Below are 129,859 nucleotides of genomic sequence, written 5' to 3' on the forward strand. Positions count from 1 at the left end.
GGGCTCTGACCATAACCAGACGGAGGCCTGCTAGTGTGAGGGGCTCGGTGGGCTTCCCACAGCCAGAGGGCCACTAGAGCTGCGAGGGCAGGGAAAGAGCAACCTCTTAAAGAAGATTTTGACTTTTTGTCCCTAAGGAGTGTGTCCCTTTTATGTTAAGAATGAAAATATTAAGAACTTTAACTAGGACTTTGGAAATTTTATCCCTATGCATTGACAAGGGTGTTTCTTGCCAAGAAGAGTGGAACACAGCTGCCCCAAAAGCGTGAGAAGATGTGCTGGTAGCCCAAGAAGAAACAACAGCACCTGCCATCTAGAACCCGAGTGAGAATGAACACACATGCAATCCTTTGTCTGTCCTGGGCTCTAAACTTCCGATTTCTTTTCTTGAAGAGCGAGATACCAAGAGACAAAGATAAATTCAGAGTTTAAGCAAAACAGCTTTCCACCAAACCACAGCGCTTAAATTCTAGCCAAGCAGCCAAAGGAGAAATGGATCTGTTCGCTTGGAAAATGGATGAGTAGATCCTGTCCGGATTCTCCATCTGGGGGATATAACTGTTTACATTTTTTAAATTTTCAGGCAAGAAGTCACAGGTCAATTAGACTGTAATTAAGTCAGTTGCTGCTGTAGAGATAAGAGATACCACTTGTAACACAACTGGACTGGACTGAGAGAAGAAAGATCCAGGGCATATTAAGCTGGCAGGAGAGATACAGCTGTAACTCTGAGATCCCGTGGTAGCTGCCTGGAATAAACAAGCTTCTTCGGGATGGCAGCCCCCTCACTCCTGTGCTGCTTTGTAATTTTAATGACACACTTGAGCAGCTTAGTTTGCCAAGCTGCCTAGTAAATTCAATTTTCAAATATCGAGACTGTATGGCACAGCGATTTCACCATTGCTCTAGGCTGGGAGGTCACTTTATGTGCAGATTACCAAACTGGAATAAAGCCTAGCTGGGAGTCCTGTCTTCATAAAGTTGTTCACTTCTCATCTTGTCAAGCTTCTCTCCACTGGTAGCATCAGCAGCGTCTGGGTAGGGTGCTTTCGCAGCATAGAAATGTGTCGTGGAGATCCCAACCGAGCAACTGATCCCAACTGATCCCAAAACATCACATAAAAGAGTAAAATGTGACATGAATTGTTATTCGCAGGCCTCTCCTCCTTGCCATCTGCTCCAACTCAGCCCTGACCGCTTATCAGGCGGAGCATGTGCAATAACCGCCGCATCTTTAACACCTTCGTCTTAATTCCAAGCACTCCTTATTCCAAAGCCTTCCTTCTGCCAAAAAAAGAAAAGAGAGAAAAGAATAAAAGGCTGCTCACAATTTCTCTCAGCAGAGATCACATGCTGCTGTACTGAGCTTTCGGGGTCTGCATCCCATCTGCTACCTGGCAAGAAAAAAACCTCCAAAATGTGTAAAATCATCTGGGGTGGCAGCCCCACTATTATTCTGGACAAATTTAATGCAATTGTAGATATATGTTTAACTTCCAATCTTCCCAATTCTGTTAACATTCAGGTCCATCCACCTTCATCTGCACTTTTATTTCTGCCATACACACTTATCTTATATGTTATAATTAGCCACATCTTAGCCTTAGAACTCCCTGTTCTCTCATATGCTTGCTTTAGACCACACTGAACTCTTCAGCTCCTTGAACCTTCATTTCCTTTCAGTCTACCTTTCTCTTCCAGCCTTTGTTTCCTTTGATATTTAACTTTGTTGACCCTTGTCTTTTGGCCACACTACCAATAAAACTTCAGCCATGAATCACTCCAAACATCTCCTTTCTCCTTTCTAAACTCTGGGTTTGATGAGTAAAAATCGCACACACATGTGCACACACAAATATAGTATGGTTTCATTATAAATTCATAATTTAACTTCTTAGCAAGCACTTTAGCAATATTAAGTAGTGTTGAAGATACACATACCATAAACCCCGAAAAGTCTACCAGTCCCCTTGAAGAACTCTTGAACATGTGGACAAGGAGGCATGTATAAGAGAATTCAGTAGAGCGCTGTTTGTAATGGCAGAGAAGCAGAAAAAGCGAGTTGTCATTCAGGATCAGTACTCTCTGGTATGTACAAACAATGTAATACTATACAGCAGCTAAAATGAATAATCTAGATGCATCAACAGGATATGATAGATCTAAAAAATTAAAAGAATGTGTTTAAAAGTTGTAAAATGATACATGGATTGTAACACTTAAGAGAAATTCAAACACAATAACAACAGCATATAGGGTGCAAAAATTTTAAATCTGTATGGCAATGACATACATCTTTAGGAAAATGGAGAGGGAAGGAGAGGAGAAGAATTGTGGTACCAAAGACGGTTATCATGTCAGTAAAAGTTTATTGCTTAGAAAGAGACATTAGATAAACATGGGAAATATTAACAACTCATACCTAGATGGTGCGTATTTGGGCTTCTACAGCTGTGTGTTATATTTATATAGTTTCTATATATTTGTATATACTATGATTAAAAATTAAGTTCAGTGAATTTGTGGTTTCAACCCTAAATATCCCTTAAGCTGTCAGGCAGTCTTAAGGGCCCTGGTCAGCCCCCTCTGATTCCAACATCCTCCATCATTCTTACTTCCCACTTTTAAGGGAAAATAAAATAAGAACTCCCTCAACTTCCTGCCCCTATTCACACACCTACAAACTATGTGCACCTTCACCCCACATCATTTATATTTTTCCTGCTTCAGTAGAAGGGTCTCCTGCTTCAGTTCTCTACATTTTTTCCCTCTTGAACTCCAGGCTTAAAGGCATGACAGAGATTGGTGACCTCTTATGGTATTAGAAAGACAAAAATTGGAGTTCAGGACTCACCAAAGAAGAGGGGATTTGGTCTTTTTTGAGATCTCTGAAAGGACTACACCATAGAAGTACTGGCAAACTGGACCTAGTTCAGCCTCAACTAGATTAAAATGGTCTTCTCTCACTGTATCATCCTGCCAGAAGAATTCTCAATCTTCCATGAAGGAAGATAACATCATCCAAAACCTCTACAGCTTGTCATTCACCATGCACATTACTCAATACAACCTTCCAAGTATGAAGTAAAACAGAACACAATGACTGAAAACCAAGAAAAACAGCAAGCAATAAAAATACATTGAGAGGCACCGCAAATATTGGAGTTATATAAAACAGACATTAAAATTATGATTAGCATTTTATTTAAAAATATCAGGAGGTGGACTGTTTCATCAGAGTAATGAAATCTATAGGAAAAGAATTAACTGGAACTTGTAGAACCGAAAAATACCATTTAAAATATAAGAATTGAGTAGATGGTTTCTATAAACAAATAGGTACAGCAAAAGAGAAAAGTAGGACAAGATCAAGATTGATACTCAGAAAGGAAAAAAGAAAAAAAATAGAGAAAAAAGAAACATATATGACATTAATAATATATATGTAATTGTAGTCCCAAAAGGAAAAGAGATATAGTAGGGTGAAAAAGTACTATTAGTAGAAATAATTTAATAAGAATTTTCCCAGAGATTCAAGAAATTTCATGAACCCATGCAGGATAAATGCAAACAGAACCACATTTAGGCAACCAGAGACAAAGAGAAAAGTGGCCAAAGAAAAAAAGACACATTTTCAGAGAAGCCACCAATGAGACACAAAGCTGGGTTTTTAACAGAATCAGTGAAAGCCAATGCTGAAAGGGAAATGACTGTTGAACTAGAAATCTATGACCAGGGAAAATAATCTTCTAAAAGAAAAGCAAAATAAAGTTTTTTTTCAGACAAACAAAACCCAAGATAATTCACAGTCAGCAATTCTGAACTAAAAGGAATATCAAAGTAAGTTCTTCAAGAAGAATAAAACTGATGTCAGATGGAAGTATGGTAATACAAGAAGGGATGAGAAGCGCTGGAGAGGGGTATACATGTGGCTCCTTCTAAATGGATGTTGATTGTTTCAAGCAGTAATACTAATATACTGTGTGGTTTATAACATATGTAGAGGTAAAATATATGACAACAATATCACAATTGACAGGAATATGGTAAATAAAATGAAAGTATTTAAGAGCCTCTCTTTGCATGGAAAATTAGAGCTTAATTAGAACTTAATTTAAGGTAGGCTCTAAGAAGATAGGAATGCATGTTATGGGATAGAGTAAGCAATGTATTTCTAACAGACATAAACAGAGAGAAAATAAAGTGATAATATTAACTAATAATCTAAATAAATGCAAAACAAAAAAGGCACAGGCGAGACAAATAGAAAATATATATAAAATGGAAGATTTAAACCAAAATATGCTACTAATTACATTAAATGTAAATCAAATAAATAACCTAATTAAAAGAGGGTCAAATATATGGAGACAGATTATTTGACTTTGTGTGGTGGGCAAACAATGCAATATATAGATTATATATCATAGAAATGTTCACTTGAAACCTATATGATCTTATTAACCAATACCATCTCAATAAATTTAATTTTAAAAGTCTACCAATAAAAATTACTGACTCTTTAAAATGGTCAATGATTGTATGTATATAAAATTTATATACAAATATATATGATATATAAATACTATACTTACAAAAATTGTACTTTAATACAATAACACAAAAAAGTTCAAAATTTATGGATTTAAAAAGATACAACTTGCAGTATCAATCAAAATAAGCTTCTGTAGCTATAATAATATCAGACAAAGTAAGCTTTAGGGCAAGCATTATTAGCAATAGAGAAGAATCTTTCATAATGACAAAGGATCAATTTAACAAAAATAGCATTCAAATTTATATGTGCCCAGCAACAAAGCATCAAATCATATAAAGCAAAAACTAGCATTAAAAGAAAAAGTAAGTAAATCCATGTCATTATAAGATAGTTTATATGTTTCTCAGTGATTTGTAGAAAAAAAACCAGAAAATCACTAAAGCTGTAGAAGATTTGAACATGATTAGCCAAATAGACCTCATTGACTCTTACAGTGCACAAGAAATATTTACCAGAATAGGCCATATACCAGACTATAAAGCAAGTCCAATGAATTTTAAAGTATTGAAATACACAGAGTATGCCATAGGGCTAAATTATAATTAAACAAGAAATCAATTATACATATTCCAAATTTAAACAATATTATTCTAAATAGCAATAGTCAAAGGAAAAAAATCACAGTGAAATTTAAAAATACTTTAACTTGAATATATGAAAATGCAGCATATTAAAAAACTTGAAGGAAGCAGTTAAAGCTGTGCTTATATCAGGGATTCTTAATTGGAGTCTAGAATTCAGGAGATCTATGAAACTGGAAGGGGAAATGCACAACTTTATTTCTATTAATCCCAAACTGGAAAAAAGCAGCTATTTCCATTATGAATATGCAATAGGCTAAATTAGTAATAGTAGGTTTGGGAAAACTTATAAGATGATTACAAAATTTATATGGAAATGCAAATCCAGAGATAATAATTAAGAGGAAGAAAATTTGGAGGACATGCACAAGTAGACATCATAAATCTACAATAATAAAACTGATATTGAAACAAAGATACACAAATAGACTAGTGGAACAAAATGGTCAATCTATACATATATGGTTATCTGATTATAATAAGGATGCTGCAGTGTGATGAGGAAAGGATAGTATTTTTTATAAATCCTGTTGAGTCTACTGGATATACATATGTAAGGAAAAAAATGAAACTTCACCACTACCTTACAATATAGAGAAAAAATTCCCAGATTATTATAGATGAAATTTATATAAGAAAGGACAGAAAAATGTCTTCTTACTTGTGATAAGCAAATATTTTTTAAACAGACTCAAGCATTAACCACAAAGGAAAAGATTAATAATTGGTAGAACTTCTATTATTCAGAAGACATTAAGAGAATTAAAGGCAAGCCGCATATCCAGAGAAGATATTCCCAACATAGTTCCAATAAAGTATTTTCTAACAAAAGACTTGTATCTAGAATATAAAATCAATTTTAGACTCAATAAGCAAAAGATAGACAACCATCTTCTAACTCCAGTCTTGCCTTACTGCATTTAAATTTTCATTATGTGACTAAAGCAATCCTTCAAAAACACAATAATTTTTTTTAATGGGCGAGATTGAACAGGTACTTTACAAAAGAGGATATCCAAATGGCCACAAGCATGTGAAAAAATGGTCAGCACCATTGGTCATCAGTAAAATGCAAAATAAAACTACTAGATGCCACAACACAACCATCAGATAGGCTAAAATTAAAGAATCTGAAAGTTCCAGCTATTGTTGAGAGTTGGATCTATTGATCAGTGTTGATAGGACTGTAAACTGATAGAACCACTTTGGAAAACTATTTGATATACTTATTAATGCTGAACACACTTATAAACCATGGGCCAGCATTTCTAATAGAAATGTATATATACACATTTATGCACCAAAAATATGTACACAAATATTTATGCACCTTTAAGTAAATTAACACAAAAATAAAGACAACCTAAAGGTCAATCAATAATAGATTAAATAGTGAAATATCCACACAAGGGAGTGCAATTATTGCAATGAATAAAGAACTTACCGCCACATGCAATTATATAAATATTGAGTAAAAGAAGCCAGACTGAAAAAATAGTTCTATGATTTTATATAAAAATCAAAACTAACCTATAGTAGCAGAAATCAGAATAGTCGTTACTTTGGGAGATACCTAACTGATCATGTAGTTATCTCCTAAGTTGCTTTTAAACCTATCCTCTCTTCTCCATTTCCATTTCCATTGCTGTAATTCGAGTTGCTATTATATCTCACCAGGATTATTACAATCACGTACAACCATTTTCTAACTCCAGCCTTGCCTTACTGCATTCAAACTTTCATTATGTGACTGAAACAATCTTTCTAAAACACAAAACTAATTATGTTTTCTCCCCTACTTAAAATCTTTAAATTATTCTCCATGATCTTCAAGATAAAATCTCAGGTCCTTAGAATCGTATGTATACGATGTTTTATTTCACTGGCTCTGACTATTTCTCCACCTTCACATCCTATGCTTTTTATCCTATGTTCTAGCCATGAAGTTTCCAAATCACAGCCTGCTGTACGTCTCTGCATCTTTGAATGTGGCTGTTCCTCTGCCCACAGGCCCTCTACTCCACCCCCTCTCCTCCTGGAAAACCTTTACACATCCTTCAAAGTGCATGCAGCTCAAGGTTCACCTCCTCCAGGAAGCCTTCCCACTCTCCCTCAAACTAAGGAAGGTAGATGATCCTTTTCCGTGAACTTAGATTTGCCTCTGATCTAGTCCCGCTCGTATTGCATCTAATTATCTATCTATTCAAAAGTTCTCTAACCAAAGTGTAAAGTACCGAGAGCAGAAAGCGTGCCCCTTACTTCTGAGTATCAATAGATCACACAAAGCCAGCAATAAATAAACAAAAAGATAACTCACCTCCACTTGTTCAGTCCTGCCCCACTTAGTCACCTGCAGCTTCTTTCTTGAGTATAAAGTACCCACACAATTTATTTTTTCTGTAAATTTAAAGCCTACTTATAGGTAGAAAAATGTTAAACTAAAATAAGTTTTTAGAATATATATTATTTGACTCATAAAACTGTGTTACTATATAAACCACACATAAAATGGGAAGTCGGACTCTCAAGCAGATTTGAATCCTGTGTCTACGGGAGTTAAGGCATGGGCCCGGTGCACGCAGCCTGGCTTCCACATTGCTGCACCGTCCTCAGCTAGTCGTGAAACAGTGGCCAACTTACTTCACTTCTCTGGACCCGCAATTCCGTCATCTGTAAAATAAGTGTCTCTGGCTCTCACAGTTGTTGTAAGGATTAAATGGGATAATGCAGGTAATGCATTAAGCACAGTGCCTGGAAAAATTTAAGTGTTTGCTATTACCTACTGGTAGTAATAATAGTGACGGGAGTACTAGTGATTTAGACAAATGTCTGTTTTACAAAATGGAAATATTCTTAAAAACTTTATGACAAATTTGTGGCTATAAGGCAAGAAAAAAACCATTCTGTTAATGCATTACTGCCTGAAAATCTCCCACCAGTCAACAATTTCTTTTAAAGTATAACTTAGAAAATGTTTGTGTAAAAAGTGTTGAGTCACTGTCATAGTAATTATGCAAAGCAAGCTACTGATGTCTCAGAAATACTAACTTATGTTGAAAAAATATGAAGGTAAATTGACCCCATGATTTTTTGATGATCATGTTTTCAAACATTTAAGTCAGTAAGTTGCTTTCTCAATGGTATAATATCAAAGTCTTGAAAAATATAAAACCCATTATTGATTTAAAATTGAGGCAACACTTGAAAACACTACTTCAAGATTTTGACTCTCTTTTTAGGAATAAAAGCCATTATTATACTTTGAAAATTAATTCGCATGGTGCTTGATTAAAATGATCTGCAAATAAAATAACTTTCTAAACCCTGAATTATAAATACCTTATCACCCTGCTCTTAATACTAACCTTGGTGTCTCTGTGTCAAATAAAATTTTTCTAAGACTAATAATCTTATATTTCCAGCAATTGAAGAACTAGACTTCAATTTAGGATTATGAATGCCTAACAGTAAAAGAAACACACACAACAAAACCTTGGTGATATAGTGCCATTTTAATGGTAAGTGACCATGTTTCACTTTTGGGGATAAGATTTTTTAATCTCCGTCATAATATTATCTGTTCGATGTATAAACAACACAGTGACATGTGGTTCTGACAGAAGCAGAAAAACTTTATATAATTTTCAACAAAAACGCATAGCCAAATGAACCTGAACTTAAATTTGATCTTTTATTGTTTCCTACATGGTTTTTATGACAATACAAAAAGTTGACTGTAAGATATATATTTAATATTGGAAGTCTTCATGATATCTATAAATTTAGAAAAAAAAACTTCTGCCTTAAAATCCAAGTAACAATTTTATCACACCCTCATGATCTATAGTGTGTGAAATTCTTCCACCAAATGCTTTTTGCATTTTAATTGAAACAGAAATAAACTTAATAATAATTTTTATTTTATTTTATTTATTTATTACATTTAATATAGAAACCTGCCTTGTTATTTGTTTTATGATTGCTTCAACGTGATACTAGAAAAACTCCTTAAAAATTGAAATATTCAACTAGCCAATATTTTGACTAAAAATTTCCTGATAGTTGTTTTAAATGATTTTGTTAATAAACTTATTGCTTTGGCACCTTTCGACACAAGCTAGAGCTACATAATTCTTCCCTCTTTTATCAGAAGCAGAATATATCTTGGAAGTAACTGAATTATTACCTCACATGTATATAGTCTGGTTATAAGATTTGATGACTATTATCTTTGTAAGTTGGCATTGCTTTCAAGTTTTAAAAAATCCTATTTCAATGTTTGGCAAAATTAAACAATATTTTTCTTCCAGATACTAAAAGTGAAACTGTGAAATGGAGAAGGCAAAAAAATCATAGTAGACATTATTTAATTACACCCAAATGGATGTTTAGAACCAAAAGACAATTGACTGCCCACTGCAGACCTATCATATTTCATGCAAAATCAGTCCAGGATGATATTCCAACCAAATATAAAATTCCAAATGAAACAAGTTTGATAGAGAAAATCCAATCTTTTTAAAGAACACCGAATACAGGCAATTCCTATAGACCCACACATGACATTCCCCTTTCTCCTGGCAGTGAGCTCCTAACCCTTGAGTGGCAACTAAGCAATGTCACAGAAAGATCTCAGTATAATTTTTTTCTATAGAAAGTCAACTGAACAGCAATTAACTCTAAGTCAAGCAAAGCTCTGCTCATCAAACTATCCAGGTAGGAAACTTTATAACAAGAAGTAGCACAAAAGCAAGAGATAAAATTAATTTAAATGACATTTTTGACAGTGTGTAACTGCTCTTCAGCCTGTTCCTAGAAGCCAAGGAACAAGGCTGCTTACTTTCAAGCTTTTAAAAATGATTTAAATCTTTTATTTTAAAAAGATTACCCTCAAAAATTTTTAATACAGAATGTAAAGAAAAAAAGAAATAGCACATAATTTCATGTAACACATTTATTTTAATAATTACATTTAAAAAATAGGAGCAGAACACACTTAGAAAATTCCAACTGTTCAGAGGACATAAAATGATAAGTAAAAATCTTCCTCTTCCCCATACCACCACCTACCCCAGTATCTATCTAAAATTGTGTAAAACTTTTAAATACACCCATCCACAAATGCATGGTTATAGTTATACCCATATTTACATATACTGACCTACCATTGTATGAACATTTTTACAGTGTTCTTCCATTTCCAAACACAAAGGCTAAAACTATTCTACTCCAACCATTAGAATACTAATAATTAGTATTAGAATGCTTTGTGATTACTCGACTACATTTTGTAAGAAACACAATTTTGAAAAAAAGTTCAGTTCTACGTGGTTTGTTTCATGTTGTCTCAAGTCTCTGTAACTAACTAAATTCTAATGAGTCATGATATGCAACACACCCAAATCTCCACTAAAAGTGATAGGAAGAATTAGTCACACAATTCTACATAGGCCCAAAGGAAAATGGAACAACACAAACTTCAAACACTCATACTTTTTAAAATGCATTATTATTTTTTATTGTTGACAGTATTACAAATGTCCCCCATTCCCCCCCTTTACCCCCCTCATCCAGCACCACCCCGCCCAGGCTTTCACCACACTGTTGCCTGTATCCATCGGCTATGCATATATGCATCTGTGTTTTTTGGCATATATGCATCTGTTTTTTGGCTAATCTCTTCCCATTCCCCCCATCCCCTGCCCTTAAAAGAGAAACAAGTCAAAAAGAAAAACTAAGCTGATTGTAGGATTTAACATTTCTTTTATAATCTACTATGTAAAGCAATTCTAAAAAACCTAACTTCATCTACCACTGTTTAGACTGAACATAGAAAGATAATGCATAAATTAGATGAGAGATGTAAATATTTAAGAATTTACACCTAACATTTGCATCTATATTATATCATAAGTATGTAAAAAGAAAAAAGTAACTCTCCAAAAAGCTTCATTTAGATTTTCAAAAAGCAAATGCAATTGGAAAAATGTCTCAATATTATAACTTGTTTTGTGTTTTAAAATTTCATCAAACTGAAATGTTAACATCTGCCTACTATTTCTGAACATATTTTGAATATTTTACTTAAAATAATTCAATGTTTCTTATTTTTAAGTCCTTAAAAATTCCAATTCTGTTCATTTGTTAATAAGAAACTATTCCTTTATTTCCATATATTCTGACCTTAAATAGCATTTTTATCTATCAAATATTTCTATTTTAATTAGAGATATAAATCATAAGATAACCCCCTTTTTAAAAAATTCTTCTTTGGCACACTTTATCTCATATGAGAAAAAATGCTCTCCAAGTAAATCTGTAATTTTTTAAAATTCAGAATTATTGATCAAGGTATCTCATAAGCCTGTCACAAATCTTGTCAATATCAGTAACATAACTCACCATGGGGAGAAAATCAAACCTCTGGATTGGCACTCAAGTTAAGAAACTCTTGGGGAGGAAGTTATAATTCAAATTGATCAGCGAATGGATGACGCAACTTCTGCCAGAGGAGGCCCCAACTCTTCAGTTGGAAGAGATCCTCTGAAATTATAATAAACAATTAAAAATAAAACACTGCATGGCAGGGTATTTTTAGGGAGCGGATAATGTGCATTTGGTTTGCATAGTTCAGAAAGAGATTTTGAAATCTTTCATGGTTAGCATCGGCTTGCCTCCTGCCAAAATGCCCTTGCTGTTTGAACACAGTGCGTCTGAAAGTAGAACACTTGCCTTTAAAAGTGCTAACATTTTCTCTGCCCTGCTCTGTCTCTGGCAGCCAGACCTGCGGCTCCCTGCTCTCCTCCAACTGCTGCTTGGAGGGCCACGGGGCGAAGGGGCCCACAATAGGCAAATTATTCCACCAGCTCCGCTCCCCCAGACACATTCACCCTTCCGAGTCCTGACAACCTCTTGTGATTAATATTGTCATTTGTAGTCAATGAAATCGATTCTTTCACCACCTTCAAAGCTCCACAGAAAAGACCAAGGGATGGAGGGGCAGCAGGAGGTGATTTGTCTTTTATGATTTACAGAAATGATAAAAAAAAAAAATTAGCAGAAGAAAGGAAATATTTAACAGTACTTTAGGGTGCTTCTGTCCTAGGACAAATTGAATTGCCGGGTTTACAAGTCCACACTGATTCTGCCTAATTACATGACAAAAACGTTTCCCATTTTGACCCAATCTAATACAGATTCCCTGCTGCACCTTAGCTGGTTACATTCCTGAGCAACTTAGAGACTCTTTGCTCAGTATTTGCCATGAACCATATGTTGCCGGTGATTTGTCATCATAGTTTAAAACATCAATGTCCTTGGCGTCTCTCCAGGAGAATTGTGAGTTGAGAGAAAGCCTCTACCACCGTAACCCAACACTGTTTACCGATGATCTGAACGTCTTTGTTAATTAAAATAATAATAATAAAGCACAGTGACAAGACAAGAGCAGCTTTTCCCGCTTCCACATTTACTTCCCCTCTCACCTCTGTTTCTTCTTTGGGGCATAAAAATCTTCTCTCAGGTTTAGAGTTGTTCTAAAAAATCAGCCCTTAGCTTCCTTCACTCCTTTGCCTTTGATCCTTTCTTTATCCTGAGTGAAAAATCTCCCTGCAAAATGACATTTTCTGTCTGAATTGATAGCCCAACCTTTTAATTCTAACATTTCAATACGTAGACTAAGGGAGATTATATATGTGTCTTGTGTTTCATGGACTTAGGGTTGTGATAATTTAGGTCTAGCTTGCTGATAATATTGGGGCATTGTACAAAATATAGTCTGACAGCGGCCATAAAATGGACATTTGTTACTGCACTATGCTTCATGTTGCTTAACGGTGTCCACAAATATTTGCAAAACATAAAAAATACTGATATTTTAATGATGCCGTAGGATTACATTAAATAAAAAGCACTTTAGCCATGGCTGTGTGACAATAAATTTACTGCACAAAAATGGCAACAGAATTTAAATGAAAAGTTCTATGGAAAAAAAAATCGCCTGCTTTTTTAAGGTTTATACGTGTGTGTGTGTGTTTTTATTGGTGTGCTAAATTGATTCTATACAGTAAATGGCATCATTGCCTGTACATAGCATTTTGATAATTTCCAGATGGTCTGTGTTTTCATTTTACATTGGAAATTATGAACATAGAATCGTTTTCCAAAGTTTTCAAATGTGATATGGTTGCAAATCTCAAGCCTCGGTAAATGTCCTGACGATGTGAAAACCCTCTTCCCATATAAATGTAACATTAATAGACATATTCTATATTCTATATTGATTGTACAAAATCACTTTGTGCCCCAAAACTAATATTACTGTTGGTGATGACCATATTGAAGACAGTCATTGGAAGGCAGACTGCTTTATACCCCATCCATTGACTAATCTTCCTTTAGCCAAAGCTAAAACTTCAAAAAAAAAATTTTCTTTCATTTATTATTCTGTTCCCCTGCCCCGCAGGGGGACCCTTGGCCTGCAAGGAATTTTGCATCTCATCTGACTTCCCAGAAGTCCACCTCCACAGCCATCATCTGATATTAAGTGGCAGCGTTTCTCCTGCCCACCCTGCCCACAGCGATCCCGTTTCAGCTTGGGGCACAGCCCGCAAGGCCATCGGTTCTCCACACACGTCCCCACAGCCCTGGCCCCGCAGACAGCTTTGTCACGCACGGGGGATCCCGCCTGGCGGTTCAGGTTAAGGACGGCTGGATGCTGCTGAAGGGCGGGCTCAAGAAGCCATATGTGGCATCGAGGGGAGGGTGGACACTGCGAGCATGCCAGAGAATTTCCATTTGGCACGGGGCTGGGTGCCACGTAGGTTTCTCTCAGGCCTCTGTTTCACAGAGCACTTGCGGCTAGTGCTCTTGATGGGATCGTCTTTGCCGAGGAAACTGAATTAATCCAGGTAGTAAAATTCATACTGTCTCTAATATCCTAAGTAATATCATTTGTTCCATTTTAACTCACAAAAAGCATAAGCTTCCAACAAACCGAAAACATCTATTCAACTAATATTTATGGGAATCCTGCTTTATGTGGGGACCTGTGCTAGGCATGGGAAATGCACTAGAGAGTAAGACGGCCTACAGAGCTTTCCACTTATCGCTGGATTGTGTCTATTTATTTCCTTCTTCAATGAGTTATTTTGGCATTATAGAGCTGATTCCAAACAGTGGAAATGTTACATACTTGGGTACATACCAGTATCATATTATAACTTTGAGTTGGCTGAAGATACATCTAATTAAATTTTTTTTCTTGTTTGGGGGTAGTTTTCATATACCTAAATATAATCTTGTAAAATATTTAAACAAAAAGGATCATACAGGACAAAGTATGTTAATTTCTGGTTCACTGCCTCTCATGCCACCTGCAAAACACACATACACATTCATACACACATGCACATGTCTACACATACTCACCTCTTTCCCTCCCAGAAGTAACCTCTGTCCATAGTTCGGTATGCACGTGATGCATATACATACATATATGTTCATATCACAATTATACCTTATCTTTTTTTGTATAAATGGGATTATACAATGTTATTTCGTGCATTTTTCACTTAAAAATACATCCTAGAGATCTTGTCAAGTCAATATGTGTAAGTCTACCTTGTTCTTTTCAATAGCTAAATAGTATCCTTTACTAAGATGGACCATATTGGATTTCACCCAGGTCCCTGTTGGTGCACCATGGTGCCATTTCTCAGCTTGAAGGAATAGCACTTTAGTGCCAAATTTTTTTCTGAAGGAAAGCTACACCATACATATGATCTCCATTTTCAATATGCTATTCCTTTTCATATGTAGTGTTTGAAATGTATCAAAGCTCCATAAGAGAATTCTGGGTCTAATTCTCTCTGGAGTCTTCTCTGAAGTACTCATTGCTTGGAGGCATAAGTTTCAAGTTATGTATTTGGTGGAAAAAGCAATTTCACAATTACTTCACACTTTGGGTATTTTTAAAGAATATTAATTAGTTAATAGTATCACCAGCCCGGCATGGAAATTTAAAAACAAAACTTTGGGTAAAAAAGATAAAGTTAACTTGTAAGTCTTTATTTAGATGGCTTGAAAAAGAACATATCTCAAAAAACTGAGAAAAATAGTACAATACGTTATTCATTTGATTGAATTTTGAAAATGTGGTCTCAATAGGAGCAAAGGATAAATCAGAATTAAACCTATGTGCTTTGATTGTAACCACCACATAGACCAAGACACAAAATTTGATCCCTCAAATTTTCTTTTAGTAAAAATATAAACAAATGTCAATGAAAAAATATATTAGTGTGTACTGATAATGATGTGGTTCCAAATAATTATGAGCAGCAATTTCATCCACACTGGGTGCTACTGGGTGATCTACGTCCTTCATCATAGGTGGTAAGTTGCTCAGATAAGTATTCTTCGAGAATCTCTTTCAGGTTGTGAGCTTTCTGATGTCTCATTAAGACAAAAATATCAATACACACACCAGCATCGGTGAGGTTTCAGAGAATGGGAGTATTGCTGGTTTTGTGAGAACTTCTAAACTGAATGTTGTCATTTTTATCCCCTTTTGTTTCTCTTTAAAAGATCACCTGGCCTGGCCGGCATGTCTCAGTAGTTGAGCATCGACCTAGGATCCAAGAGAGTGCAGTTGGATTCCTATCAGGGCACATGCCTGGGTTGCGGGCTCAATCCCCAGTAGGGGGAGTGCAGGAGGCAGCCGATCAATGACTCTCTCATCATTGATGCTTCTATCTCTCTCTCCCTCTCCCTTCTTCTCTCTGAAATCAATAAAGACATATTTAAAAAAACAAACAAACAAAAAGATCGCCTGATCCCCAGGTCCATCCATGCTATCACAAAGGTAAGATTTCCTTCTTTTTTACATCTGCATAGTACTCCATGGTGTGAATGTCCCACAGCTTTTTTATCCACTCATCTGCTGATGGGCACTTGGGCTGTTTCCAGATCTTGGCTATTGTAAATAACTCTGCAATGAACACAGGGAGGGATGTATACTTTTATATTAGTGTTTGAGGTTTTTTCAGAAAAATTCCCAGAAGTGGAATCGCTAGGTCAAAAGGCTCAGTGAAATCAGTCAGTCAGAGACAGACAAATACCATATGATCTCACTTACATGTGGAATCTAAGGAACAAAAGGAACTGGCGAACAAAATGGGAACAGAAGCATGAATACGTAGAACAGACTGACAGCTGTCAGAGGGGAGGGGTATTGGGGGGCTGGATGAAAGAAGGTGAAGGGATTAAGCGAAAGAAAACATATGTATAACCCATAGACACAGACAACAGTGTGGCGAGAGCCAGAGGGAAAGGGGCGGGGTAGTTGGAGGTGGGCAAAGAGGGGAATGGGGAAGGAAAGAGGCTTTGCTTTGGGCTATGGGTGCATGATGCAGTGTGCGGGTGATGTTTTGCTGACTTGTACACTTGAAACTTGTATGACTTTGGGAACATGTATCGCCCAAAAGATTCAATAAAAAGAATCAATTGATTAAAATTATGTCCATCATATGTCGCTACCCATTTTATCAATTTTTGCATAAAGCAATAAATTTAACTTCCATGGGGGATAAGCCCCTGATCATCTATGAAGCATATTGGAGACTGAGACCTTTGGGCATGATTATTGCTGACTCAGGATTGTCATCTTCCCCCCCCCCCCCCCTTAACTCTAGCTCAAGTTAGCCAACACACTGGAGTTGTCCTTTCTACTTCCACAGACCTAATCCAAATGTTATCCTAGTACACCAAAGCCTGAGTAGAAATTGAAAGGGAGATCATTGTCTGACAATGGTAAATATTCAATTCCATCCCCTTTGTTCCTGAGTTTAGGAGGTGAAAGAATGAATCAACCTGAGACGCCACATTTTATATTTATTAACGCAACCTCTATCAGCACAATGAGAAAAGCAATCATTCAGCCTCAGAGCGCTTTCTCAGCGAGGTCTGCCTGCTTCTACAGGCTAACTGCAGGCACTCTGACTGTCTCAAGCCCCCAAGCAGCTCACAATGCTGATGCTGCCTCCCTGCCCCCTCTGGTGATGTCTGGAGGAGAGGGGTATGTTTATTTCAATCAAATCAAAATATCCATACGTTATGTGATATCATCTTATGTGATAAAGTCTATTTAATGTCTTTTCATTTCCTCTGCAAAATGTGGTTTCTTTTCAGCTTCTTTAATTTCCCCTTGCTTTCATTACAATGATAGAAATTAAAGTTTTACTATTCATTTATTCCATTTATCCTTATTTTTGATATTATAATAGAAATTACACTTTATGACCTGGTTTTTACCCCAAAACTCTATGTAATGACCCTATTGAAATTAAATGATCAACTACAATGAGATACCAATTCACATTCACTAAAATCATTAAAATTAAAAAGACTGACCATACCAAGTGTTGGCAAAGATATGGAACAATTGGAACTCCCATCCATGGCTAGTGAGAATGTAATTTGGTAAAATCACTTTGGAAAATAATTTGGCAGTTTTCTACAAAGTTAAATATGTGCTTTTCACTTGACTCAACAATCCTACTTCTAGATATTTACTCAAGAGAAGTGAAAACATATGCTGTATGCAAATGTTTAGATCAGTTTTATCATAACACCGCAAAACAACAGCCCACATGTTCAAAAGGACTCAAGTCAATTAATAAACAAATTGTGGTATATCTATGCAATGGAATCTCATTCAGTAATAAAAGAACTAAACTACTGATACATACAAACCACAAGAATAAATCTCAAAAATGTTATGCTGAACAAAAAAGTACGACTGTATGATTCCATTTATTTGAAATTCTAGTAAAACTAGAAAAACGAATTTGCTGAAAGCAGATCAGTGGTTGCAGGGAGGCAGGATGGGGGGCTTAGGTAGACTGCTAAGGGGTACAAGAAAAATTTGAGGAGCAGTGGAAATGTTTTATAGCTCGATTGTGGTGGTGGTTACATGGATGTATACAATTGCCAAGATCTGTTGAATTGTACATGGGTGCACTTTATTAGACATAACTATACCTCAATAAAGCTGATCCTTAAAAAATTAAATGGCTAACATTTAAAAAAAAGACTTTATAAAACTGGCAAGAGGCTCCTGAAAGGAAGAAATGAACAGCAACTCCCAAGGCTGGAGAGCATGTATACTGGCAAAGCTGGGGGAAACAATTAGGTCCAAAGAAATGTTTATACCTTCGAGCCAATAATTCTATTTCTAGAAACACATACTAAGAACGTTGTATGATCATTGGAAAAATCCATGCATAGGGAAATGTTAACTTTGCTAGCATAAATAAATGTTATTTACAGTAACAGAAGTAAAAATATTTTTTAATCACCTAAATGCCCAATAGAAAAATGATGATAGAAATTTTAACACAACTCATAAGGTATTATTCAATAATTAAAAATAGCTATGCAGACCATGTAGCAACATGAAAAACATGCTTACTATGTAATATAAAAGAATGAAAACTGTGTCTATGCAATACATATCTAAAATATTTTGTTCTTCTGTGGGCAAGAATGGAAGGGAAACATGGGGAAATAAACACATCCGTCCTTCGGTGTCCTTGGGGGATTGGTTCCAGGACTCCCCTCAGGTCCCAAAATCCACAGGTGCTGAGGTCAAGCTCTTCAATCCTGAGGCAGCCTCCCTGCCTCCCTACTTTCTCGTGGACCCTTAGGACAAACCCCACCACCTGAGGTCCCAGAACATGTCATTGTCCCTTGCAAATTTAAAATCAACACATTGATTTTATGAAGTGAAATGGTATTAAACTTTCTCTGGATTAATCAGAAAAATCCAATCTTTTCTAGCTGAGAGAGAGATAGTAAAAGTAATAAATATCAAATGTTTCAGTACTGGGAGAAAATTGTTTTATTTCCCTAAACGGAATTCCATTTTCAACTACTGAAGGAGAGGGAAAGCCTTCAAACTAGGAAAAGAAAGTGCTTTCAATTCTCCCTCTCCTCCCTCCATAATTCCGTCAAATATGTGCAACAAAGAGGAGGGGCCACACAGTGCTCTCCATAAATAAAGCAAGCACGCAAAATCTGTGCATTTTAACAGGTTCTTCAGGCCCATTGACGTCACTTCAGATTTTTACTTAAAACATACTACATTTTATTTATTATTATTTATTATTTCTAATTATACTAAATGCTGCTAAATGTACTGAGTCCACAGGGTGTTTGCAGCAGGCAAGGATCTGGGCTAGACCCTTGGTTCTAGCAGACCCAGTGGCTTCCAGGATGTTTCTTTTCCAACAAGACCCACTCTCTGAAATTGTGTTAGAAAGACAGTGTCAGCTCTTATTTTGTGAATCCAAGTTTCATGGGAAATATATATATTTAAATAAATAAGGAACAGACTCGTTCTTAGAGCTAAAAAGTGTGCCACACAAGTGCACGGTTCCCTTCTGTTCCTGCTGGTTGCCTGTGTATCTGGGGTGTGTGAATAATGAATCAGGAAGCAAGGGTTCTTCCCTTGAAGGAAGAAAAACATCACTCCTTGTTGGTGCCATGTTCTAAAAGGTTATTAATACATAAATGATGTTGCCACTTAGTATTGTCTGCCCCCTGACAGGCGCAGAGCCCCGCTCCCTCTCCCCCTCCCACACTCACACCTGCTGGCAGTAAGATGCTAAATGCCACTGGCAGCAAACACGGTCTCTGTTTAAAAGACGATAACTCAGTTAATCCAAGATAGGAAGCTCTCCCTCACCATCGCCACCTGCAGAAAAGCGCCAGGGGTATTTAAAACAAGGGGTCTGGAATTTATTTCCCAATACCAACAGTATGACTGCTGTGGCTAGATAAATATCACGTGACTCGAGGGACAACAAACATTCTGCCGTGGCCTGTGACAGATCTGAGTTTGCAGAGATTACGGCAGACAACACTGAACACCTCGGGCAAGCAAAGACCCTAAAGATGAGACCTCCTCTCAACAGTGGGAAAAGCAGTGGAACATTTTTTAAAACTGCAAATGTCAAAACCTTTGTCAAGACCTTTGTAAAAATAACTTGTAGAAAATACTAGTATGGCTATCAGTGTTTAAATTAAGCATCTCCGGAAGTGGATTTTGAAACTGGACCATTGAGACCAGTCTTTAAAAGGATATGAAACTGGTGGTAACAGGTATGGGGCTGGTAAGGTTTCAGGGACATTGCTGACTGAAAGGACCTCCCTTATTTGCTGGTCCTTTTGGTAGAATCCTCCATCACAGCTTTATTTCTGTGGCTTATGGTTCATCTCTTATCAAAAGGCCTATATACCTGAGGAAAGTATTATTTACACTTTGGTAAAAATTATATTGTTATTTCTTCAAGATAACTTTCAATTGGATATGGAGATAAAACAACAGAAGACCTTGAGAGCTATTGTTTAAGCAAAAAGTATGTTGATTTTTATGTTGGAATCCCCAGAATAACCATCAAAGTATAACTATGGAAATGTATTGTCACCAAAGTTGCCATTCTTACTGGATGTACATTGACAATTTCTGTTGCCATTCAGAATGTATTCTATTTAATGGAGTGTAAATACATAATGAAATGGAAAAAAGGGAAGAATACATTTGCTAGAGCTGTAAGATTTTCAGAGTATGGCACCAGAAAAACCCAAAGTTGGGAGTCAAGGTCCCTAGGCTCCAGTTCCAGCTTTGCCTCAAAGTGACTGTGAGACCACAGGCAAGTTTTTTGACATCTCTGAGTCAGAGCCCTCTCCTCTGTTTAAGAGACAGAGACAGAGACAGATAGAGACAGAGAGAAAGAGAGAATCATGTCATATGTGCTCTACCTCCTTCACGGTGTTACTGTGAGAATACAAATTAATAAAGGGTCTCCAACTTTAAAAAGTTAAAAAAACTATCCACATACAAAATAATTTTATTTATTTATTTATTTAAATATATCTTTATTGATTTCAGAGAGAGGAGAGGAGAGAGAGAGAGAGAGAAACATCAGTGATGAGAGTCATTGATCGGCTGCTCCTGCAGGCCCCCAACCGGGGATCGAGCCGCAACCCGGGCATGTGCCCTGACCGGGAATCGAACCCCAATCGCCTGGATCCTAGGTCAACACTCAACTGCTGAGCCACGACCGGCCAGGCGCAAAATAATTTTTTTTAAAGTCCAAAAGCATGACTCACGGTTCCCCCCCCCCATACACTATTGCAGAGATTGCTTCCACTTTCGCTTTCCGTTGCCCAAACACAAAGATGAGGTAGTTGTATGTCTATGACTTTTCATCTCACATTAAAAAAACTGAGACAGAGCAACATTTTCAGAACATTTAGAAATGATTCTGTTTTGAATCTGTATGACCAAGAACTTCAAAAAATTAATTTGACTCAAAATCTTGAAATGTTTGAATTTGCATGTAAAATCTACAAAAATCATGGCTTTCATTCGTCAACACGTGTTTTCTGCATGCCTGCCATGTGCCAGGCTCGATGCCGGGCACCGGAAACTAGAAGATGCTAGAGGAGGCATTCATTAAGTGTTTGTAACCAATTATTGGAACCAAGATGGGATGAAATGGGGGTAAGAGATGTTGTGAGTTAATAAAAGTCTTCACTGCAAACTTCTTAGGAAAAAAGTTTTATTATTTATTATTTTCAAATATGATAGTAACTCAGACTGAGCTAAGAAAAAAACTTTCAGCAAAACTAAATAGATAGTGCACATAATTAGGGACTCTACTTTTACATATATGTAAATACTTCTAAAATATTAAAAAAACATTTTTTTCTCAACCACTCTACCATTTTGTTCACACCCCTATTAACTTTTACAGTCTTATAATTGAGTAAAGAACATTTTCAACTGTTTCTATCTAAATAATCAAAATTTCTAGCCCTGGCCAGTGTGGCTCAGTTGGTTGGAGCTTCATCCGTGCACAAAGAGGTTGCAGGTTTAATTCCTGGTCAGGGCACATTCCTAAATTGGGTTCTGTTCCAGGCTGGGGTGCAAATAGGAGGCAAAGGATCGATGTATCTCTCTTTCTCACTCTCTCTCTTCCTCCCTCTCTAAAATTAAAAAAAAAAAAAAAATCAAATCTATATAAGTGGAGACCAATTCCATGCATTTTGTTGGGCTCCTGTGCCTCTTCTACATCTGCTTTTCAGTTACGCTCATATCATGTATAGAACTTTCTTTTTAGGCGCACCTTCATGATTAATTCTGAAGCTCAGTGGACATGAGATCTCATGGTACAGAGATTCAGTGCCCCCATTGGAAGATTTCTTCACTGTCAAAATATGAACAGCAACGTTCCCACTTTGAAATACAGAAGAGGATAAGTGAGGAATGCAACTGAAAATAGAGCCTCCAGGGTTTTTTAATGGTTAGCACTTTCCATTATTATACTAACAGAGGTCTGTGAATTATATTTATTTAACACCAAAGAAATAACATCATTGTCTTATTATTAATAAACTTTTGATTATTGGAACTGTGTTGTGTAAAAGTAATTGAGACACAGCAGGCCATTGGCGATTTTAACAGAAATCATTTTGCTGGTAGAAGCTTCTGTTATAGGATGTTACCCACACAGAAACCACAAATGCATTTTTTGTTACTAGAGGACATTTACAGTGTTAGAATTTTACCTTCTTGTAGAGCCCAAAGAAAGAGAAGAGAGTCCTATTGCCTTAGCAGCTTGAAAGCAAGTGAAACAAGCTTCTCGCTTCCCTAGCCTTCTTCTTGTTTGGAACACTATGCAATTCAAATGCATGTCCCAGAATATAAAATCAGATCATTTAAGAGGATAGGGGAAACAAGGCAAGGAAAAAATCCGAAGGAAGCCATGTGTCGTTAATTCAGTTATAAATTATTAGCCGAAAGCAGCCTCTCAGCAGTTGTATTTGATGAACAAAAATTGATTGCTTCAAGGGCATTTCAGTCCTTTTGATGTTCCCATCTTTTAGCCTACCACAAATCTGAATCCTTAACAGAATGATTATAACATTATAGTAATCCTGAGAGCCAATACTAAAGGATTTGCAAGAGAAACGGAGATCAATAGTTTGAAAAAAGAATGTCTTTTTGAATTGACAGCGCTGTCTCGCCTGATCGTGAACCTGAGCAAAATAAGTGGAGCTTAAGTACACAAGCAATCGGGCAGGCCGAGCGGAGGGGCTGTGAGGAGCCGAGGCTCGGGCGCTTGAATAGGCCTGAGCGCTGAATATTTCTAAAGGATTAAACCCCAACTAATGGCAACCCAAAGATATTTTGCAAACAATCAGCCTCTCCCCCAAATAGATAAGATAATACATTAAGGGTCCCTTTTGGTATTCAAAAGACTGAGTTCAGCTACAGGTTCAACATTTGCTATTGCATAGAGTTTGAGATTCTGGGAAATTGGATTAGAGGTAACGTTGCTTTAATGGCTGTCTCCTTTGGACCACTTTGAAATGGAGAATCCCCCGCAGTATTTCAGGATGTACTGGAGAGAACCATGTCCTTAACACATAACACAGTAGAAAGCCAAATGGGCCAGAATTGTTTAAAGACACAATTGCCCACATCTATGGGATTTCCAAGTTGTAACATCATTTGATACCTCAAAAGACAGCGAAAGGCAGCTGACTGTTAAAGGCTCTTGGAACAATTCAAGGATTAGCATAAAATTAGACCTAAAGAAGGGTAAGTACAGCCATGGCACTTGCTCACCACAGTAGGGGCATTGTTAGGAAACGCAAATGAACTCAGTGAAAGTGTGAAGGCATCTTAACATTGTCTGAGGACCTGCATGTTTTAACATTGATGTATATATTTTCTAGTTCTTTGTTTCCTCAACAAGAGGCCAGCTTAGTCCACTGGAGAGCGGTGTCAGGAGACTTCAGATGGCACACATCTGGAGAACATCCCATGGAAATTGTGAATGGCTAAGTAATCTCTTTCAGTACCAAGACAAGGAGTGGTAATTTATGGTTTAACAGACTACAAAACCTGCCATTAATTCTAACATCGCCAACATTAAACCAAATGACTTGGAAGAGTAAAATACACAACAGCAATTAACAGAGGGAAAGCAACTGCCCGAAAGACACGAGTTTCACACTGTCTTTCAAAGATGGAAAAAACTCTCTGACAGAGCTTGTGTTTTCGGCCACTGCATCCAATAGCCTTGCTGGCGTTACCCAGCTTCGATGCCGTCGATCCTCACATTTCTGGCATGTTAAAGAGTGGCTCGAATTAAAAGCATGTTAAAGTCACAGTCCCTGAGAGTTGTGCTGGGGCAGATTAAACATTTTATTTGGAGGCTATGCATGATAGCATGTGATCCTTAAAGTTAACCTTTTTCTCGAGCTGTTTAAAATGTTTTGTAGCTGTTCTTGTCTAAACGAATCAAAAGAAGGTTAAGCAGGAACTGGCATAAATAATAGCTGCCTTAAAAGGAGGCAGCAAAATTGATAGCTCTACAAATGGCAGCCACCTGCACCAGGAAAACTCAAAGAAAGAGAATAAGTATTTGAAGAGAAAGAATAATTGGAGATGTGACAGCAAAGAATAGAAATCACTCCCCAGAAGGTGTTTAAAAAGCTCTTCTATCTCCTACTTAATCACTGTTCCTTTAAGCCCATAAATTAAAATGAAATGCGTATGTTATATGCATTATAAGTATGAATACTCATGTAATCTAAAGCATCTTAACTGTGCCCAGCTTGTTTTCATACTGCCAGAGTCAGTTCTATTACTGATATAAGAACAACAAAATCTTACAGTGAACTGTTCTTTGTCACATTCTCTTACAATTTTATTAAATTATCATATTAATGGTCTGTTACTTAAAGTCCTCTTTTAGTGCCCAAACAAAACCTTGATTTCTTTAACTGATAAAGATTTATTGTTCTTTCCTTTAGTAAATGTATAACAGATATTTCATTAAATTAGAAGGAACCTTGTAAAAGAGTAAGGCACTTGCTGACAATTTACTCCCAAGAATTAAAATGCTAGTTCAGTTATAGCTTTGTGACATAAAAAGCAAAGTTTCAAAGGAATCTATTGTTGGGGAGGAAAATGAACAGTTTCCTAATTATTTAAAGAATAAAAATATTTAATTCCAACTTTTCAGAAAATTAATAATTCAGCTAATATGATTGGTATCCGTGGGCCCTGTCATACAAAGCTGAAGATGAATGAGAAACTTCAAGAATTCTGTGGTCTGGTTGATGTAATCTATGTGCCCCTCAATGTGTCATTGTAAATACAAATGTTGTATTGTTTTATTATTGCTAATGTCACTTAAAAACTTGTACTGATAAAAAAAACACACACACATACACACCTAGAATTCCAAAGAGATGCTGGCATCATTCATAAATGGAAGCCATAGGTGAGCAATAAGAGAGCCGGGGAAACCAGCCAGTACTAGGCAACACCCACCTTCCCCAAGTACTTCCCTTAGGACAGTGCACTATGTTCCATGGAGCACTTGTCTCTAATGATCTTCTCTACAGAAAAAGGATTTCATGGTCAATTAGTTTAGGAATTACTATAGCTACACACCATTTGGAGAATCACAATTTGTTATCATTGTATAAAGTCCTTAAAAAAAACAAGGAACACACTTTGGGAAATTCTGTTTTGGGCCACCCTCAGGGACTGGGTCCTGGGCTGAACCAAAGTGAGGTTCCCTCTGCTCTGAGATTTGACTTCCACTGATACCTAAAACAATAGTGTTTCTTTTTTATACATGTCAACACTATTACAAATATTTTTTACAGAATTTGAGACATCTTTCAAAAACTGGGTTAGAAGTAAATGAATTTAATTAATCATCATTTCTTAAACTTACAGCACAATGATAAAATTAGACTATTCTAAATTTACTTTAACTAAACCAAGTGTTCTGTGTCTTGAGAGTTGAAAAAACCAACTGTTTGAAAAATACATACTTATCAAATCCCACTGCACAAAAAACAACTAGCAACAGAGTGGCAGAGTTCATAGGTAAATGGTGTGGACCTGTGGGTGGATGGAAATGAACTTGTAAATTTAATTCGAAATCATCACTAATCAGAACCAAGAATCTTTAAGGTATTTGATTGCTACTCAACAACCTTAAGTAAAAACAGAATTAAGTATATAGACAGAGAAAGATTCATGAAACTGAAGGGCAAAAATGCAGCTGGAACTGCTGAGCCACCAGGAATTCTATAGGTCAATTTTCTTCAAATCTTTCTGATCTGCATCTTGGCTTCTCTCGTGCCTCCAATTCTTTTCTTTGTCTGCAGACAAGCTTTCTCTACTTCTCTGTACCGATGGCCCAAAAGGCAGGCCCACGGCTCCCAGGTTTACATGTTACAGTGCCAGCCACATGCAATAACTAGAAGTCCCAGTTCCAAAGCCAAATGATTAGGAGAAAGACTGTGATTAGCCCATTTTAAGTCAGGGGTCCTGACAGTCTTGGCTAAAGAGATGGGTAACAGCATACAAATATGACTGCCGAGGGCCCACCTGTAGAGTTGAGAGGTGTTCCCTAAAGCCACAGATAGCGCAGGGGTTAAGGCGACTCTTAAAGTGTCCACTGCTGGCAATTTTTGTCTAGAGAAAGCTTCACCAACAGGCTTTACCAATCCACAACTGAAGGAACACTAGTAAATGGCATTACTAACACTAACAATGGAAAGGCCTGAGGAGCAAATGAACAGTCAGAGCAGAATTGCAGTGGTTTATAGAATATTATAATCTCACTTCAGAAGAGATTCAATGAGGTCTATCCCTTCTCATCTGACCACATGCACTATTTTTTAAAATAAGGAAAGTGCTTTTAAGAATATCATTTAGATATGGTCTAAATCATTATGCTAACATTTTCTGAGACACTGTTCTAGATTTTTTTTTTTAGGTGCATCAACTCAATTAGTAATCTTGACAACCTTTCAATTAGGCACTAGTTTCATCCCCACTGTATAAACTGTGAAACTGAGGCTTAGAAAAGTTAAGTAAATGTTCAAAGATCACACAGAGAGAAAACAGCAGAGCCAGGTTTTCAACCAAAGGAGTCACAGTGGAACCCTCAGAGTGATCAGTCTGTCCAGAAGGTAACTGACCCAGAGAGAGGTCACTGTCCAGGAGAGAGGTCACTGTCCAGGAGAGAGGTAACTGAACAAGAGAGAGGGAACTGATGCTGCACAAAGCTATAGTCACATGTGACTGAGGGACTTCTCAACATAGTCTACATATCACCCACCTTCCTCACAATATAAAATAAATGTATTCAAACTTAAAAATACAGTCTAGATCAGGCCACTAACAAAGGCCAGGAAACATAAAATTCACTAGCAACACAAGACAAAAATTATTGCCTCCAAAGTCAGGCAGACACACATCCTGTACACCATATGTAGAGACACAGTCCACAGATCCTGGGAATTAAATGTTTTTTATCGGTTCATAAGAATTGAGGGAGAATTAAAAGACTTTGTGTTGGGGTAAAAAGCTTTCTAACCAGGTTTGTTGACTGAAGTTAAAGGACAGTTAATTTTAAAATATGTGCACTTAAGAAACAGCGTTTGATCTGCCAACAAGTAAACCAAAATTTTTCAATAAAATGGAAAAAAAAGTTTTAAAGTCTGGAAGTGATATAAAATTGTCATGAAAAATAAAATGTTTCAGTTGTGTGATAGCAGCTTGGTGCCAGGTCTGATAGACACTGCAGCATCCAGAGATTTCCCAAACCAGGGGCATATGGTGGAGAATCATTACATATACCAGTCAGGGCCGGTACTGTACCAGACTTGCAGTGTTCTGCAGCTAGTAGGTACTTGAGTATCCGTTTTCATCTACCTTTAGTTGGAAGAGAGGGAAGTTCAAGCAGTCCCAGAGCGGTCCCAGTCATTGCTGCAACCTCTGCGTGCGAAGCCACGTGACGCCAGATGTGCTCTCCCGTGGATGGCCTCACATTGTTCTCAAACAGCACATCACTATCAGTTCATACGATTTCCAAAGAAGTGAGTCTGCTCTTAACTATTCCATTCTGTTTATGAAACTGCAAAGGCAACAAAAGTTTCAACAGCTGGGCTGCGAAAACAAAAGTTGACACATTGGGAGAAGCTAGAACTGGAAGTTCTGTGGGACTGGACAGAAGCAGTGGGGGAGAGTGGAAGCCTGAGCTTGATTATGGCAGACCCTCGGGGGAGACCCGACCGGGCTGGGAGGGAGAGGAAGCCCAGTGCTCAGCCCTCAAAGGTCCTTGTCCTCCCTGGTCCTCAGCAAATGAGCTTCATCATCAACCCAGAGAGCGCAGTGAAGGATCCTGAAAAGCTCCACTTCAGGACAGGAGGGAATAGGAGTTAGAGAAACTCAGAGTTCATTGAGTGTAAACTAGTCACAGCTTTCCTAGAAATGAAATGTCCTGGTAAAGGCTATGCGACGGTTATCATACATGCTACATGTGGGTTATCAGTTTTCGAAGGTTTGAACCCAAGACCTTGCATTCCCTGCATTCAATGGGATAAACTTCTTTTTCCCTTAGTGGTGTGGGAGGCCCCTGAGGTTCTCATTCTGCTTCAGGCACCACATCATTTAACACCATTTATCATCCAGCCGAAGATGTGTGAAGTTGCTAGTTAACACAATTCCCTTTGACGGTCTGTCAGATTAAAAACCAGATTTCACTGTTTGCAATATGTGTTCCATATATAAATTAATATATTAAAACCACAGCTAATCTCGACACTGCCTATTCTTCGGTGAAGGTCCATTACGTGTCAGGAACTCCGTTTCAGCCTCCCCCAGATAACACTCACCTTAACTGGCTCCACATCCCCCGCGCCCCCGCCCCCCCCCCCCCCCCCCCCCCGCTCCTCTCTCCCTTCCTCTTCTCCAGGAACCCTTCCAGCACTTTCCCAGTTACCCGTTTTTAACTAGGCCTGCTTTCCTTATTCCATCTTTCTTATGTCCCTGTGGACTGTGACATACACTCTCCAAATTTGAATGTAAAATACAGTCCAGAAAGAGTCGTCTGATAGAATTTGATAGAACTACTACTGGAAAGACCTGGGGGGTGGGGACGGGAGTGATTTAATGCTTTGCAGAACAACCATCCTTCTCGACAAGCAGAAAGCATAACCCATTAGCATTCCAAACAGGCTGTTCAAAGCTTTCAAACGGTGAGGCTGAGCTGGTCTTGCCCTCTCCCCGTGCACACACATCCCAGGGGTGCCTCCGACTTGGGGCCTCCACACACGCGGCTGACACAGCATCTGGGATTTTATCACCACTGCGGAGAGCGGGTCTGGACGGACCCACTGCTGGTTACTCCAAATTTTTTTCGTGACTGAATGGCTTGATATGCATTAGCTCGCATGGTATTCTTTATAGTTGATTTTTGCAGATATTTGCTCTTTCGACACATTTGTATTACAAAGAGGAACATATGGCCCCCAAAAAACTATTTCTGTATGTATAGGTTCCAGGGTTTTCCGATCTTTTTGTTTCTAATTTAGCTTTTTAAAAAAAAATTCTTTTTGTTTTTACACTTTAAAGGTGGTTTTTCTACAAGGACCACATACAGTCATACTTAAAATTCCTTAAATTTAGTGGAGTTTGAGTGTGTACATTTTACTTAGGAGATAAATAATGATCTGTAGGAGGCTTAACTAACAAGAAATATGAAGAATGGATTCCCACAGAACAAAAATGTAGAGGGCTACAGAGACCCATCCTGCCCCTCAATAGGCATCTCTCCTAGGTCTCATCCACTCAGACTCACACAGAACCTTCACCATCACAACAAGGATTTAAAGGCCATACTCCCTTGACAGCTGGAGTACAGAGAATAATGTGGAAGATGCAGGGCTAATAGGAATCAAAAGTAATCCTGCCAAATCAAAAACAGAAGAGTGGGTGGATTTGTGTCATGCCTCAGTTGAGGTATCCTGACCCAGCTGGAAAAGAAAACTATAAAGATGATGCATATCTATTTACATTGTTATCAGTGCTGAAATAAGTACCCAGTAACCTAAGAACTGAGATTTTTTCAGCTATGAAAATTATAGCTACTTGTAGCTACTATCACAAGATTTTTTTTATGAGGATTAGGGCAAAAACTTAGTTGAAGCTCACTTTATCCCATTATTTCTTCTATAATGCAAAAATAATTATAATAAATGCTATAGTTTATAGACAAATGTGTGCATGAGCTTCAAGGTCATTCTGCCCAGCTTTCAATTCCGGTTCCATCACTCATTAACTTGTAACTTGGTCTTATCTAAGCTTCAATCCTTGAATTTAATTAACATTCAATAGTGTTAGCTACTCTTATTATTTTGAGTGGAAGCATTAATACTAACTGATTTAGTCAGGGTAAGCATTGCTAGCTGGTCTAACAAACCATTCCAAAATTTTAGAGAGCTTAACACAGTAGTCATGTTTTTCATTCATGTCACAGGACAAGGTTTAGAGGTAGTTGTGCTCACCAGTGTGGAACCCAGGCTCCCCCTATCTAGTAGCTTCTCCATATTCTATGGCCTTGGAGTCCATCACTGGATCCTCTCCATTCAGCCTGCAGAAAGAGAACCCAGAAGACTGCAGAAGACTTAAGGTCCAAGCCTAGAAGGAGCCTGCATCACTTCCACCACTTTTTATTGACCAGCATTTTGATCAAATGGCTAGAAGATGTAGTCTAGCAACATGCTTGGAGGAGAGGGGAACATGGTTTTGTAGCAACGAAACATCCTCATTCTTACTAGTCATCCTTGACACGGAGGGCATTTGTAGGAGTGTTAATTGAGATGTGAAGATGAAAAGAAAAAGTAATGTCTTTACAGCCTACCCAAGCAATGGTGTATATATATGATGTAACATTCTGTGAGCCCTAAATAAAACAGTATATATAAATGGCTTGGCCCATAGTAGGTGCTCGCGAATTCTTAGCTATTTCATTAATTATTGTATACACATTTACAGACTAAGCACATTATACACTAAATACCCCTTGTGAGACTGTAAAATATGCTTTCCACAGATCTCTCAAAACCTGTGTATATATTTCACACTCTTCCTTTACTTGACTGAGAGAAAAACAGAATATCCTTTGCAGTAAGAAGATAAAACCAAAGTCCCAAAGCAAAATTAAGTTCTATATTTTCTAATAATCCTGCTACTTATTTCTCTTAGACCTCATCTCAACTTTTCTTAGTTATTATTCTGAGAGTCCTGATAATGGAAAAGAATAATAGTGTGAGGGTATTTTATATAACCTGATAATACTATTGTTTATCAATCAAGAACACAATCATCCTCACAGTTTTTCTATCGACCTCATAGCTCTTTATCTAAAAATGATCTAGAATTCCACCTATTTTACAAAAGCTCCTGAGAACCAATTAAATTTTAAAGAATAATAAGCTTTATACCAACTAACCTTCATAAAACATAGATTTGTTAAATAAGAAGAAAATATTGTGTGATTTAAATCTACAGGTAACTTGTTTCTGTTAAGCCATTGAAATACACTAGCAAATTATTTCTTCCATGGTGATACCCTGTAAGACTTAACTCAGAAATGTGTCAGGAATTATGTTCATTTTATAGAAGCTATAGTTATCAATGGAGACAAAATTCTTTCCAATACAGAGCACAGATTGGGCTTTGTAGAAAACTTTAATTTTTGAGTCTAGGAGAATTTGTTTCAATCACTTTCCAACAAGAAGAATAAGCTCCCCATGTAAAGTTGACAAAATGGAATCACGAAACAATATTGAATTATGCTTCCTAATACCTATGATTAAAAAATACCAACTCAAACATTTTAAGTAATTTACTACATACCAGTTGGTGTTCTAGATTCTCTGAGGTTGACTCTATTATTATTCCCATTTTACAGATGGGAAAATGGAGACCCAGAGAAGTTAAGTAACTTGACTAAGATCATGTTGCTAGTTTGGGACAAAGCTGGAATTTGAATAGGAAATCTTGCCCAGGGTCCAAGTTCCTAACCACTACCAGTCCCTAACAACTAGGGAGTGACAAACTCTCTGAAACTGATACCCAATGTGGTGTGTTAAATATTTCTCATGCTATTTCTATGTAGAAAAATAGCTACTTGGTATTCCAACCAAAGAGTTGGTCCCTGGTCCTGAAAACAGGAAAATGGGTGATGAAACTAAGGAAACTGTTTACTACTTACCTCCTGCCTCCTCTGTCCATCAGACTCTGAATGGCATGGAAAGTTGATGAGAGCAAAGAGAAATCAAGAACCTAATGGTGTAATCTCCCAAATGGGAATTGGGCAGGAGAGGATGACAGTGCTGTAGGCTCTTTAGAAGTTCATGTTTGCATGCATCTTTTTTGTTGTTGTTGTTAATCCTTGCCGGAGGGTATTTTTTCCATTGATTTTTAGAGAGAGTGGAAGGGAGGGAGGAGGAGAGAGAGAGAAAGAGAAACCTCAAAGTGAGAGAGACACATTGATTGGTTGCCTCCCGCATGCACCCTGACTGCCTGGCCAGTGGTCAAACCTGCAACCCTTTAACCCTTCGGGGCACTGGCTGACACTCTAACCACTGTGCCACAGCAGCCAAAGTCTTATTTTTAAGACTTTGTTTTTTTGCTTTTTGTAATATATCTTTATTGATTTCAAAGAGAGGAAGGGAGACAGAGAGAGACAGATAGAAACATCAATGATGAGAGAGTCATTGATCGGCTGCCTCCTGCACGCCCCTCATTGGGGATCAAGCCCCCAACCCAAGCATGTGCCCTGACCGGAATCGAACCATGATCTCCTGGATCATAGGTCGATGCTCAACCGCTGAGCCACACCGGGCCGGGCCCAAGTGTGTCTTGAAAACAGCATCTCCTCCCCCAGGTCCCTGGTCTGAATTCCAGTGGGGGGAGCTGGCTTGGATGTGAAGTTGCAGAGCAAACACCCAGGAGCAGGAGCCCCCCACTGCCAGCCTCCCAGGGAGGGCTGGGGTGCTGCTCCGTGGAGAATTCTGTCCCTTCCTCCCCAGTCCCAAGTATAAGCAAAGCTCAAAAACTTACAGGCAAGCTTGTAAGTACACAGAAATGATGTGCATGCTCCCTCCAATTCTTGCAGTATGGAATAAATGGACAGTAAGTGGATTGCAAAAGAGAACATTCAAATGTTCGTGGTCCTTTTTGCTTTCCAGTTTGCCATGCAAAGGGTGAAAGCTTGTTCTTTTTTTTGTACATTGAAGGGTATTAATGTTTTATGGAGAGGAGATGGATTGGTCTTTTTGAAGTGCTTGCTTTGCTATTATTGCTCAAAGAAAGAAATCAGTTCCACATTAAGCCGAGACTCTCACACTAGCCCCAGAGGCCAGAGGGACATCATGTTTCCCTTTCTGAAATCACGACACACAGCTAGGAGAAAGTCATAGGATATCTCAGGTCTGCTTAGTGCCGCTTGCAAATTAGTAGCTATAATTGGATCAAAACTACCCAGCTGTTGTTTGTCACTAAATGGGTGCAGCCTGGAGAAGCCCCTTTTGCCCCCAGTGGGAAAAATGCCTCCGTCAGATGCAGATTAGACAAGAGTGAGGCCATCTCTCAGGCCTTAGAGAGGGTGCAGCTTTTGCTCAAACTTTCCAAATTGTTGTGTAATGAGAAAACTTGGAAAACCACTTCAAAAATGCACCCAGCCACTCAGAGTGAATGAGGCAAGTGCCGCCTGCCATTGGCCTTCTCCCCACCACGCCTGAAAGCCTAGCACTTTCCCCGCTTCAGCTGCGCAGATTAAGTTCGGCGGGGAGACGCAGCCCTCCTGGTCTCTCCCGCCGTCTCTCCCTCCCGGCCGCCCCGCACCGCCCGCGTTGATCTTCTCATCGTGGCAGTTTCACAGCTAACATTTGCTCCTGGGCTCACAGCTGCTTGCGGTCTAGGTTTTCCCAGTGCATTCAAGGGGCAGAGGCCCACCACCCTGCTCTGTGTTCACAGCTTCACCCTTAACCAAATTATAGTATATCATCTTTACTACAAAATTAAGTCTGACTCGTGACCCAGGTGACCTAAGGTAAGTCATTTAAAACTCTTCGAGCCTCAGGTTCCCCATCTGTCAAATGAGGATGGGGGAAGAGCAGACATGAAGATCTCTGATAAGGTTCCAGGCCGGTTCCAGGCCCTCTTCCCTTTGTCCATCACCCCGGGGGTTAACTTCACACTCTGAGCACAGTGCTGTTCTTTGAATATGCTGAGGAATTTATCCACTCAGAAGTGTTTAGAGTCACCCCACCAAACCACACATACTTATGTGAACTGCTTTTACACTTATTAAAGCTTGTATCAAAAATAGAAGTACAAAAAACCCCACGAAGATGGAAAATGAAGACATCATTACCCCCAAACTTTACCCGTTCAAAGGGTTTTAGTCATTGATGACATCTTGACCAAAGAACAATACTTTCTTTAGACCACTAAAGAGAGAAGAGTAGGAAACTGATAAGCAATCTCTACTTTTTTTTCATTTCCCCCCTTTTCCTTCAGCATGGCTCCCTGCCTATCGCTGGTAGGAGGCTATCTCTGCGACCCCAAGCCAAATCGTATCATGAAAGTTAGAAAACAGTAAATTTCTGTTTCTACTGTAGGCATCAGAATAGCATATTTTATAGTGGCCTACAGATGCTAAATTATTTGAATCTTCATTCAGATGTTCCTAATTTACATTGTCTGTGGCAAATAAAAAGATAAGTACAATCCATATTGCAAATGCATCTTATTGTAATAAATCTGTAGCCTTCTTTCCCTGGGTCTTCTCCACCTCGTGGAATTTATATTGCAGTCATAATAATGTCAGATCCACACTATGAATATCTTCCTGCTAATTATGCCTACTTTTTAAAACAGTGTCCATTTATGAAGACAGTATTATGGTATTCTTGATTATACCCTAAATAATTCTGTAAGCATAAAACATGCTGAATAATATTGGAATTCCACTAAAGAACTGCAATAAAAATAAAACTATCACATACATTCCAACATTTTTTTCTTTTCACAAAGAATACCTTTGAGATACAATGTCCTTTAAAACCCCCTAAACTAAAAAAATCCATAAATATTAATTCTGACTTCAGTTTAATCCTAGAAACAGAAATAACAAAATTTAGCTCAAAGAACAATACCAAAATAATAATGAGAATAATGACTATAATAGTCATAGTACCGATCATAACAATATTTATTGAGTACTGATTATTGAGTATTAATTATGTCCTAAGCACTATGCTTCCATGCTTCGAAGACATTACTTTTTTAATACTTATGTCAATTCTTTCAAGTAGGAATCCTTCTTTCCTCCTATTTTATGGTTGAGGACACTGAGACTTGGACTGATCAAGTACTTTGTTCAAGGTCACATTGCTGATGTGATAGAGTGGATTAGCCCAAGACTTTGGCTTTGAGGTTGCAGTTAAACTGCTTGGTTTTATGCATTCTCAAATTTAAAAAAACAAACAAAACAAAACACACACACACACAAACAAAACAAAACATAACAAAAACAGCAGCAGAAATGGTAGAAATTTTCTCTAGTTAGGCTTCTAGCCTATCTCATCAATTCTTTTTTTCTTTTTTTGCATGCATGTAAGAGATCTAGAAGGCAAACTTACCTTACACTGGTGGTTCTTATAGGCAGAGTCTCTGTAACTAAAGTACATAATCACATAATGTAAATGCCCAAGAATCAGGATCTGATTCAAGGTCAAATGTGTCTGTACACAGGACACAATTGGATGAAACACAAGACTGCTGATTTCCTCATATGCTCCTGACAACCCAGCCCTGTCTTACTTCACACCCTGTCACTGTGATCACAACTTCCCCACTGAGAAAGGTTCTCAGAACAGTGGCAACACCTTTTAAACATAGTTTAACAAACCAGGACCACTGATGGGGCAGTGTGGCATCCCATACTGTTCTTCTGACTTTTGAAAACCTTGATTTGGTTTCCAAAGATTAATATACATCCAATTTGGCTAAGTTTATGGTTATGAAGAGCATGCCCAGACCTGCAGCATGTGACAGAGTCTGGCGTGGAGGTGGAGATCATTACTCCTGTATCTCTGATGGTCACCTGTATCTGTGACATGCTCATGAATCTGGAACAGCCCCACAGTTGATGGGAAAATGGAGAGCTGGATTTAAAGTACCTAAACTAAATGTATTCAATTTCATTGAAATGAACAATCCTAAACATAGTGAGCAAAATTACTGATTCAGATATACATGCGTTAGGGACACTGAAATGTGAATTTACTCACTTTGACATACAAAAAGACAAATTTCCATGTAATTTAAATTTTAAAATCGAATACTATAAAAAACTGAAAGGCTAATAGCTTCCTTAAAAACTACATTTCTGCCCACAAAATCGTCTCAAATCTTAGTATAATTAAGAGATCTGACAACTTCTACGTAAAGCAGTTTGAAATTGCCTGAATAGCCTCTGTGTTACCTCACACCCCAGGGCATCTACACACAAAATCTTATACTTAACAAAAAGGAAATGATTCCATATGCCTTGGAGAAAATGGGAAACATTAGCAGAGATCTGTGCAAATGAATTTGCTGATCAATTATAACTTATTAAATAGGACTTGGTATGAAATGAATACTGCAAGGTGTGGGGTACACTAGATTTTTTTAACATTTAAAAGGTTTATATTCTTCACATCCTTCACAGATCCTCTTCTCCAGGGGATAAATATAAAGAAAATCCAGCTAAATGTATTTCCTCCAATATAGTACACGAGGACTTACACATTTAAATGGAAGACAGTGTCCCCTCTAGTCTCCTCCTCCCCTGAGCCTGCGTCGAGGGAGATGAGGGAGACTCTCTCAATGTATGCTCAGCCACCAGCTACCACAAGTCACTTAAGTAAACACAGAGGCACCTTGGTGAAAGCAATTGCATCGTCTGAATACCATCAACTGACACTTCAATGCAGTGACCCTCTCAGGTCTCAGAAATGGTCTTTTCAGATTCCGGGTCTTGAGGTATTGATTTCAATCAGCAGCTTTTCCTAAGAGCATCATTTCAAAAATAGCCCTGTCACAATTTCTACGATCTCATCTTAGTTTCATCTGGGCTTTGTATTCCTATTTGAAACCATCCAGCAAGATGACACCAGAGGGTTTTACTGAGACATTGATTCAACTTCATGCATAGGTAACAGAATATATTGTCCTGTCTATGGGAAAACATTCCTATTTAAGTTTCATGGAGGGAGGTTTCAGATCTAACCAGTCCAGTTACTTTCTTTTCTCTTCCTATAGAAATAAAAAGCCCAAATTAGACCACGCCTGTGATAAAAGTCTCAAGCTTACTGCGGAACTGAACTGGCAACCTGACGAATCAACATCAATGCTGCCCTTTCGGACATGGTAGGAATAGGCTAAAAACCATAAAAATAAAAGGAAAAAGTCAAGAAGATGTGTGGCATGTGTGCCCCTGACAATCTATGTTACATTTTTCTCAAGTTGTAATTATACAATGTTTAACAAATATTTAATGACAGTGATCAAAAGAAGAATGACATCCATCATTTCACTTTACAGTAAGAATGGGGGGGTTCTGAGCTACCCATGCTCATGTCTGTTAAACAATTCTTGGATTGCCCTGATAACCCTCCCATAGCAGACAAATTCAGGTTATTTTTCTATTTTAAAGGACATAGCAAGGAAGCTAACCTTAATTACTTTCTTTGCTCTAAACACTGTAATAGATACTTTATATATGTTCTTTCATTTAATCTTTACAGAGGTCCTTTGAGAAAGTAATATCACATTATACAAACAAAAAAACAATAGCTATCAAGTGACCTGTCCACATCGTTAGGACTGGGATTTGAATCCAGGCCTTCAGAGCACAAATACAGCCATAACATCTACTACGTACCAAATGTTATGTGAGGTAAGGGGCACTTACAGCTGCACAGAATATAGGTTCTGTCCTCAAAAAGCCCATATTCAAATAGGGACCAACACGACTAAAAGATTACATCTGAAAATGTAGAGGAGAAGGTCTAAAGTTAAACATTAGCACTCTGAATACAGAGTATATTTTAAAAGTTTTTGAGCCCTAGCCAGTTTTTCTCAGTGGTTAGAGCATGGGCCCGCAGACTGAAGAGGCTCGGGTTCATTTCGGGCCAAGGGCATATACCTCGGTTTAAGGCTCAGTCCCCGCACCGGTCAGGGCATGTGTGGGAGGCAACCAATCAATGTCTCTCTCACATCGATGTTTCTCTCTCTCTCCCCCTTCCACTATCTCTGAAAAGAAATGGAAAAAAATATCCTTGAGTGAAGATTTATATATATATATATTTATATATATATATATATTTGACTGAGCAGGTTTTTTGCCAGGGATGTAAGGATGTTTCAACATTGAGAAAAAATGTTTCACATTAAAAAATTAGGAAATAAATGTATTATCACCTTGAATGCCAAAAGGCATTTGATAAAAATGAACATCTGTTATTGATGTTTAAAAACTTACTAACATAGAAATCAAAAAAGAAATTGCAAATATTAGAAAATAAATATCATCTACCCAGAAGAATCCAAAGGAATCAACTAAAAGCTATTAGAATAATAAGAGTTAAATAAGCGATAATTTGTGTAAGAGAAGTATACAAAAATTAAGCACTTTCCTATCCACTATCAATTCCAAATTAGAAAACAAAGTTTTTAAAAAGGTCCACATGTTGATAGTTCACAAAATTATTGAGTACTAGGAATAAAGTCAAGAAATACACAATACCTATAAGAAACTTTATTGAAGGCTAGGACTGCAGTCTCGTATACTGTTGGGGGAGAGTCTGCTTTTACAGCCTTAGGACAGCAATTTGGTAGTGTTTATCAAAATTGAGGATACCCTTTGACCCAGCAATTTTACTTCCAGGAAACTGTTCTACTGAAATTCAGTCACAGATTCAAAGGGTTTTACTTGCAAAAGTGTTTATTATATAAATAAAACATATATATGTATGTATACAATGTAAAATAATTTAAAAAATTAGAAAGTGGGTATCAAAAATGGAATAGCTCAGTAAGCCACAGCACATTTACACTATAAAATATCAGATATCCATTAACAAAGAATAAAAGAGATATATAGAAACTAACTTACAAGGATGCCCATGATACATTGTTGAAAGAGAAAAAGAGAATTTTCAAAATTATATGTATTCTCTTTATTGCTGTACACATTTCTATATTGTGTCAATATTTTAACTTGCTCGTTGTTTTTATAATTTAGCAGAGATCCTACAACTCACAGGACACTCCATGAATTTTACAACAGAGATGCGAACCAAGTACTGTGAGAGCGCAGACGGGGAGCGTAAGGCTTTCCCAAGTGGCATCAGGCCGCAGGCTCCACGCGGGAACTGAGCCTGGGAGGGTGACGGGGGATTTTCCCGGCGAGAAAGGCTGTGGACCCTTCCGGACGGCCCGGGGCAGGGGCGGGCAGGGCACCTTCCAGAAGGCCGGACAGCCCGGGGCAGCAGAGACCTGGGGAGTCTGGGGGGCAGCTGGAGGGAAGACCAGGAGGCAGCCTGGGGCTCATGGTGGCTCCCCCTCGCCGCCTCCCCCCACTGTGCCCCTCGAGTGGGGGGCTGGGCTTCTCTTGGATGCCGGCGGCCTGCTGCGGGCGCTCACGGAGGCGCCCCCGAAGCGCTGCACACCCGCTGGGGGGCGAAGGAGGGGGAGTGGAAAACAGCGGGGTCTTTCCCGGGCTCCCTAACACTCACCGCCTCCCCCTCCTGAGCCTTCTGCTGGCACTGCCGCGTTGCACGCTCACCGACAGCTTCTGAGACGTGAAGCCTTAGCTACCATCCTGGCTCCACTGAGGAAGTCACTGGTTTGGGAGATGAGCAGGCAGGAAAAAAGGGCAAGATGCAGATATATTTTTGAGATGTTGGGAAGAGATATTGAGGGCTCCAGTAGGATTCAGGTTGCTCTCAGGATTTAAAAACAGCAGCCAGGAGGACTGAGTGGACAGCAGCCACGCAGAAAGAGCGTGTGTGCCCGTGTGTGTATGTGGGTACCTAAGTGCATTGGCACACTTAAAAATCCAGAGAGGGGCTGAGCTGAGTCGAAGAGAGGAAGGAGATGAGGGTAAGCAGGTGAAGAGAGCCGTAACAGAGTTTAAGGCTGGCGTGTCCAAAGATGGGCATCACTGGGACATAAGGACAAAATTTTATGCCTGATCTCAATCCCTTCCTTTTTAAAGTGCCATAGGTTAGATGGCAAGAACTCGTTAATTTGTACAGCTGTGAGGGTGGCACAGTGGTTATATATGCCCCTTTTTTCAAGTCCTCATTTAGAGAATGTCACTGAAGTGAAGTGTGATGTCTGCAGGAAGGAGTGAGCTCGAGGAAAAATTAAAAATTTAGAGTAATGCAACATATGTGACAACAATCTCTAAAGAAGGAGACCTGGAGAGCTGGCCATAAACCAACCCAGGGGTATGCAAGAGTGGTAGAATTCTCTAGCTCTCTTACTTTCTTCTGGGAAAATTAAATGGAGCAACAGCAGTGTTCATGAAAGAAAACGAATTTCAAGAATAAAAGATTCTAGCCCTGCTTGGTGTGTCTCAGTCGGCTGTGTCGTCCAGGACACCAAAGGGTCACCAGTTCGATTCCCAGTGGGGGCGCATGCCCCTGTTTCTGGTTTGGGCTCCAGGCGGGTGCCTGCGGGAAGTAACCCACTGACGTTTCTCTCTCTCTCTCCTTCGTCCTTCCTCTAAAAAAAAAAAAAAAAATCAATAAAAACATATTTTTAAAAAAGAATAAAACATTCTATGTTTTACATTAAAAGATACTGTCTACATATGTTAATTTTATGCAGAAAAACATCAGGGTCAGTTATACAGCAGATGTAGGTATTTAAGCAAGTGCACAGGTGACTGCAAGATGTATTTAAGTCGTAGTGCAAAAATTTGCTAGCCTTACCACCTCTTTTCCTCCCCTCTCTGGAAAAAAATTGTCTTTAATTATTTAACAGAATTGCAAATGTTGATTTAAAATGTAACTCTGACCTTTTAAATTAAAAAAAGGTTTAGCATGGCACCATAGACAAGCCCTGTCTGGCCTAATGGGCATGTGACTAACGCAAGGGCCGAAATTGGAAACTAGAAATGTAGAATTGCATTGAGTAATGAACCTCAATTGTTGTCTGGATGATTCTTCTCACATTAGATCCCAATTCCCAAGTGAACTCTGGAGACCTTTCCCATAAAAAGATTCTTCTGGTTCGGTTTTTAAAAAATATACATCTATACCAAACACAGCTATCACAGAATCCTCCCCAGAAACTGAGAATGATTTCCTTATGGCTCGGGAGATACTGCCAAGATTCCCTTTAAGGTTTACTTAGATGGCACTCAAGTAAGATTCCCATATGGAATTACTCCCCACACAGGAGCCTGACCTGGGGGAAACTGAACAAAGCAGAGATTATTTACAAACTTCCAAAGCAGGGGCTGTTTTATATTTCTCCCACCCTGGATATAATTCCATTAGTAAATGCAACACATATTCAGTTATAAAGCATAATTATGAAAAGGCTAAGGAGTGCTACAGAGGACTGACCCTCCTGACACTGTGAGGCAGAGGCCAAGGGCCGGGGAAGACTAGACAGGCTGCCTGGGTTGTTGGCACCTAGGAGTTACCACCACCACCACCGAGGCAGCCATCTCATAGGAATCATCTGTGTTCTGAGGGGCAGCCTTCTTGTCAGATAACGTTCGGGCAGTTTTCCTTCAAATGATAATGTGGTAGTTGCAATAGCCCCGTAAGCAAACCAACAAAGTCCCCTCAAACCCAGGGCCTCAAGTAATACAGGCAATACTGACATACCAGCTCTTGGTGCAGTGGGCTTTGGTTGGTTTTTATCCAACCAAAGGATAAAAGGAGGAAGAAAATATTTCCATGAAACAGAGCAGAGTATTTAAGGACTGTCATGAAAAGGTAACACTTTTGTTTGGCTATCCTAAAAATGTTGGGTGAAAAAATCATATAGTTTTTGATTACCAGTTAAGTCGCGTGTATTTTGTTAACTGAGAAAACCTAAAATTTTTCTCAAGTATCATGGGGATCCTGTTAGGATAATTTGCCTGTAGTTTATCATGCCCTAGAGTTTTCTTGGTATCATGGTCATACACTGGAAACATCAGAATGCTCCTTCAGTAGGAAGGCCAAACACTGTGGAAGGGAGCAGCGGGCTGGGGCTCTGCATCCCGAGGCCAGTCTTCATTGTCAGCATAATAGAGGAGTTGCAACCCAGCCGTGAGGCCACACATGGAGCCACTGGAGCCACCATCCGCTGGACTGAGTGATCTCTGTCATGCAACCACCGTTTAGACACTGTTTTCTTTCACTTAATTTTTTTTTATTATAGAAAGAATGCAGAATGAAGTAAAGTAAAGCTTTGGAGTAAATCTGCCTGGGTTCAAATTTCATCTCCACCACTTACTAGCTGTGCCACTAAGTCCCTTAACCACTCTAAGTCTCACTTCTGCATTACTGAAATGGAGCATATTTGTATGTCCCTCTGTGATGGTCTCTGCTCAGGTTTCAGTGATAATCTGAGCTTGGTTCAGTGCCTGGCACATTATGACTCAATAAATACTTGTCATACTTATGATTATGTAAAGACTACACTTTCAAAGAGCATGAAGAAAATCAAAGACCCTCTGTATGTGCTTTCTGATCACATTCTACAATGAGAAAGATTCTCGGTATCTATCCCATTTGGGGCATGTAATAGGTAGTCCATAAATATTGTGGATTAAACTGGAAGTACAGTTATTTTAGAGTATAAAGTAGGTGAAAATTCTATATTTTTGGAAATAAAAGCATCATGTTGGAAAAAATCTGATATATGCTGTATTAACGACAATATTTTATGAAGCTTTGTAAAAAAACTTTATGAAATACAAAAATATTTCTGTTGAATTAAAAATATGTCATGTTGGTTGGATTGGCTAAATGGACAATTTCTGGAATACATCAAGGTAAATCAGAAATGTCTGGAGAAAAAAAGGTTGGGTGCTATGAAAATGCTTAAGAGGAAACCATCTGGCAACCTATTTTTGTTTGGCCTTAATTCCTCATTTTAAATGTAAAAAATACTTTGAGTTCCAAAATAAAAATTATTCAAGATGTGTTTTTCATTTGTTTCTGAATGACAGCAAACTAAATAACCTCAATTTTATAGGTTTTCGTTTCCTTTGGGCATTAAAAATTTAATCTGTACTTTCAAATTTCTTGCCTTATTTTAGAAAAGTGGAGACCAAAGAAATGCTGCTTAAAATGTTCTAATGAAAAATTGAGAAAACAATCTCCAGTGTCAAATAAAATTAGACGCATCACTTAATTGTTACTGGACATATGTATATGTAACCTTCTATTGCTAGGTCTCTTAAAGTGAGTGAGTGTGTGTGTGTGTGTGTGTGTGTGTGTGTATTAACCATTCCAACATGACCTGGAGCTAGAACAGTCCTTCTTTCCTTACAGTGCTAACCTGCTGGTTGACCATTCATTTTGTCCTCAAGGATTTCTCTCAATGAATAATTCAGACTCAAGCTGCATATTGGTAACTATATTTAAAACCAAAAAATTCGTCACATAATAAATACATTTTATGCACATGTTAACTTCGAATTTACTTCAGAAAGCTATTTACAATATAAATAATTATAAATGGGAGCACTTTGCAAGATATCATTGACATAGCTAATATTTTCTACTTTACATTCCAAAGTAAAAGTTCAAATTACAGATTTATACTACGATGCCACTAAAAACTTTACATCGCAAGATGGTATTTGAAATATTGGCAATCAGTATCTTCTTTCACAAATATAATCCTTTTTATAGCATGTCAGTCAAAAAACAAACATAAAATATTTTATCTTTTTTGAAGTGCCTACTCATAAGTTTCATTTTTTTGAAATATGTCCCCTTTGGAAAAAAGAAAAACAAAACAATGGGGAAAAATTACAGTACTTCTAAAAACTTCTCACGCCATTTCATTTCTTTTGAAATGTAAACACGCCAGGGTTGTTGGGTATAAATTCAATTGTGATTAAATGTGTTCCAGATCAGCAAATTAGGACAAATTTTCCACTCTATAGGTTTATGAAAGCAAAGCCCCATGCAGCAAAATTACAATAATTAAAACTATAAATATTTGGTTTAAAATTAATAATTAGGATTTTGTATGTGAACCATCAGTTTTTAAGGAGCACAGAATTGTTTCTTGCTTTACAATTGCATGTGTGTGTACATATATGTAAATATGTAAGCACACATCCAGCCTTTCTGCATACAATCTTAGAGAAGGAACTCTGAACAAACCCCTGTTTGGATATGAGCACAATCTACCCGTACAATTCTTGTGCACAAGAAATGAGCACCACACGGAAATTTCCCCCAAGAACATTTTCTATATAAGATATCTTTTCCATATGTTCATAGCTGTTCTGTCATTCATTTAAACTTTAGAATGATAATGAATGTTTTACCCACAATGCATTTGCCAGTAACACAAACCAATAGATCTTGCCGTCTTACAGTCAAATTCCTATTTGAAAAAACAGACATATACATGAAAGTTGACTCACTTAGAGAACCATAGGATTTACTTGCTTTATTAAATCATTTAGAAAATAGAATGCATGTCTATGTCCTGTCATTTGAGTGAACTAGAGAGTCAGATCTGGGCATTCAAACTCTTTAAATAAATGAGAGAGTATATTAAAGTGTAAGCTATCCCCTGGGCCAGGTAAGTGACCCCAAAATGGCCAAATCCTCAGTTTTCCAAATATGAGCATGATCTCCCTTCCAAATTCTACTAGTATCAATAGAATTTCAACAAACACCTTAGTAATGTCTTGAGAGAGAGAGAGAGAGATAACGTATCATACCTGTATTCAGAATGCCTCTTTAGTGTCCTCTATCAAACTTAGTTGGTCTAGGTCTTGGGGGAGAAAAGCCTTTTTAAATAATTTTAAAATATCTATGCATATCTTCTAAATGATCTTTTTGTGAATCAATCTTCATCCCCCATTAGAAAAAGAAAAAGAAAATAGAGCATATCACCCTTTTCCAGAAGATCCTATTAAAGCTTATTTAAAGTGGATTCTCTGCCCAGAGGCATCATGTGGCAGCAGGGTTGAGAGAAAATTAAGAATACTACCCAATGGAAATAGTCTAATCCCATAAAGTAACATCAGGAAAGAATAAGTGGGTTTACTGAAGGGAAACCATTTATTGCATCCTGTCTCATTTTGAATGTCACATCAGTACTATGTCATATTATCCCATATCAGGCAATTACAGTTTAGAAAAGCTGGTCCGTTATATTCAACATAGTATGTCAAAAGACGAAGCTGAAGCACACCACATGTCTGACCTATAGTGACTGTGACAATAACATTATGCATCCAAAATTAATGTCAAATTTGTATATTCTCAATAATAGTTTTAGTATAATTATCCAAAGAAAGACAGGGGACCATACTCATTTTTAAATGGGCAATAAAGATATTCTTACTAACACTAGAAAGCATGAGCTTTGTTTCATCTAGTGAATTGCTTGCTACATATTGTAACAGTAATTGGATAGAGCCCATGTCTATGAACCCTCAAGGTGATATAAAAATTCATGCTTCTCTCTCTATTTTAATCAAGTACCATGATTCTCAGGTTCCATTTAACAAAGTTATGGAAATCAAGGATTAAAACTAAAGCCAGTTTAATGTTAACTGAGTAAGTTATTGGGAACATACATATTTTACATTCCATATTTTAAAAAGACACAGATGACATCTTCATTATGAGACAACATGTTCCTGCACAGAACAGAATAATGTAGATTATAAATATATTTTAGCATGTCTATGTGTATAGTATATTAAAAAGTTACCTTGCCATAAACTATCTCAACTTATCTTGGGTCATTCTGTAATAATCATGTCATATTGCAAAAAATGTAAGCTATATAATACTGTAGGCCTGTATGGCATTATATTTAATGTAATAAATATGCTACTATAAAATTATTGACATATAAAGTAAATAAATGGTTTGTATTTAAAACTGGCTCAATCTATCAAAAATTTTAATAAAGATGTAATTTAGTTCATTCTATCCTTGCTTAAAAATATTGGTCATACCATTTTAAAGAGCATTATTCCTTATGATTACCCCTATTTGTAGAGTTTGTAATTTCTTTCCTCGATTAACTGTCTTCCATATAAATATTCCACTGAAATTTCTTTAGTCTTTTCTTTCCTATCAGTTCATTTTCCTTGATTCTTAAGATTCTATTTCCTTTGTAGCATCTGTCTCTGACCTTTTTAGTAGAATGTATATCCATCAGTAAAACCCATCTGTATAGACTCCCTTTCCAAAACACATCATATCCTTCAGATATTTGTGTCCTGGAACCATTCATCCATCTACAGAATTCTGCAGAACCTTTAGCATTCCTAAAACCTTACTTCATGTTGCAAAATGATCAAAAGTTCATTTTAAGTATTCCAGGGACTTCTCATAAATGTTTTTCTCAAAATTTGAGTAGTTTTGCTTGTTTAATTCAAAATTTAGTTTTCTTGTTTGAGCTTTTTTGAAAGTATATATAACCACTAACTTTCTCATCTACTTGCACTTTTTCCATTCACAGCACGATGCTGTTCTCTCATACCCAAGACATATTTATTTAATTTTATGTAGCCACTTTTCTCTTGTACAAACAACCCAGTTATTCACCTCTCAGATTATCATCATTTAGATTGTCACCTACCTACGGATTGCCAGATAACTGTGTTATATGATGAAAATATAGTACTAATCCCTGAGTGTTCAATGTCACGGTGTCTTCAAAATTATAAGTCAACTTTTTCCAATACATTCCCTCTGAATATGGCAAGAGTCGCAGGCATGGGGCTCCTAGAAAATATTAGCTATGAAACTTCTTTAGTCACTTATGTCACTTTGCTTTGATTATTAGAGAACAGTGCGTCAAGTAAATCTCACTGATTTTCCTTCTCCCTCATCAGTTTCCACCATCTACACGGTGGCCGACCTAGAAAGTTGTAACTATACACGCCTACGATAACCCACGCACCTGCTTAAGTTACAAAGCATCTAGAGCTCTCTATGAGAACAGCAAGGCCAGAACGATCAGTCTAACAACTAACAGCCGAGAGTTAACTGATCAACAAGTTCTGTGCTTCTGCACCACTGAACCCCCGACCTGTGGGACGTTAGAATTGCCCTAAGATGAAGAAACTGGGGCCCTGGTGTGCTGAGTGATACATCTATGTTCCCCAAAAAACTGATAGGCAGGGTCAGGACCAGAACCCAGAGATCTTGGCATCTAGTCTGCTGGTCTTTCTACAGTTACACTTAAGACCAAGTTCTTTGTTTTTGTTGTATACAAACAAGGAAAATGAATGCTTGGTCTGTTCCATCAGTCTAAGTACTACTCTCACCTCTTTAATCCCTTGTTATCAGCCTAAACTTTTATCTTAGCCTCCCTCTCCCCTGAGGCTTTCCATGTGTTGTCACATTTACACATCTGTGCTTTGAAATGTTGTCAAACACTTAACTGCTACCATGTAGCACTTCACTGGTTTTCCTTCGTTTTTGCACTTATTAGCCTTTTTTTCTTGGTGAATTGGTTTGCATTTTTTGGGGGGTAGTTTTATGAGCCCCAAGTATGTTAATTACATATTCTGAACCTTAAACTGTTCATTTTGAGATATTATTTCATTTCTCTCTGCCTCTGGCCTTTCTAGCTTCACTAACTATTTCCAATCGGGCACTCCAGGTTTTTGATGTGTGTCCCAACGTCTCAGTACTTTCATTTAGAGAAACCCTTACTGATATGTCAATGTGATCCTGTTCCTTGTCTAACTCAAAAGCAAGGTGAAAAATCACCACTTCCTGATTGCTTATAATGGGTACCAGGTGAAAACTCATTCTAATACCATATCCATAACCATTTCCCTAATTTATACCTGAACCAAATGAGCTGGCTGGGTAGAAGCACAAAGAAGAAAACATTACAAGATATATCTCTTTCTTAGTTAGCTTGAGAACAAAAATTTCTTTAATAATCTTAATGTCCTAAGGCTAAGGAAAGTTCCCCATTCGGGGTATATTTATGGTACATAGTCTATATTTCTGCACGTAATTGTACACTGCAGTTTGTAGATAGTGCTCTGTCTATGAGGGTCACTGGATTTTCCCAGCACAATGTTGTCATCCATCAGTCCTTTCCTGTGTATACATCCTCACTTAATCTACACAAGCATTTTTCATTTTTCAATTCAAAATTTATCGATTCTGTTCCCATATAATTAGAGGGGAAATTTGTGTATTCACTTTAGCTCCATTATCTGTGCATAATCTTGAATGCTAGCGCCGTTTTCTTTGATTTCAAAGGAACACATGTCAAATACCCAGTAACTTAAATTATCCTCTCTAACAATCTGTAGCATAGTAAATGCTGGTCATGGGGCATTAAACTATAAATATGTTTCAGAGATCCTTAAAGAACAAAATATTTTAGAAAATCATCAGCTTCCATTGGTTATTATAACAGATGTTCCCTTGTGTCCTTGTGCTGGGTCTGGCTGCATCCTTAGATGGGAGGTTACATCAAAGTGTGAGCCATTACAGCCCAAGGAATAGTTTCTAATGGTTTCACTGTCATATAAGTGCTCCAAGGCATATCCAGTTAATGTGTAAGCATGCTTATCAAAATACTGCCGGTGAGAGCCAAAGCAGTTTGGAGAGATGGCAGGATGGTCTCCTGCTGTCTGATGAGGAGACATATCCGAATGGAGATAGTCTTTAGTAAGGATCAAACCGGATTTTGAAATGCGATCCGAACTGGGACTACTTATCCGAGACAGTGCAGTGGGACTGTTGTCATAGTCATTTTCGTGGGGGCTCAGCATCTTTCCCTCCCTCTGTTGGATGTGGTCACATGGTGAAGTGTTGGCAAGAGTGGAGCTATGGCAGACTTCGCCTGTCGGTGGGGGCTGTTGGTAGTTTGCAAAGCAGAGGGAGTGTTTTTTCCCAGCTCCATTAATGGAAGCCAGTTGGTCTGGGGGAGCTTTCCTTAGCTGCAATCTGTTCTCTTCTTCTTTAATCATTTGCTGGGTAGCTCTTATCAGAGTTTCAATTTTGCTAGGTTCATGTGGGCTACTTTGATATTGCTCAGTGCGATATCGGTCACCTGATTCGCTGGCAGACCCAGGGTCTGGAGAGCTGACCACACTGTCTTCATCCCAATGACCTCGCCCTAGAAATAAGAAAAAGCGAAAGGTAAGCGGTCTCGAATTTCACCCCCCAAAATTTAAGTGTATTTCTTTTTAAAAGAAACCTTATCTCTTTCCTTTTTAACATATGCACCAATATTTGAAACAGACAGGTTCACAGGACAGACAGACCATCAAAGTATTGGACTGGAATTCATGATTCTGTGGCTTTTAAATGCAGATGAAGTTTATAACAAGTTTTTTGGAAGGCAAACTTTGTTCGTAGGTTGTGAATGGCAATTAGCAAAATGGTGAAGTGTGTTTCTACTTCATATATGCACATCATTTGACCTGTCTGACTGTAAATAATAAAAGAAAAATGCATAACATTTGGTTTATGTTATTTTCTGGAAAAGTGTCATGTTAAATTAATGCTTAGAAAATGCTTTCAATTGGGTTTGAGAAAGACAAAGATATAGGCTGGGCTATTTTCTCAATTCCAAATAAATCACCTAAAATGTTAGTATTGCTAAATGTGCCTTATGTAGAGTTACAATAAAGCTCTAATGTAATTTTAAAACTATTTGAAGGTTAAGAATATATACACATTCATATATGTGTAGATGTGTACATGGATATGTACATATCTTGTCCCAATCAAAAATATAGTCTTCTCAAATCTAGTAGTATAAATCTCAGTTTTACAAATAATCATATAGTAACTCATATCTTAGGTTGTTTCTGATATAAGGTGAAGAATAAATAAAATTTAAAATGTTAATAACAACTCATTCTGAACCAAGGAGAAAGATCTAATATACAGGAATCGGGCATCCAAAATATACTGTGTGAATTAAATAATTCTCAAAGCAGTCTGAAGTCAGTATGAAAAGAGAGAAGAGGAACAGGTGAAAGTTGTAAGGGAAAGTTAAGTTGTAAGCTGCTTAATGCTGCAGGGAAGCCCTGGATCTCACTATTCATTGCTTTCCTTTTCCCTTCTCTTATTTTATTTCTAATATTTTCTTCCAGGTCATGTAGGTTAAGCTAGGATTGTCCCTTCACTCCACTCTCTGGCAAGCGATTGCCCTTTGCCCTGGGTTTCCATTGCCAGTCTACCAAACTAGAGAAATTCAAAGTAAAAGCAGACAAATAAAAAGCAAAAATAGAAAAATTAAAACCATAGAAGGAGGTCAGGGCCTGGATGGTATCTGACAGAAGACGTTATGGGTGAGTAAACACTGTCTAGCACATTTCTCACCCTAAAGACACAGCAAGAAGAGTAATATCAGGGCCGTTGGATCAATCTTAATGTCACTGACTTTTAATAAAAGAAGGAGGGTTTCAAAGACCTGCCAGGACCCAAGTTTGAAATGGACAGAATGGGCTCCTCGACCAGTTTACTTTCAAATGAACAAAGAAAAGTATTAGTAGCACTAAAGGCTTTCACTGCATTGGCCATTTCTGTGTGTTCGTAAAGCCAGGTAATAAACTCAAGGTGAAAAATCTCCAGAGTTCTACATATCCTTTACTCACAGGGGACACTGTGGGTTGTCAGAATGAGAAGAGAAGGTGGCAGTCACTGGCATCTGATGCCCAGAGGGCCAGAGAGGTTAAACTCCCGGTGATGTGAGTCATGGGCCATAAAACAAAGACTGCCCCCCCACACACACACACACACATGCCAACAGTAAGTACCCTAAGTGAGAATCAGCTAGAGGAGCCCAAAAGCACTTACACCCACATTTGAAGCAGGACAATACAGAAGAAAATAATTCACAAAAATTTACATACGTACGTACTACAAACTCAATAGGCTTACTCAACAATTCGCTTTAACTTAATTTCCTTACATTTTTGATGTTTAAAATGGGAATCATTTCTACTCTCCTGCCCCAAATAAATATATTTGGCCAACCATTAGCAAAATAAAATACTCTGTAAGAGAGTGGACCTGGTTTTTGAATCCCCTTGGCGTGAGTTTCCGTTCGGTCAGTTCCAAGGAGAAGCCCCTGGTCAGCCCTGCGCGTCCCCGCGGGCCCCTGGTGGGCCCCTGGTCAGCCCCTGGTCAGCCCTGCGTGTCCCCGCGCGCCCCGGGTCAGCTCCTGCGCGTCCCCGCGGGCCCCTGGTCAGCCCTGCGTGTCCCCGCGCGCCCCGGGTCAGCTCCTGCGCGTCCCCGCGGGCCCCTGGTGGGCCCCTGGTCAGCCCCTGGTCAGCCCTGCGTGTCCCCGCGCGCCCCGGGTCAGCTCCTGCGCGTCCCCGCGCGCCCCTGGTCAGCCCCTGGTCAGCCCCTGCGCCTCCGCGCAGGACCAGCCCACCCGCCGGGCGCGCAGCGGCGCGGGGCCGCCCTTACCGTGGATCCGGTGCACGGCGATGTGCGGCATGCCGCTCTCGTAGGCCTCGCGGCTCTCCGGGGAGGCCTTGGTCAGCGGCAGCGCGGCGCGGGCGCCCCACCAGGGCTCCCTCGCGGCCTGCGGCGCGCCCAGGAAGTACCTGCCCGCCTCGCAGCGGCCGCCCTCGCAGGCCTGGCCGTGGAGGTGCCGCTCCTCCGGCCGCCGCGCCGGCTCGAGCGCGAGCCCGTAGCAGAGCGCGCCGCGCTCCGACAGCGCGCGGTAGGCGCAGGAGCCGTCGAGCGGGCCGCCCGGCCTGTCGGCGGCGTCCAGGAGCTGCGGGGAGGCCGCGTCCGTCAGGGGGCTGCCCCCCCACTGGCTGTCGTGATCGGATTCTGATCTTTCCGTGTGAAATCCCGAATACTGAAACCGAGAGGGTGGAAAACGTACATTTAAAAAAATAGCCTTTTTATTCTGCAAGCACCCCTAAGGACACACTGGGCTTAGGGCACCAGAATAAGACACTCTCGCACCAGCTGGGCACCCCTGACTTGCAATCAGCAAGCAGTCGAGCAAAACAAAATCCTTTTGGCTGCCGAAAGGAGATTAAAGTAATAACAACAAACATGGGTGGAACTAAATGCCAGGCATCCTTGAAAGTGCTTAGTGTGAATTGCCCCCCCCACACACACACGTCTAGTCGTTATATTAACCCTTTAATTGAAATATTAGTAACCCATTGTATGGATAGGGAAGCTAAGGCCCAAAAAGGGAAAATGATTTGCCCAAGGCCACAGGGTTAGCAAGTGGCAGAGCCAAGATTCAAACCCAAATTCTCCATTAATACCCAAATGGTATCGCCAAAGGGAGAGTCCAAGAAAGCTTCATATTTTATTTCTATTTGCTTTTCACATTTTTTTTTTCTGAATTAAAAACCAAAACAACAATAAGGATTAAAGAAGGTATCTATGTGCTGCACCCTAACTCTTCACATGGGACTGTTAACTCTCTGAGGGCTGTGCTGGCTACATGGAGGATAGTTAATAAATGCTTACCTAATTCAACTGCAACATAACTTTTAAAAAGTCTTGCCCATATAAGCTGGCCCTATTCACTGGGGTGTGTTTCTTGCTTTCAAAGTAAACTTCAAATACTTGTAGGATCATCAGGGAAACACAGCTGCAGGCCATGCTGCGCCTTGTTGGAATCATGCTGCTCACTTGTTGCCAGAGTATTTGGTCCAGTGTTGAAAGAAACTTAAAAGGCTCAGCAGACCTCCCTAGGAGATATGCTGGGCTTGAAGGTCCTCGTGAGCCATTAAAATTAGCAATATAATTTCTACCTGGTTTCAGTTCCCTGATGCCAAACACAAGTCTAGGTACTATACAGAGATTTCCTGCTATGATAATAATAACTGTCATTTATTGAGAACTTACTATGTGCCTGTCAATGTGCTAATCATTGTGTATATACTATATCATTAAATCTTCATCACACCTGGACATTAGTACACCTCCATTTTATAGATGAGGAAACTGCATCACTAAGAGCTTTAATAAGATGGCACAGCCACAGTTTATCTGGCCTCAAAGCCTGCACTCCAAACCATGATTTTACACTTGCGAGAAAACACTATTAAGGAAGAGGGGAGAGGAAAATGGATCAATTGTTAGAGAGGTTTCCAGTGAAGTGGCTTTATACTCTCAGGAACCAAAATATAAGTCCATTTTACACTTTCATTCTTAGCCTAGAAAAAAGGAGGAATGGATGTCTGTGGTGGGGTGGGGGTGGGGGGGAATAAATTCCTAGGCTCCACTGTTCTTGACTTGTCATGTGCTAGTTGGGCAAATTTTACCGATGGTGAGAACTTCACACAACAAGGTAACTCTTTCCTTCACCCAGGCCCACCCTGAGCAGAAGGAAGAATCCTGACTTCCCCACTTAGTGCAAACAGGCAGCTCACCTAGGGGCTCTTGGAGCCAGAGCAATGAGCTACCAAAGTTCCTCTAGGGAAACCCCATATGCTAATAAATACAGCACATTCAGGACAGAGTTCTGGGTAAGTTCCAGGTTCAAGATTTTCCCATTACCATTTCTAATTATTACTTTAATTATTTTCCAAATGTACGTAAGGATTATCAGCACATTTCATCAATACAAAAATAATAGTAAATCCAACTTTTTTCCCTGCAGGACTATGAGTTGGGCATATCAAGACATCCTGAGCTCTATTTTCCTACATCAGACCTCCACGTGGCCTCAGCCTTTTCTCCTCATGAACACCAGCCTCTCTTTTCACAAGATGCCACCTTCACTTTCACCAAGTGAGTGTTGGCACCCCTCTCCTTATTGGGTGAGGATCAGAGTGCTATGCATTTGCCCTTTGGTAGCGCCACCCATGTGCTTGCCTAGGAAAATTTTAGGTCATCATGCTATTCCAAGCTAGAAATTGCCCAGACTCTGCTTGTTTTGATAAAAGTACAAACCAGGCCTATTTCTGAGGTACTCCAGTCAAGACTTTTGAGCCCTATTGAGAGGGGAAAAGCTTCCCCTGAGTGTATATGGGAAAGTGCTATTGGCGCTGCAGAGGAGAACATTCTGTCCTTGGCTCACAGAGAAAATTCAACACAAGGTAACCGTGACATGCACGAGGTACACACTTCAAGAGCACCCGAAGAAGAAGTTGAGGGATAAGCCTCTTGTCAATAGTCAGGAAACTACAACAGCGTGTACACTGCCCTTCAAACAGGCAGAAATTGGGTGACTGAGTTAGACCAAGACCTCGCATTGCTTTAGAGGCCCAGAGGAAAAGCCTAGCTGTAAACCTTTGTTTTTCAAGCCCTGTAAACTTGCACCTGTGCGCACTTTGAAAACTCTGTGCCACATTCATCCCTTTGAAAGGAACCGCACTAGAAGTGAACTCTGTTGAGAGCAGTACAACCCCGTAATTTGATGTGAACCCTTTCAGGTGTTCATTAAGTATCTGCGGAAAGAGAGCAGAGAGGGAAGGTGGCCGCCAGCCAACACATGCCTGTGCAGCACAGCCAACGAACGCTGCTTAGCAAGGCGCCCGGTCTTCCCCACGCCTGCTTTTGCTGCTAACTGCATGTGCCTTCTTGGCTTGTGGTTTAATTTCTTTTGTCCCAAGAGGAAAAGAGTCATGATGATACTTAACCTATCAAAGGCTGATCCAGAAAAGGGGCCATTTAATGGAAGAGGCAGTAGGGACAGGAAGCCAAGAGAGCTTGGTTCCAGGTCAGTCCCTGCTTGTTGCTCTCAGGGTGACCTTGGCCAAATTACTTTCTTTCTTAGTCTCGTCTGTAGGATGACATATTGGTTAGGTTAGACTTTCTCTAGCTTTTCTCTCAGCTCTAAAATCCTGTATGATACCATCAGTATTTGGTATCTTCCTTTCTAGTGTTGAAACATATGATTCCTGTGCCTATCCCTAGATTTCACTTATTTAAAGAAGATAAATTACTTAGAACTACAATCCATGTCCATGAATTCTTATTGTCATGGTTATAAGAAGAAAGTTACATAATTTTACTATAATGTTGATTCCCCCCCCCCAAGTATCCCATTATAGCACAAGTTTTAGAGGGATTACATGGTGCCTTTTGGTGAATAAATTAATACATTTTAGAGGCTTCTGAGTATGAAGAATAATGGCAGCCATCTGAATCTATATCTCTCTATACATCCTTCCCCCAGAACCTATAGGTCATCAAGGAGCACAAATTAAATCACACATGACCCATGCTATCGCCATTACTAGGAGGCAGAAAATATGCCGAACTTCAAACTTCAAGTTATTTATAAGTTTTTTTAAAAGCTCAACAGCAGCTGCTATGAGCCTGTGGGTGCAGAGAGGAGAAGGGGAGGTTTAAGAGACTCCATGAAAGAGAAAAAGGAGGAGTGGGGGGTAAAGTTTAGGACTTTGGCAAAATGTACAAAATCATCACAAGTAAGTGCCAAAACACGAGCACACGGTGACCCACAGAATTGGCCACTGTAAAGGGACTCAAAATCAAGCAAAATCCAAAGCGTCAATTTGAGACAAGTGTCATTTCCATAAGAGAAGAAAGTTACGCTGAGAATGGATCATGTCCCTCACAGACAGCAATGAAAGGAAAGAAGGAAGAGGCGGAATTAAAGATACAGGAAACAGGAAAGAAAAACAAGGCAGGCAAACCCTCTCTCCTCCGTCCCCTCTCTACCACCATCGTCACCCATTTACAAACTGTATTTCACATAACCGACAGGGAAAAGGGCTCTTGAAATAGCAACCCAGCCCATGAAATGCCAAGGAACAGGGGGGAAAAATTAAACTCCCTATAAAACTCCTATAGGAAAAAAACCATGAAAATATAAATATCCCAGCTGGTTAAAAATTCTCATCAAGTAACCAACCATGAAACAAAAGAAACGTATAAGACAACAAACACTCCAAATCGTGGTAAGTACCCTTAACAAGCATCTGGAGACACACACACGATATGCACACAGGGGTGCATAACACCTGGAATCAGAAATTTAAAACTAAGAAACTGACAAAGAAAAAAATACCCAACAACAACCACAAGATAGGAAAAAAATGCAATAAAAACCGACCAAAGTCAAAGAAATTGAATAAATCTTCATTTAAATTACAAATTGTGAAAAAGAGAATAGATTTTAAATGAAAATTTTAAAAGAGAAATTTAAAAGAGATATCAAAGAAAGGCTAGAAAACATGTAAGGAAACAAATATTGGATAGAGAAAATAAAAGCGTCAGAGAAAGTAGTTAAAAGAAGATAGAAAGTTTTCAATGTATGTATAACATTTATATAGAAAGCAAAGGAACTGGAATTGTTAAAACAACTTGAAAAAGGATAATAAAGTGGGAGAATCTGTCCACCCAACTTCAAGACTTACCATATGGCTACAGTAATCATAACTGTGTGGATTAGTAGAGAAATAGATGCACAGATCAATAGAACAAAATAGAGAACCCAGAAATAGACCCACACAAATATGCCCAACTGATTTTGGACACAGGTGCAAAAGCAATTCAATAAAGGAAAATAGACTTAATGAATGATGCTGAGATAACCAGACACCCATAGGCAAAAATAAAATGAACCTCAACCTAAGTCTCATATCTTACATAACAAATTAAATGTAAAAGGTAAAAGTATAAAGCTTTTAGAAAAACAATGTCAAAGGAAATCTTCAAGCTCTGGGGCTAGATAAAGAGTTCTTAGACTTGATACCAAAAACACAATACATAAAAGAAAACTGATAAATTAAACTTGATCAAAATTAGAAACGTTTGCTCTGCAAACCACATATCAAACAAAGGACTGGTATTTAGAATCTATAAAGAACTCCCAAAACTCAATAATAAAAAACCCCAAAATGAGCAAAACACATGAAGAGACATTTCACCAAATAGATATACATGACAAAGAATCACATGAAAAAATGGTCAACATCATTGGCAATTAGGCAGATGCAAATTAAAGCCACAATGAAATATAAATGCATACCTATTAGGCTGGCTAAAATAAAAAATAGTGACAACAGCAAATGCTCACATTGCTGGTGGGAATGTAAAATGACACAGCTTCTCTAGAAACCAGTTCGGCAGTTTCTAAAAAAACTAAATGTGCAACTACCATATGCAATCCTGGATATCTTTTCCAGATAAGTGAAAATTATATTCATACAAAAACCTATACGTGAGCATCTATAGCAGCATTGTTTCCCACTCCCTGGCTCTGTTTGTTCCCTTTCTTCTAAAAATTATTGTTAATTGTGGTAATATATATATAACATAAAACTTTCAGACTTACCCATTTTAAAGTGTACAATTCAGTGGCAGTAAGTACATTCACATTTCTGTGCAACTATTACCACCATCCATCTCCAGAACTCTTTATCTTGAAAAGTGGAAACTTTATCCATTCAATAATAACTCCCATAACTCTCCACCCCCTGGAGACCACCACCCTACTTCCTGTCTTTCCGACAGAGGAAATATGAATGAGCCCCAGGAATCCCAACGTGGCCTGGGGTGGGGCTTCCCAGAGAGTTTCTTTCTGAAACTCTCATCTAATTGTGTCACTCTCTTGCTTAAAATATTTTTTGTCTTCCTGTGTACTCATCAAATAACAGCAATATCACCTATATAAAGCAGAAACTATGAGAGAAACAAGGAGAAATACACAAACATCCAAATAGTAGGAGACTAAGACACCGCTCTCAGTATATGACAAGTAGACAAAAATAATAATGAAAAGAAAAACTATAGAAGATGTAAAAGACAAAACCAATCAGTTAAATGCTATGGCTATATATCAAACTTTACACACTGATAGTAAAGAATGATCTTTCTTAATGTACATAACTAATCATCAAAATTGATTAAAATGTATTAGGCCACCAAGAAAACCTCAGTACATTTCATGAAGTAGAAATATTATAAACAACACTCTTTGATCACAATGAATAAAAAATTAAAATTTTAAAAGCCCTTCCAACTGGGAAGGGCTGTTAAATAACTTTGGGGAAAATAGGCAAATACAAACATAAACTAAAGAATTTCTGGGGAAAAGTTAATAAAAATACTACATATGTGGATTTATGGGATACACAGCTTACACACCTAAATCAATAAAAAAGAAAGAATAAAAATAAATTCAATTCTCAATTCAAAACCTAAAAAATAACCAAAGAAAGCACAATAAAAAATGGTCAAAAGACAAACTGACTATTCACGAAAAATACTAAAATAGCCCTTAAACATATGAAAAGATATTTAACTTTTTAATAAGATAAATACAAATTAAAACAACACTGAGAACCACTTCTCAATGATCAGATAAGCAAAAATTCAAAAGCTTGACAACACATTGTTTGGCAGAGAACGGGAAGCAGTCCTCCCACAGATCGCTGGCGGGTGCAAACTCATGCACATTCTGTGCTTGCAACACCTCACAAAACCTGCAGTGTCCCACAGCTAAGGAATTAGAATCAGACCAAGAAATACACATTCAAGTATTGAGGTTCAGGTAAAGAGGCACCATATATGGAACCTACTCCAAAATGGTTCAGAAAAAAATAATGAGGGAAGATGGAAGGGGAAGAGAGAGAAAAATGACTAAACAAATATGGCAAAATGTTAAGCAGTGGTGACCTAGGTTCAGTCTACAGGAATACTTTACTATTCTTGCAACTTTTCTTTATATGTGAAATAATTTCAAAATAAATGCTTTATCATAAAAAAATCCTATGTAGTAAACTTATGTCTTATTTTTATAGAATGATTAGAGACAAAGCCATTTATAAAAACATCTTTTCTGAATGGAAAATTGTTCTATCACTGAATTATTTAAATATCTTTGTTTTTATTACTGATTATTAATATTTTGTGCACAAAAATGCAATTTAAAGTTACCCACTAGGGATTTTAATAAAAACAGCATTGGACCCTGGACCCTGATCTACTATCATCCAATACGACTTGTACAAAAGATCATTTTCCTGGGGCCTTGATTTTCCCATCTGCAGAATAGAAACAACTACCTACATTATAGGACTGCAGTGAAGATCAATTAATAATATGCATCAAAGCATTCTTAAAAATGCAAACATGTTACAGATATGTATGTGCCGTGTACGGGTCCTTGATTAATGACTTTCACATGTGTAAACAGGCATGCTTATCATATCACCATCTTGTAAAAATGATTTTTTCCCTAGACTGTGTTTTCTAGAGACTGTGTTTCCAGTCCCATCTTACAGGCATGTAAGAGATAAAACATACATGTCAAAGGATAAGATATCAACATCCCAACTGCAAAAAGAAATCAGTCCACTGGCCAATTACCTAAACAATATGACTTTCTTCCAAATATTCTGATTTTCAAAGCTGAATGCACTTTGGTCCAACAATTCTTATCACCTAAACTTTGACTGAAAGCCCAAAGATCTGTTTTAAAGGGTAGAGATATCATGAGAATCATGATTAATTAGAATATATGCAGGACCTGCAGATGGTTTTGCCCGTGATTGCTGGTGTCTATACTCTCTTCAAGTAAACAAAATCATGTTTTGGGAGCTGTGGTATGTCGGCTCCTCTTCCTTTGAAGAGGTAATAACAGTTCCCCCTTTATTTAAGGCTATGAAATGGAATAATTTCATTTCTTATTTTAATTAGGTACATCAATCAAGGAAAGAAAGTATACTGAAAGTTAATTTTTGTTTAATTTTGCTAAAACCTCTGTTTTTCTTTTTTAGAAAATTTGTTGTCATTCAGAGTACTCCGCACTTTAATTTACCCTTACTTCTTATTTAAAATTTAATTTTCAGAGCAGACATTCACTTTGGCAAATTAAAAAGTGAGTCAGATAGAGGATGCCCTAGTTCTTATAAACATGAAACCAAATGCCACCCTCTAAAGGTGGGCTAAAGCTGACAGACAAAGAGCTGGGTAACTGCCAGAAATGCATGTCAGCTGACAGCCATATCCCCGGCTGAATCATTCCTTCTAGAGGAAACTAATACCTCATCCGGTGAAAGGTCTGAGCCATCATTTGGGGCTTTATATGCATCCAGTGGGAATTATTTACAATAGTTCCTTCTGCAATTCATTCTACTATTTGAGCGCCTACAGTTCGCAAGGCAATGTGCCAGGTAATGTGAAAAATACAGCCCCTCCTTCCAGGCGTTCACATTAGAAAGACTATAAATACCTTTATAAATAAAGTTATGTCCACAAAACATAACTTTAATACAAGTTAGAAGGAGGCAAGAACCCAAGCAGAGAGAAAAACAATGTTGTTTAGGAGCTCACAGAGGGAGCCATTACTCTCTCTCTTTTAACACTGTAGCTGCTTAGGAAGAAAACATGAACTATGACTGATTAAATGGCAATTTACTATATGATTTGCATATACTACCGAATACCCATAACAACAACAAAACTACCATGATCAAATACTTGCTATATGTTAGTCACTATGCTGAGATCCCAGAGACATTATCTTATTAAATGCTAACAACATCTTAAAAGTATTATTAATCTCTTTACAGATGCAGAAAATGAAGCTCAGAGTTTAGGAGGAGAGATGCAATTCCAGAGTCCTTGCTCTTTTTAGTACTCCAGGCTTGTCTGGACTTAGGTACTTAGATAACAAGGGTGGCAGTGTCCTACCCCCTAAGCAGTAATGGATCCCAAGTCCCCAAGTATGTGTCTACACTCCAGTAAACCATCTCCACTCACCCTTGGGTGATGTCCTCTCACCACTGAAGCACTCTTTATCACAGTTACACCCACAGATATTCACCACAATTACACCCAAAGAGATTGCTCTTTTGATAAAAGCCCTGAGCTTCATTCCTGCCTCACCAGCATGTTCCAGACAGGTGCTCGGCATTCATCTGGATGTGGCAGCCACAACCCAACTCAGGAAAAATGCCAGATGTTCCAACAATAGATGTTACAGTTATCTATTTTTATTCTGGCAGCTCATTGAGGTTTTTATCATTTTTAGCTGTAAAATAAAGAGAGAGACCCCCTTATGGTAAAGTCCTGTTTTCCATGAAAAACTTTCACTCTCTCAAGCATGAGCAGCTTTCCTCTTGATTTGTGTCTGAACCATGAGAAAAAACATCACAGATGCAGACTGCATTGTACTAGGAACATATGCATGCTTTTAAATCACTTTTATCTTACTTTTTACTAATGTAACCCTGAAACATAAAATATGTTCTTTTTTTTCTATTCACTGTTATGGGAAGAACAGATGGTAAAAGGGTTAGATTAAAGTAATACGGCATGTCCATTAAAATAACCCCCACTGCTGGGCTGCTCCCTCAAACAGGAGTTGTGTTTACTATAAAGAATGGCTTTGGCTTCCACACATTGGAAATTACTGGGGGCTCTCTCAAGGATAAACATCAGGGTAAGAGAGAAACTAATGTCAGAATCAAATGCATTTTAAAATGACAATTATGCAAGATATTTGGCTAATCTGAGAGGCTGACTGGAAACACGTGCTTGTGATAATGTAACTGAACAGCACTCAAATAATTGAGTCCATTTCTAACCTGAGTCAACTGTAACGTCTAGAAATCATAACTAACTGGAAGTCCAAAGAGGACATCAAATAAGACATTATTTTCTACATTCCTGCAGTCCTAAACGTGGTAGGTAGAAATTTTTTGCTGCCATTTATTTCTATTTTATTAATCAACAGCAAGAATCATTCTGTGCACGCTACACATTAAGGACGGCTAAGTATGACATGATTTCTACACAAGTTTCACAAATATTTAGCTTTGGAAAAGAATCCTCATGAATTGAGCAATAAATATTTCCATTTATACTATAAATAATTAGAAAGCAAGTACTGACTCAAAATTCAATTAGTAGACACTTTAAATATTTTGGTCATGTCTTCCTTCATTTTAGAAAATGGTATAAATTGTCAGCTCCTCAAAATCCATTTTTAAGAATGTGTTCACACGATTTTTCACTCATTTTTCATTTGCTCCACTTACAGTTCAATCTATTATTTACTGCGTCGTTGTTTTTAACTTTAACCCACATTTTAGTTATTTTTAGCTCAAAGAACATTCTGGTGAGATATCTTTTATACCTGTAAAATCGCTGACATATTTCATGAAGTAGAAACATGGGAAGTTTTTTAACATGCTTCAAATGTGGTTTGAAATGTCATAAGCCTTCTCTTAATCCACCCCCCACAGTTACAAAAATGTTCCTGGGATTTGGTTCACTCATTTTTCTCACAGAAAAGTAACCATAGTCGACATCTCATTAGCTGTCAGGGTGATGTACAGCTGGAGGGGACTCAGCACTGCGGACCAGAGGTCGGTTTCCTCCACTGTAATTCTATAAGGAACCTCCTATAGAGGTCCATATGGAGAGGGCTGTTCCCAGACCATGAAATCCACAACTCACATCTTTTTGTAAATCCAAAGGTACAGTCCTAAAGGCTTGCCGGAATTTTCATGGCACTGAAGATTTTAAACAGGTAATAACATAGAGTAAATATTTAAATAAGCTTTTAAATGTCCTGACATACACAGCTATAAATGATCGAGAATATCCCAACTTGCATAGATAATATAGAAACAGTTCTAGTCCATTGGGTAAATCCTGGGTTTCCAGGACCAGTAGCCAGTTTTGATGGTAATCTTCTTCTATTATGGGCTTCCATCACAAGCCGGATCCACTTCCATCCTTGCATCCATCCTCTCACTCCCTGCTTTTTCACATACATGTGGCGGATTAGATAGGCTTGAATTAGATGGGTGCAGGTGGTGCCACCTGCTCCGTGCCTTACTGCGGCTTTGTTTGGTGGCCCACTGGTTTATTCTGGGTCTGGACAAAGGACGGGCTGCCCAAGCTGCTCTTGGCAGTGGCCTAGGACGGAGCCAACAGATTGGCAGGCATATTACTGGCCTTCTGCACACGGAAAGAGATCTATCGGATTTGTAATTTTGTGAAAAGAAATTGAAGCTCGAAGGCCCTCTACTGAGTTAATAAATTTCAAGTTGTTGTATGTAAATGGGAGGGTGGACCTACCTCTCTTCTTCTAAGCCGAGCTCAGTAAAATAATGAGGAAAACTATGAAAACTATCATAACTGTCCATTAAATAATATACATCAGAACTTTGGCCTTGAAACCCAGCAGTTCCATGCACTATAATGTGCTAAGGGGTTTTTTAAATTAAAGATACCCAAATCCAACATTCTTAGCTCTCGAAGGTTCCCATTATTAGTGGGTCAAAACCCACCAAGAACTATCAAATAAGGCACTTCTCTCTTTAATTTCACTGTTTAGTTTTAACTCAATTTGATTTTACAGATTTTGTTAAATGAAATCTCCTGGATACGTTTTGATGGTGAGCTCAGCCATTCCCTTCTTTGTTCAGCGGGGCAGCAGGGTCGCAGATTCCAGCCATCACTCCCATTAGCCAGGAGCAAAGGCTTCCCATCTGGTTTAGCACAGCTGTTTCACCCGCTGCCCAATTTCTTTTTCGACACTACATCAGCCCAGATCCAAACCGTCCTATGTTATGGAATAGGGAGATGTGTCTAACAGGCATGATGCCTATAGCCAGTGATGTGAGGGGATGAGAGCGGACGCTGCAGCTGTGCTTTGGGGACGGGGAGGATTTAAGCTCAACAGGAAAGGAGTCCTCAGGGAGAAGACACAGCAGACTCCAGTCAGTGCAGGGCAGATGTAGGAGTTGCTGAGGGGTACACAGAGGTAAAGACATAGCCTTGGTTAGACTGTAGAGATCGGAACTCATTCTATAACCAGTAAGGAGCTTCTGTGGGCTTTTAAATAGGGCCAGGAGTGAGAATTGATGAGTTTGGTACATGGCAAAAATGATATTTCAGAAAGTTTACTCTGGCGGGAAGGATCAGAGACTGAAAGAACAATAAGGAGAATGATAAAGGAGTCTAAATATGATGGGCTGTTCTGGAGAGTCTGGAACCAGACAAAGACGGGGGTGGGGCAGAAGGGAAGCCACAGGAACAAGATGCATCATGGAGGAGCAAGACCCTCATAGGTCTTTTATGTCCAGAAGCTCAAAAACCAAACCAAACAAGCAAACAAAAGTTTAAGAGACTTTTCCCTTTCATATAGAAACCTATCTTTCATGTACATAACTTATTAAATGAGCAATGAGACAGTGACCTGTAAAGCATCCACTAATCATGGGAACTGAGCCCTGGAACCAGGGACATGCCCATAAACAAAGACGCGTTCCTGAGATGGAAGACAGTGCCGAACAGCATTTCTTGCACTGACACTCACATCAATGCAGTTATTTTGTAATTAAAACACACACACAGCCTATTTCAAATAAGGCACCCGGGTTCCTCCTGAAACCCACGTGCTCAGTGAGGCTTGAGAAGCAGGGTTATGACAGGTAAATCTGGGAGCCTAAGAAAGCTGATTAGTAGGGAAGTATGTGACCAGAGACTGATCCCATGAAACGATCATGGAGAAAACCTGTTAGTAATCAGGGAAGGATGGGTACCGGCCAAAAGCCTCTGGATGCCTCTGGATGCCCATCCATACTTAACTAAATATTTAACTAACGCAAGAATTAGTAAAAACCAAAGCACAAATCTGTAACACAGAGGTCTCACCTTATTGAGCAAAATGTTTTAATTTATGAAGAAGATCTAGAAAGACCATAAAGGCTAACTCTAATACTCTGATATTTCTAGAGAAAGGGGAGACTCATCTCAACTTCGTACATGGTCAGAAAATATAAACAAGCCTGTATTTCTTAGAATTGTGTATATTCTGTGCAGCGTAAGAATTATACTGTACAGTGTAAGAATTTCTGAAAAGATAAGCTCATTTTTTTGCAGTATGTATTAAAATCTTTTTGTTGTTAATGGTTAAGGATTACATATTTTCATGTTACATACAAAGCATGAAATGAAACAATATGTATCCTAGTAGTGGTAAAAGTACTGTGTACAAGGAAAACTCTGCTTGAGAAATCTCGGTCATTCTTTTCTCTGTAATTTAAAAAGTCAGTACTGCAGTTGCTGGTGTATTTTTGAGGCCCGACAAGTGCCAAAAGGAAGCCAGTTTGCTGGCAAGGAAAAGTAAGAGGATTCTGTGGAATTACTTAAAGTAACAGATGTGGAGTAAAACCTGCAAGTGTTACAGCATATCTCCAGCAAGTGATTAAATACTTTCAGGCTTCAGAAGCATATAGTGTCGCATGCATGCACTGTTGTTACAGAATTATAGTGGACTGGTTATTAGTGACTAAGGCAAAAAACAAAAGGAGGGCAGGATGAAGCAGTGAAACAGGAGGGCACACACTGTCTTAATAAACATAACAATTGTAAACATGCCAATGTGAGAAGTTTAAAGGAAACTGGAATCGGGAGGCAATTTAGTCCTGATTGACATGGCTAAATTATGGCAAGATAACTTCAACTGTATTAAAGTAGCTATGACTAGTTCCATAAAAATAGGTGCAAAATGTCTTAGCACTCACTACTAGCAATTGCTAGAGATAAAGTCTGAGAAATAAATTCTATACTCAATATTTATAATTGGGGGACATCTGCAATACTTTCAACAATAAAGGTAAATTTAAAAAATAAATAAATAAAAAGAACAGAGCAGAAAATAAAAATAAAAAATTCAACAGAACCATGAAAAAAATAAGCTACTATTTTCATGAATATAAACCCAATAACAACGAACTACAATTGTCACAGTGGTAAGATGGCCATTATACAGCAGCGTAGCAGCTATCTTCACAGTCTTTGGAAATTAACTATTAAATATTTTTCTTTCAACAATTTTCCCAAAACCACTCAAAACAATTCTGTTTTGACCTATCTTGCCCAAGTAATACACAGAAGTGCACAGGTGATTGAGTCATTCATTAAGTGAGTCTAATATAATCAAGTCTAAAATCATTCCCAAGGACACCTCATACCAGAAGGGGCCTAAAAGTTCATCTACCTCTACAGACAAACTGGGTGGTAGCAGTGAATTACAATCTGTGCATGTCTTGCATGTTCAAACAAGGCTGCCTAAATAATTCCAAAAAGCAGTGTTGCTGTTTGCCATTCTTCAGACATCTGTTAGAAATTTCTAGATATGCCTAATATATACTAGAGCAAAGAATCTAATAAATAATATAGGATTACTAAAACACCATTTTTATAACTAATAAAATGCATAAGCCTGTTATGCTATGAGGTCAGTTTTGTTCTGGAAACTGCCTCTTTAAAAATCTGATGAAAATTTGCATGCTACAAATACGTAAATGTGGAAATAACCAAATATATATACATATATATTCTCTTTATTTTTGAGAAAAGAGGGAAAGGTATTTAAAATTAAGTACAATTAAGAGCTTAATCATCCACTAACTAAAAATGCATTTATTATGTGTCTATTAATAATATATAAATGGAAATTCAGTACAAGTGTGTCATTAGCTATAAAAGTAAGCTTTTTTTATTATTAAAGTATAGCTGACACACAATTTATATTAGTGTTAGGTATACACCATAGTAACTCAACATTTCTATTCCTTACAATGCGATCATGACAATATTAGTCTAGTAACCATCCGTCGCCATACAAAGTTATTCCAGTAACACTGCCGATTTTCCCTATGCTGTTTATTACATCCCTGTGACTTTTTTTTATATAACTGGAGGTTCGTACTTCTTATTCCCTTTCACCTTCTTTACCCACCCTCCCTCCACCCTCCTCTCTGGCACCATCAGTTTGTTCTCTGTATACATGAGCCCATTTCTGTTTTATTTTTGTTTTGTGTTTTTTAGATTCCACAGCATGAATTCATACAGTACTTGTCTCCCTCTGACTTATTTCACTTAGCATAATACCCTCCAGGGTCATCCAGATTGTCACAAATGACAAGATTTTCTTCTTTTTATAACTGGGTAATATTCCGCCGCATATAGATACATCTTCTTTATCCATTTGTCTATCAATGGACACCTAGGTTACTTCCATATCTTGCTATTGTAAATAATGCTGCAATAAACATACAGATGCATGTATCTTTCAAAACGGCAACCTACTGAATGGGGGAAGATATTTGCAAATGATACATCCACTAAGGGGTTAATATTCAAATATACATAAAGAATTCATATAACTCAACATCAAAATAACAAAAAATCCAATAAAAAAATGGGCAGCGGACCTGGACAGATATTTTCTTCAAAGAAGGCATACAGATGGCCGACAGACATGTAAAAAGATATTCAACATCACTAAACATCAGGGGAATGCAAGTGAAAACCACAATGAGATATTACCTCACACCTTTTAGAACGGCTGTGATAAAAAAGACAACAAATAACAAGCGTTAGTGAGGATGTGGGGAAGAGGGAATCCTCGTGCACTCTTGTGGGATTATAGATTGGTGCAGCCACTGTGAAAAACAGTATGGAGGTTCCTCAAAAAATTAAAAATGGAGCTGCCATCCAACCCAGCAATCCCACTTCTGGGTATTTATCTGAAGAAAAAGCAAGTTTCAAAATATAATTTCAAAATAAATCTATAATGATCAAAATATATCTTTAACGAGAACAGGTACAAGCAGCCAAAGACAGAAGTTTACCCATTTTTCCTGTACAACACCTTTTACCTCAATGCAGAGCTTCAGCTCAGACCTTCACACACTCACACCAGGGCTACCAAAGTGGGTCTCCTCAGTAGTTTGCTTTGCGTCAGCCACATGAATGCTCTCATCTTCTATTCAAACCTTTACTGCTTCTCCACAAAACAAACTCTAAACTCCTTGGCCTAAGAGGGGTAGGGAACCTTTTTCTGCCAAGGGCCACTTGGAGATTTATAACATCATTCACGGGCCATACAAAATCATCAACTTAAAAATTAGCTATGAAAAAAGCCCCTGGAGTTATTGAATTTCAAGTCCCGCCTGCGGCCGCCTTGGCAGGGCCAGACCAAATGATTTCTGCATCCCCGCACATTCCCCGGTCCTGGCAGCAGACGGTTAGCGCTGTTCAGTGCTTCAAGACATATCACTCCTAGTCAGCCTCCACAGGGACCTGCCCTTCTCGACGTCAACTCCAAGCCCAATCACACGAACAATGCATTCCTGAATTTCTTCATCATCTCGGTCATCCTGAAGTATCCTCTCCTTTCCCTTATGCCCATACGCCTGAATTCTACCCTCCAAACCAGATCATCTACAACACCTTCCCCAGCCATCCAGGCTGGAGTTCCTGCAGCTGACACCACTCATAAAGCCCTTTGTGTACACCATCTCCTATACACTATGTATTCAAACAATTAATTTATTCCAACTGTACTACAAAACTTAAGGACACTTCATATACACCTCCTTCGTATTCTAGCACCTTTTACCCAACACCTGCCCTCCTTCACCACAATGGCCAGCATAGCATCTTTCTGATGTAGGTGCTCAGATAGCATCTACTGAGTCAAGGATGTAATACATGAAAATGAAAATTAAGTATCCCTTAGTAATAGAAGGATAATATGAACCAAGTAAGACTTTTGAGAAGCTACATAATTTTTTTCTTTAAAATTTTTGAGGACTTGGAATTCAAGATGATGGTACTAAGTTGTTTTCTTTCAGCAGAAACAGTAATGAGTTCGTCCTGGATGTCATGCTTTTTCAATGTGTCCCCAGAGGATCCTCTGCTCACCCCATGACCATTCACTACAGATGTCTGTTCCCTTGTCTATCTGCAGCCCATGTAGTAGGAACTTAGTCAATGATTGGCCCAACACCATGATTATCTAAAGTAAACACAATTAAAGAACAACCTTTGCTAGACACATAAATGTTAAATAAACTTAATTCATGACTGTGCAATTTCAAATGAGACATACAGCCCAAATTCTAAGGACCACATTTATATACATATTAACCACAAAAATGAACAAACGTCAAGAGAAAGCCTATGTGGACATATGTGTGTGCATGTGCATGCTTTTTATATTTCATAGAACATTTCTAAAATAAAGAACAACTTTGGAGAGGGAAATGAGGGAATAAAAGAGGATTTTTTTTTTTTTTTTACTTTCTACTATTCTGCATTACATATTTTAAAACTATGAAACCTGTATAACTTTCAAATGAACTCATCCTCCTGCAACACACAGACACACGCACATGAAGCAGCCTCATGGTGGTTAAAATATTTTTTTAAAATAAGTAGTTACTCTACTTTTAGAGTAAACTAATAAAAATTTTAGACATTAAGAGCTAAGCATGAGCCCTGGCCGGTGTGGCTCAGTTGGTTGAGCATTGGCCAGTGTACCAAGACATCCCCAGTTAGATTCCTAGTCAGGACACATGCAGGTTGAGGGCTCAACCCCCAGTAGGGGTGTGCAGATCAATGTTTCTCTCTCACATCAATGTTCTTCTTTCTCTCTTTCCCTCTCCCTTCCTCTCTCTCTAAAATCAGTAAAAACATCTTTTAAAAATAAAGAGTTAAGCATGAAAGTAAACAGAGGCTTAGACAGTGACGTTTTGGAAGTTCAGTGGGGGGAGATTTTGGTTTTTTGGCTTAATTTCTGTATAATGGACAAACTCCTTCTTAACTTAGTACTTCCTAATTTAAATTCTTTCATCTATGTGTCCAACACTCCTATATATTTAAGGATTGAGTTACCAGAAGACATAACCCATCCTTTCAAGTAGTAAAACAGAAAGTAAAACTTTTCCCAAAGTACAAGATACTAATAAGAAAAGCTTCTCAGCTGTTCAATAAAAATTCCTCCTCCATAGTGACTTTAACTTAAATGTACTTTATAAGTAAAGTGTTCAGTCCTCATAACAGAAGGTGTCCACTGAAGAATGTCTAGGAATCACCCATCTACTTCTCTCCCTTTCATCAGAGCAAAGAATCTGGTATTTTGTGGGAGATTTTAAACCATTAAGTCTCTTGAAGCCATGATCTTCTCATCTTCATATACTAAGCCACTAAAATAACCTAGCAAGTAGTAGCTTCTTAGTGACCATTAGGTCAATAAATGACATTTCTTCCAACAGTATATACTTGTAGAAATCAATAGGATAATATGCTCTGATAAGGAGATAATCATTTCTGTACATACTAGATTGCCATTTTTACACTAAAAATATATTAAAAACATAAGCAATAAAGACACATTAATGAAATGACTCCAAATCCAGTTTGGTTTTATACTAGCCCAGAGATTATCCCTGAGTTACTCTCCTAAACTGCAGGAAGTTTGATGTGGCACCCTTAAGGAGCAGGATGGAAGTGAGGTGGTCACAGGATATTGGGAGTGGGGAATCCCAGTTCTGTCCTACTCCCTTCAGGCCAGGAGAGAGTTGTGTCCACACCTTGGCACAGTCTATAAGTTTGTGACTAATCAGAAAAATAATTTTTTTCCTTCCAAGAATCAGGACTCGTGTTTGTACCTTGCAGTGTTTCCGCAATGCCTCCTCTGGGTCTCATCAGCTCACCACCTTGCAAAGATGAGAAGAGTTGCTTTTCCTACCACTCCTGCCATCTGGAAGACCCTCTCTGCTTCATTCCTCCCCATAAATAGTCCATCTGTGCTCAAATCTCATGATGAAATGCATCCTTGATCCTTTGCCTCCACTTCTTAATTTCCTTTGACTTCAGTTCCTGTCCTAAGATTCAATTCTTCTACGTCAAGCTCTTGTTTCCCATATTTTGCTATGCTGGCTACATCTTTCTGGTTAATCATTGTGAGGGGGAAATTTTGGATCAATCTCCTTGAAATAACAAAGTTATAATTCTGACTGCAAACTGAGACTCTCACAACCTTTATATCAAAGCAGTAAAACGCAAGATCATTTCATTTCAAATTTTTGCTAGCATGGTTATTTGAAGGAAAGAACAGGAGAAAGAAAATAGCTTTGGAAAGCTTTCCAGATTTATAGAGGTTTTAAATTTATTAAAACCAGGTAATTCATTCCAAACATTTTTCATACTTCCTCCACGAAAAGACCAAACCAGGTCACACAGAAAGAAATCTGCAAAATGGCAACACACATACCTGAGGGTATGGGGAAGTCCTGGATTTTGACTTTGAACTGGAGAGTCTGGACTTGGCCCCCTTCCTGTTGTCGGGCATGGTAGGCGTGGAGCTGCTGGCGTAGGAGAAGGTTGGTTTGGAGACTGAGATCTGATCCAGGGAGAGTTGCAGCCCTTTGTACTCTGTGTCCCTGTAGGGTGGGAAGACATAGCCCTTAATCAGCCACCATAAGCAATGGAATTCATACATTCTCTCAGCAGGAATGACAGTCACCCACATTTAAAAAGGAGGCAAGAAGTAGTTGGCCATATAAGTGGTTTCCACGGACACCTCAATTATTTTAGAAATGCCTAACATTTAACTGATGTGTGTGAATGTAGCTGCCACCTATACCACAGCCAAATTATATTATATAATCACAGAAATATCTGATTAAAAATTTTTCATTATTTTTATAAGCAGGAAAAAAACCCTAATTCAACTTCTCTGAGCTTTTGTGTCCTCATTGGTGAGATATGGATTATAAAACCTACTCTAAAGGTTTCCTGTGTGGGGTGAACTCACCAGACATCTGATGTTATCTGATTACTGACAAGAAGAATGTCTTCTACCAACTGTTCCAAGATCAATTCTGATAAATATTTCAAATATTCTTATAGCTAGCAAACTAATGTAATCTTATAAACTAAATTAACTTATAAAACTAAATTTTATAAGTTAAAAATCCCTAACTAATTCAGTTACCTTAGGGTATATTTTATCACTAGGTCTTTGCATTCCTTCCTTCAATAAATATTTATTAAGCTCCTAATATACACGAATTCTGTGCTCTGTGGTGATGAAAGGATAGTAAGGAACATAAAGCCCTGCCCTTGTGCAGATTACAATCTCTTTGGGAGAAGAAACAGTAAACAAATAGACAAGCATAACTGCAGAATGATCTGAAGGGGATAAGAGTATATCTCAGAGAGTTCCTTGCAAAGCTACTCCTTGAGGTTCTAGGGGCTGAAGATGACAGCCTTGGCCCTGCCCACCTCAGTCCATTCTTGGCAGCAGGGCTTCTCCTCTGACTCCTCTGAGTTTTCACAAGAAGATATCAACTCTTCTCACTGGCAGCTAAAATTAAATGTTTCAGAGTCTTCTTTATGAGGACTCATAGGAAAATTCTCTCTCAGGTTCCAGAACTAGCTGGGCTGCTCCTGGGTATTTTATTTTTTATTTCATGAACACTGTGAACCATATAACTCATCATGTTTTGCTCTCTCCAAGCCCCAAATCTAGCAAGTGTACAAGTCCCCATGGCAGGCATTTTGTGCAAGAAACTCCACCGGTTTCCATTATTTTTCTTATCTTAATTTTCCTTTTCTCTAATGGGTTCACCTTTTAAAAAAATTTTTTTAAATATGTTTTTATTGATTTCAGAGAAAGGAAGGGAGAGGCAGAGAGATATGGAAACATTAATAATGAGAGAGCGTCATTGATCGGCTGCCTCCTGGGGATGGAGCCCGCAACCCAAACATGTGCCCTGACCAGGAATTGAACTGGAATCTCCTGGTTCATGGGTCAACACTCAACCACTGAGCCAGGCCAGCTGAGCTTTAAAAATTTTATAAACATTTTAATACTCTTTGAATTCGAATGGGTATATGAAATACAGTAAATTAATAACATTATATATGTAAAAGTGACTGGTAGGCTTCCATGGATCAGCAAACATTCATTTACCTGTTATTCTTTCCCCCTATTTGTTCTTCTACAGAGAGATCAGGCAAAAGAAAAAGTATAATTCAGGCCAGGAGTCCCCCAGGTGACTAGGAATAGAAACTAGTAAAACAGGTTCGATGATATCCCTGCAACAAACTACAGTCTAGTGTTTATGTCAGCAAATTATAATGACTTCATATCAAATAATCCATCTACTCAGTGCAAGTAAAAAAACAAAACAAAACACCTTCTCCTACGTGAGCAACAAAAATTTAGAAGGTGGACATGCAATTTGTCTTCCAGGCTGGGGATGTCTGGTCACATCCCTGGTCTGCTTTACTGCTCTAATCAACTCCTTCTAAAAACAACACACACACAGCCTGAGCACCCCTCAGTCAGAAATCCAATGCCCTCCAAAGTGTGGAAATGTGGCTCCTACCTATTTTCCTGATAATATCTCTCAAAACTTTCCTTCATCAGCTCATCCACCATAGTTCTCCCCAAATGGACCTCATACTTTCCTGATTCTCTCTCTCCCCCAAAACATATCTATAAAACTTCTTTTATAAAGAACTACCTTAAATCCCATTTGTTTCTATGAAGCCCTTCTGGCTGAGAACCCCATGAATTCCCTCAGCACGTGTTTACTGAGCGTCTCTGTGCGGGCTCTGTTCCAGGGCCTGCGGAGACATCAACGAACAGAAGAACTGACTTGCTACCCTCAGGAAGAAGGCACCAGGGCCAGTTCCTGAGGTAGGTAGGAAGGGGACCAGAAATTATCTTTTTCCTCCTTTAACCTTATTTTTCTAGTGATTATGTGTTACCTTTCCCAGGGGATTCTAAGTTCTTAGAGGACAGGAATCAAGAGATAGTTCGTTGTGTTCCAACGCTATTTGCACAATATTTCACATAGATGGAAAAGGAAATAGACATGGTTGCAACTAAGAAAGAATTGTTTCCCCCAATGACTACTAATAACTTGCAACCCAGCAGCCTTTCTCTGCGGGAAAGACCCTCATGGCTGTAAGTCCCCTCACCTGCCTGCCCTGAGAGCACATGTGTGTGACAGTGAGCCAGGCAAGCTGGGCTCTGAGAGAAGGTCTCCAGCAACACATGGGCATCTTCTGTGTCAACTGTAATCCTGTCCACTGGACAGCAGAGTATCCACTCAGCCCCTGCCTCACAGGCCCTAGACTGACAGCAAAAAGCATGCACCCCTGAAAATATAGCTTAATAATTTTGTACACTAATTCTTAATGCAACGTTTTAGCACAAGGACCTCATGGCTGCAATCAGACAGTAAACAAGAATTCATTTTTCTCTTGCACACTTCCAGACTCCACAAGTAGGCATCTCAACCCACTGAAAAAGGTTTTCCAAATTTTTTGCAAAGCTTCCAATGACGGAAATGCTCCAAATTAAATAGGCCTAAATAGCATTTTAAAACCAAGTGATTTGAAATTCTAAATACTCCCACGAAAATGCTAATAAATGTAAGATTTATGCAAATACTCTTGATAAATTAATAAAAATGTTTAATGTTTTGATGCACATAAAAAAAATACAAAAAAGAATCCACCAAACTTTAGAGAAGACCATGAAGTCAGGTAGATCAGGGCTTGAGCCACTTCTTATGTAACAACCCATCTAGGCCTCAATTTCTTCCTTATAACTCATAGGGATGTGGGCAGGTTTAGATGAAATATTGTATGAAAAACTCATAACACAGTGCCCAGACATAGTAAATGCTCAATAAATAGTAGAGATTATTTCTTAATTCTCACGTTCCATGGCACTTTTTCACTCCCAATTTCCTCAGAATAATAGTTTTACTTTGGTAGCAATTTATAACCCATTTCATTACAAACACCTCCTTATGCTGTATTTCTTTCTCCCCCAAACTTATTTTAATTTGCTCTTTTAGTTTTTAGCCTCTAAACTCCATGGTCAAAACAGTTATTGCCTGGCCGGGTGTGGCTCAGCGGTTGAGCATCGACCTAGGACCCAGGAGATTGCGGTTCGATTCCCAGTCAGGGCACATGCCCGGGTTACAGGCTCAATCCCCAGTCCAGGCCATGCAGGTGGCAGCAGATCAATGACAACCCTCTCATCATTGATGTTTCTGTCTTTCTCTCTCCTTCCCCCTTCCTCTCTCTGAAATCAATAAAGATTTTTTTTTTTTTTTAACTTATTAAAGTAAGTTCTTTATTGCTAAGTCAGCAAATGGCGACCTTAGAGCAACACAGACCCAATACTAAGAAGAGTTTGGCCTGTTCAAAACTCTAACAGCTCAAAAGATGTGTTCGGATGAAAAGCACAATAAAAAAAAAATACCCACTTAAAGACATTTCAAGTACGGTTGATGTGCTGCCAAGAGGAGCTCTGAATGGCAGATTCACCAAGAACAAAGCATTTGTTTTATTTTTAGAATTCTATTAAATTGAGTATTTCATTTGTATAGATTAAAGGGCTAGCTGCTGATGGGAATCACATTACGAGTTCCATTTTCCTCCCCAAACTCAGACACAAAGAGGAGTCTGGCCCTAGCTCTCTCCCTTCCCCACAGTGAGGCGTGTTCTGGTATCATACACACCCTCAAAGTTAGGTGTATGCATAGCAGTGCTTCCCTACGGAGCAGGACACAATAAAGTACTTGGGCACACAGAACTTAGACTCTAAAACGAGTACGGTGAGGAACTTGACTTAGCTGACTTTAATAAAGGAAGGACACAGCCTGCTGTATTTCTGCAGCTTTCTTGAAAGTGCTCTACTGACCCTGTTTGGGACTCCGTAGGTGACTATCTCGAGGGCAGCTCATGCAGTTCTCCCAAGCATGATTGGCACATCAAAAGAGAAACTGTAGCCCTGGCCAGTGTGGCTCGATTGGCTGAGTGTCATCCTGTGCACCAGAAGGTCACCATTTCAATTCCCGGTCAGGGTACGTGCTCAGACTTCGGGCACAACCCCTGGTAGGAGTGCCTTGGGAAGGCGACTGGTCAATGTTTCTCTCTCACATCCGTGTTTCTCTCTCTCTCCCCCAAGATCAACTTTTTAAAAGGAGGGAACTGTAGCGTACATGTTTTGGCATATTTTTCAAAATAGCTATGATATCAGTTTACATTAGTTTTCTTTTTCTCTCTTGAGTGACTCGTTCCAGAGCTGCAGACACTCTCAGGTGCCTCAGCTGGGAAAGCAGTGTGAAACGGGCAATTTGCAGCAGGCCACACGGCTTGTCAATCTCACCCATATTTGCACAGACGGAAGTAATCCTCTCATTCCATTACGGCAGTCAGAAATCATTCCATTTGCAGAATTAACCATCTGAGTCTACTCTAAACTTCGTAATAGTCTTGTACATATTTGGAATTACTCAAATTCCAATAAAATAAAAGGAGCTAGTTTTGCATCATTGGCCTTCCAGCCTCCCTTTAATCAATATGCCATACCTACCCACAAGGTACACTCCACGTCGCTATGTGGGGAGCTCAATGTGACACCCTTGCAAAGCAAATAGGAGGGGTCTTCGCCACTAAAAGGTACTATCCGCTTCAGAGAAATGCATGAATATTTCTCTCCTTTCAACTGGGAGACACGCCTGATGCCAACAGTAGCACGAACATATTTTACAACCTTCAAGTGAGATGGAATGAATGCACAGAGAAAAGGTAACAATATTTAATCAGTTCACGTTGAGTAAAGATTCTTTGCAAGAATTTTCCTCTACAACTCGCCATACCCCATTCTACTTCCATTTTAGACAACTGAATTTTTCTTCTTGTCACGTCAGTTTTGGAGCTGGCCATTCTGGAGCTTCTTTGTTGACTTTATGTTACGTGGCAACTCTTAAAAGATGTTGCCAGATTTCCCAATTGAGCTATTTCTTTTTAAAAACAGCTGAAGGTGATCAAATTACCGAGGAAAACGTGGAAACAAAGACATACAATTGATTTGGCTCCAAAGGCCCCGACTGAAATAAGCAGAAGATTGCATTAAACCATGATTGGATTAAGTGGGAATGACTGCGCCTTATACTAAACTTTTTAATTGGATCCTAAAGTCACTGTTACACGAAGTGCATGACCTTCTTTATATTCTGGCAGAGCTCCCACCTGGCCACTGGGTAAATCTCCGCAGCCGAGAGACCCACGTTCTGCTTCATTTGCAGGCTCCCATGGAGGCCAGCAGAGAGAGCTGATAAGGAGGATTCCACACTGTGAGGGGATCACAGGCTAGGCCAGTCTGCTGGGACATTAGGCTAAGGCACCCTTGGAAATGTAATAGTGTCATACTAATAAGAGGATTTGTACTGTTCCTTGTGGTTTTCTCCATTTGATTTGGCGGGTTCAGTAGTTCTCAAAAAGTCTTGGTGTTACGTAAACATTGCTTCTGCCTAGAAACATCTTTCTCCTCCGTTTCATAGGTTTCATCCGACATGCTATGGAGTGGATGGTGCCGCAAAGATAAGGGATTGCTTGGGCACAAAGTCTACTATCACGTCGTGGTTTCAAGAAGGAAAGGCATGGGTTTAATAATAGGCAAATAACAACCAAAAAGTAAATCAAACACTGTAATGTGTCTATAAAATGTGGCCAAGTCAACCATCCTCACAACAGGGATTGTGTAATACCTTTGTATCAGCCCATGACACAAGTTAAAATATAGCTAAATCCAGACCTGCTACCACACTGCATCGGAATTTGTTTCCTTACCTCCACGGGCCACAGTGACTTCTCCCTGCTCCTTTCTCTGAGCACCTACACCATCCAATGCCTCTCCCACTCATGTGGCACTTCTAGTTCTATCTCACAGGGTGATGAATAGTATATCTTGACAGCCTCCTAAATTCCATCTTATAACAATCTCTACTTGCTACTAGCACAATATCTTAGCAGACAACAGATACTTATTTGCAAGTGATTAACAAAGTAATTCTCATTGCAGTAAACTCATTCATCTCAAATACAAATGACTGAAAATTTAAAAAAACTGGCAAATCTTTCTACATAAATGAGAAAGAGATACCTTAGGAAGCAAATTTACGTGAGGAGTTTTTTAAATTCTCAGTATGTAATTAACAATGATCATTCTGAAATTCTGTGGTCCTATATCAAAGAAATAAATTATATGTTATTGTTTCTTGTTATGTATATTAATATAGTGCACTTAATTTTTATAACATTATAACTCGGGCCTAGCATAGGTGATACTTGGGTAAACTAAAATTCTAAATTTATTTAATCCTCAAACATTTATTTGGAACTATTACAACTGTATTAAAGGAGAGAGGAAGAATAGCACTGTAAACCCCCAGAGAAATAACCTCTACAAATTGATAATAAATACAATGATCTCCTCAATAGAAAAATAAGAATGTAAACGATGCACAGCTTGCTGAGAAACTATATGAAAGGGTTAGCCTCACTAGTAATAACCTATATGAATTAAGGCAGCTATCAGATGTCATTTTAGCCTTTCAAATTGGCCAAGGCTCTTTTTAATGACTACAAATCCCAATGATGATTAGCTGAAATGAATGGGCATTCTCATATATGACTGGTAAGGGCGTATACTGGAAGTGTTCAAGAGTCTTAAGAATGTTCATACCTTAAACCCAGTAATTGCACTTCCGGGAATATATCTTATGAAAATAATCAGAGATAAGCATCAAAAGTCTATATACAAGGGTGCCTATCAGCATAACTTCTTATATTTCATTGTATATAATCAAGTATTTATAAATAAAAATAATCAATATAAACATTATTTAATTATGATATACCCATGTGATAAAATACCACGCAGTCATTAACTTTTGTCACTCTAATAACAAAAAAATACTATTAATAAAATAAAAATTTATCTTTTAAAATGAACATGTACACTATATGCACATGTATGTAACATGTACTGTATATGCATGTACATGTAGTGAAAGGCAAAAAACTAAAATGTTAACAGTGGATATCTAGAAAATAGACGAAAGATGTTCTGTATCTTTTCTTTATACCTCTGCGCATTCTCTTATTGTTCTATAATAAACATGTATTACTTTTATAATCAGAAAAATATTTCCTTAAAAAGAAAGCATTGAGACAGATTCCAGGTATTCTCATTTCGTATTGTAATGGTTCCTAAATTTCTTTATATTTCCAGGGTTTATTTTTTGTGAACAGTGTTAAATGGCAAAATATAAAGCACTTTTAAACTTCTTTCTCATAGGGTAAGCTTCTCAGCATACCATTTATCATTATTAAATGTCCAGGTGGCCATATGCTCTATCGGTGCCTACACATTTCACTGACTTTCTGATCGATTTTCCACCCCGCCCACCTTACAGAATTATCTGTCTCTGAAGGCTTTCATATGAACTGTAGGACTTAGTTCCTTCTTTGGAGAATATTACTTAAATTATTACTTATAATTGAAAAAAAATAAACTCTTGTCATGTAGTTTTTAAAAACAATTTCGTTTCATGTGAGTTATAGATGGCATATGTGTCACTGTTTAAATGGAGTAAATCTTACTTCGGGGCCACACTTCTTGTTCTGAGGAACTTTATGTTTTTTAAATATGTTTTTATTAATTTCAGAGAGAGGAAGGGAGAGGGGGAGAGAGATGGAAACATCAATGATAAGAGTCATTGATCAGCTGCCTCCTACATGCCCCCTACTGGGGATCCAGCCCAAAACCTGGGCATGTGCCCTGACCAGAATTGAACCCTGACCTCCTGGGGGGGGGGCGAGGAACTTCATTTTTTATGCTTGGGAATTCATTCTACATTTAGCTACTGAAGTTTTAGGCATATTTGTGAATCTTCCAGGTCTAAGTTCCAAATTCTATTGCTGTTATAGCTTTCCTGTTTCTTATTTTCTTGAGGAGAGAGGAGGGGTAGAGGCTGGTGTTTAAAGGTTAGATTTGAACAAATTATATGCAAAATGTGCTGCCTCTTTCATCAAAGGCATAAATTTAAAACTGTCAGTCTCTTTTCCCACAACCAGAACCCTTAATTTTAGCCCATTTCTGGGGGGAGAGGGGGAAGCAAATAAAAAAGAAAAAGTGATACTAATATCAACCAAGCTTTTCTTACTTTAAAATGTTTTCAAAAAATAAAATGCACACATTATTCTGGCCCCCTCATTTCCATCTCCTTCCATTCTTTCCCACCTCCTACCCTCTCATTCCTTGTCATTTATTAAGCTGATGTTTTTCAAATGCATGTTCCCTTTAAAACTCTTCTAATGCCTAAGGTACATAAACTATGGGGAACCTGCCACCTACCACCTTGTATGAGGTTGACGTTTTCTCACAGGAAGAGCTTTCTTACCTAGTTCTTCTGACCCCTACAAAGCTGATTCCTAAACCCTAAAAATGTCCTCTGGCAGTGAGGGTGAAAGAACCACAGCTCCAAATTTTAACTCCACATAAACTCCAGGAACAGAAAAGGTACCTGTGCTCATAAAGAAATAACCTTCCTATAACACTGGAAAATCTGGATCCCAGACTCAAAACCACAGGATCTCCAAATTCTACCCAGGGCCTTGCATGTGGAGGCCCTGCAAGGCCAAACCTCAAGGCACTGTTGGAAGCTCAGCTTTTCCTGCTCAATACAAAGGTACTGGCATTTCTGCAGATAACAGAGAAGCAGACCCTCAGGCTTTGAAATCCCTGGGAAAAGTTGCAGCAAAAATGATGGCATGATGCTATGTTTTCAAATATACAAATCTTCATTTGTTTAACTTAAATATTTTAAAAGATGTCCTATATCATTTATTCTTGATTAAACCCCTTTTAGATAGTTAATCATTAATGATTTCTTTACAGTTGCTATGCAAACACTTCATTCATACCTATAACATATCAAATCTCACAGACATTCTTTAATTGGATTCATTTATTTCTAATCTCCTTAAGCCCTTACTACTATAATGCTTAACTAAATATACATTAAACTCTATTGTTTAAACAGCCAAAATAAATTTGAGTTGTATTTTATGAACAAAAATTCACAATTCTATAAATGTTCTACCATTATTATTATGTGCCTCAGTACTCAGACACTATTTAAAACTGCCTGGTAGATATGCTGTGTTTAACCAAAATAATTTCTGAATCATTGCTAGAGATTTTGGATTGCCCATTAAAATGCCAAAATTTTCATTGTCTCTATATTGGAAGTAAGAGAGCTTGTATAATTCTATACAAAATACAAAGTTACCAATAGAATCCATTACCAAAGACTGAATAGTAATTGCCTACTTTTATGATTTGTAGGACTTAAGAAGGTTTCTTCCCCCCCCCGCCCCATGAAGATGTCTCACTGATGGTCTACTAGCTGACGTTTAAAATCTATTATTAGATATTTATTTCTTTGACTCTAGACAGATGGCTCAGAAAGGAATAATATAATAAGCTTCATCTATTATCTTTCATTGATTCACTTTAACACCTCTTTTTCCTAGAGCAGTGGTTCTCAAACTTCAGCATGCATCAGAAGCACCTGAAAAGTTTATTAAAACACAGCTTGCTATCTTCCACCCCTTAGAGTTTCTCATTTGTAAGTCTAGGTTGGAACCCACGATTTTCATTTTTAACAACCGGTCCACCCCGGGGGGTGCTGATGCTGCCAATCAGGAGACCGTACTTTGAAACTGGAGCAGTTGTGATCTGGGATGAGAAAAACTAAAGGAATCTGGTGAAAGGGCACCACAGAATGGATGGAAAACCACTGAAAAGGGAGGGAACTTTCCAAAGACAAAATTCACACTTTCCCCACCACCTGACCTCACTGCATATCTTTCACCAAACTGCTCCCATTCCCACCCAAACTGCTTGCTTCCTCTCAGCCTCCTTTTTGGGCACCTCCTGTTCTACAGACTCCATAACACTGGAGAGCTGCAGGGCTTGGTCTTCAGGCTGCTTCTCTATTAATATCCACTCTCTAAGGATCTCATCCATTCTACTGGCTTTAAATTCCCTAGACTGATGACCCCAACCTCCAGCCCAGACCTCCCTACTCCATAGACACCAGGTGCAGCCATCTACCTGAAATGCCCACTTTGATAAAAGACAGGTATCTCAAACTAAACATTCCTAATTGCTGCCCCTACCTACAAATCTGTTCCTTCCTACCAATCATCTAAGTTGCTCCGCTAGAAACATAGGTGCTATTCTTGATTCCTCATTTTTTCACAACTCATATCTAATCCATCTGCAAACCCCAACTGCCTATCTTCAAAACATCTTCAATCTGACCTTTCATTACCTCCTACTTTCAAGCCATCACCTCTCTCACCTAGGCAATTACAATCATCTCCCAACTAGTCTCCCTGCCTCTACCCTCCACCCTCCTCAAAGCCTATTCTTCACACCAGCCAGAATGATCTTTTCATAACTTTTCATGCTTTTGCTCAGAACTCTCCAATGGTTTCCCCAGACTTTCAAGACTCAACATGGTCTGCCCAGCCAGCATGACTCAGCAGTTGAGCATCGACCTATGATCCAAGAAATCATGATTCAATTCCCGGTCAGGGCACATGCCCTGATTTCAGGCTTGATCCCCAGCAGGAGGTGTGCAGGAGTCAGCTGATCAATGACTCTCTCTCATCATTAATGTTTCTAGCTCTCTCTCTCCCTCTTCATTCCCTTCTCTGAAATCAATAAAGACATATTAAAAAAAAAAGAAAAAAAGATCCAACATGGTCTGACTCACCTATTCAACACCATTACCTTCCATTCTCCCCCCGCCTTTCTCTCCTCCAGCTGCAGTGACTTTCTCTGTTCATCAACTTGCCAACCTGGTTTCTACCCCAGGGCCTTTACACTTGCTTCCCACTGCCAGGAATGTTCTCCCTGCAGGTCTCAACAAGCTGCCTCCCTCCCTTCATTCAGGAATCTTCAGAGAGGTCTTCCCTAACCACTCCCACCTCTTTGTCCTGCTTATTTTTTTCCTTTCATTCCCTAACATTATATGATGCATTTGTTTATAAGTGCTATCTATTTCTTCCAACTAAAATTTGTGCTCTGTGAGGGAAGGGATCTGGTCTTCTTGGTCATACCATAGCCCTGGCACAAAGAAGGCAAGGGAGAAATGCTTGCTGAACAAATGCAAAAAACATCCTGTTTGTCACAGAGAGAAATACACTCTGCAACATTTCTTACCATTCTCTTAGTTATAGCAGCAGAAATTAAGCTGATTCTAATGATACAGATTTGTTTATAATGAAGGTCCTATTGAGTTGAAAGGTGAGAGACACAAATAGAAAAGAGATTATAATGTAAAATGCCATGTATCGTCTCTAAATACTTTCCTCTGGTTTTCAATTAGCCCTCACAATAAAATGCTACCCTGCACTTCGCTCTTTCTTTAACTGCTCTAATTAGAAGAATAAAATTGACACCCACTCTGCTCTCCTTCTCCTGGGCTTCAGCCTTCCAGCATTCCTGAGCTGTAACCCTGCAGGGGTCTATTACCCAAATCCAGCACAACAAATACTTCCCTTTGCCAGGGCTGTAGTAAGATTTCAACAGCTAATAGAAGTGCTGTGACTTCCAACACTATTAGTCTCTTAACAGCTTATAAAAATTAAAACGAAAAGCCTTGTGCTGCATTTGGTTAGTTCTGAAAAAAGGCTGCTCTTTTCCTGTCGTATATTTGGACACCGATATCAATTAATGGGAGTGTTGAAAGAAGTAAATCTCATGGGCTCTTACCTTCAGCAACCAGAACACATTACCGTCATCACGAGCACAAAGAGTGAAATGAATGGCTGAAGAGCAACAGCAAGCCACAAACTCCTGCACATGCTAGGAACCAGGGATTCTGTTTTTGTAATGGTTTCCAGTAGGAGGAGGGGAGACACAGCACATTCTCAGATCGCATTACCAGAGAATGTTGCTATTCTCTGAGAGATGTAGAAAGTGGCAAGGGACTTGAGTTTAAAAGTACAAACACAGAGAGAATCCCACCTTAATGGGTACCATTATGACATCCAATTCAATATAATGAGGCTGTTTTCACAATCTGGCCAGCGGCCCATATTAGCAGGGCTTTACTGATGTGGATACAACAAATTCTGTTTGAACAAGAAATCCCTGAGAAGAAAAAAAAAGATCCTTTCACAGGCTCTATCCACTTAGCAATCAATCAAAGGGAAAAGATCCTTCTAGTAGACAGAGGCTCCCATTTGAATCCTGGTGAAATATTAGATGTTCTGAATAAAATAATGTTCTCTGCGTGGTGCTTACCAATGGCTGTTTTGTGAAAATGTCATGACTGTGATGACTAAACTGGTGAAGGGGAGCTAGGGTTGGGCCTGGGGTGAGCATATTACATGCCCGCTAACTAGGCTCTGAGTACACTCGAACTATGAAGCAACCGAGTCACCTCGTGGAGACCCCATATTGGACAAGAGAGTAAACTATCTATGGACCTTTGCAAAATCTCTGCAAAACGTCACACTGCTTCCTAAATATTTGGTGGAATTGTGTAAAACTGCTAATATTAGGCTATTTTAATACACAGAAGTGGTGATTTCATATGATTCACCCTAGTACAATGTTAGCAGCTTGAAGAGCGTATGGGCACTGAAGTCCAGGCTCTGGGCTGGTATGCCCACTCGCTAGCTGGGCTGTACTGGCTAAGTCTCTTGGACTTGCTGAGCCTCTGGCACACAGTAGCAGCCCCTCAAATATGAGTCCTTCTTACTCCCCCAACCTGAGTATGGCAACAAGCAGAGCATCTTCCCACCCCTCCTTCAGCTTGGAGCTGATGGTCATCTTGCAGTCTCTCCAGGACAAAGCAGCAATGCCTGAGAAACATCCATTACCAAAAAAGAAATAAAATTAAAAAGCTTAAAATAATTAGCAATATTTTTAAATGTAATAAATCTACAAAGACTTTTGAATCTAGAGTGATTCTTCAATTTAAAAATGTGCTGAGATTCATAATCCTATTAGAAGTAAGCCCCCACGATATTTAAAAATCCCATCAAAGCAGAAAACAAAAATCACCTTACCATCACTCAAGCACAACGCTCTTTCTGGCTGAGGTAATAAGATACACAGGACCTGCCCCAGGCAATGTTGTCCTTGTCAGCATTCAAGTTGGACTCATTAGCCGGCAGCCAGGTTCTTTGCTGCCAATCATGATCTCCCTCAACACACACACACACACACACACACACACACACACACACACACACACACAGCGGCTTAGCTCCTCCCAATGCCTCCAGCCCCTCCCCACCATCTAACCAGAGGGCAGCCTGACCCCACCTCCAAGCTTATTCCCCATGGTCACCCAGGCAGTGCCAAGCCACTTCATACCCTCTTCTTCCTAATTGTGGGTGGAAGCTCTTACCTCCAGGAAGGAATCTCAGTCCTGAGCAAGCCTATACGGAAACCAAGCCAGGATTCAGCTTATACTTGTGTTTATTTCTTTTTCCTGCAGATACTATCTTGTTGGTTTTGATGCCCCCAGAACTTGGCACATAGCCTGACACATGATAGGTGCTCCATAAACCATTTATGAATGCTGAAGGACCTATTAGTCCCAACCAGCTGAAGAAGGACCTAACTATGCTTTCCAATGTAGCAGATTCATTGCTGATTTCTCATTCATGAGAAGTCATCTGCCTTCTTAAGGTACACACATTCCCTCCTTCAGTCCAAAGACTCACAGACATTAATTTTTGTGTTTATTAGCAAGCCAAAAATTATTTTATTTAGTTTCAATGAAATAACCACCCTAACAATTCACATTTACTTGATGTTACTTTGTGTTAGGCACAGTACCAAGAACCTCACACACTATCCTATTTAATGTTCCCAACGACTCTATGAGGCAGATATTATCACTACCTGCATTTCAGGGATTAAAAAAGAGAGAGACAGAGAAGTTAAGCAATTTTCCCACAGTCACAGAGCCAGTGAGTGGCAGCAGTAGGATTTGAATAGGCAATGGACCCAGAGCCCAAGCTCTTAACTAACCCAGAGCCCAAGCTCTTACTGAATGTGCTACGTTGCCTAATAAAATGTAGTGAGATCTCATTTCATGACACATTTTTCAAATACTTTGTAATACCTCCCTGTGTTAATCAGGGTTTCAAACATCTCATTAAGAAGCCTAGTCTGCATCCAACTCTAATAACAGTAGGGTTATGATGTCAAATGCAGCACTGGGGAGACCTTCTGGTCCTGCAAATCTGGAACCAGCTGCATATTTGCACCTCCCTCAACTCCGATCCGGTCCTAATGTATACCTCACATTTGCCTTCTACAAATAATTTTAAAAATACAGCCATTTATACATGTGCTATCACTGTATGTTCATTTCAATAGATTTTTACATTCAATTCAGAATACTGACATCCCTTAAAACTTAAAACACTGTGTTCTATGCCTACATGCTGAAAATGCTAATTTATTCCTAAAGTCAGGTGAACATGTTGTAGATATCCCAGTACTAATTTAGGAAAGGTAACAGCCCTAGGGAAAATAGTTTCCAATCCTGATGGAACATGTTCAGCTGCATCAAAAAAGTTCAAGGTAAAGAAGGAAAGAAAAGCTAGCTTAGACAAGAGCAGTGAGACATGCACTGTTCAATCTAATTTGAAGAGTGATCATTGTGTTCCAAGGAATAGTTACAGGGAAAGAACAATGGGACAAATATGTATGTCACTGTTCCATCTCAAAAGCCTCTACCTCTGCTTCCTAAAATTCTACTTCTTCCCTGGTAGCTCCACCATCACTTCAAGCTCCTTTGAGTTTTTGCCCTCAGCTAACAGTGCAAATGTACCTTACCATTTCAAATTGTGCTCATCTGAGTTCTTAAATATTTAAATGGAACGCTTCTATTTTGCCAACTAAATTACAAACTACTGGAGAGATGCCAAGACTTCTGCTTCATGTATTCATGCAACAAATCCCTGCAATCTGCATACTCTGTGAGACACTGGGGATGCAGCCATACCCAGCCCATGCACGGGAACAGGAATATACACAAGGCTCCGCTGAACACCATCAGAAATGCCAGTGTTGTCTATTTCATTCATTTCATATTATAATTACTGACATTGGTAAATTGACAAAACACTGATTCTAACTAAATTGACCTTAGAAATCTGACAGAAGTTGAGTTTCTTTAATAACTTTCCTTTCCCCTGTGAAGCACCAGGCATTTGGTAAAGGCTGGCTTACCTCCCTCCCAGCAGAAACCTCAGCTCCCTTTGGGGTGTACAAGAACAGCAGTGAAAAACAGGGTGAGCTCAGCCCAGCTACGGAAACCACCACTCACATGAAGCACAATGCTTGCAGGTGTGTGAGTTCAGGGACTGAGGAGGAGGGAGAAAATAAACATTTAAATTTGTGGATTTGAGAATTTAGAAATTCAAGAGAATTAATCACCACCTTCCAAAGTATTTCAGTTGACATAACATAAGTGGCAAGTGCTAATAGTTAAGATATTTGAGCACTTGCTTTCTGCCAGTGCTATATATACATTACCTCATTTAATCCCCTTCAGTCCTTAAAAACTGCACACAAATGTCCCCATTTCACAGATGGGGGAAAAAGAGGGTTAAAGGAGTAGAGCTGAGCTCAAAGTCTCACAGCTATTATTCAGCAAAGCATATTCAAGCCCAGATCCATCTCTTGCCAAAGCCCACGCCTTTTCCTTGCAGGTTTCTTTGCACGATACTGTGGGGTTTTGTAGAAACAGAATCTTAATCCTACTGCAACATGACTTCCCAGAGTAAACGTTCCAGGTGGTAAGCAGATGGCCCAGACTCAGCCAGGCCCTAAATGTTGTCAATACCCCACAAAAGTAAGTTTCCTCACCCGCCTCAGCCCTGCCATCGCCATGGACCACCTCTCTCCCCATCACTTCCCTGGACCTTGGAGCACCCGAGGCAGGGAAAGGAAGCAGGAGAAGTTACTTCTTCAGAGTGGGCAGAACGCTGAACTCCACCATTGAGAGGCACTCGGGGATGTCCAGGGTTCATCTAAACTCCAACCAGTCCTTTCGGCTTAAGCACAGACACCAGCACTTCAACCCAAATGAGGTTTCTTTCACCACCTGCTCATCTGGAAAGATGTCACAAGCCAATGAGAACAGGGGACAGAGAGGAAAGCGCTGGATGAGTGCTTACTCAATTATCAGGACAGGCATAATCCACCACACACACACACACACACACACACACACACACACACACCTGTACCCAAAATGTGTTCATGTTTGCCCCATAAATAGACTAAGTCATAAGACAAAAACATTCTTTTCTGGAGTTCAAGGAAAGCCACACCGGAATTTGTCCATCCAGGCACAATAACACGCATGGACCCCTGCCTTCAGATAAGGTAATGATCCATGATTTTCCATGATGTGACTCAAAGATCAGAAGCCTTCCCCTCCCAACGGTTGGGCTAAGAGAAAGCCAGAGATGAGTGATCAGGCTGGTCATTAGCACACACCAAGTGGCCTCCACCCAGAGCTAAAGGAGAGGCCCTATGAGTCAGTGCCCTCCAGCTCAGAAAATAACAAAGGAATAAGTGGAGGCCAGAAAGGCCTGGGGAGGGGAAAGCCACTGAGTAGCAACCTTGCCAAAGGGCCAGAGGATGACACACCTGCCCAGAGCTGTGGGGAAGCTCTCTATCCCCAGGCCCTGAACAGAATCCCCAGGGGACAACCTTTCCTGCCATTCTCCATCAAAAGCAGAAAGGGGCCAACTCTGCATCCCTACCCCCACACAGAGGTACGCACATCACCTAGGAAATAACCCAGTGCCACAGGAGGTAATTTGTGCCTCATCTGACAAAAAAAAAAAGACATAGTTTGCCAATCCACTGACATTTGTTTTAACACTTTTGTTTAAGAAGAACATAAAGTATTAAATCTGGTTGTAAAAATAAAATAATTAGCAATAATGTATCTGTGTAATCTAAAGGCAAGCAATTCAGGAAAAAACTAAAATTTTTGCAGGCCACATTTTTTCTTACAAAATGAACATGTCCTTAGTGAGACATAAAGGGAAAAAAGATTTATTGTTAATTGAATGTCACTGAGAAAATAGCTTAGCTAAATTTAAACCACTAAATTGCCAATATCTGTATATACTTGTGAAGCAGCAACACAGAAGCAACTTTTTTATCTCCCATTATGAGATCAGATGAAAGTCTACCCAAAAGTTGGGTGGGCTGAACCCTACAGGCCTTAGTCATGTAAATCCATCCCTCTCTCATAGACATTTTCTTCCCTACATCTAACCCACTCCCACAAACAGAGAATCTCCTGATACAACAGGAGTTCACACCCTAGGCCTTAATCTTGGCTTCACAAATTAGTAAGCATTTATGACCTCAGTTTCCTCACCTTGAAAATGGGAAATGTGATCCCCGGCCAAACCACCCTACAGAGCTGTGAAGGAGCAAATTAGGTAACAAATGTGATAGTACTTTGAAACAAATATGTATTTGGCATTTGTAAAAAAGACAAAAAACAAAGTTTGAGCATAAATAATGAATTCAAAACTAAATGCAGATCATTTTGATTTTAAAAATTTTAAATGAAAGTGTATGGGGGTAAGATTATTTAAATGACTACCAGTATTATGTACTATAAAACAGACTAAATCTCCCAACTCTTTCTTTTAATAAAATGTTTGGTAGTTATACAATTAATATGAATTACTATTAATAGTTTTGGTTGTTATAAGTTACTATTAATATGAATGTGTCTTCAATTTGTTTCTATAATGATTCAGTTACATTTGAAAAGGACAACCACAGCTTTGATGTTCAATATTATCATAATAAAGGTAAAAGACAATTAAGGATCAAATCTAATTTATAGGTATACATTAGTTCATGATTATTATTTTTAATGATCAACAAATTAAATCTATGAAACATGCACTCTATAGATTCAAGGCATGAGAGTAAATTATTTTATATTTTGCTGTCCTTTCTAAGTCAAAAAGTGCTTTATTTGATATTATTTATAACAAAAAAGAGTGGTTTTGCTAACCAGGAAAATAAAATCTATTTCTGCAATGGTAGATATTTTTGGTTAAGTTTTTTAAAAAGATTTTCTAAAACATCTTAGTAGTAATAACTGTAATATCACTGGGCATTTAAGTTAATTTAAAAATGAACTCAGCATTGTTATACTTGAAAGAGCAAACTAATATCAACATATTTTAATGTTTGCTGCTTTATGGCAAGAATACATAAGGTTTTATACTCACAGAATATGTTAATACTTCAAACCCTTTTAATTGTGAAAACTACAGGGTTTTGTGCAAAGAAGAACAAAAATTATGGGACCTGAAATAATTACAATGTAGAGACCTTTGTTTTATCTTTTACATGAAGGAAGTATGTCTCCTTTGGCACTTGCCCTAACTTTTTAAATTCAAAAGGGTTATTTAGTAGATAGCAAATATAGACCACTAATGTAAATTGTCTCTATTCTGCACTTTGCAACACCAAAATAGAAATTTTAACACAGAAAATTACTTCCTTCTCTATGATCAGTAAATCACTCTAAAACAGTATGTGAGATTTCTTTTTACTCTGTGTTTCATTCTAAACTTAGAAAATAAACAAGCAGAGAAGTTTTTTTTACCAACCAAAAGATGGTCAAAGATATTAAATCTGTCTGAATCCAAAATTACCAAATCACTCTTGAAATCTTCTCTCTCTCTCTCTCTCTCTCTCTTACTTTTCAGGCAAAATATCAAAATTGTATTAGCTTATAATTCTCATTAGGGGCCTAGTTTAAAATTCACTAACATTTACCATATTCTACCACTACACAAGACCCCTTGAAAAATATCATCTATCAATCAGCCTAATTGAGGTCATACATCAGTGAGTACTTGATGAATTTCAGTGGCAGACTGTTTTTAATGGCATCAATAAACTAGCTCTCATGTATATTTTTTCAACCTTCTACACACAGTAATTTAGAACAGTTTTAAAGTGCCTTCATAAACAGTACAGTGACTATAGGAGAGTATTATTTAAGAATAAATATCATGATGTTTGTAGCTTACTTTGGAATGATTCTATGGAGAAAAAAATGCACATACAAATAGACACATATAAGTAGAGAAAAATTCAATACATAAAGCAAATATGGTTTATATTATAGATCGTGTGTGTACAAATATTCATTATACTATTCTTTCAACTTTTTGTATGTTTGAAAAATTTATGTTTTAAAATAGGGTTTTATACCTCATTGGTTTATTCTTACAAGTAGATTTTTTAAAGTTTTATTTTTAAAACATATAAAGTTTAAAAACACAAAGAGAATCAAGACTTTTCATTTTTCTAGAAATTCCTTTTCATAGTTTATTGGGTGTTCCACATTTTCAATTTTCTGCACACTAAGAGCTAATGTTTTCTACCTGAACTGGGAACTAATATTGATACTACTAATTAAACAAACTCAAGGAAACATGAATTCAACAAAATTACTTCGGCCCGCCTGGGCGTAGCTCAGCGGTTGAGCGTCGACCTAGGATCCAGGCGATCCGGGTTGGATTCCCGGTCAGGGCACATGCCCCGGTTGCGGGCTCAATCAATGAGTTTCTCATCACTGATGTTTCTATCTCTCTCTTCCTTTCCTTCCCTCTCTCTGAAATCAATAAAGATATATTTAATAAAATTTTAAAAAATTACTTCGGTTTTACATAGAATGCTTTTGTCTCCATATTTTTCTGGACTTTCTCCAACATTCACTGTTACTAGACACCAACTCCATTAACCTACGTTCTTGAAAATAATTAGGGAGCAGGGCCTATCATACTTAACACTTATTTCAAAGCCTGTGAGCACCAAAATTTGTAAGAGATAATTTTTTTTTAATGTGGCACATAAAGCTAACAGGGCATGTTTGTCTTATAGGAAATCATGTACTGGACAGTTTTTTTAGTTTGATATTTTTAATGGGTTTGTGGGGGGTACTTGGTTTGGTAGGGGTTGGGGGTTAAGTTTCAATGAAGGGCTATAGAAGCCTCAGGGAACCTCAAGGACCCAGAGGAAAACTAAGATAATTTTTAGAATTTAACCATAGTGTCCTACTGCTCTCTTCTCCAGAATTTCAGAACACCAAGATTTTGTACGGTGGTCATACAAAAGCCAGTAGAACATCAGGTATATACCACCTACTTCTAAAATTCCTACAATCCCTGTTGTAGCTGCTGATTAAAACAAGGTTACTAAATATTTCTATTCCTTATTTCTTTTGTTAGATAATAATTACTAATTTTTCTAGGCATATTTTAATGCATATAATGCATAGCCTGTGAACACAGATAATAGTGTGGTGAAGGCTGGGGTGGGGCAGGGGCTGGGTGGAGAGTGGCAAAGGGGGAAAATGTAGGACATCTGTAATACTGACTACAACAACAACAACAAATTACCATCAGGAATTTAAAAAAATGAGCTTCTTCTGAATGTAGCTGCCACCAAAATGTCACACTTTCATTTGACAAATGCTTATTTAAAATTCTCTCTACTTTCATGACATGAAAATCCCTTCAAAATGTATGCTATTAAAATGTCTAAATTTGGAAAACATCTGGCCTGTCAAATTATTTGGGGGACTTGTGATTCTTTAAGTACATTGTTTGAGGTAGTGTATTTGGAAGGAATTCACTTATCATTCTCAGGCCTGAGAACTAGCCCTGAAAACAAATGTATGTGGGAGTTCACTGCTACCATAGAGAATCAATAGTCATCTATTTAATTTGCTAAGACAATGTAAATTAGTAACTTCCAGCCAGATGTGTGATATACACATCAAACAAACTGCAACCTGTTCATTATGAAAATCCTGTCAACACACACAGAGCCACTTGATGACATTTTATCTGAGGCAGTTTCCACATTTGCAGCTATAAAAACTGTCTTAAGAATTTTTATACAGCGATTTGGAGCTGAGACTCATAAAAGGGTAATCAATTTCAACTTTTCATCTTGCGTGCTTCTGTGTTTATTTCTATTTTCATTTAGAGCTATAAAACATTCAGGAAAATGTGTGCCATGCTATTTTTCCTTCTGTAAATCATTTTTCCTCATTACGTCTTTTTAATCTGATGTAAAGTTGGTAGCCTAATCCTGCAGCTCTGAATAAGTGTGTAAAGTGAAGAATGACAGAGTCAACAGAAGAAAGAAAATACACTTACGCGCTGGAAAACAAAACAGAGTATTTCAAAATGACTCCAAACATAAATTAAGTTTACCCATTGGGAGGTCTAACTTGCATTCTGATCATTTATATGGGTCCGTGTGACTAGATACCCTGCTGTTTGATAAAAAATGATTACTAACCACAGGCACCCACCGGAGAACAGTGTGTGTGTATAATGCTTGTGATGTCTCAGACATACAAAGCACCTTCTTAAAAAATGTCCATTTCCTTTCCATGGTAAACAGACTTAATCTTTCACTTTTTAATACTTATGCTTCACAAAGTAGCTTATTTTATGAATTATGATTTGCCATTTTTCTCTTACGTTTATTTTAATAATATGAAAAGCTACATTCATAAAATAGATGCTTTTGTTTCATGATACCCAAAATATTGCTCTGTATTAAAATACACAGCTTTTGTGCTGTTACAAAAACCTAGTAGTATTTATTTTAGCACTGTTTACTAAAATGAAAAACACACACACAATTCTTCTTAGTAACCAGCCATTATTCTTAAGTACTGAATTCCCATCTAAACTAAATTCATTTTCCAAGTCTATTGAATTAAATTTTCTTATTAAGCAGGGCACAAAGTAAATAGTCTCATTGCCAAGCATAATATTTCTAACTTCTACATTTTTAATTTGGCAATTTAAAAGAACGGGGGATGAATCCAGTCCTCACCACCTAGGGTACAGTCTGAGTCCAAAAGGCACCCCTTCCCCAGCTCCCTAGTGTCAAACTAGCATTTCGACTAGGCGCCTGGTGTGTCAACTCTTCCAAAGTAAATAACTTCTGAGGTCCCCTAAAATCACAACTTCCAGAAAAAAAAAAAAAAAAAGGGGGCAACTGCGCACACAAAAGGGTTCTTCATTAAGGCTTCGCCCTCTCGACTTTCACAGACGTCTTACAGAGCGTGCCTTCTCCGCCAGCCGCGCCCCAGGACCTGGGACCCGCCGCAGGCCACCCGAGACGGTCGTTTGTAGGGAGAATACCGCCTAAGCGCCTCGGCCCAGCCCCTGCGGGGCGGGCGCTGCGGGGCGGGCCCCGCACGGCCACCGGTCCTCCCGCGCGCGGGGCTGGGCGGGGCGCCGGCCGGGGCTCGCGGGTCCCTCCGCGTGCGCGCGTCAGAGTCAGGCCCTCCCGGTCACTGCACCCCCTTTGCGGTTCGGGGGGAAATCGCTCTCTCAGAACTCTTAACTTTGATTGGAGACTCTGGTTAAAATTAAGAACTTCAAACCCAGATTTGGAAAAGTGAAACAGATGTCCCGTTGGTTATCCCTAAACGGCTCCGTACGGCGGCCCTTCCTCTCTCTCTCTTCTTTTCTTTCTGCCGCGTTAAGTTTTATTTAATGCAGAGTTCGCTTAAAAGGTTAAAAGAGAGAGAGCAGAAAGCAAAGCTGGGCTGTGCAGGGAAACGCTCCTAAATCTTTCTCTGGAATAGGACGCAGGGAGCCTCTTCCTGGGGACGCAAGGGCCCGGGGCCGCCTCCCAGCGCCCGCAGCCCTCGACTCGGACCCGCGTCCCCAGGAGCCCGAGGCGCGCGTCCGGGCGGCGGCCTGGGGCGGGAGAGGGGTCCGGGGTTCGCACTCACGTGAGAACATAGTTGACGCTGACGATGCAGTGCGGCCGGGACGAGCGGCTGTTGTGCACGATGGTCGCGTAGCTCTGCACCCACACCCAGCCGCCGTGCTTCGCCAGGAACCTGTAGTATTTGGTGGTCACCTGGCCCTTCACCAGCACTGATGGAGAGACGGAAGGCGGGTGCTGAACGAGCCCCTCGGGTCGGCCCAAAGGCAGCCCCGGCGGCGAGCTGGGGGTCCCCTGTGCGTACTAATTCAGTGCGCGCCAGGCAGGAGGCGGAGGCGGCGGGCACCTTCCCAAACACAGCGATTGTCCTGTTAATTTGCTGGAGCCCTGGGTCCCTCACGGGCCGCAAAGAGGGAAACACTTAAAGTTGGGGGATCCCACCCCTCCCCCCATTCGATTTTGTAGCAACGTAAGGTAGGGGCTGGGCAGCTCACTCCCTAGCTCACAGCCCCGGTCGGGAAGATGAAGCTCAAAGCAAAGCAAAGCGATATCAACAGCCGAGCGAGGGACACGGCTCAATGCGCCAAAGCATTGAGAGTGGGCCGGCCTCGGGGTTTCCTCCCGGGAACCTTTTGTCAGGTTTAGGGGCGGGGGGGGGGGGGGCAGGGGGACAGCATATCAGTAGGAAAATAAAACCCCTCCCAGCGAGAATTTCGCCAAGAAACTCAGAAATTCTCCCTCCGCCAGTGAGGGCCAGCGGAATTCAGCCAAACAAGGTGGGGCCCAGTGTTGGAGGCGCCGCCCCCAGGATGCCACCTGCCACCACCCCTGGCTACTAGGGCACCCAACTGTCCGCTGGCTGGGGGGCTTAAGTCATGCCCTCTCCCCTCCCCCGCTCCTACTCGGGGACTCGCAGGGGTTGCCCGGTGACACCGGGTGGCGCCTTACGCAAGTGGTGGGCGCAGCGCAGGTGGAAGGTGTCGCAGCCGTGCACGTGGTGGTACAGGGTCTTCTCAATCAGGTCCTGAGGTTCGTACCCCGTCAGCTCTGCCACTCTGCGGAGAGCAATCCCTGTGGGATGAGCGCGGGGGGCGGGGTGCCCCACCCCAGGCGGCCACCTGAGACCTGAGTGCCCACCCTCACTTCGCAGGGCGGGATCTGTGACTCCATCTGCGAAATGGGCTCCTAAGATCCTAGAGGAACTCTCTGCCACTGAGCAGGGCCGCCCTCCCGCTAGCGGTGATTCTTCCCTCCCCCCCCTCCCCCGCCACCCACCTGGAGTCCAGGAAGATGAGCTTCATGTCCAAGCTGGCGCGGAACATGAACATGTTGCTGTGCAGCTTGATCTCCGTGACGGCGCTGGGTGGCAGCGAGTGGCCCACTGCCACCAGGCCCACGTTCTGGTAACAGCCGTCGAAGGGGGACATGTCCAGGCTGTACTGGCGGATCTTCAGGTAACCGCTGCAATGGATGACCTGCGGCCGAGGGTGATGGGGCCAGACTCAGCCACTCAGCCAGGAAACCACCCAAAAAGGTGGGGAAGGGATTAAAAGGTTGAGACTCATCTAAGTCACAAAGGCCCTGTAGGCCACGCCCCCACTCTCAAGTGTCCAAAGTTCCTGGGGCTCCAAGGTGTTTCAAGGAAATGACCGTAGTGCCTCACTCCACTTACCTGGGGACTTGTAAAAAGGCAGAGGCCTGGGCCCTGCCAACCCTAACGCACCAGGACGGCGAAGCGGTGCCCTGCAACCTGCATGTTTAATCTCATTAAACCCGAGAACCAGGGATTTGACCTAAAGCTCTGGTTCTTAACCTCTCCTGGGGGTCAGAATCTGACTCCATGAGTGAACTCTAGGAATTCACCGGAGCGACCGACATTTCAGACGCTTGACACATCCCTAAAGCCCATTGTGGACCCCAGATTTAAGAGCCCCAGAGCCGAGCAGTATCCGGACCCAGGGAAACTGTCTTCAAACGCAGTTCCAGGTGTTCACAAAGTTCAAAGACCCTCGTGATGCGCCCCTCGGGCGGCTGGTGGCCGCGAGCGCGCGGACAGGGCTGGGGAGCCCTCCAAGGCGGTCGGGGACAGGAAAGTCCCTCCCGTAAGGCACGTGCCTCTTGTCCTGCCCCCTGCGCCTACACCTGGCTAAGTGGCCTCTCGGCCACCAGGAGGCAGGGCTCTTTCCCTCTCGGCCACGCACCTTGTAGCCACCGCAGGTGAGGCCCGCGTTCCTCTTGGCCAAGACGCATTTCATCCTCAGGAAAAAGGAGCGCTCGATCTCGTACTCTAGGAGAGAGGGGCGGAGGGGGCGCGGGACGTGAGACAGGCGGCGCAGGGCCAGGGACCCTGCCCTGGCTCACTGGAGACAAGCCACGGGCGGACTGCAGGGGGCGCGAGCGTCGCAGGCACACCTCTGCCTTACCCTGGACGAAGTGAGAGTGGTAGGGCTGATGGGCAGTGAGAACCGCTGTCATCTCGTCGTGGTCCGCGGGATGGATGTATTCGTAAATGCTATTCCCGGTCAGTTCTACCTGTAAAGAGGAGGGTGTCACCGTCTCGGAGTGGTGGATGCCACATGGAGAGACTGGAAGATTGGGCCAGGAGATCCACAGGATTGTGGGGACAGGAGCCAGAACTGAAGAGTCACCCCGAGTTTTAATTCCAGTTCTGCTGTTTGCAGCCTATCTAAGCCTCAGTTGCCTTATCCATGAAAGGAAATAGTAGTAGTAGTAGTAGTAGTAGTAGTAGTAGTGGCTCCCCAGAAATATTCTGTAGAAGACAGCATGACATAAGTATGTAACCCATCTCCCATGTTATTTGGCCTGATAGGGACTCAGAAAGGTAACTATTGATTGGGCTTGGGTTGGAAGCTAAAGGGTAAGGGAAGTGGAGAAAGGGAGAGATCCAGCCCTCCTGCCAGCTGAGATGTTTCCAGCCCCCCAAAATTGCACATATAAAACTTTTGGGACAGCCCTCCCACCCCTCACCTCCTGCCTCTAGCTCTGGTTGTAAACACTGAAGGCCAGAGGTGTGGACCACTCACCTACCTGAGAAAGACCCAGGTGGACTGAGGCTGTCTCTGAGATGTACATGATCTTCCCATCTGGGGCCACCACAAAGATAAAACCATCCAGGGTCTGGGGAGATAGAAACAGAGTTCAATGGAGAGCCCTCTGGGACACTGGGATAAATTGGGGTGAAGGGGACAGAAGTTAGGGATGCACAGCCAGAAGTGCAGAGAGATGGAGTAGGGAGGGGAATGGCAGAAAATAGGGCATAGAAAACCAGCCACAAGAATCCCTCTTTTGTTTTTTTTCCAAATTTGTAAGCATCTGGGAAATGCAGCACACTGGAAGAGACCCAGAGGAAGTAATGGATAAGGCTACTGCCCTCCAAGATTCAGGATCCACCGAAATAGAAAAAGCAGACATATCTGTAACACACACACACACACACAAATATTCGCCTGCTATAAGAGGTGAGTTAGGTTCTTGGAGTGATGATCACTGAAAGAACCAGAAGTTTCCTCTGTCAGTCTTGGAGGACCCCATAGTGACAGCATCTTTTAATGAAAAGAGTACTAGCAGGGTTTGGAAAATAGCAGCCATTGGGTGATGTGAAGGACTGGCAGTCTGAAAAGTTGTAGACAGAAGGCAGCTGGCCAGTGGCTCTGAAAAGAGTCGGGGAGAGAGGGATTTAGGGGATGAGAGGCTTTTAGTGCTATAGTGTGATGTGTGTGTGTGTTTACATTGATGCATCAAACTGACAGGCTCTCTGTGAAGGCAAGTCTTAGACTTTCACTGTCCTTTTATTTCTGTGAAGGAGGCTTCAATCCAGGCAGTGGAGACAAGGATGAGTCAGATCCTCCTCTCAAGGAGCTGGAAGTCCAGTAGAGGCCTAAAGGCTGGTCTAAAGATAGATATAATGACCACAGGGATGAATAGACAGTGCTGTGGGGGCCCAGAAGCTGAGTGGCCAGAGGCCTGGGGAAGAATCAGAGGCCTTGAGGTGCTGTTTGAGCAGAGGAAGCTTGAAGAGGAAGCTTGAACAGGAGTAGGGCATCCTAGGCAGAAGGATTGATGTGCCAAAGGGGGAGAGAGGATCTGATTATTTTGATGCACCAGAGAGAGTGCTGAGGGAGTATACCAGTGCTGGATTTTTGGAGAGTTTGAGATATAAATCTGAGGCATTTGGAGATACTCCTGTAGGCATCAGGGTTCCAAAAGAGGTTTCTAAGCAGGGGAATACTATGCTTAGATGTGGGGTGTGTGTGTGTGTGTGTGTGTGTGTGTCTTTCTGATAGAATGTAGACAGTCACCTATAGGAGGAAAGAATGGGGGCGAGGTGATCAGAAAGCAGAGTCTAAGTCAAAGATGGTTCTGGCTGTGGAATTTATGGTGGCAGAAAGAGAAGCTGAGACTGACTTCAGTGTTACTGAGTAGAGGGTAACACCATTAACCAAGGCTGGAAATCTAGAGAAGCATGGGAAGTTTTTGTGTGGGTGGAAGCCTGGAAGAGGACAATAATGCATTTTTGACTTGGAGATGCTAAACTTCAGGGGTGCACATATTTCCATTTGGATGTGTCCAGTTGGCAGCAGGAAATAAAGGCCTGGAGCTTAGGAGGGGTGTCTAGGCTGGAGGAACCAGTTGGAGTCATGCAAATGTGGGGAAAGGAGTTGAGGTGATAATGTTGGCTGAGATCATCCAGGAGGCCTTGAAGCTGTGAGATGAGAAACAGAGATGGAACCTTGAGGAAATATCAGCATTTACAACCAGACGGTGATGGGAAAACCAGAGGAGCAAACAGAGAGGGAGAAGAATCCAGGAAAGTGTGGTACCTTAGAAACTGAAGGAGAGGGGAAATGTCAGGTAAGCAATAGCACCTCCCTCAAGCCCAAATATCACCTTCTCACGGAGGTCCCCTGCCACTCAAACATGGCCCCGCTCCTTCTCCTTTGTTTTTCTTTTTTAAATCTTTACCCGAAGATAACGTTTTTATTAATTTTTAGAGAGAGAGGGAGAGAGAGAGAGAAACATCCATTGGTTGTCTCCCATATGCGCCCGACCTGGGATCAAATCTGAAACCTGGGTGTGCGCCCTGATGGGCAATCAAACTTGCCACTTTTAGGGTACAGGATGGATGCTCCAACCAAATGAGCAACCCCGCCAGGACTCCCTGTCTTATTTTTCTCCACAGCATGTATACCACCTCTTACACTACCCTGTGCACCTGGGTTTGCAAGGCTGCTCTCCTTGGGATGTAAACCCATGAAGGCAGGACTTTCTTTCCGGCACATAGTTGGCCCTCCTGTATTTGTGAAATGAATGCAGTCAGGTAGGATAGGAAATGAGCAGCGTATGCTGCATATCAAAATGTGTTGGAGCCTGCGCAGAGCACAGTGGCTGGGAGAGGTGCTGGACTGCAGGGGTTTGGGAGTGAGTGGGGCAGGGTGAGTGATGGAACTTCAAAGTGTAATTAAGTCCTGTGATAAGTCTGGGATGAAGAGAGGAAAAGATTGGGCAAGAGCCAGAAGGGGTGAGGGATTGTTTGGGGTTTGTTCTCTTGTTTATATTGATGAGGGAAATTAACTGGTAATATGGCAAGATTGGGTAGGAGGTCAGATGGAAGTTGTCCCTGTGAAAGGGAAGGGAGATGCCTTTCTAGTTAAAATCAGAGGTGCAGAGGCCAGGCCTGTGAGGGAATTCGTGAACAATGCCTTTCATTACTCTGTGCAACTAAAACCTCTAGCCTCTGGTACTGAGGGCGAGGGGGGGTAGCTGCAGGGCAGGAAAGGGTGTGGCACTCCTGCTGGCGGTGCTCAGGCCTGGCCCTCCAGGGAGAATGGGCTCAGACTCCCCCTGGATGCTTGCCTAGGTCTGAGGCTCCCATGGGAGAAGCTGCTGTGGACTTGAATAATAATAAGGGGGTGCAGGGTGGGAGACAAGTGTCAAGCCTAAAAATGCCACCAGCAGTTTTACTGTTTTAAATATTTGCTAGGCGACTTAAGCGGGCAATTTAAAACAGTATACACTTCAAACAGCAGGGCGATGGGCGCCTCCACATTGGATAAACTCAGTCCCTGGGGAGGTGTACATGTGTGCACGGGAGTTTCTCTGCGCGAGGCCTGGGCTGGCTGCGGTGCGGGAGGTGGAGGAGAGGAGAGAGCCCGGAACTGCAGGGAGGAGATGAAACGAGTTGCAGGCGCAGCTGGATCCAGAATGTGCGGGCTGAAAGCATGGACTGGCATTTCTACCAGATTCCCCTTATTTCCGGTGTAAATCCTTCATTTTGGACGGTTTTGCAGCCTGGCCTCCTCAGCTTGGCCTGGGGGTGCTCAGGTTCCCTCAGTCCAATGGTGTCAAATGGCGTCCTCTCCCTGGGTTCAGCCGACCTAATTAGGGCCTTTCAGAGCTCCCTTTCAAATCCAACGTGCCACTGTCACCTTGCCTCCCTCTTGGCCTCTCGGGGCGCCACTCGCACCCAGCGAGGTTCAGAGAGAGCGAAACCCTTTTAACTTTGGAGAAACTGTAGGGGCTGCAGGAGGATCCCATCTGGGCAGGATCCCATGTTTCTGGGAAACAAGAAGCCAAGCGGGGGGCCAGGCACCAGGCCGCGCAAAGCATATGCGCCACCCGCAGGCCCGCACCAGTACCTGGAGCAGATGTGAGCCCAGTTCACGACCAACGTTGTCCAGGGGGCTGGTCCGACTGGAGTGGCCCCACGCCTCGCCGAGCCCTGTGGAGACACAGAGACACTCTTTAGCAGTGGGACTTCAACCCCGCTGTCAGTCTGAGACTAGTCTTGGGGTTATGTCATATGCTCCAGCTCTCCGACTGGACGGTTCCCACCGGCTCCCCCACCCCCTGACCTGGACAGCGAGGGATGGGCCCCGGTAGATTTGGCCCTGCCCTTTCAGCTTCTAAAGGGATGAAGAGAGGTCAGACTCCCTCTCCCAGATGGACCTGGGCTTCTCAGGGAGGGCAGAGCCTGGCTGAGCATCCCCCTGGCAAGACTTGGAGCCCCTTAAGCTGCGTCCCAGGATAACTATTGCCTAGGTTCACTAGTGTCCTTAGAGGGGTGAGTGACACTGTTTCTCACCCAAAATTCCATCGATATCCTTATCATGAGGCGAAGGATGTCCACACATCCAGCGAATGTTGCTGCCGGCTGGAGTGACCGGAGGCAGTGGGCCAGGGCCAGTCTGTCCCTGGTGGGCTTTCTGATTGGCAGCAGGACTCTCCCTCCATTTCCCTCCCCTGGGCCTCTGCTCTAATCCCCTCGGAATAGTCCTTTGCCTGTGGATGAACCCCAGCAGTAACATACCCTTGCAGTTCTTCTTTGCCTTCCCCCCCTTAGCCCCTCGCCTCACACACCCTAATCTCACCTCCCATCCCACCCCCAAAAAATATCGCGCATGGTTTTTTTGAAGTCAGCTACTTGCAGGTTCCAACACCGTTTTAGCAGTATTTCCATGGCCTTCTGAGTATAGAGAATTATCCACTTTCCCTACTTTCCAGGTACCATCTTAACAAAGGTAGTCCCTTCCTCTCCACCTTAAGATCTTTCCAGGCTTTGCCACAAATAATTTTTTCCAGTGGACGCCTAAAACAAAATTCTCAGAATGCCCGTGACTGATTTTTAAAAACTTAATATGGAGACGCTATAGTACCTGTTTGCAGAAAGAAACATGAAAAAATCAGGTAGAAGAAAGTTGCCCAGCCCGAGGTTAAACTTCTATGGGTAATATCTTTTAATGGCGTTGCTGCTGAAATTAACCTAACTAGGTAAAATCTTTTATGCTTACATCATTAAACAAGATTTAACATGACCAAAAAAGGAGGGCGACTGACTGATTTACTGGGGTAGGGGGCAAGTCACTGTGAAGTTCACAATGACGAACACACGGGGATTGTAACATGGGGTTGTGGGTGGATCTTCCAGAATAAAACATGGATCCGGACTCTTAAGTGTGTTGGCCAGAAGCTGTTTCCTAAGCAAAGGATCAAAACCCTGGTAACGAATAACTGTGTGCGCCCCTTAAGCTCAAATCGGGTCTTTCTGGGTGTTTGCACATCTAAATAAATCTAACGATTTCCCCGCCGCTCTGCAAACACCGCTGCTCCCCGCCCTCGCCGGGCCGCCCCTCCCTCCTTCCCCGGCCCCTCCTGCCTCTTCAGCGCGCCCCAGTTCCCGTCCCCAGGGTCTCCACGACCCTAATCCCCGCGGTCCTCGGGGACGGTTCCGGAGGCCACCGCCGCAGCGGCCTGCAGCGCACACCTCTTGCTGTCACCTTCTCTTTGTTCCTCCCCGTTTCGGGCAAACTATCCTCGGTTTCTGGCACCACGTGTGCATTTCTTCCCCCCGCTCGCAGACACCCAGCCCGGAGCGGCGCGCAGGGTTGGCTACGGGAGGCCGCGAGGGGAAAGCGGAGAGGGTGCAGCCGAGAGGGCCCGGGGCGGGATGCGCCGGCCCCCGGACGCCGTGGGCGCAGCCGAGGCCTGGAAGCCCAAAGCTCCCCGGGGGCCGAGGCCGGGGCCGGGGCCCGGGGGCCGGGACCCGGGGCAGCGCACTCGGGCGCGCAGAGCTGGCGGAGCCCGCGTTGCGCCTGGACGCTGGTCTCCCGCAGCTCCCCAAAGGGTGCAAAGCGTGCGCTTGGGACCAACAAACGTTTTCATTCTAAAATGACGAGGTCCCCCAAAGCGTCTGGAACACACCCGGGATCGGCCTCCGGACCCCAGTTATCTGAAAATCCCCCAAGCGGGACCGAGGTTAAGTACTGGTTCCGAACCCGCGGCGCCCGCTTCGGCTGTTTGTGGTCTCGGGTGGCGGCCCCATTAGTATGAGCCTAGAGGGGGGGCAAATAAAACTACCGGGCAGGTTAATAAACAGCCGGCCGGCGCAGGTTAACAGGGGCCTCCCTCGCCCTCGCCCGCCCCACCCCCATCTTTTAAGGAACCCTGTGCTTTCACGGGGCATTGCCTTTTCTTTATGTTCCTGGGTCGAAATCTCCGCCGCACGGTGAAGTCTGGGTTAATGTTTTATAAGGGACTAGATGCCTTCGTCTACCTGCTGGGCTTTCCTGACCTAACACTAGGGCTGAGCTCGCCCTTCCGCCGGCCCAGGACCCCTTCTGAACCCCGGCCACGGTGCCGCCTCGGAAAATCCCCGAGTGGGCCGGGGACCCCTCCGCTTCCCGCCCGCGGGGCCGCGCTCCCGCACCCAGTTTCAGCCGGCCAGCGGGGTAAGCTGAGATTTCGTTTCTGCACTTGACCTACCGCAGAAAATTCGCAAATCCTTTGATTGTCTGTTTAAAATGAGGAGGAAACCAGCTCCCTTTGCGGCAGGATTACAGTGGGAACAAGATCTAAAGATTCTCTTGTAATTCGGTGAGGCCGAAGGAACGGGGTTTTGCAAAGGAAAAAAGGAGCTCTGTGAGGGAGGCGATAACTAAATCGGGTTTTAGACAAAAGGATTTTCCCCAGCTAAAGTGGCCGAAGACAAAGGAAAACATAATCTATTTTGGAAGATTTCCAAGATATGCTACATTAACCTTAGCAGATACATTTTGCTTCTCCCCGCCCCCCTTCCCTTCAAGTCTGGTTTATCACATTTACATAAGTAGTATTACAAGGGATGTATCTATTATGGATCTAAAGGGCTAGCTCACATTTCATGTAAAAACCCGGGCGAAGTTTCACTGTTGCTTTACCCTCGGTGAGCGGTGGAGCCATTTCCATTTAAATACCCCCTGACCCAAGGATTACCTCAATGGACTGACTGCGCGGGTTTTGTAATTTCCTGAAAATGAGATTTCGATTTATAAAACAAGAAACCAATTAGTAACCAAATGAGGCGAAGTAGATCCACTAAAATTGACCTAATCCCACAGGCACAATTTAGGCCCCTTCTTGGTGAATGAGTGATGAGCCTCAGTCTAGCGTGCGCTGGAAGCATCATCCAGCTGTGTTATTGCAAGCAGCAAAAATAAATTGATCGAGCTTTTCCTTCGGAATGAATTTCATACCCTTGACAAAATATAGATAACAGACCTGGCATCCTGGCCTCCTTCAATCAGACGGAAAGGAGAGGAAGAGCAGAGCTGCTTCTACTGTTCTTTTTTTTTTTTTTTTCCTTTTAATAAACAAACACTGTATCTCAATAGAAATGTGTCCTTCTTGTAGTCAGTCCCGGAAACCTTCATCTCCGGAATAATTGCTATATGCATTTTAAGCAACACGGTCGGGCCTGGAGCTGTCCCATGACGAGATCACAACTCGGTGGCTGATGCGGGAAAAGCCCTCTGAGGCCTCGCTCCTAACACTGGGTGTCTGAGGGACTTGTCTCAGCCACCTGGGTTTTTCCCAGCGCCCGCGCGTCCTCATGAGGTTCCTCACCCAGCGCGCACTGTCCAGGCCTTTTCGTGGGCCCAGCAACCAAGCAGCCTTAGGGCTCTGGGAGCCTCAGTGGATGGATTCTCCTGGGAAGACGGGGACGGAGACTGGGCTCCCTTAGCCCAGATCCAAATCCAGGAGCGGACACTGGGTAGGAGGCTGCTTCGCTCACCTAGGCGCACCCACGCCCAGCTCCGGCATGGGGCCGCCCCACTCTTGGCCCGCTCTGGCCACCTGAAAGGTGTGGCCGACCTTCCTAAGGCGTCGGTGGCCTCTGGGGGCCAGGCTTCGTCCTGCGCAGCAGCCCGGACCCCAGCGCGTTTGGCAGCGGCAGTGTGCGCCCTGCCTTTTTCCTGTCTGCCTCAGGCACCCCCACCCGAGCGTGGGGAATCCACTGAAGTTAGTGTAATTCTGGGGTGGGAGCTCTCTGCGCCCCAGTCCTGCTCTGGACCCCGAGCTGGGGCTTCCCGGGCGGGACGGAGGCTGCCGGCCAAGCTGGCTGTGGGCTCCCGAGCCCGCTCGCTGCCCGAGGACTCGAGCTGCAGGAACCCGGCGCAGGTGGGGTTGAGCCAGGTCCTAGCTAAACCTTGGGGCGAAGATGCACGCGGGGGACGACAACAGTGCCCTGGGTCGTGGCTGAAAAGGGTCCAGCGGTGTGGCCAGGACTCTGGGCCTTCGAGTGTGGCCGGGCCGGGCGATGCCACGGTACCAAAGGCAGCCTCTGGCAGGCCGACGGGCTGCCCCGCGGCGCTGGCGTTTCCCACGTCGGCTCTGTTGGTGACCGGGACTCCGACGGCTGCACGTCGGCCCCCTCGGGCTGGATCTTGGCTTACGGTTTAGACGTGGAGGGCGCTTGGGCAGAAGGAGGTCGGCGGGCGCAAGGCGCAAGCGGGCGGAGACGTCCTGGAACCCTGGGCGCGCAGAGGCATGTCGGTTGCGGAGCCCTGGGGCCGAGCTACCTAGGCTGCGGGCCGGGTCACTGGAGAGAACTGGCCGTGGCCCGCGGGCCATAACAACACGCTTCTCCTCGCTGCTTCGGCCCGTGCGGAAGTTTAGAGGTTTAGACAGGGTCGCTCGCTGTCCCGGGCTTTGTCCTAGCCACCGAGGTGGAGCGACTCCGTGCAGAAGCCGCCTGCCCCACGGGCCCCCTTCGAATAATGTTTGCACGCAGTGCTCAGACACTGTTTCAGTGCTTTCTGATTAGCAGACCCATTGCTAAATAACTGAAAGTTCACCTCACCTCCACAAAGCTTAAATTCCATGGATCAGAAATTGACAACGAGTGGACAGCGAAAACCATATAGTATTCGCTGTGCCTAAACATTCCCTTGAGAAGTGAGTACCTGGGCCGACAGATGAGGCATGTGGCAAGAATCCATGGGCTTGACTGTATCTACATTTGTGCCTGCAAAACCTTGAAGCTGCCAAGATTCCCCAGAATTTAAAAGTAACTCCCTAGAAATCATGTTTGTCCTTTGGAAAGTTGGCCTCATTTAGCTTCAGGTGGGTGACTGTACCCTGCTTAAAAGCATCCTTCCATAGCTTAGGATACCCTGCTTATGTTGGGGGGCTTTGTTATTGTTTTTATTAGTGATCCCCCGTTGAAAGAAAAAAAAGTATTTTTTTCATTGATCTGATCTACAATTTCTAGCACATAAATCTGCCTTGCAAATGCTCTGCACGGAGTTTAGTTCTGCAGTCTACATTTTAAGTCAACATCAAAACTGGAATTAAACAGAGAAAACCAGCGTGGAGCGTAAACTGTGCTTAAAGGCTTTTAGATGAGAAAAACTTATGTAAGAAAATAAACATGGAAACCTAATGCTCAATCATTTCCCCAAGCAGCAAGAAAAACAGCCTTAAATCACCCATCCACGTGGGAAATGGGGCCTCTTTTTCTCTTTCAGTTCTTGGCCACAAAAAAATACAAGGCGATTAAGGGTTTCAATCTTGAGGTGACTTATAGAAAGGGTCTGTGGAGGTTTGTTTAATCATACTTGTCCTTCTAGCCCTTCTGGAGACCCCCTTTCCTGCACAGTTACTAATTTCAATTCTGTAATTATTTTTACTTTCCCAAGACATCTTGAGAATGAAATGGTAGTGTGATGTTACCAAGATTTTGAAGGGCTATATATTTGGAAACATGTCTGATCTTTTAGAAGGTTATCCTGTAGCCATTTCACCCCCAGCCAAAAACGGTATTATATATGGATAACAAATATATATTTCTTTTTAGTTGAATTTATCCATTGTGTACACAAGTCAAGTCACATCATCTTTTTTTGTCCTGCCTTTCTGCCTTTGATAACACCAAAGATACATTTCTATAGAGGCTCCAAATTTTCCTTTGCAAGGTTTTTTAGAATAGGATATGTTGCCAATTGGGAGATACACAGTTTTAATGATTTCACAGTAACCTTCTCTGAGTAGCTGTGTGTTTTTTTTTACACTGTGAAATCTCCAATCTAATGATTTATTCTCAATTATTCCAGGCATCCATAGCCTGTCCCTCTATATTCTCTCTCTCTCCCTCCCGCTCTCCCCCCTCTCATTTTTTCCCTCCCTCAACAGCTCAATTTTATCTATTAAGACAAATAAAAGCTGAAGTTTGGATGGCATAGGGGATGTATTCTGCAATTGGAGAGGGATAACAATATTTGAGGATTTAAAACATTTTTCAAGTATAAGTATGGAAGGATTTTTGTTTGTGGGTTTAATCCTCTGTCATTACAGCGTATTATAGATGAAATGCATATGAGCAAAAACAATGGAGTCTTACAGTCATTGTTATGCCTATGACACCAGATTTATAATTATTTTAGATTATATACCTTGCAAAATCCAAGTTACATGTGATAGAGTGCTTACCCATTATGAAACAACTCCCCCATCCTTAAAATAAAATTTTATTGAAGACCTACTATGTGCTAAGATGGTGTCGAGACATGTAAAAATGAACTGCATTGTCAAGCAAGTTGTTTTCATTTTTCATCACTAAAAAAAAAACAAGATTATCCCCATATAAAGTGCTCAGTTTCCCTTACTGCCATGGACCCAACCTTGTCCATCTCTGGCTGTCAGTCAACAACTGAGCCCAAATTTGGCACCCTCTGCAGGTTGTGCCTGGTTCTTCTGCTTGTGATTATTTTACTCTTTTAAAACTGTTGGGGTTTTTTGTTTGTTGAGCTTGTTGTTTAATATTTTTAAAGGCTATGATTGGGTTTTGAATTTTTGAAACTAGTCTACACTCAAAATTAAAGCTTCATCCCTAGCAGCAGCTGTTCGGGTGACCCTGTCTAACTCACCGTGTGGAGGCTTCGGGGTGAGTTATGAGCTCAACAGTAGCTACAGAAATAAATGATGTGCCCAGAGTTCACACATCGCCCATCCCCTCCTCCCTATAAACTCACACTCACCCGCAGGAGGGAGAGGAGGGAGGAGGAGCCCGGGGCCCAGGGCTCGGGAGGAAGGTGAGGGGCCTGCAGAGAGCCCAGTGGCCCTTAAGGTAGCCACGGGGGACGAGCCTGGCCACCACCCGGACTCCAGCGGGGAGCCCTCTCCCGCGCTCCCTTTCAAAATAACAAGTTGGCTAAAACAGTTTACTTTTCCTCCTTTGTACTTATCATGAGATTTATAATTTGTGGAGTTAGCACTTAAATAAGAAAGCTTGCTCTCTTAAAAACCAAACACTAGGCGACAGAAACCAGTCCCTTGCCCTCCAGGGCGCACCTGCCCAGGGTCTGCGCGACACAGTGGAGCGCCCCGGCCTGGCAACGCCCGGGGTGCCCGGGTCCCTCTCGGTGCCCGCCCCGGGGACGCAGACCTGCTATTCTTTCCTCCCGCGATGACTCGCAGCCCCACAAGCAGCACCATATGCTTCTTCTGATCAGACAGCCAGCGACATTGGCACCGATAATTGACGAGCCCCGCTAGAAATCACGCAGAAAGGGAGCCCGCTGAGACCGTAGGGGCTGACAAATCGCTGCTAATCATCCTGTTAGAACAGCGCGACCGGCGGAGTTCGCAGTAGCTTTATTTTTATAAAGTAGGCGCTGACAGTATTAAAGACGACGAGATCTCTTTTTTAAACATCAGGCAGTGCAGCATCACAGTCATTTCCCCACCAGCAATCCTCCGCAGAATTTGAATGGGAAATGTGGTTTTTCATATATGTCTCCCTCCTTTTTTTTCTTTCTGTTTCTTTTTCTTTACTTTTCAGGTACTTTAAGTTTTGACTCCTTTCCTCCTGTGATTTCCAGGGTCAGATGAGACTATTCAAGAAACTGCTTTAAGACAAACTAACTGTAACACTACTTACAGTGTGAGGGTAAAATTAAACTATACCTTGAAATTTTTCCTTTAGTGCTCCTGACCAATTTGGGGCATGTTTTGCAAGAGTTTGATCCAGATCATAACTTTTTAGTCAAGATCAAGCTAATTGAAACGCTAAGCCAAATGATGACTATTTCCTTCCCCATACTTTCTTAAAAGAAAACAAACCCCAAACTCAAAACCTCTCTGGGTCAAAGAAGTCGTTCTGGTTTGTAAACAAACAGGGGTTCTTTCTCTTGGATTTTTGTTTATTTGTCATTCTCTCCTTTACATTTCCAAATCCCCTCACTCAGAAAAGATGTATCCAAAATGTATAGACTTTAAATCTGTTCATGTTATTTGAATGTGGGTAAAGAAAAAAATGGGGAGTTAGAAAAGAGAAGTGACCTTTTCCCAGTGAGTGTAAGTGGTTTATACAGGAGCATGTTTTGTGAAGCCTGCTCTGTTCTCATACAGCGAATCTTTATAATCTAAATACACATTTTAAATCATGTCAACAGCTCAGCTCAGCTATTCTAGTTTCTAGGCCTTTTAAGACAATTTTCCCAGGATCCATTTGCCAACCTACCACCCAGAAGATTTGCTAAGTGGGCTAGCCATCTTAATTCAATCTTATGTATTTGGGGACTAGTCTGTTATCTCAGAGATAATATCCAGCCCAGAGTTGCAAATCACATGCTCCAGAGTTAGTTTCAGGATCTGTGACTATCTCGGAAACTCAAACTAAATTTGCTATCAGCAGTCAAGAGCTGGGTAAATTCAGAAATTGTTCTTCATGAATACGCTTGCTCTTCAATTGCAAAGTTATCAACATATAGGGAAATGATTATCTACTTTAGCTGGCTTCATGTACATGGGTCTATTTATATGTAGCAAAAATTCAAGAATTTGGCATCGTTCCTGCTTTCTACCAGATACAATTCTAACGAGAGCAATGAAGAAAAAAAAAAAAAAAAGTCATGTTTGGATTAGTAGTACTTTCAATTGAGCCCAGTATCTGAAGTGTTGACAAAAGCAGTGTTGGGCTGCTTCCCAACCAAACATATCTGATAGACTGAAGAGAAAGTATTAATGGGGAAGTAGAAAGAGCCACGAAAAGGCAACAGGATTTCTAAGTTCAGAGAGGTCCTTAGTCAAGCAGCCACGCTCCACTTCCCTTTGCAGGGCGTGTGTGAAAGAAAGTATGAATGTGCTTCCCTGCCCAGTGGCTGCCAAATCCTCTACCCCTTCTGTCTTTGAAATTCCATCTGGGCAAAGTCACTTACCTTCTGGGAACACTACTCTCATTTTGAGATAGCTGGTTGTGAGTCTGATTATGGATGCTTTGTCCAGCTGCGAGGTGATAGCCGAGGGCAAAGGCAGTAATTTCGCCAGTTCGTAAAATTCACTGTTTTCTTTCTCCCTCCTAGTCCGGGCAGCATTTTTGGACTTCTCTTTCATTGTGTCTCCTTACCCCTTTCTTCTTACAACATAAGCTCCACAGATTCATCCAAAACCAAAGTAAACTTTCAATGAGAGATCATATTTGGCAAAAACATAAAGCATGCATTGAAGGAGAGGCCTGAAGTCTTTGCTTCAGTGTATTGGTGGTGGTAAAAGACCAAGGCAGCGAACAGAAAATATTTTCTTTGAAAATACGGGATGCAAATATAGGAAAGTTGCTGGTCGGGGCAATCTGGGCAATCCTGGGAGTCTCTGCATATCAAATGCCGGCAGGACTCCCGAGGCGCCAGCCCTTTCTTCCGTTCCTCGCTTCGAACCCGGGTCCTTGGAAAATCGACATAATAATCCCCGACGTTAGTTCTTCAGTCCCGCGGAATTTGAGGCGGCTCCGAGCCCCTTTGGGGAGAACAGGAAAGCCGGGCGACTCTTTCAGGCCACTGTGAAGACAACGGCATCATAGCGTGAGAGATCTGCGGCCCCACACTCACCCCCGCCCCGGGACTCCGCGCAGGGCCTCCGCGCCTCGGCTGGCCTCCGGGTTTTTGTTTGTTTTTTTTAAAACATGGAGAAATCAACAGAGAGGCTGAGACCCTTGCAAATAATGTTCGCTCGCATTCCCTCACCCCTGCCCGCCACATTCTCCAGCCCCCTGGGAAGTTGCCCAAACAAACAAACAACAAACAAAACCCGCCTATTTTGAAGAGCCCTGGGAGACCCGCGCCCGCGCCGCGTCCAGCGCGCGTCCTGGGAAAGCAGGCTTCCGAAAATCCGAATTCCTCCGCAGTCCCCCGCTTTGGCGGACCTGGAGCCTGGCTAGCTCTCTAACTTGGATCTTAAGTCTCAGGGATTCCTCAAAAAGTGGCACTTACACATCAAGTCCCTCGGGACCGCCGAGGGGCCCGGCGCTCTGCCTGCCCAGCAGGGGCGGCCACACGCGGGGCCCGGCTGCGCCAGGTTAACAGGTGGCACCTTCACTGCAGCCCCTCGCGGGCACCGGCGTGGGAGGCGGCGCGGCCTCCGTGCCTCCCCGCAGGGCCGCGGGTGCCAGGGCGGGCGCAGGCTGCCGCTCGCTTCACCTACCTTCGGTCCCCGCCGGCGGCAGAGGGTGCGGAGGCGCCCGCCTCTTAATTGTACTCATGTCTACGGTCCAACTAGGCGGCCCCGCCGGCCTCTCCGCTTCCCACCGGCAGCGAGGGGCGGAGAGCGCCCCGGCCCCCTTTTCTCCCGCGGTCATGAATTGGGGGAGGGGTGCGGGAGGAGGGGGCTGCAGGCTTTGGGACGGGCGAGGGGGTTCAGAAGCCTCCTCCTAGGTCGTCGCTACGAAGCCAGTACTATTCCTAATTGGAAGCCGAAAACGCCCCCCTGTCATTTCTTTATACCTTTCGGGGCTTAGCTTCAACTTCACGCCCGGGCTCCCTTTCTCCCGCCCTCCCTTCCTGACACTCACAAACCTCCTCGCTCCCGATTGGCTCGCGCGCCCCCGAGCGCGGCGTTCATTGGCCAGCCGAGCTGAGTGACGCGAGCGGGCCCGGCGCCGCTGCCCGCGCCCGGGCTCCGGGCTGGCAGCCGGGCTCCCCGCGCGGCCGCCTCGCTCCGAACCGTCGCCTGGCGCCGGTGTCTGCGCTCACCCGCGGCCGCGGCTGCTTCCAGCCTCCCGGGCTCCGCGGGCGAAGTGCAGGACCCGCGCCACCCGCGATCCCTGGGGTCGAGTGGCTCAGCTCCCAGCCCCAAGCGCGGGCTCCCGAGCGCCCCGGTGCCCGCAGGCGCGGGCCGCGGCCCTTGGGCGCAGAGGTCAGGCGCGGGGGAGGGGGAAGGTGGCCGGGGCTCCGAGCCCGCGAAGCAGGGAGTCGCCCAGGCTGCGGGCGGGCCCGCCGGCCGCGCCCTGCCCGCGGGCGATTTGCGGGGCCCACGGCGTGCTCGGGACAGGTGCTGGGCTTTATTTTGTCTTTCACGTTTCACTGAATCCGCCGCGACACCGAATCATCGCCCGAGATAAATATACCTGTCTTTCAGTTAGTGCCAAAGAGAAGCGTCTTTTTCGAAATGGGTAGAGTTTGGGGGCTGATTGGTTCGCGGCGGAAAGCTCAGCGGTGGAGTTTTCCTTTGGGGAGCAGGTAGGGGACACTAGAGGAAAAGAGGGTACATTTTAGGCCAACATCGAGTTAGATATCTCACATATTCCGTTGTCTTAAATGTGAACGAGGACTTTTTGTTGGGTTTTGTTTCAGAAAACAAAAGCCCGACATGAGTATTCCTTGCAGAAAGGATACAGTCTCCGTGAATAATTTAAAGCATTCACAGTTCCCCAACGGGGGCCTTTTAAACAAACTCTTTTAAGTACTATTACTGGCAAATTTTATCTTAGAGACCGTCTGATCCGAATCGCCTTCTCGCCTCATCCGAGGAAAGCGGCAGGGGAAACAGCAGGCGTGTCCCCCGAGACCATTTTTGCTGCTTGGAATCACTCCCCGCAGACGCGCTTCTCCGCCGGGCTCTGGGGCCGCTGGGCCGGGGACTGGGCCCCGGGGCGCCGGCGCGCCCCACGCAGCCCTCCTTCGCGGCGCTAACTGCTGCCGAGAAGACACACATCCGAAGAGGGCTGGGCGCCGTCCTGCTGAGGTTGGGAACAACTTTAAGTGTGTTTGTTCAAAAATACAGACATCTGCTGCATCCTTGCCACCCGATGGCAGTAAGCTCTCAGAACCACAACCGGGGCTTTCTGGGGGTATTTACACATCTGGGAAACACCTGGCAAGAGGAGGTGAACTTTCAGGATAGAAAGAAAGAATACGAAGGGAAAAAAAAACTAAACATGGGTGTTTTGTAGGTGTTTTCAAAACTGGAACCCAGCTAATGGGCTATAATCTAAGAGCAGAAGCTGTAGCCACTCGGAGACCTGGTTCTGGACGGTTCCGACCACCAGGCAGGTATTTTTAACAGGAGATGGGTAGGATTACAGAGAAGTTCTGTGGCTCCCTTACAGGCAAGGCTCCAGAAAGACCAGATAAGGTCAAGTAACTACTGCATGGAAAGGGGGGGGGGTGTTTGCAGAAGGTGAAAGGACCTTCTTTGACCCTTCTTTCCCCCACCTCCAAACTGGACAGATCTTAGGGGCGAGATGGAACTGCCAGGGGATGTAAGAAGTGGTTTTCTATTCCGACTGTGTTCTAGAAAGTATTTCAGTTAAGTCTGTGGCCGCTTTAAACCCTGTCTCTACTTCAAACAACGTGCAGGGGTGTTCGTGCCTCTTCTAGAGTCTGAAACCCTTGCCCACGCGGGAGCCCACGAGGGATTAGGCACTCTCCGCGCAGGGTGCCTGTCACCTGGAGGAAATGCAGCATTTTGCCTTGAGAAGCAAGACGAGCAAAATCGTCACACCGAAGGTGACGCCCTGGGGGCCAGGCGGCCCGCCCCTCGCCCGGGTGAAGCTCAGGCTGAGGAACCGCGGAGATGTCCTTTAATAAACAAAGTGAACGCGTGGCCACGTGGTGACGGCCCCCTCGCCAAGTCCTCCGCACACAACAGTCGGGGCCGCGTTTACCCAGAGCGGGAATTAGCATGGCGACGTCACACCTGCTTTTCTAATCTTTGAACCCAAGCTGTGGCTGTGCCCTGGCTGCCTCGCTCCCCCGCCTGGCGCAGGGACCCGGCCTCGCACCCTCCGGGCGAGCCCGCCCTCCGGCCCGGCGCGCGCCCCCCGCCAGTCTGCCGCGTGAACCGGAACTCGGGTGCCTCCCAAGTGTTCTGATCATTCGTGTTGGCCTCTAGCATGGGAAATTTTAAATGAGTTTCGTGAGACTAAAAGGAGAATCCTACCCACCTCTATATCAATATAAGGGAGAAAGCCCCAGAAAAGAAAGAGAGGGGCGCCCGCAACCCACCAACACCAAACAGGACCCCTCCGGGCGTCTAGGCCGCCCCTTCCACGCTCGGGCGCCTCCGCGTGCGGCCCCCTGACCCCCAGGCACAGTCTACGCAGCGGGGGAACGCAGTCCTCTTGCAGGAAGAAACCAGAACCGATCTATAAACATCTTGCTCTTCCCCGCTCCATCCCCCCGCACGAAGGGCCCCTAGAGCGGCCACAACATCGCGCCCCTGGGAGTCTTTTCCATCTTCGGGGCGACTTCGGACGCCGCCCGCCAGGAGTCGGCCCTCAGCCGGCCACCACGCGCGGGCACCTGAGGCTCTAGTCCCCGGAGCAATGCGCGCCCACCCTGGGGGACCCCACGACCTACTTATCTCTGTGCGCCCGGAACCAAGAGGAAGGGGCCTCCCTGCACTGCCTGACCTCTCCCAACATCAGGCAAAGTTCAGACTAGAAAAGCTGAGCCCTCGGGTTCTAACCGACCAAGAGAGCGCCCAGCGGAATCCTGGGGCAAACCCCGGAGCCCCCGCGCCGCCCCGGCCCGGGCACGTGGTGGTGCCCACCGCTGCTTGGGCACAGACCTCCTTCCTGCCTTCTGGCAACTCCTCTCTGCGCTCTGACGCTGAGCATCTTATCAAACCGAAAGCGCGTCCTGCGTTCCCCTCACCCCCACCCCAGTAGCATACTTTTTTTTTTTTTTACAGACCGTCAGGGACTCACACAGGTACTTCCACACACTTGCACACCCCGTATTCACAACTGTACAAAGCACACAGGCACGGATTTTACCCAGTGGCCAAGATTAGGATGGAGGACATATTTATAATCAAGGTGCAAAATCTAAAGATATTCACTAAAATATCTCCGTATGTTATATCCAGATGTTCACTCTCTACCACTGGAAAGGAGAATTGTTCAAGGGAAATATTAATGTCTAGGGAAATACTAACATTTTTTTCTTACGTGTATGTAAGTGAATCCTGCTCTAGCCCCCTTATATTACCACCTTTAGACTTTGTGATATCCAAGCAGAAACAAGAGCCCCTTAAAACTTTGACCGGGTGGGGAGGGTTTGATCGTAAACAAAGGGTAGGATGAAACTCCAACAAATCGGACCATATTTAATATTTTTAAAATTAAAGATTACCCATTTGATTAGGCTGTTTTGGAAATTATAAGCTATGTTATGCAAAAACAAAACACCCTTTTCTGAGGTACTGCCTGCCAGGCACCTGATTTACTGACCATTGAAATGTCCAAAAAAATTAGTTTCAGGGGTTACACGCTGGGGGGGGGGGGGGGGAAAGGGAAGAAAATACACCAACTTGAAAAATAGGAGTGGCGACTGCAGGTAAGGATGTTAGATAGTTTCTCTAAATATTCTGGACAATCTTTTCCACCCAGATTTTTAATACCTTGGTCTAATAGACCTTGAATTTGTCGCTGAGAAACCAGGGCGCTTCTTAAATTGTGCGCACTTTAGAACTGGAAAACCGTGCTGCGCATTCTGAGGGCGGGGCCCAGGGGCGCCTTCTGCTCCGCGGGCACTTTTCACACCTTTCCTTTCCAGAAATCCAGGGGGAACGATGTGTGTGTGGAATTCATCAAAGCTAAGCGCAGGAGCACAACCAAGGTGTTCAAAGGCTGAAGATCAACGTTGGTTTGAGCCCTTGGGTTGAAAGACACCTGGATTCCTCAGGCCAAGTCAAGCTCTGTGTGCGCTTCAGGAGCTCGGCCAGCCCCAGGCTCAAGAGTGGAGGCAGGTGGCGTCAGTGGCCTCAGAAGGGGTGAGGGGTATCTCAGAATTGTGTGGCTCCAGGGGGCGTGCGCTTCGCTCCCTCCACCTTTGAGAGCCTTTGGATTAGGTCTGCATAGAGTCTCCCCTTCTCTGAGCCTCACAGCCAGCGCCTGAGCAGGACGCCCCAGCCCCGCACCCTCCAGGCGGGTGGGCGCGGCCTTCTCATGAGGCGGGCCTATCTCTAATTCATAATCAGAAGACCGGCTTCCAGACCTGGCCAAGCCTCTGGGTCACCTGGGGTGAGGGGGTGGCCAAGCGCTGCTTTTAAATATGAACTCTGGAGACCCTCTGATTAGGAATCGGAAATGCCTGTTGGGCAGGGGAGTTGGCATTCGGTAGGGTGTGCGAGGGGAGGGGTGGTACCAGCGCCCAGCAGCCCCAGCAGGGGCGGAGTAAAACCCGGCTCAGAGCGCGGGGCGCGACAGCGTCCCCCCGCGCGGGGAGGGCTCTGGGCCCGCCCCGAGGCACAGGGCTCCACCCCGCTCGCTGCGCGCGCCCACTGACGCCGCTGCGCCTCCCCGCCCGGAGCCTGGAATAGGGCCGCCGGAGCCTGCCCTTCTGGCTTCGCCCCAGGATCCCGGGGAAGTACCTGTGTGCTGCCCTGGGCCGTGGGCCAAGTGTCCACGGCGGTGTCTGGGGCACATTTCTGAGTCCCACCCTCGCTCTCCACTCATCACCTCTGGGATGGGACGGGAATCTGCCCTTGAGAATCTGGGCGCCGTTGCTGCTCCTGGTGGTTTTGTAACTTGAGCTTGCACTGGAATTGTCTGGAGGGCCTGTTGAAACACGCCTTGCCGCCCCCACTCCCCCCACTCCCAGAGTGTACCAGCAGACCTGGGGTGGGACTCAAAAATTTGCTTTCTAACCAAGTTCCCTGGTGATGTTGATGCTGCCAGTCAGGGAACCACGCTTGGAGAACCATTGCTTTAGTCTGCTTTTTCAAGGCTTGTCTTGGGAGAAGACTGTCAGGAGGGAGAAGAGTTGAAGTGATACTCCTGCTATTGTAGGGCTTTGGGCATATGGCATAAAATCATATGACTGTGTAGTTGAGATTAGGGTTGAGGCTCAACTGGACTGTACTAGGGTTGCGTCTTTGGAGACGGTCATTCCTACCCCCTTAGGAAACATGATGATGGCCTAGGATGGAAGGGAGGCTCCTCAGAACCCAGCCAGGCCACCCTTCAGCGGGGAGTTTGGCTTCAGAGGGCAGTGAAGTGCTTGGGGGCACTCCCAGAATGTTTCAGGGACCCAGGGTTCCAGCAGAGCTACAGGAAAGCAGTCCAGAGGGTTGGGTTAATTGACCAGGGGTAGAACACATTGGAAAAATAGATAAGCATTGGTTTTTCCTTTTGGCCCCCAAACCATTCCCTAATTTTGCCAGAGTACTTAAGCATGAAGAGCTCACAATATGTATGGTGTTGGTGCAGGGGAGCAGTCCTTGGAGGGAGAGGGCTTGCCTGTGCCCATTGGGCCTCTGATGTTTAGGCCTCCTGTGCAGGTCACCATGGGCATTATGACTGCCAGCCCTTGGCCACTTTTGTCATGTTTTTATGGGCCCTTAAAAAATATTAGAGATTATATTTTATAATTGCATTGGTATAAAGATGAGTGTAATTCAGGCTGGATTCATTATCATATATTCATTATTCTTATATTTATTTTTTAATTCTGATTTTAAAAGAAATTAAAATATTTTATGGGCTCCTAAAACTATCATGGGCCCTAGACACTGTGCCTGTTGTGACAAATGGATAAGTCAGTGGTGCTCTCAGGTACACCTGGGAGGATGGAGATGCTAGGCATGCCTTTCCCAGAGGTGGCTCCTAAGCATCTTCAGGAAACCTGGAGAGAGGTTTGGTACAAGAATATGTATCTGTGAGTCACAGCTCTACTCTGGTATGAAACTGGTCAGCACATCAGTGCTCCCACTGCGGAGACCCTCCACCCTGCTTTAGTTATGTCCCAGGTGAGACTCTAAAGCCTAATTCAAACAGATTAGGTTGTCAGCACTATTTCTTATCTTAACACCTGGCCTGCTTCACTTTTTTTTTCTTCATTTCCTGGATAGCATATTATTAAGTGAAATCCAATTTTACAATGTTCTGCAAACCAAGCAAATGCACCTTTGGGCTGCCAGCTGGTCTCTACTGCTCTACAACTATTTAACTTTTCATTATCTTCCTAGCGTTGTTTTATACATATTCGAGCAAACATTAAGATTGATATTTTACACACGGTTCTGCACCTTGTTTTTTCCACTTGTCATGACATCTTCCTCATCTCTTCTTCCCTAAACATCTGTATCACTTTCCATTTGAAGGCAATATCTGTATAATTTAAACTATCACCCGCTGAGGGTGTTTAGGTTGTGTCCCATCCCTGCTATCACAAACAAAACAGCAATGAATAACACTATATACATGTCATTAACCTGTGTACAGGTGTAACCACTGGACAGATTCCCAAAAGTGGAGTTGCTAGGTCAAGGGTATGTGGATTTGTACTCCTAATAGGTACTGCCAAATTGCCCACCACAGAGTTGTTCCAGCTGACACTCCCACCAGCAATGTGGGAGGGTGAATGCCTCTCCACAGCTTTGCAATAAAGCATATTATAACAATTTTAACTTGCCAATCTGATAGGTGAAAAAAATCAGTCTACTTCTTAGACCGTTTTTATTTTATTGTGGAGGTTGAACAACTTTTCACATACCTAGGAGCCTTTTGAATGTCTCCCCTTAATTGTCTTTCTACAAACATTGAGGGTGGAAGCTCTTGGCACTGAAGTGGGTTAAGGTCCCTGGGCCAGAGGAAGAGCTGGGACCTGGCTTTTAATGGAAAGGAGTGTACCTTAAACCCCAGGGGGAGAGGTTTAGAACAGTGGGAAGTGAAGACCATCAGAAACACAGAATCAAGGTTCTGGAGTTCTCTACTAACACTTTTTTCCTCATATGAAACATTTAATACTCTATAATGCAAAACAGAAGATAAATACGCAAATGCAATTTAATGTGTCTTCACCCAACAGATCTCCTGACTAATTATGACAAATTATATTGTACATATGTTAAAATAGTGGTTAATTTATGGATTCTGTATGTTTTGAAATTCAGTTGTCCCAAGTTGATATTTGATCAACCTGTTTTTGTATTTTACCTACAAACACATGGGGACTTAACCACAAAAACAGCTCAAGTATTAACATATGCCAGCCAATCACTTCTCATGATTTAAACAAATAACTTGGAGGAAACAAGGGGATAGATTCATCCTGGCAGCAGCTTCACAGGAGGAAAAGCTGTAATGGTCTGGTTAAGAATCTAAATAAAAATGATACATTGGAGAAAACAGGGGAAAACAAGTGTACTGCAAATGTGCAGCCGATCATGGTTCAGATCTGCTTTAATATTTATTTTCACTCCCAGAGATCCGATAACTTGTTTGTGAAGATAAGTGTCAGATGATAAGGCATCATGTATTCTCCTGGAATAATCAGAAGTCATAGAAAAGAAACCATGACAGCAATCGGATTGTTTTACTCCAAACCAGACAGCAATATAAATGTGTGTTAAAGGTGATCTTAACTCTCTTTAAAATTTGTAATTTCTTATTCATTTTAGGGCTTTAGTATGTTAGAAATTAACATAGTTTTATACCAGATCTCTCTCTCTCCCTCCCTCCCTCCCTTCCTCCCTCCCTCCCTCTCCCACCCCCATAAGAAAGAGGTGATAATGAGAACCTATTCCAGCAGGAGGAGCTGGTTTAGAAACAAATGGATTCCATGGCAACTCCTGACTCCACATGACTTCTAATAACTGGCATTTCAGTTGGAAATTGTCTATGTGATATTCTGTCCAACGCTGGTGCTTTATATGGGGTTTTCCCTAGTTTACATCTCAGAAACGGAGTCTTAACCTCCAGTTTCATGAATAAGCAGCAGCAGCAGCAATATGTCACCACCTGTAACCATGATGCGGCCAATGATTTGTCAAGTGTTTCTGGTTCCAATTTTCAGAGTAGCAGACAGAGACGAACAATGAATGAGAAATGTCCAGAGCTGGTATCACATAGTGTAGAAAGTCTATGAGGTGTGTTCCACCGTAAATTGACAGAGTCAAATGTACTCATTCAACTCAAGAGAGTGTGTGCATCAGCCTCCAGACAGCAGGTCATGAATGTTGGGCTGTAAGTCACAGACCACTGCACTGGGAGAGGAAAGCTAAACACGGGCAAAAATTGCCAGAGTTCCCCCTTCCTCATTACAGGGAACCAAAACAGTCTGAGCTGTTTTAGAGCTGAGTGATCTGCTAATCTCCCAATGAGCATTGGCACCACTGTCATGGTGGCCAAAAAACCAACAAAATATAACAGGATGAGTTTGTAAAACCTGATCTTAAGTGTTGTATAGCTTTTACTATGACTGAGGAAAAAAATTCTGTCATGAAAGGGTCAAGTGATTGCTCTTAGAAACACTCCAAGTCCATGATGGAGCCAGTTCAAAGGTGTAGAGGACCTGAGCTTGTGTTCCTGGACTTGTTCTAGAACTTCTGGGTCCAGTTGGGGAAGCTGTGCCCCACCTGGGCTGGTCAAGACTGAAATTTAGCAGTGACTCAGTCCGTTGTCCCACCCAGAGAGAGAAGGTACTTTTTAAAAATTTGTTCAAAGGCACTATATGGTATAGCACCTGTCCAGCCAGTACTACCCTCTTTGTTTATTCTAAGTTTGTGTGACACATGTCAAAGAATATTTACTAAGATGCATTGGAAACAATCATGCTGGGGCTTCAGTGGTTAATGAGTGACCAGCCAATAATGTTTTATTCCAGGGAAGTGTAGGAATGGTAGTGACACTGCAAATTTGTTTAGTGAGAGCATGCTCCAGAGAAAGTGGGAGAGTGAAAAAGGAGTGTTACTGTGATGAACAAAAAGAGAGGATCAGTAAAGTTTTGCAAAAAAGTTGACATTGACATGTACAAAATGGTTTGAAAATTGGTCAAATTCAGAGAAAAATGGTTTTAAAATAGCTGAATATGTTTCTTTTTAAAACTCTATTTACTAAACAATTAATTTATGCATGAAAAAAAAGGTAAAAAATCACACTCAGTTTGACTAATTGGAAATTTAAAGAAGGGTATAAACCCACTGTAGACCCATAATATTTAATAGTATTATTATACTATAACTATTATACTGTAACTATACCAGTTACCCAATGGTCAGCAATGCTGTAGCTTACAGAGGACCTTTACATCTTTCTAGAATGAGCTGAAACCTGAGCAATTTTCAGGTCCTGTCAGTGTTGGAAGCACGTGTGTGCAGGGAGCAGAATGTGTAGGGCAACCAGTGAAGGGAAGTGTTTATCTGGTTCTCAGTTGTTCTAAGAATTCAGCATGGAAGGAGTTTGTTGGGGTTTCTGTGGATTGGTATTCCTCAGTGTTCCTGTGAGGAAGGGGACAGGTGACATTTCTCCATGTTCCAAAAGGAAGGCTGAAAGACAGTGTGCTGAGTAACTTCCCCAGAACCACACAGGAATAAAGTATTCCCAGACCTTCCCTTGAGAAGTGATTGGAACTTTCAGCAAAAGGCTGAGCACAAAGGGGTTCTGTGTATTAAAGGCAGAGTAACTCAAGGGGCAAACGTCCGCACGAAGTCAAGGAACAGAAGCCGCTCTGGGCTGAAAGGAGAGGGGCTTCCTCACTGGCCTGGATTTCTTCTTGACGCTTTCCTTAACTTCATTTTGAAGTAATTATAGATTTACAGGAAGTTCCAAAGAAATGTACAGGGAAGCCTGGTGCACCCTTCAACCAGCCTGCCCCAGTGTTAACATCTTGTATAACTATAGTAACATCAATGCCAGGAAATCAACATTGTACAATCTCAGAATTTACTCAGGTTTTTCCACTTATACGTGTGCTCTTCCCTCCCTCCCTCCTCCCCCCTCCCCCCATTATATGCGATTTTGTCACATGAGTAACTTAGTGTAACCACCACCACTTCAAGGTTCCCTCATACTACCTTTGATAGCTGAACTTGTTCCTTCCCTCCCCATCCCTAATCCCTCGAAATCACTAATCTGTTTTATAGCTCTATAGTTTTGTTATTTAAAGAATGTTATATAAGTGGAATCATATAAGATGTATGTAACCTTTGAGGTTGGTGTTTTGCTCAGCATACCTCCCTTGAAGTTCAGTCAAGTGGTTGCATGCATCAGTAGTTCATTCCTTTTTACCCCTAACTAATATTTCGCGGCTTGGCAGTACCCTAGGTTGTTTAACCATTCGCCCATTGAATGGTTAAACCACCCATTTGGGTGGTTTTCAGTTTTTGAATATTATGTATAGAGCCACTATGAACATTTGCATACACGTTTTTGTGTAAAAATATGTTATGTTTTCATTTCTCTGGCATAGATGCCCAAGAGTACAACTGCTGGGTTACATGGGAAGTCCACTTTTAAGTTTTAAAAGAAACTGCCAAACTATTTTCCAGAGTGAGTGTACCATTCTACATTCCTTGCCAGCATTCAATATTATCATTATTTTATTTTATGACAGGTATGATATTAGTATGCTGATAATTTGTATCTCCTTAATGGTTAATGATGTTGAACATCTTACCACCTGCTTTTTTGCCATCTCTATGTCCCCTTCCATGAAATGTCCGTTCATGTCCTTTGTGCATTTTTCAGTTGGGTTCTTTGTGTGTGTTTTTGTTACCGTTGCATTTTGAGAGTCCATTAGGTATACTATTTATACAAGTCATTTGATGGATATGTGATTTGTGAATGTTTTCTCCCTAGATTGTCTTTTCATCCCCTTTTTAGGGTCTTTCATATAGTAAAGGTTCTAAATTTGATAAACGTTGATAATGTCCAATGTTTTCTTTTTTCCTGTTTGAAACAAAAAGGAAAACACCATCCACCAGGAAATGCCACTGTCAAAACCATACCTCTATGAAGCTGCTTTTTAATTGCAACGGGGAGGAACGACAATTCCAACTCAATAGATATATTTACTAGGCACCTATTGTGTACCATGTTCTGCTTTGTGTACTCAGGATTTTTCATTAAACAAAACAGCAAAGATTCCCACCCGTGTGGCACTTACATTCAGATGGGGGCACATAGGCAAAGCAAGTAATAAAAGAGCTCATTACGTAGTAGGTAAGAGGGTTGTAAGTGCTGTGGGAAAAGGAGCAATGGCGCAGGGTGCAGGTGGGCTGTTTGCAGCGTTAAATAGGGTGTCGGGGTGGCTTTGCCTGAAAGGTGCAAAGCGAGCAGAGTTGAAAGACGTGGAGTAGTTAGTGGAGCAGATGCCTAGACAGAGGGGGTTGCTGGAGCGGAGATCCTAAGGTACGGGTGTGCCTGGAATGCCCGTGGAACAGCAAGAAGGTCGGGTTCTGGGGCAGAAAGGGGTGGAGAAAAGAAGAATGGAGGAGAAAAGGCCAGAGGGGCAGGTCACACAGGGCCCTGGAGGTCACTGAGGGGACTGCTCTCTGGGTGCAGTGAGGGCCTGGGGCAGGGTGTTGAGCAGGGGGTGCAGCCACCTGGCTTGGATCTGACAGGGTCGCTCTGGCTGCTGTGTTGAGAAGAGTTTGAAGGAGGCAAGAGCAGAAGCGGGGGACAGATGTGTAAGAAGCTACTGCAGGGATCCAGGGGAGAAAGGACAGTGGCTTTGACCAGGTGACTGCACGGAGATGGTGAGTGGGTTCGGACTTTGGGTAAATCTAACAGGGCTTCCTGATGGACTGGGGGTGGGAAAAGAGGGAGCAGGGAGGCTTTAGGGGCAACGTCAGAACGTGGGCAAATGTGGCCCGAGCACAGGGTGAGAACAGAAGCTTAATGGGAAGAGCCAACAAAAACAGTCAGTTTAGCCTGTGTGTTTGTGTGGGGTGGGAGTGGACTTAACAGTATGTATAAAAATTTTAAGTGTATATGTGCTTTTTTCCAACAATTTTTCCTTTTTGTAGAAACTTATCCTTCAGAGATATTTACACACATGTGTAGTTACAGGTAAAGAGGTTTCATTACAGGACTGTTTATAATTGTGAAAGGCAGAAACAACCTAACTCCCCACCAGTAGGGGAAGGGTTTATATACTATGGCACATCCAAATCACAAATTGCCATGCCACATTAAACCGAGGGACATATACATAAAGCTCTCCAAGGCACATTGTTAAATGAAAAACAGCAACAACAAAACCCAGTGGCAGGAGGCTATGCGAAGTGGGCAAAGGAAACTCTCTGTGCACTTACGTATCCACATATTTGAAAATCCATAAGAATAGGTCTGGAATAGGAAACGCTTGAAAGGAATGAGAAGTGAGTTTACTCTATATGTTTAAGCAGGCATTTAATACTGTTCTGATTAAACACATTTACAAAGATTGGATTATATCAAAAGATTTTTTTAAAGTAGGGTAGAAGGATTTTTCCTTGTTAATAAACTAGCTTCCCTAGAGGCTGCAAGAGGTCCAGAGCTGCCCTTTCAGAAGCATCCCTACCCCCATGATCAGGGATTTAATCTGGGTTAGCTGGGGCAGCTGAGGCCACTCTATTCAGAAAGGCTCTGGAAAAACTGGCTGGAGCTCCCTTGTGAGTGAGAAATCCCACTACGCCCAGATCCTGGATCACTTTGTCACTTTCTGCCTTATGTTGGAGGCAGCATAGAGTGGCAGAGATAGGACTTAGAATCCAAAGAGTGGGGCTCCAGTGCCATTCCCAGTGTGTCTGAGCTTCTGTTTCCTCATCTGTGAAATCAGGGACAACTTTGCATGTGGAAGGCACTGGGCTGTCAGGGCTCTCAAGGCAGGGATGTCTGCTTTTCCACTCCAAGCCAGGGAAAGGAGAGGGTGCTATGTTGTAGGGACTCTGGAAACAGATTTTGAATAAATGCGTTTGGTGCAATTCCATGAGGTGTTTTTGCAGATGAATCAGACTAAGTATTTTGTGAAATTCTGTGGAGTTCCTTTTTCATTATAAGTTTGTGTGAGAATGCTATTTCTGGATCCATTTAGGTTCCTTGTTTTCTTTCTTTAAATTTCACTTTCCTCTCCATCCCCAGTGACATTCATTTGCAAGGGCACTCAAGGACAGAATGCCAGCAGTATAAGTTTGCCATCTATAGGTAGACATTTTCATTACAAGTGTTTTCCTAGATAGTGGTAAAAAAAACCCAACACAAAATAAAAAACAAAAAACTGTCATGCACAAAATGCCCCCATGATTCCTACTCTAAAAGTATCTCCATATATTTGCTTGCATTATTACCATAACTCTTGGTATGAATTAGGATCACTAGCAATGATTTTTCTGATTAAAAACCAGTGTAACTTTTGCTTTATGATAATTTGTCTTAAATGTTATGTTGGTATTTTTCATATTTGATCAATTTAAGAGTATTTGTAAACATATAAAAATGTATTCTACAATACAAATGTTTCTTCAGAAAAAATTTTAAAATTATAGATTACTCTGCCCTACTGCTTATAATACAAGTGAAAGCATGGGCCTGTGCAGGTACAAACCATCATAGGTACAGCTGAATAATTCTGGGCAGCGGAGGAAAGGACACAGCCTTGTTTTATGGTATCTGAGCTCCACCTGATCATGACCTGATCTCTGAGCATCCATTTCCACACCTATGAATGAAGTTATTGGACTGTGAAGTTCCTTCTAGTTCTAATAAGCTAGAGTCTATGGCTAAAAGTAATTATAACAGTGATATCTAACATTTATTAAGGCCTCAGTACCTGTCAGGTGCTGGGTTAAACACTATCTACATTGATCTGCTTGTCCAATCTATACAATAGGTATCACTATTACAAGTAAAGAAAATTGAGAAAGCTTAAGAAACTTGCCCCAAATTGCAAGGTGTTAGGGCCAGAATTTGAACATGGACAATCTGACTCCCAAGCCCGCCATGCTTTTAGCCACTGTACTATAAATCTAAACAAGTATTGTTCCTTTTCATATAGTCCCTTTGGAAGTCTCCCCTTATATTCCAATAATGCTGCCACTACTAGTTTTGGAGTGCTGTTTTAGTTTAAAAACTAGTCCAAACTGTTGGGCTAATTTGCATCAAATAAAGTTGGCCTTACTGATGATTGGCCACCTCCAAAATAAGTAAGTGATTGAATCAACATTTTTTTGGAGCCATCTACATCTGACGTATATGAAGCACCCAATTCTCCCTATGAAGTGGAAACAAAGGACACAGGTGCTGTTTGGTAGAGATGTGGGAACTATCGAGGGTCAAGAAGGGGAGCCACCAGCCAGGCCAAAACTTTTGTGAAGGAGGAGTGGGGTGTGGGCAAGACAAAGGTGCAGTGTAGGAAAGGTGGAGGATTTTGGAAAGTGCAGGCAGGTTTAACCAGAGAGGAGGGTTTGTCCCTGGAATCAGTGAGAAGGAATGCTGAAGTGGGTGGGGCCCAGGGGAGGCAGACTTGTGTAAGAGGAATTGCTCAGGACAGGGTCTTGGAAAACCCTGCCCATATTCTCATCTCGTCTTTGCTCAGCAAGCTCCCTAGCCGATGCCCTTTAACCCCAGTGTATCTGCCATCACAGCATTCCCATGGCTATTGGCATTTCTTTCTGTTTTGAGACCTCCAGTTCCTCCAGATCTGCATTCATAGTGCATGCTGACACAAGCCACCTAATGATTTACTTTCTGGGCCTCAGACTCATGCGCCTAAGAAACTTATCTGTCCCTCCTGGGTTTCCCATTTCAGTTCATGGCCTCAGCATGCTCGAAGCCAAGACCATCAACCCCTAAAAGACACAATCATATTTCCCCTCTTCTCCCTCTCCCACATCCCATCCACCCCTGAGTCCTGCCACAGGTGCATCTTTCCTGAGTAGAGCACACAGGCTTTGGGGTCACATGAACTTGAGTTCAAATCCCGACTCTGTCATTGTTAGCTGTGATGCCTTGGCCAAGACACAATCTAATTGAACCTCATTTTCACCATCTGTAAAACGGGTAAATGAGAGAATGTACATAACAGAACCCTGCTCCAGGTCTGGTATGCGTCAGAAGCATTATTATGGCAATGTGCATCTTTGATAGTCAATAAATATCCATTGGGTTGAAAGTTTCTGAATGATCTCATAGTAACTGTATGTTAGTTATTTTCTATTTGCACCTCGCTCCCCATACACCCTCCCCCAGCAGATCCATTTTCTCCCCTTTCCACACTGCTCTATGCTCCAGACAACTGACTCTCTACAGAGCACCCCAGAGGGCAGCTGGGCTCCCAGCAGCTGCAGGTAGAGTTTAACTGGAGGGACAGCCATCGGACCATGCGGGAGAGAGAGGCCGGACCGTTTATTACCTTGTTGTCCTGCCACGGCCTCGATGGTGGTTGTGCTCTCCAGGCCCCGGTTCCAGGGCAGCCCCTCTTCTACAGCCACAGCTCTCAGCAGGTTAGAGGCCCCCTGTCCCCCTTGCCCTTTCAGACCTGGCGGTGAGGGCTTCTTACCCTGGCTGGTCCCTAGGTGCTGCATCATCCTTTGATGGTGCCCTGACCCCGGTCCTCTTCTGTAAAGTCCCCTTGTTAAACTCTCCCAGTTAAACCCTGTGAGTGGGCCTGCCTGCTTTTATTAGAGTCTGCCTGGGACAAGATGCAATGGCCTTTTGGACAGAGCTATCTGGCAGTGGCCCGCGGGAGGGTGGCGGGGATGAGATCTGTCTGGAGAGAGAGCATAGATGAGGGATGGGCTGGCAGAGGCAGAGAAGTGAGGTGGGAGGAATGGCGGGTGGAAATGCTGTGCCGAGCGCCTCCCTCTGCTACTGGCTACCTTGTCGAGATGCCATGTGTGTTCATTGTCTGCTCTGAAAGCCAAGTGCCGCTGGGATATTGAAAGATAGATCTGAGGAACTGAGCATCTGATGGGCAATCATAGCCCAGTGAAGCCCTAATGCTGTTTTGCCTGTTCTGGCCCCAACCTCAGCACTAGTTGCAGTAGATACTGTATTTAATTGGGACTATAGAAGTCTTTGTTTCTCTCCCAGCAAAATCAAATACATACTCTCTGTAGTCCTTTAGCACTTCGCAGACACCCCAACTTAGAACTGACTGTGCTGACTTTGAGGCCAGGGACAAATCAGCTGAGTTCGGCTTTCAATTCTCAGTCCCTGGCCCAGAGACTGTTACTCCACCTTGGGTCTGAGGAAGCCCCTTTGAGTGTCTGGGTTGGGGGGCTGGCTGGGGTAGGTGTGGGTGAGAGTGAAGCACCATGAATTCCAAGCTGTGCAGAGCCCATGTGTGGGGCAGGTGGGGGCAGAAACAGCTTTGAAGTGAGTGACTTGCAGGAGGGGGAAGGAGAGCTAAAGAAGCTGGTAGAGCTGGGTGCTCACCCCTGTCAAGATGGCACAGTGCGGAGGGGAGGAGGGTAAGCCTGGTTTTCTCACCCAAGCTGCCTCTATGCCTCTGTCCTTCTCGTGATTCTGGCTCTGCGGAGGTGTACAATCATTGTTAGTTGGTCAGTAAAGTACACAACCCACTGCTCATGCTGTTGAATTGGCTAAGGTATTATTTCCAACAGGAGACATTGGAATTTTTTTTTTCCATAAAAACAGCCATAGTGTTTTGAGTTTTATCTTCTTGCTTCTTTTAGAGATTGTTAAGGATAATTGACCACATACAGTTTCATTTGGGAAGGATCCATGATGGGTTCATTATTGACTTGCCTTAGGGTCTAGAACATAGTAGACACTCAAAATACCTGTGAAATGGCTTGATCGGGCAGGCTGGAGAATTAGGTGACCCTGTCAGCGCCTAGGACTATCTGCATATCACCGAAGATGCTACCCTGTGGTGGGCCACTTTCCCATCACAAATTTGAGATTTGGCTTAAATGAGGCTTTTCTAGCTGAAGCAGGCTCAGCACGCTGTTCTCTTTCCTCTGGCTTCACTGTGCCCCCTTCTCCTCTTTCTCATGGGCAGAGGCAGACCTTGCCCTGGACGATGCACACCCGTCGCAGGAGCCCTGGAGCAGACCCGGCCCTTGTGCCCTCCACATCCAGCCTGGATTTTCTCCCTTGTCTTTTCCCTGGCTCTGCCCGCTGCATTTCAGGACTTGGAAATGCATTGTAAAGACTTCCCTCATAGATTCTTGGATTAAAAAAGGATGGCCTGAGAATGCCGTGATAATCTCAAGAGGAGAGTGGGACCCTGCCCCAAATAAACTCTTCCCTCTTTCTTTTTCATGTTTTGATCTTATGAGCCTTGACTAGGCTCCGTTGAAAACAATGGCAACCTCTTCAAAGGGGAATATCAAGCCCTT

The 129,859-nt window shown here is 41.7% G+C and overlaps 1 protein-coding gene across 1 annotated transcript; it reads right to left on the reverse strand.

Annotated features, from left to right (window-relative positions):
* Positions 1-46,430: 46,430 nt before the first annotated feature.
* SIM1 (SIM bHLH transcription factor 1) lies at positions 46,431-112,320 on the reverse strand. Its single transcript, XM_081141245.1, has 12 exons — positions 111,992-112,320; positions 110,734-111,348; positions 101,398-101,480; positions 97,786-97,879; positions 97,165-97,269; positions 96,943-97,028; positions 96,017-96,216; positions 95,690-95,796; positions 94,806-94,953; positions 71,330-71,498; positions 51,760-52,159; positions 46,431-49,453 (listed from the first exon to the last, which is right to left on the reverse strand). Exons 2-12 carry the CDS (start codon positions 110,906-110,908, stop codon positions 48,723-48,725), a joined length of 2,298 nt encoding a protein of 765 aa, XP_080997371.1. The 5' UTR covers positions 110,909-111,348; positions 111,992-112,320; the 3' UTR covers positions 46,431-48,722.
* Positions 112,321-129,859: the final 17,539 nt, after the last annotated feature.

This window comes from Miniopterus schreibersii (assembly GCF_964146895.1).
Source record: "Miniopterus schreibersii genome assembly, chromosome: 6".
Lineage (NCBI taxonomy): Eukaryota > Metazoa > Chordata > Mammalia > Chiroptera > Miniopteridae > Miniopterus > Miniopterus schreibersii.

Bases quoted from the DNA above. Each gene is read 5' to 3' on its own strand.
- SIM1 (XM_081141245.1), bottom strand. From the start codon at position 110,908: ATGAAAGAGAAGTCCAAAAATGCTGCCCGGACTAGGAGGGAGAAAGAA. The intron at 97,270-97,785 runs GTGAGTGGTCCA...CTTTACAGGTAG, and splicing joins CCTGGGTCTTTCTCAGGTAG to AACTGACCGGGAATAGCATT. The intron at 49,454-51,759 runs GTAAGGGCGGCC...TCTTATTTCTAG, and splicing joins CGCCGTGCACCGGATCCACG to GGCGAGGTCATTGGGATGAA.